General features: G+C 40.7%; 3 protein-coding genes across 7 annotated transcripts; 2 read left to right on the forward strand and 1 right to left on the reverse strand.

Annotated features, from left to right (window-relative positions):
* Window positions 1-539: 539 nt before the first annotated feature.
* MFSD3 (major facilitator superfamily domain containing 3) lies at window positions 540-3,484 on the forward strand. Of its 4 annotated transcripts, XM_043978544.1 has the most exons (6): window positions 540-682; window positions 842-1,595; window positions 2,146-2,293; window positions 2,382-2,494; window positions 2,650-2,759; window positions 3,178-3,484. In XM_043978544.1, exons 2-6 carry the CDS (start codon window positions 914-916, stop codon window positions 3,373-3,375), a joined length of 1,251 nt encoding a protein of 416 aa, XP_043834479.1. In that variant the 5' UTR covers window positions 540-682; window positions 842-913; the 3' UTR covers window positions 3,376-3,484. The 4 variants fall into 4 exon arrangements, with proteins under 4 accessions (XP_043834479.1, XP_043834478.1, XP_043834481.1 ...); XM_043978543.1 differs by having other exon boundaries at window positions 598-1,595; XM_043978546.1 differs by having other exon boundaries at window positions 599-1,595; window positions 3,345-3,484.
* On the reverse strand, window positions 3,481-51,073 carry RECQL4 (RecQ like helicase 4). Of its 2 annotated transcripts, XM_043978541.1 has the most exons (25): window positions 50,603-51,073; window positions 49,965-50,062; window positions 46,689-46,722; window positions 45,135-45,235; window positions 29,157-29,297; window positions 27,979-28,739; window positions 27,734-27,833; window positions 27,203-27,329; window positions 26,439-26,576; window positions 25,858-25,989; window positions 23,597-23,689; window positions 23,002-23,138; window positions 21,938-22,021; window positions 21,489-21,677; window positions 21,105-21,287; window positions 14,764-14,926; window positions 8,571-8,833; window positions 8,197-8,325; window positions 7,762-7,981; window positions 6,079-6,208; window positions 5,640-5,806; window positions 5,189-5,369; window positions 4,825-4,990; window positions 4,024-4,132; window positions 3,481-3,795 (listed from the first exon to the last, which is right to left on the reverse strand). In XM_043978541.1, the coding sequence occupies exons 2-25, from the start codon at window positions 50,046-50,048 to the stop codon at window positions 3,674-3,676; spliced, it is 3,954 nt and encodes a 1,317-aa protein (XP_043834476.1). In that variant the 5' UTR covers window positions 50,049-50,062; window positions 50,603-51,073; the 3' UTR covers window positions 3,481-3,673. The 2 variants fall into 2 exon arrangements, with proteins under 2 accessions (XP_043834476.1, XP_043834477.1); XM_043978542.1 differs by lacking the exon at window positions 21,489-21,677.
* Window positions 51,074-51,391: 318 nt separating this feature from the next.
* On the forward strand, window positions 51,392-74,772 carry LOC122755607 (leucine-rich repeat-containing protein 14-like). The gene is made up of 4 exons (XM_044004251.1): window positions 51,392-51,570; window positions 57,816-58,174; window positions 69,038-69,661; window positions 70,345-74,772. Exons 2-4 carry the CDS (start codon window positions 57,867-57,869, stop codon window positions 70,898-70,900), a joined length of 1,488 nt encoding a protein of 495 aa, XP_043860186.1. The 5' UTR covers window positions 51,392-51,570; window positions 57,816-57,866; the 3' UTR covers window positions 70,901-74,772.
* The last annotated feature ends 69,407 nt before the right edge of the window (window positions 74,773-144,179 follow it).

A 144,179-nucleotide genomic window follows, 5' to 3' on the forward strand; every position in this document is an offset into this window, starting at 1 on the left:
GATCTGTGACAGAAATTACAACCACGTCTCCCTGGGCCTTAGTCCAGTAACCCACAACACTTCGATGTTTGGAGCGACCTCATTTTTGTCATTGCATTTCTAGCGCTTAGCATCGAACCTGGCCGTACTACGCGCTTCAAAAATGCTTCTGAGTTCGACATTGCACGGAGTGGGTAACAAAGTCCAGAGAGACCAAGCAAATTATAAGAGTAGTCACTTGTCATTTACAGATATGGAAATTGAAGTCCAGAGAGGGCCACTGACTCCTCCGGTTTCTCACAGCTAAGGGGCAAGGTTGGGGTTCACACTTGACTTCAAGCCCTTGGTCCCTCACCATCCCCTTTCATGCTCCAAAGACAGCGGGTGCAACCGTGGGAAAAGAGCGAACCGTAGCGCTCATGCGCGCCAAGAGGCACGGCTTACTAATGGGCAACTAGCCTAAACCTGGGCCCCTGGGCCTCTCTAGGTACCAGGCTCATTTCTCTATGATATGATATCGACGGAAGTACTCTAGAGCCAGGAAGATTGCACCTAGAGAGGCGACAGCTATGTCCTGGAAATTCATTCAGAGGCACTAGTTAGCTGGCCGGAAGTCAGGGGACCTTCTAGCCCGCTGGCGTACTCTATGGCGTTGGAGGACCTCACTCGTATAGGCTGAAAATGGCATGGAGCTTTTGACACGGTGAAGAGCTGGGGAGGGGGTTAGCGGTGAAAGGCAAAAGTAGCCCCTTCCACCGGTCCCGGTTCCTGGAGAGCCCCTGTCTACCCTATCGAGGTCGCCACTGTAGCCCCCGGGGGGCAAAGGCATGGCGGGAGTCCTAACACCAGCCTTTCTTCCTAGAAGTTCCTTCCACCACCCACAAGCCTCACCTGGGGGAGACACCGAACCTGGCCGTGACCCCTGACCTGCGGGATGGGCTACAAGCTGGCGCTGCTGGGCGCATTGTACCTGGTGCAGGGCCTGCCCCACGGGCTGCAGGCGGGGCTGTTGCCCCTGCTGCTCCGGTCCCACGGCCTCTCGCTGACCCGCGTGGGGCTGACCCGCGCCTTGCACGCGCCCTGGCTGCTCAAGGTCGCCTGGGCCCCGCTGGTAGACCGGCGCGGCTCCCCGCGGGCCTGGCTGGCACTGAGCACCGGGGCGCTGGGGATCCTGTGCTCGCTTTTGGCGGCGCTGCCCCCCGAATCCGGGCCCGCCTCCTCGGGGATGCCCACCGGGGCTGCCGTGCTGTTGCTGCTGCTGAACGCCGGGGCCGCAGTGCAGGACGTGGCGCTGGACGGGCTGGCCGTGCGGCTGCTGGCCCCTGACGAACTGGGCCCCGGCAACACTGTCCAGGTGGTGGCCTACAAGCTAGGGGCCGCCCTGGCCGGTGGGGGGCTGCTGGCAGTGACTCCCGACCTCACCTGGGGGCCCCTCTTTCTTGGTCTTGCAGCGGCCTATGGGCTGGCCGCTGCCTTAGCCTGGGGGTCCACTGCCCTGCAGCTCCCACCTCTGCAGGCCCAGGAGAGCCACTGCCACACTTCACGTGGGTTCCGTGCCCTCCTGGCGGTGCCAGGGACCCCATGGACTGCTGGCTTCGTCCTGCTGTACAAGTTGGGTGAGTGTCAAGGTTTCAGGCCTGGGCCAGACAACTCATTTTGGCCTCAGTTTCCCCATCCATAAAATGAACAAAGTTTGGTTGGGGAAAAGCCCTACAATGGCAGTCAGGTGACTAGACTCGTTCAACCCCTAATTTGCTGTGATGAGGCAATTCCCCTGTCACTGAACTTTGGTTTTCCTCTCTGAAATGGGGAGTGTGACTAACAAAGCTTTTCCAGCCCTGATCCCTCTTATCTAGAGGGAAGAGCCTTGGATTTAAAATCAGGATGGGAATTGGAATGCTGGTCCTGCCACTAAGTTGCTGTGTGCCTGGTCATTTACCAGGGCCTCCTTTGTAAAAAGAGGGGATTGACTTCTGCTCTCTGCCCAGTCTCTTGCAATCCTAAATCCTATGAGATTCTTTATCAACACTGACACAAAGATTGCTGGAGGAGGGTGGACTTGAGGACAGTGAAAGCCAGGCAAGTGCCAAGGACCCCGTTTGGGGAGGAGGCCTGAGATTCCTCGCTCTGCTAGCCCATCATGTCCTATGTCTGTCCCATGCCCAGGTGAACAGGGTGCCATCAGCCTGTTCCCTCTCTTTCTGCTGGACCAGGGGGTGTCAGCGGCTGAAGTGGGGCTGTGGAATGGGATGGTGGCTGTGGGCTTCTCCATTGCTGGTTCTTCCCTGGGTGGTGTTCTTCTTGCCAGGCACAGGTGAGAGAAGCAGCATAAATGGGAGGGGTGAGAGGGAGGTTGGATCAAGGTTCACCCTCACTGAGCCCTCCCCTCAACCTCTGCCTAGGCAGCCCCTGCGTCTCCTGAAGCCCCTTCTGCAGCTGCGCATTGGGGCCCTGGCCTTCCAGATGGCTCTGCTCTCCTGCCTCCCTAGTTCCAGTCTGGGGGGCCTCTTAAAAGGTGAGGAAGAAGATTGATATTTAACAGACAAAGATGCTGCAGAAAGAGACTGGAATATGGATGGGGGGGGGGTCCCTCCAGGCAGACTTTGGGGAAGCACTGAAGTATGAAAGGGGTCTCTGTTAGCCGGCACTGACCCTTCATCCATCCTTCAGGGGCTGCTTTGGTGAGCCTCGGCCCCCAGCACTTTCTGAGTGGAACTGTGACCACCCTCACCTTTGCTCTTATGATGCACTGCAGCCAGCAAGCACATGGCACAATCCAGGTACTGGGGGTGGGGGGGCTGGGGGGTGGGGGAGGGTGACATTCTCTGAGCCCCTGGGCTGACCTGGCCTTTTAATGGAGATGAGGCTGCTCCTTCCTTAAGATGACAAAGGCCTGGCATGAATCTCCACACAATTTTTTTTTTCTGGTGAGGCAGTTGGGGTTAAGTGACTTGCCCAGGGTCACACAGCTAGTAAGTGTCGAGTGTCTGAGGCCGGATTTGAACTCAGGTTCTCCTGAATCCAGGGCCAGTGCTTTATCCACTGCACCACCTCACTGTTCTCTAGCATGAATCTCATATCAGGAAGCCTTTCTATTCTGAGACCCTTGCAGTCCCCAAGGGAGCCCCATTGTAGGAAGGGGGAGGTGCTTGTTAGGAATGGTAGTTTCTAAGGGAAATCTGCATTGTGGGCCCTTAGGGTCCCTTTAGGCTGTGCCCTCTCCTCTCCCCAGTCCACTCACTACAGCTTTCTGGCCACACTGGAGCTGCTGGGAAAGTTGCTGCTGACCACAGGGGCTGGAGCCCTGGCAGACGGGCTGGGCCTGGGGCTGTGCTTCACACTCTTCCTTGTCCTCTCTCTGGTAGCCCTGCTCTATCTAGACTTGGCTCCCAGTAACCTGGGTTGAACAAGAAGAGGAAATGAAGGGAACCGTCTCTCATCATTCAGGGGATGGGCCCTGAAACCTATTTTCAGTATCAATAAAAAGAAATTTATGAGCTTTTTATTTCCTGCTTTGAGGACTGTCCTTTCTCTTCTTAGACAGTAAATGGTAGTTGGGGTGTTTCCAGTCCAATGCCACATGCCTCTTTCCTGGCAGAAAGCAGGAAATGGGCACCTGGTTAGGCAACACTTTTCCTCCCAGAGGATGGCAGCAATTGGCTGATGGGAATGATGGCACGAGGCCCTTTCAGGCTCACTTCCAGGCAAGAATCTCTCTTGTGGCTAGGTGGAGGAGGCTGGGGAAGCTCACGTGCAGGTATTTCCGCCAGAATCGACGGTCTTTCCCATACACCTCTGCTGGATAACGGGGGCTTCCTGTGGGCATGAGGTGGGGGTACAGTGATATGAGACCCTGGACCTTATTACCATGCTACCACATTGGGAACAGAAATGGTCCTATGCACGGTGATGTCAGCTTGGGACCCAGAGAAATGGGAAGGAGTCGGTACTAAGAATGGTCCCAGGAACACTGGGCTGGGTCCTAGTGATGGGGAGGAACAAGAGGGCCCAAAGCATTATGAGGGCAGGAGGCCCAACTCTCACCAATGCCATGGAAGATCCTGGCAACAGCTCTGCCGGAGAACTTCTCCTCCTGCCGGATGGACAGCAAATGGCGGATATCAGAGCAGATCGAACTCTCCCAGTCCTGGAGCTATGTGTACATGAGGATAGTGAATAGAGAACAGGAGTTGGGTCAGGCTGACCAGGCTTCACATCTCTCCTCCACCAGCCAGCCAGAAGACTCAGGGCTCTAGGCAATTGGGCCAGACCAAATAATGGACAGAATCTTAATGTAAGACCCCCTTGTCATTCAGTCATTCGGTTGTGTCTGAGGCAAAGACATAGGAGTGGTCTGCCATTTCCTTCTCCAGCTCATTTTACAGATGAGGAACTGAGGCAAATGGAGTTAAGTGACTTGCTCAGGGTCACACAGCTAGCGAGGCCAAATTTGAACTCAGGAAAATGAGACTTCCTGATTTCAGGCCTGCACTCTGTCCACTGTGCCACCTCACTACCCCTATAAGGTCCCTTCCCCTTCCCCAATTTACCCAAACTCATTCTCAGTAGGCCTTCTCTGGTCAGGCCGATTTCATGGTCACTTCCCACTCACAAGTCTACACCTTCTAAGATTCAGAAAGTTTCATGCTTCTTCCGCAAAGACCCTCTGACCGCCCTTCTTAGAGTGGTCCGCACTTTTCAAACTTCTTAAGTGGATGAATCATGTTTTTCCCACTAGCCTGCAGCCTGCCTGAGAAGGTCTATCCTTGCCTATCTCCCACAGTGCAGACAAGTCTGGGTTTTCTTCTAAGGGAAGGGCTATGACTGGAGATCAGTGATACTTACTCTGGCCTGACCAAAGTCATGGTCCTGCTCACTGTCTTCCTTGAACTGACCCTCAAAAAGTGCTGCTGTCCCCTCCGCAAAGTAACGGGTAAGCAGGGTCTTCAGTTGGCTACTCCTTTCTTCATCTACACACTCCATGCAGGGCCCACAGCTGGGGAACGCCACCCTAAGAAGCAGGGCAGGACACAGGGCTTCTAAGTGATGTGCACAGATGCACATCAAGTGCACTGTAAGAGGTAGGACTCTGACACTCCTTCGGGTATCCGGTGTCAAGCAACCTCCCTTTAGCCTCCAGGAAGAAGAGGCTTCCAGAAGAAGTGGGGGCCAACACTGCTTTCAGTCCCTGGTCCCTAATTTTCCATACCTTTGGAAGGCCTGGAAGGTGGCCCGTAACTGGGCTAGAGCTTCCCTTTCTCGGGCTTGGATACGCTGGTGCAGAAAGTCACAGATTTCATCCCGCTCAAAGGCTGTCAGGTCTCCTGGGGATTGCATGTGGAATGACAGGTTGCTAAATTCCACTAGTATCCCTGTACGACTAGGTGCTCCTGCATCAAGAAAGGGAACAGCGGCATGCAGGTAACCTGGGAATGGTTATACTTTTAATCCCAACCAACCAAAGGCCCTGACCCAGACATAGTCCCTTTTTCCTGTTCCCATTCCCCCCAAGAAGGCCCTATCAGGAATTCTGTTTCCCTATGGAAGACTCAATGTAAGACTTTCATCCACATCTTAGGTCTCAAAGGTTAAATGGAAAAGGAGCCAAGCTGTAGGAAAGGAGGTATGTATAGGGCAAGAACCCACATTTACTCCCTTACCCTTTCCAGGAGCCATCTCCCACTGCAGCTGGTTCAGTGTGCGCCGCACAAGGACCGCTTCCCAGCCCATGGAATCGGCCAGCTCTACCACGTTGAAGTCCAGAGAGCTACCGCCTTTGGCCTTGGCTGCCTGCTGTCGAGCGAGACCCACAGCCACAGGGCGACACCTGCCATGGGGCATCAGGGAGAAAGAGGCCTGCTTTGGCTCTTTGGTTCCTAAAATAACCGTCCCAGAACTTCCCACCTCCACCTGTGAAAAGGCACCTGCCCTGGTCCTCTAGGTGAGGCCAAACACACCAAACAGGTCTTAGTTCTATCTTTTTTCAGTGGCATCCCTCCCACCCAAAGCCACTAGTATGAGGCTAAATCTCAAGCCAGAGGCAGTTATGATTCAGAACCACCCAACTTTTGTGGAATATTGGCCACATGATCTCCTCACCTCTTGGCCAAGGCCTGCAGCTGTGGGGGCCCACCGTAGCACTTCAAATGGCAAGTGGCGAAGGTCGGGGCCAACAGCTTCAGCCAATTTCTAGGGTGTAGCTCCAGATAGCAGAGCAGCGTTTCAATGGCTGACAAAGTACAAAAGGGGAGCAGCTGTGGGAGGCGCGGGACATCCTAACCCCAGGTCCTGCCACTTTCCCAGAGGCTCGGGTTAGAGATAAGGCCTGCTTCAGGTTCTGTCTGGCAGCTAGTTTCATGGGGAGGAAGGAAGAGGCCAAAGCAATGTAAAAGAAAAGTTGACCAATGTGCTTGTGTCACTGGGGGCAAATCCCCTAACACTCTGGGCCAATTTCTTCATTTAATTTATTCTCATGTGCAAAATGAGGGATTAGATTTCCAGTCTCCCTCCACTGGATCTCCATTCAGGTCATGCCCACTAAACTGTGGGTGGCCTCAAGGCTCTTCTCCCTTTATGTTTATTTTCTTTGGTGACCTCATCAGCTCCTATGGATAATTGAATCTCTATGCCAATGACTCTCAGATCAGCCTATCTGGCCTTAACCTCCAGTCTCCTATCTTCAATTGCCCACTGGACATCTCAAAACTGGATACCTCATACATATCATAAACTCATGTCCAAACCAACCCATTCATCTTTTCTTCCAAACTCTTCCCCTCTTCCCACTGTTCCTATCCACCCACCCTGTCTTGCAACCTAGGTTTCATCCTCAACTCACTCTCACTTCCCATATTCAATCTGTCACCAAATCCTGTCAATTCCACCTTCATAACATCTCTCGTACCTCCTCTGACACTGCCACCATCCTAATGCAGGTCCTCTCACCTCCCATGTGGACTCCTGCTGGTGGGTCTCCCTGCCTCAAGTCTTTCCCTTCTTCAGACCAAACTCCTCCATCCTGACCTCGGGTTGTCATAGGTCTGACCATGTCACCTTCCCTATTCCATAAAATCCAATGGCTCCTTTTTACCTCTGGGATCCAATAAGAAATCTAACCTCAGAACCTGGCTCCCTCCTACTTTTCCAGTCTTATACCTTGCTGCCCACCTACTCTGGGACCCACACAGGACACCCCAGGTTCTCCATGTCCATTTTCACTGGCTGCCCCCATGCCAGGAATTGTCTTTTTCCCTCCCTGGCTTTATTCAAGTCCCAGAGTAAATCCCACTTCCTATGACAAGTCTTTTCTGATTTCCCTGAACATTTGTGCCTTCTTTTATCCGGTCAATATCTTGTTTGCATATGGCCTCCTCCATTAGCCTGCTGAGCTTCCTAATGGCAGAGATATTTTCCCTTGGCCTTTCTTTGTATCTCTAGTGCCTGGCACATAGTAGGTGCTGAATCAATGCTTGTTGACTTGACTGGATGGCCTTTAAAGTCTTTTCCAGTTCTAAAATCTATGCTCCTTTGAAATAATGAGTGGCACAGGGAAAAGACCAGTCCTCAGAGGACAGGATGCTGGGGTGTTGGAGTCCTATTTCTGACAGTAACCATGGACAAGTGACTTAAGTTTCCTGAGCTTCCATATTCTCATCTATAACACATGTATTGCTTTTCATAGAGTTGAAAGAACCACAGAAATAGAAGAGATTATTATTATTAATAATAGCTAACGGAAACCAAGACTAGGGCTTGTCTGTCCAAGAAATTTCAGGGTCTCACCCTCTTCACGCATGTCCAGAGCCTCTACCATCTGCTGAACAGAGAGGGCGCGCTCGTGGCCTGGGCAGGCTCTCTGTACACTGGCAGGAACATGCCTTTCTTCTTGGGGATCATCATTCTGCACGCCTTCTCCTCCTCCTAAATTGGGCACTTCCTGCATCTCTTGCCTAAAGTGAGGAGGGCTCTCCTCCAGGATCTCCTCATTGCTCACGTCAGCATCCTGCAAGAAGACACCTCCCCACCCCAACAAAGTCAACAAGACTCCCCAGGTGATCATCCTTCCCCATAGGACACATGGGACCAGGGACAGAAGAACCACCAACGTTGACCCCCTAGTCTCTATCCCACAGTGATCCCTCTTGCTCTCAAAGGCTCAGCTTGGAAAGAGATGGGACATGGACCCCTGTATTGATGGTCTTCCATCCTCAAACCCACCAGCACTTGTGGTTGTTGGAGCTCTGAACAGGTGCATGGGGGAAACACCCTATGCACCAGTTTCTTGAGCGTCAGGTAGTCTACAGTATCAGCATAGATGTGTCTGCGCAGTTCTCGAAGGTCTTCTCCCTGTATTGAGGAGAAAAGTGGAATAAGGCATCCTCTTTCCCAAGTGTTCTCATACTTGAAGAGCCAAGGACTGCCCAAGAACATGAATCATAAGGCAGTGCAAGTGGGTCATGGGACAGTGCCCAGGTAAAGGGACTTGAAAGGGGAGCCTGCTACCACCATGCCTCCCAGGGGCTACATGGAAATGAGGGGAAGTATGGAAGGACACTAAGAAAGCCTGGAGGGACTAGGTACCGGGGACTGACCTGGGGCTGCAGGAAGAGGTGGCAGTGGGCAGGCAGCCCATCCCGCCCAGCCCGCCCAATCTCCTGCACGTAGCTCTCAATGCTTCCAGGGAGCCCGTGATGCAGCACAGCCCGTACATCTGGCCGGTCCAGGCCCATCCCAAATGCCACTGTGGCTACCACCACCCGTAGCCGGCCCTGCATGAAGGCTCGCTGTATCCGCCGACGCTCCGAGGCCGATAGGCCAGCATGATATGCCTCTGCCACAGCCTCTGGCAGCCGCCCTGCGAAAAAGAACAGGAACGTTGGGAGTCAGGTTTATTAATAACTAATCACATGCACAAGTGACTGTGATATGAGTAACCCTAGTATTTACATAGCATTTTAGTGCAAATAGTATTTTTCCAGTTGACATCGGATGACACATACTTGGAGAGAATCATAGCATCTCGGGATTTGGAGACTCCTCACTGATCAAAGGGAGAAGCTGATGCCAGAGGGGGAGGGGGCCCAACTACAGTCACATAGCTGGGATTCAAACTCTGGTCTTCTGGGTCCAAGGTCAGGCTGAAACTCAGACTCAGGTGCTTTGGCGCACCTCTTTGCACCACTTTACAGGGACTAGAGGCCAGAACAGGGAAGAAGGACTCCTAGAGGATCTGAGGCAGACTCAGAATCTCTGCTTTGTGGGAAAATCTGCCCTGGGAAGGGAGGCTCCCCGGCTTCCCCCACAAAAAGGAATGTGTTTGGGCTTTGGCCTAAAGCTCTGGCTCTGACCTAGGAAAAAATGCTTTGGTGGGCCAGTGGTCAGACCAGCACATGTGGAGCTTGGCCTTGGGAATCTCTTCTCAGTTTGGCTGAGTCCATATATTTGGTTTCTTCTCTTCAGGGAAGGGCTAGGACTAGAAGGACCAACCAATGCTGGTGGGAATAGAGTATTTTCCCTATTCTTGACCTTATTAGGCAAATTATTTCACTTCTCTGGGCTTTGGTTAATTGGTCTGTCAAGTGAGGAGGTTAGACTAGGCAGCTGGTGGTGTAGTGGAAAGATCTCAGGGCCTGGAGCTGGGAAGACTTGAGTTTGAATCCTGTGCCTCAGATACACACTGACTGTGACATTGGGCAAATCACTTAACTTGTGCCTCGGTTTCTTGACTATACAGTCAACAGCGTTGTTTTAAGGACCAAAATGAGATTTATTAATAGTGCTTTGCAAAGATGGCAGAGAGAAGCCAGGAAGTTGCCTGAGCTCTCCTGTGTTTCCCTCAAAAACAACATTAAATCAAGCCTCTAAATGGATTCTGGAACTATAGAACCTACCAAAAGACAGAGGGACACACTTTTCTTAGTTAAGATAATTTAGAAGACTTCAGGAAAGGTCTGTCTCACTTGGGCGAAAGGGGAGGGCAGCTCAGCACAGCTGAGAGTGGTAAGAAGCTCGCAACAGTGACCCCTGTGCTCCAGAAGCACACTTCAACTTTATGAGTTTAAAAATAGGCTACAATATGAGTAAGAAACAAAAAAGGACCCTTACCATTGAAAGCTTCTATGGTGAAAGGGAAGACCAAAACACAAACTCAGATGAGTTTGTCAAAATGCCTACAAGTGAAGACTCAAGTGAGAAGATTATTTTGCTTCAAGCCCAAAAGGCCTTCTTTGAAGAGCTCAAAAAGGCTTTTAAAAATCAAATGAGGGGGCGGCTAGGTGGCGCAGTGGATAAAGCACTGGCCTTGGATTCAGGAGTACCTGAGTTCAAATCCAGCCTCAGACACTTGACACTTACTAGCTGTGTGACCCTGGGCAAGTCACTTAACACCCATTGCCCTGCAAAAAAAAAACCAAAACAAAAAACAAAAAATCAAATGAGAGGGGGCAGCTAGGTGGCACAGTGGAAAAGGCACAAGCCCTGGATTCAGGAGGACCTGGCTGTTGTGACCCTGTGAAAGTCACTTAATCCTCATTACCCTGCCCCCAAACCAAAAAACAAACAAAAATCAGATGAGAGGAGGAAGAAAAAATGGGGAAAAAAGAAGAGAAATGAGAGTTAAGAAACACAAAAATTGATCGTAGAAAACAATTCTTTAAAAAATACAGTTGGCCGGGGGGGGGGGGGGGGCAGCTAGGTGGCGCAGTGGATAAGGCACTAGCCTTGGATTCAGGAGGACCTGAGTTCAAACCCAGCCTGGAAAAAAAAAGAAAAGAAAAGAAAAAATACAGTTGGCCAAATGGGAGAGAAAACTGGCCAAGTGGAAAAGGAGATGCAAAAGCTAACCTAGGAAAATAATGCCTTAAAAATTAAAATTAGGCATATGGAAGCTAATGGCTCCATGAGACACCAAGAATCTGTCAAGCAGAATCAAAAGACTGAAAAAAATAGAAGAAAATGTGAAATACCTTATTGGAAAAATAACTGACCTGGAAAATAGATCCAGGAGAGATAATCTAAGAATTATCAGACTACCTGAAAGCCATGATCAAGAAAAGAGTATAAATACCATATTCCAGGAAATTATCAAGTAGAACTGCCCTGATATACTAGAATCAGAAGATAAAATCATCATTGAAAGAATCCATTAATCACCTCCTAAAAGAGACCCCAAAAGGAAAACTCCAAGGAACATTGTAGCCAAATTCTAGAATTATCAGTGAAGGAGAAAATAGCTGACACAGCCAGAAAGAAGCAATTTAAATATGATGGAGCCACAGGATGACACAGGACCTGGCAGTTTCAACATTAAAGGATTGCAAGGCTTGGAATATGATATTCCAGAAGACAAAGGAGCTTGGATTACAACTAAGAATCAACTACCCAGCAAAATTGGATATTATCTTTCAGGGGAAAAGATGGACATTCAGTGACATAGGGGACTTCCAAGGTTTCCTGAAGAAAAGTCCAGAACTGAACAGAAAATTTGATCTACAAATATAAGACTCAAGAGAAGTATAAAGAGGTAAACAGGGAGGAAAACAAGTTGTTCAATGAGGCTAAACTGTTTACATACCTATGAGGGAGGATAATACTCATGGGATCTATATCTCTATTAAGGTATTGTTATTAAATTGGCTTTGATGTGATGATATAAAGAAACTTAAGGGGCAGAATAAAAGGAGAATGGGGGAAGGGAGGGAGGAGGAGGTGGAATAGGGTTAATTACATCATATGAAAAGGCACAAAAAAAGCCTATTACAATAGAAGGGAGGGATGAGCATTGTTTTAAGCTTACTCTCATCAGATTTGGTTCAGGGAGGGAATAACATCTATTTGTTTAAAGAAACTTAACCTACTCTTTTGTTTGTGTGTGTGTGTGTATAAGAATGAGGATTAAGTGACTTGCCTAGGGTCACACAGCTAGTAAGTGTCAAGTATCTGAAGCTGGATTTGAACTCAGGTCCTCCTGAACCCAGGGCTGGTGCTTTATCTACTGTGCCACCTCGCTGTCCCTAGCTTACTCTTTAAGAAAGTAAAAGGGTAAGGGGGAAAGGGCATTGATAGAAAGGAGGGCAGAAGCAGGGGAAAAAAGGGGAAAGAAAAGGAAGGACAGTTGATAAAAAAGAGGGCAGACTGAGGGAGGCAGTCATCAGAAGCAAAACACTGGTGAGGAGGAATAGGGTGAAAAAAAGTACAAAGGAGAAATGAGGATTGAGGGAAATTTATATTAAGAATATATTGGAGGGGCAGCTAGATGGCGCAGTGGATAGAGCTCCGGCCCTGGATTCAGGAGTACCTGAGTTCAAATCCGACCTCAGACACTTAACACTTACTAGCTGTGTGACCCTGGGCAAGTCACTTAACCCCAATTGCCTCACCAAAAAAAAAAAAATCTCTCTCTCTCTATATATAAATTCATAAATATATATACACACACACATATATATGTATGTATATATATTGGAGGGGGCAGCTAGGTGGCAGTTAATAATCTTAACTGTGATTGTGAATAGGATGAACTCTCCCATAAAATGGAAGCAAATAGCAGAGTGGATTAAAAATCAGAATCCTACAATATGTTATTTACAAGAAACACATTTGAAGCAGAAAGATACACACAGAGTAAAGGGAAGGAGGCAGAATATGCTTCAGTTGAAGTAAAAAAAGCAGGGGTAATAATTCTTATCTCAGACAAAGCAAAAGCAAAAATAGATCTAATTAAAAGAGATAAGGAAGGAAACTACATCTTGCTAAAAGGTATGATAGATAATGAAGTAATATCAATAATAAACATGTATGTGCCAAGTGGTATAGTATCCACTTTCTTAGAGAAGTTATATGAGTTACAAGAGGAAATAGACAGCAAAACTAAACTAGTGGGGGATCTGAACCTTTCCCTCTCAGAATTAAATAAATCTAACCACAAAAATAAATAAGAAGTTGGGGCAGCTAGATGGCACAGTGGTTAAAGCACCGGCCCTGGATTCAGGAGTACCTGAGTTCAAATCTGGCCTCAGACACTTAACACTTATTAGCTGTGTGACCCTGGGCAAGTCAATTAACCCCCATTGCCCCACCAAAATAAATAAATAAATAAATAAATAAGGAGGTGAATAGAATGTTAGAAAAGTTAGATACGATAGATATCTGGAGAAAACTGGAGATAGAAAGGAATATACCTTTTTCTCAGTGACACATGGCACATACTCAAAAACTGACCATGTATCAGGCCACAAAAACCTCATAGTCAAATGTAGAAAGGCAGAAATAGTAAATGCATCATTCTCAGATCACAATGCAATAAAAATTACATGTAATAAAGAGCCATGGAAAGGTAGACTGAAAATTAATTGGAAACTAAATAATCTAATCCTAAAGAATGAGTGGGTCAAACAACAAATCATAGAAACAATCAATAACTTCATCCAAGAGAATGACAATAATGAAACATACCAAAACTTATGGGATGCAGCCAAAATAGTGCTTAGGGGAAATTTTATATCTCTAAATGCTTACATGAATAAAAAAGAGAAAGAGGAGATCAATGAATTGGGCACGCAACTAAAAAAGCTAGAAAAAGAACAAATTAAAAATCCCCTTTTAATTACTAAATTAGAAATCCTGAAAATCAAAGGAGAAATTAATAAAATTGAAAGTAAGAAAACTATGGAATTAGTTAATAAAACTAAGAGCTGGTTTTCTGGAAAAAAAATAAATAAAATAGACAAACCTTTGGCTAATTTGATTTAAAAATAAGAAAGAAGAAAAACAAATTACCAGTATCAAAAATGAAAAGGGTGAATTCACCACCAATGAAGTAGAAATTAAAGCAATAATTAGGAACTATTTTGCTCAACTGTATGCCAATAAATCTGACAATCTAAATGAAATGGATAAATATTTACAAAAATACAAACTGCCCAGGTTAACTGAAGAGGAAATAAAATCCTTAAATAAGCCCATATCAGAAAAAGAAATTGAACATGCCATTAATGAACTCCCTAAGAAAAAATCTCCAGGGTCAGATGGGTTTTCAAGTGAATTCTAACAAACATTTAAAGAATTTAAAGAACTACTTCTAATACTATACAAATTATTTAGAAAAATAGGTGAAGAAGTTCTACCAAATTCCTTTTATGACATAAATATGTTGATACCTAAACCAGGCAGAGGCAAAACAGAGAAAGAAAATTAGAGACCAATTTCCATAATGAATATTTTATTTATTTATTTTTTGGGGGCAGGGCAATGGGGGTTAAGTGACTTGCCCAGGTCACACAGCTAGTAAGTGTCAAGTGTTTGAGGTCGGATTTGAACTCAGGTCCTCCTGAATCCAGGGCTGGTGCTTTATCCACTGTGCCACCTAGCTGTCCCCTGATCCAACTATTCTGGAGAGCAATTTGGAACTATGCCCAAGGGGCTATGGGACTGTTCATAGCCTTGGACCCACTATTAGGTCTGTATCCCTAAGAAACCACAGAAGAGGGAAAAGGACCCACATGTACAAGAATATTTATAGCAGCTCTCTTTGTGGTGGCAAAGAATTGGAAATCGAGGGAATGCCCATCCATAGGGGAATAGCTAAACAAGTTGTGGTATATGAATGTAACGGAATACTATTGTGCTATAAGAAATGATGAGCAGGAGGATTTCAGAGAAACTGATGCTGAGTGAGAAGAGCAGAACCAAGAGAACACTGTATACAGTATCAGCAACTCTATCATCACTGTTCCAATTTAGCTCTAAATCCTATGATCTCAGGCCCTGCTTCCCTCAAGGCCTCACCTCTGGGTCCTGGGGATTCTGCAGAAGGTTCTAGGTACTGAGATTCCTGAAGACATGTCCGGATCAGTGCAGCCACACGCACGGTCTCATCTCTCCGGTTGCAGTACACAATGATGGAGCCTAGAGCTCGAAACCGTTCTCCCTGTAGCAGGGTCACAAGGGCCTGTGTAAAGAAAGGACCCTTCTCTTAGAGCTGAAGGGAATTATAACTGGGTGTATAAAAACTTTCTTTTTTGTTTCTCTAGAAATATTGTGAAATAATGCTTCCCCAGCCTAAAACCCTTTCCAGACTTTTTTTCTTTTCTTTTTTTGGGAAATGGATTAAGGATGATAGTTAAACTTGACTCTGATTAAGATCATTGCTCTCCCCACCCCTGAAGGGACAAGAGTTTGGACCTAACCAGGGAATTGACTTCTGCCACTGAAAGGCAGGCAGCCGGTCTCTAACTCCTATTCAATTTAGATTCTTGGTATACATCTCTGAGAAGAGCCCTGCTGATTTTTTTTTTTTGTGGGGCAATGGGGGGTTAAATGACTTGCCCAGGATCACACGGCTAGTAAGTGTCAAGTGTCTGAGGCCAGATTTGAACTCAGGTCCTCCTGAATCCAGGGCCGGTGCTTTATCCACTGTGCCACCTAGCTGCCCCCCTGCTGATTTTTTGAGGTTAGTGGTTCAAGGGGAATGGGATAGGAACTTGATTCTCACCTCTTCTTGAATTCTTACCCAGATTCTATTTTAACATCTATTTTTTTTTCTTTGTTCAAGATTCTTGTAAATATTACCTAAAATCATTTTGGGGCAGTCACATTGGCAGGCATGGGGGATTATACCATTTTGTATATTTCTCTCTCCAAACTAAAAATTACTTTGATGTGGAATTAATGATGAATTCAGTATATTTGTTTCTGACAGACTTGAGCCTTGAAATGCAAAGTACACTATAAGTAGTAATATTTTTCTTTGACAGATTATCTAGCTCACCTGAGCTCTAGTTCCACAGAACCAAATATCTGCTTGACATCTCTACTTGAATGTCCTAGTGGCATCTCCAACTCAACAGCTCCAAAACGGAATTTACCAACTTCCCTCAAAACCCAAGCTGCAGCTCTTGTTGGTACCACCATCCTCCAAGTCACCCAGGCCTGAAACCCTGGGATTAGATTCTAAGAGGCAGAGGTGAGGAGGGAGTGCATTCTAGATGTGGGGGTAGTCTGTGCAAAAGTGAGGCTTGACAAGACAATTAGGGAGTGAGCTGCTGAAAGGAGTGAGGGGAAGGCAGGAATTCCAGGAAGAAGGAACATTGTAAACAAAGGCAGGAAATGTTCAGGGGACAGAGAGCAGAGTGGCTTGTCAGAAGTTTAGATTATGTAGAGAGGAATGGTGGGAGATAGGGGAGTGTCAGGCTGCAAAGGACCTTGAGTACTAAACAAAAAGGCATTAGGGAGACAGTGAAGGGTTTTGAACAAAAAATCCATGATAAGTGGAGAGAGTGTTAGATCTTTTCTTAGGGGCTTGCTGGCTGTGATTGTAGGCAAGCCACAGCCTTTCAGAGTGCCAGTCTCTTCTGTGATATGAGAACGATACCTGTGCTACATACCTCACAGGGCTGTTGTGAGGAAAGCACCATCGAAATCTGAGTCATGATTATGCAGAAGGAATATTTGTCTGGCAGAGTATGAAGGCTGGATAGGAAGGGGAGGCTATAGCCAGAATCCAGGTGAGTGAGTGGTCATAAGGTCAATAGTCTTAGCTTGGGGCACTGGTGCTAAGCAGTAGGAAGTCAGTTTACCAAGTCTTTTGGAGGATACAGATATCAGCCAGACATGACGAAACTGGCCTCGGGAAACCAAACAGGGCAGGGAGAACAGCATAGACATTTGTTTTAGTAGTAGCAGAAGACAGAGCCAGCTGGCCAATGCTTCACCTGTTCCAAGAGGAGCTGTCTTTTCTACGCCATAAGCTCAGAAGACTGCAGTTACTGTAGTACCGCTGGAAGAGGCCAAGGGAATACCCTAAAACAATTAGGACCCCACAACTGGCAGGGTCCTGGCCAAAAGATGTGAGGGAAATACACCATCTGTAGGAGAGGGGGTGGCAATGTTTGAAGGGTGGCTGCTGGGTCCAGCATCAGGTGTCCTGTGTTTCTCTCTTAATCAGAATAGCTCATATTCACAGAATGCTCTAGAATCTGCCAAGCACTTGCCTCACCACCTCCTAGTCAGGTAGCCAGTGGAAGTACTAAAAAAAAAATATTTTTTTGGGGCGGGGCAATGGGGGTTAAGTGACTTGCCCAGGGTCACACAGCTGGTAAGTGCCAAGTGTCTGAGGCCTGATTTGAACTCAGGTACTCCTGAATCCAGGGCCAGTGCTTTATCCACTGCGCCACCCAGCTGCCCCCTGGAAGTACTCAAATTTATAGACAAGAAAGCCAGAGTTTGGAAAAATGAAGTCATAGTCACAGAACAGACTGGAACCTAGGCTTCCTAATTTCAATAAAAAAATGTTATAAAGACTCTGCAGAGAATGATACCAGGGATTTCTTAAACTCAGAAGGATTCTCCCTTAAGTCTTTCTTAGAAAGACTGGGATAAACTGTAAGTAAAGCTGGGCTGTGAGGTTCTAATTATAAACTGAAGGAAATTCGATCCCATAAGGCAAAGAGAGGATGCCAAATGAGGTCATAAGGCTTGCTACTATTTGTGGAGACTGGAAAAGTGGAGGAGCCAACAGATTGGGATAGGTGACTCACATGGATAGTGAGCCACACTGGGTGGTGAGGAAATAAGGGGTCACTCAAAGGCTGGAAAGTGCTCGTGGCTGATGGAAGAACACATGAACCTAAGATTCTAGAAAAGGAGAGTAGAGGTGACCTTTCTCTACACGTCCCATTGACCCCATCTCATTTCTTCTTCAATAAGCTGCTGCTCCCTCGATCAATCCTACCTCTTTAATGTTCAATTTCTATTTACCAGTTCCTTACCTGCTGCCTTCAGACATGCCTGACTCCCCACCATTAAAATATTTTTTTTATTAGATCCTATCGTCCTCTGAAGATAGTTTCCTGCATCTGACCTCCCTTCCTCTGCCAAGCTCTTAGAGAAAGCTATCTCTACTCATTACCTCCACTTGCTCTCACTCACTCCTTAACCCTTTGCAATCTGATTTCCACCCCTACCACTCAAGTGAAACTGTTCTCTCCAAAGTGACCAAGGACCTCTTTTTTTTTTTTTTTAAGTGAGGCAGTTGGGGTTAAGTGACTTGCCCAGGGTCACACAGCTAGTAAGTATTAAGTGTCTGAGGCCAGATTTGAACTCAGGTATTCCTGACTCCAGGGCCGGTGCTCTATCCACTGCGCCATCTAGCTGCCCCGGCCAGGGACCTCTTAATGGCCAAATTTGAGGATTCGTTTCCAGTCCTCATACTTCTCTGTCTCTCTGTCTGATATTGTTAACAGCCTCCTCCTTCTCCTGGATATTCTCTGGGTGTCACTGTTTTCTTCTGCTTCTCATCTAACCTGTCTGACCACTCTATATGTCCTTCTCCTTTGCTGGCTTGTGATCCATATCACACCGCAGCACTGTCCTGGATTCTCTCATCTCGGCCAGATCTCTCATGGATTTAACTTCCCCCCTACACAGATGACTCCCAGAACTCTCCTTCCAGGGTCCCAGGCCTGTATCACAAACTGTTAGACATTTCACACAGGCATCTTAGACTCAACATGTTCAAAACAAACTCATTGTCTTTTCCCCTAAAGCCAACCTTCTTGCAAACTTCTGTTAAGGCACCAGCGTGCTTCTGTTATCCCAGTATTGTAACCCTGTTATCATGCTCTAATCCTCTCTTCCACTTATCCTGCAAACCAAGCGGTTCTTAGCTCTTGCTCTTTCTGTCTCCACATCATCCCTTGCGTCCAACCATTTCTTTTATTTGAATAGCCACCACCTGAGTTCAGGCCTCATCACTTTGCGACTGGACTACTGCAATGGCCTCCCAAGTGATCTCCTTGCCTCAAGTCTCTTCCCAGTCCAAACCATCCTTCACAAAGCTGCCAAAGACCTTGTTCTTTGAACAAGGATGTTTAACCCTTAATTCAACACACTCTATTGCCTCTAGCATAAAACAAATTCCTCTGCTTGTCATTTAAAGTCCTTCACAACTAGGCCCCAGCCCATGTTTTGAGCTTCCTTTTGCATTCTGAGATGCGGTCAAACTGGTTCTCTCTCTTCTTCACACATGTTTTTGCCCTAGCCATCCCAGACTCCTGGAATACCATCCCTGCTCATCTCCTCTTCAGAGAATGTCTCACTTCCTTTGGAGTTGGCTCAAGAACCATCTTCAACATGAAGCCTTTCCTGACTCTCTCCCCTTAATGCCCCCACTTCCTAACTGCCTGGTATTTATTCCACCTAGAATTACGAATGCATATGTTGCCTCTTCAGAATAGAAACTCTCTGGGAGAAGGGATTGCTTAATCTTTTACCCTTTTATACCAGCATCCAGCACATTTTTGTCACTGTTATCTAGTGCTTATCATGGTGTTTGGTGGGTGCATCATAAATGCTTGTTAGTGGACTGATTGGTAAACTGTACCCAACCAGGAAGAGTATCCACCAAGGAACATTATACAGGATCTGCCTGGCTGGGGAGAGGGCTCCCTCACTGAGGTAGAACACTCCATACCTCTCTAATGCACTTAAGTCATAATCCACCATAGCATATATATATAGCCTCCCCAAATTTTTGAAGAATTTTTGAAGAAGGGGTGGGGCAGCTAGGTGGCGCAGTGGATAGAGCACCAGCCCTGGATTCGAATCCAGCCTCAGACACTTAACACTTACTAGCTATGTGACCCTGGGCAAGTCACTTAACCCCAATTGCCCTGCAAAAAAAGAAAAGAAAATGGAAGGGGGCTAAAAAGGATGGCCTTCCAAGTTGTTTCTCTTGTCCAAAAACAAGCAGGGGAACCCAGGAATGTGTCTTGAACAATGCTTCCTTGTGAACTGCAAAAATGCTTGTGCACGAGTGGACTGTTACGGCCAATCTGTTCTTTGGACAGATGTAAGAATGCAGTAGCCAGGAATACTTGGATGTCCAATCCCTGTGATTGCTACTTTGGGAGCCGGATCTGAAAAATTCCTGACAGTGGGAAAGGCTGAGAAATGCCATTTGCTAGAAAAATGTCCTGCCTTAAAGTTTCATTTGCCAGTATGGGAAGCAACAAGGTAAACAAAACTCATCATGCCTAATCACTAGCCAAAGTGATGATGCTCTTTCTCATTAAAGGTAGGTTTGTTAAAGACAAAAAACTGTCATGGAGAACAAGTGTGGTGTGTAGTCAAAAAAATTGGGGTCCTGGTGTTGGAAGATCTGGGCTGAAGTTCTGGTTTTGAGACTTAGTAGGTGGCCACTGGGGAACAAAAGGCTAGACAAACAAAAGACATGAATATTGCTGTGTCCTAAGAAGTGAATATGAAAGAATTTGGGGAAGCAAGGAGCGCTAAGGTGAACTGATGTAAAATGAAATAAGAAGAAAGAAGGCAATATACACAATGACTACAACAATGCAAATAGAGAGAAAAAGAAACTGAACACTGTATAATTATAATGTCCAGGCTAGGCCCTGGAAGAGAGCTGAGAAAAATGCATCTCCCTGCTGTAAATTGCACAGGTTGGGGACTATGGGTCTGGAATATTGCATACAGGGTTGATGTACTGGCTAGTGTTGCTGAACTGTTTTTTGTCTTTCTTTGAAAATCTCTGATAGAAAGGATGACTTGCTAGGTACAGGATGGGAACAAATATATTTTGAAACAAATGTGATATTAAAAAAAAAAGACATCAATAAAAATAAGACAAAATTAAAAGAACAAAATCCTTTTTAAAAAAAGATAGAATAAGGTGATGATAACAACACTCCTTACCAGGCAGGGTTGCTGCAAGGAAAGAGCTCTTTAAACTGTAAAGCATCACAGGAATGATAGTTATTCTGTGGGGATGAACAACTCCCTTGGTTTTTAGAGGAGAAATAAGTGAAGAGATAACCTTTCCTTCACAACTGTCAGGAATTTTATGTTGGTACAGGCTCGGGGATTGTTAGAGCTGGACAGGACTTCCCAGAACCAGCTTTTGGAATGTTGCTGTGATGAGTTAGAACTAAAAGCAAACTCTAGTCAGGTCCTGGGATCTCTGTTCTTGCTCCTTCCTCACTGGAGCAGCACGCTTCTTCACAGTCTGCAGTCTGGTTGGTGATGGCTCAGTATAGGTAGTAGCTGCTTGGAGAGGGAACCAATTCTAGCCAGGTGAACCCTGTCTTTTGCCTCCAGGAGAAGCAACCTACCTGGTCCTTGTCTCTATCCAGGGAGACTGAGAGGTGCAGATTGGGGGGGATGGTGGCCAAGTGTGCCTCAAAGATGGCTTCCTCTGGGATTCCCAGGTGCTGGCCCACATCCCTGGCAGTGGCAAGGGTGGCGGTGGCTGTGAGGCCCAGGAAACAGCGCACACCCAAACGCTCTCGTAACACCTGGCAAAGGAGAGTTGGCCAAGACTCAGAGGGAAGCTGAATAATTCTAACCCTCTTCCCAAAGAGCCCATCCCTGAGTTCTAGAGCTACTTCTTTGCATTAGCTTCTTAGGGGGACTTCAATCTTTCCTTGTAATTCCACACCCCCTCCCTTCTAATTGCCTCTTTGACCCTCCCCTTCCCCAACTTCCCAGGGCCCCACCTTACAAAGCCGAAGATAGCAGGGCCGGAAGTTGTGGGACCACTGGGAGAGACAGTGAGCCTCATCGATGCAGGCAAATGCCACAGGGGGCAGCCGGGCTGCAGATGGAAGGTAGCTGAAGCCTCCGGCCCCAGCCCCAACCACTGCCTCTGGGGATAAAAGCAGCACCTGTGCCTTGCCCATCATCACCTGCAAGAGGCCCCATTCTAGTCAGACAAACACATACCACATGCTTTTCCCCCCAGAGGGCTCCCCCAAAAGAACCAGCTTTCCTAGGTAGGATTTTAGCAGCCCAAGTGAGTCAGAGGGTCCAGGGCCTCATTCTCTGGCCAGGTTAGCAGTCTGGGGCAGCCTGGGAAGGTAGACGCCAGCCTGAAAAGAAGCTCAGGTGAGGTCTCCTGGGGGTGGAAGGCCAAAGCACCTTCTCTTTCAGCTCCCAGATGACTGACCTTCTCCAAGGCTGCCTCTCTTTGCTTCCTGGTCATGTTGGAATGAATACAGACAGCTTTCAGTCCCCGGGGCAATCCTGATACCTGTTGGATGCACAGGCTGTCAGTGGCATAGAGTACAATGAGGGGCCAGCTTCATTCCTACCCTGGGGAACCCCAGAAAAGCAGGGGCAAAGCCAGAAGTTCCTGGTCTTGTAACAGCTCACTGTTCTGCTCAGAACCACTGGCTGAGTCTTTGGCCAGGACACTAACATAAGATGCCCAGTTCCCAGCCTTGTTCTAGGCCATGAGTGGGGAGGGAAGGAAATAAAGGCACATCCCTGCTCCAAGGAGCTTCCTATTCAGGTGAGGTAGATGAGATGAGCGTATATGCACAGACAGGTGACAGAGAAATGTGTAGACATGAGCAATGAAAAGATGACAAGGAAAAAAATTAAATTAAAATAAAACAAAATGAGGGGACAAAAAGAACAGATGACAAGTGGAGGCCCTCGGCACTAGGGGTACATGGACAAAGAAGCAGGAGTCAGGAGAGGCTTCTTGTTAAGGATGGGCCTCGAGATGGCTTTTAAAGGAGGTGAGGGGCATGGTTTGGCCAGATTTGGGGAACCATGGGAGAAGTACTCCCCACAGGGAGGGCCTAGGACCGAATCCTTTATGACATCCATAGTTAATCGATTTCATGCAAGAGAAGAGCTGGGTAAGACATTGTGAGGGATATGATTTCGAGAAGCAGGTGGTTTGGTGGCCAAGTGGAAAGACCAAAACTGGTCTGTCCTTCCCTTTGGAGACCACTTTTGTTGAGCGGCGGCTCTGCAAAGTGCCTCAGGTCAGAGCTTCCAGGACTAAGAGCTTTGGAGGCCATGAGAATCAGGACAGGGCAGAGAGCAGAGAGAAATACAGGGAGTTAAAGGACACAAAAGCTTCTAGGGTCCCAAAGCCCTCTGGGAGACCCCTCAAGGACACAAAATAGAAGGGCGGATATCATGCAGTCTGGGGTGGGGGAGCAGGCTCAGGGGTTCTCCCACCCCAGGGATGAACATTTGGTGCTTGTGGCTGCTCACCTGATCATCCATGAGTGACACAAGGGGCGACACGACCAATGTAATGCAGCAGCTGCGTTGGGCATAGAGGACAGCTGGGAGCTGATAGCACAAGGACTTCCCCATGCCCGTGGGTAGCACTACCAGGGTGGAAAGGCCTGGAATAGACCACAATAACCTGTCTCCTGAGAAAGAGGGAAGCAACAGCCCCCAGGCACCTCTACCACAGAGGCAGCCGAGCCCAATTATCTCCATCCAATGGCCCATCAGAAATAAGTCACGCTTGGTACCATGTCCTGTTTTCAGGATCCCTCAGTGCCAGCTTAGAGCATGGCCCCTTTCAGACCCGTAAATTGGACAAGCCAGCTAGGTCTAGGGAGCATCGTTGAAGGCCCAAAGCTGTCTCCTCCCACTTTATCTCTCAGGCCTCGGTTTTTGGGGAGAAAGCAGAAGAATGAGGGATCAGGGAAGGGTCCTAGCACCAATGCCCTGCTCAGTCAGTAAAACTGAAGGGGATGTTCTGGAGGGGTAGGAGGCCTGTGTGCTCTGGAGCTCTCTGGCTCCAAGGAAGGGGCTTCTTGGTGCCAGGGAGATGATCCTGTTGAGAAGTGCTCACCAGAGAGAATCCTCATAATGGCAGCCTCTTGCCCAGGGCGGAATGTGTGGTGACCAAACTGGGTCAGAGTCTCAAACACCTCTGATGGGGTCTCTGCAAGAAACGTGACATCAGCAGGGCATAGAGAATTTTTTTGTTGTTGGTTCATTGTTGTTGTTGTTGTTTTTTTTGCAGGGCAATGAGGGCTCTTTATTTTCTTTTTCTTTTCTTTTTTTTTTTTGGTGGGGCAACAAGGGTTAAGTGACTTGCCCAGGGTCACACAGCTAGTAAGTTTCAAGTGTCTGTTCAGGTCCTCCTGAATCCAGGGCTGGTGCTTTATCCACTGTGCTGCCTAGCTGCACCAGGGCTTAGAAAATCAAACCTGACAAAGCACCCTTGCCCTCTAGGCAGCCTACTATGACGCAGGGGAGAAGAGGAAGAGCAGGAAGAAGCACTTACATAATACCTACTATGTACCAGGCACTGTGCTAAGTGCTTTACAGACATCATCTCGTTTGATCCTCACAACAGTTGAGGGAACTAAGGCAAATGAGGTTGAGTGACTCAGCCAGGATAACATAGTTAGAAGGTGTCTGAGGCTAGATTTGAACTCAAGGTCTTCCTGATTCTAGACCCAGCCCTCTATCCACTATGCCACCTAGCCACCTCTGTACACAGGAAGGCAAAACCGGATAAAGTTCATGCCTGGGCTTCAGGGTAGTTCAGTCCACAAGCATTTACTAAGCCCTTACTCTACAGCAGGCATTGTACTAGGGGCTGAGGATAGAGACAGATGCAAAAGGGCTCTTGCCCTCCAGAAGTTTACATTCTAGAGGGGCTGTACCCATAGGTACACCAAAGGAGCACTGGGCAGGCACCTCGGAGGGGAAGGCACCAGCAGCTGGGGACCGGGGAAGGCTCCCAGCAGAAGGAGCCACTGGAGCCAAGCCTCTCATAGGAAACGGGTTCAAAGATGCAGAAGGGAGGAGGAAGAGCCTTCCAGGCATGGCGGCAGTACAAAGGCATGGAGAAATGAGATGGAATACTGTGTGCGAGGGAGAGCAAGCCTGGCATGGCTGGACAAGAGGGTGCGCAGAGGCTGGAAAGCAGAGGTCAGGTTGTGATGAGTTTGAAAATCCAGAGAATTTTCTGTTTGATCCTAGGGGCAATAGGGAGTCAGTGGAGTTTCCTGAGGGGGTGGGCAGGGCAGCCGTATGGAGTAGACCAAGAATCCAGAGGTAACTAGGGCCCAAACAAGGTAACAGATATGAGAGTGGAAAGAAAAGGGCCCATGTGAGAGAGATAAAGCAAGATCTGACCACTGATAGAATACCTGGGATGAGGAAGAGAGGGGAAATGAGGATGATACCACTAGGGGGAAGACAAGCAGTTCTGTTTTGAACATGTTAGGTTTGAGATGTTTGTGGGACTATTTTGAAATGCCCAGTAAGCAGGTGGTAATGAGGCACTGAAGGTCAGGAGACCAAGGCTGCCTACAACGACCCAGGAATCAGCTGAACAGAGATGGAACCCCTGGGAGCTGCAGAGGTCCCCAAAGGAGGCAGAGTACAGGAAGGTGGCATGACGTGAGTAATGATCCAGAAAAGCAGCCTGGAGATGGTAGCAAATGGGATGACAGGATCCAGTGAGGGATTTTTCAGGACAGGGGAAGATAGGTCTACTTCCACCAAAGTGATTTATTGCAAAGAGCAGCGGATCTGGAGTCTTGGGTTCGAATCTAAGTTCCTTCAATTACCAACCACGTGGCTCTAGGCAAGTCACCTCACCTTTATAAGTCTCAGGCTTCTCATGATTAAAATGGGGACAAGGCTCCTTGCCCTGCCCAAATGGGGAAGTTGGTAGTAATAATAATAATAATAATAGCTAAACTTTATACAGTGATTTAAGGTTTGCAAAGCACTTTACAAACATTATCTCATCTTATCCTCACAGCAGTTCTGGGAGGTGCATGCTGTTCTTATTGCCATTTTACAGATGAAAAAGCCAAGGCCAACAGGGGTTAAGTAACTAGCCTGGAATCACAGAGCTGCAAAGTAGTTGAGAATGGATTTGAATTTAGAGCACAATCCACGGCGCCACCTAGTGGCCCCTGTGGTTGTGACAATCAAGTGAAATAGGTTCCTCAAAGTCCTTGGAAGTGTGAGGTGCTAGGTGGACAGATGCTGCCTGCCATTCCCGATTGTGGCCCCACGGCCTCTGCAGATGCAGAGAAAACACCACATCTGCTCTAGTTTGTGTCCAACAAGCTCTATACATCTCACCTGCCACCTGTCCGGAGGGCCCCAAGCCATATAGTGGTTCCACAGCTGGGGGAAGCGTGGGGGGTTCATACACCGGGACCCTTGGAGGCACCAGCTGCTCTGGCTGATATTGTCCGCTCCAGTCACCACTCTCTGGGACAAGAGAGACAGCTTTAACACAAAACAAGTCACCTTCGGGCTGTAAGCCCACACTAAAAGCCAGGGTTACCCCTTTAAAGAAAAGGCAGACACAGCAGACCCTGCCCACAATCTCCAGAGGCGAGGATGTCCCATTCCCATGGAGGGAGGGGGCACTGAGAGAGGACACCCCACCACACCCCTCAGACTGAGAGTCCTCATAGCCTGGAATGTTTCCGCAGAGAAAGGCCAGGGCAGGGAATGAACACAGTAGTTCCCACCTCTGGCCAATGGACCCCCACGGCCCTGGATCCCTGATGGGGTAGGGACAAAGGAGGCACAGACCTCTCTGCTCACTGAGTGAATGTTGGCTTTGAGGAAGTCAAGGGGCCAACTAAGCCTCTTCTGTTCTGTCTCTATCCCCAGCCCTGCCCACCCAGCTCCAGGTACCACAAACAGCTCACCAGGGACCTTGCTGGAGGTAGTACTGACTCTTTGCGCCACCTCCTCCAGTGTGGGAAGGGGAGGCTCCTCCTCATTATCCTCCTGTTCTCCGGGGGCCTTACTGTCTCCCTCCTCAGGAGGCTGGTGATAGGTGAGAACTGCAGGAGAGGGAGCTCTCAGCATCATTTCCCTCAGGCTTTCCTCTCCCCCCCCACCCATCCCCTAACACTTATGGTCTCCATTTTTTTTTTTTTTGGGTGGAGCAATGAGGGTTAAATGACTTGCCCAGGGTCACACAGCTAAGTGTCAACTGTCCAAGGCTGGGTTTGAACTCAGGAACTCCTGAATCCAGGGCAGGTGCTTTATCCACTGCGCCACCTAGCTGTCCCCTCCAATCTTTTTTGATTGTGCACCACTACCAATAAAAAAAATTCTGAACAGAAACCCTCCGTATATTTATATTTAGAAATTAGACACTTGTACACTGTGCAATTTACTCTGTTCTACCCAAAGCAGAAATAGGGGCAGAGTGGCATGGGGCTTTTACTCACTGATCACTGTCCCCAAGGGCAAACCTGAACTGAAGCTACAGTGCTGCCCATGCCCAGCCTCATACGGGCTGGAACATGGGCTTCCTTCACAAAGAGTCTCTGTCCTTGGACAGAAGAAAGGACAGGATCCAGTGGGTAGTGTAGCTACTCCATAGCAGAATATAAGCAGGCCTGGCAGAGGTACCCAAGGGCAGTCCTACCATGGTACTCCCTGTGAGCACCTGAAGCCTTACCTCTTCCAGGGCACTGGGAAGCCCAGTGACCAGCACCCCCACACTTGAAGCAGGAATCTTTCCCCCGATCTCTGGGCCAGCCACCCCCAAACTGCTCGCCTTTCATCTGCCACTTCTTCTTCCATATCTGACAGTGAGGAGACACAAGAAGTAAATCTGAGGATTGGGCCTCTGGAACGTAATTATTCTTGGGGCACACTAGGGTCTCAATCTCCCACGAAGTGGCCTGGTACCCTTATATTTCCTGTCTCCGTGGGAAATATACTTCTTTTGTTTTGTTTTGTTTTGGTGAGGCAATTAGGGTTAGGTGACTTGCCCAGGGTCACACGGCTAGTAAGTGTCAAGTGTCTGAGACCAGATTTGAACTCAGGTTCTCCTGAATCCAGGGCTGGTGCTTTATCCACTGCTGCCAACTAGCTGCCCCTTTTTTCTTTCTTTCTTTTTTTTTTTTGAAATATACTTCTTTATGAGCGCCTGAGCTGAGGTCAGTGCCTTACCCAGGGTGAGAAAGAGAGGTCAGGGGCCACTTACCTGCTTACGGAGTTGGTTACCCCGCTGACCAAAGCCCCTAACATAACATTTCTTCTTTAAGTTGAGGCGTACAAAATTACCATTGGCCTTGGGGAATGTCCTGAAAGAAACCCAAAGTGGAGGAACTCAGAAGCCCCACCACCAGTGTGACAGCCTCCAAACCAATATTAGTGTTGAACCCCAAGCCCTGAGACAGTGACTGCCAGTTTGAAATCTATCTTCCCAACCCAACCAGTGGGCAGTACCTGGGGGCTCTGGCCCCAGTGACAGTCTTGGCCATCTTCTGCACCACCATTTCCCCCAGAAGGTCTTCCTCAGGGATCTCCAGAGCTGCCCCTCTCCCACACTTCTTGTTGTGCTCCCCATCAGATTCGGGTACAGGCTCGCTCCTGAGCCTCGTCTTCCTGGTGCCAATTTTCTGATGCTTTGGAGTTCTATCTTGGCTCCCATCCCTCTGTCTCTTCTGAGTGGGATTTCTTTGCAATGTCCTGACCTTACTCACTGAAGGGGCCTCTTCTTTGCCAGGGAGCCTTGTTTCCAGGGTCTCGAGCAGTGGAGAGTCACCGAAACCATCACTCTCAGGGACTGATCTCAGGTCTACCCCAGCAGGGTGCTGGGGTTCCACGCTCTTCACCTGTTCTGGACAAGGGTCTTGGGCCTCAGTTGGTGAGTTCAGGGGAACGGAAGGCAAGTTGGAGTGTTCTATTTTTCCTAGCTTCTCTCTCACCTCCACCTGGCACCTTTGCAACCAGCCAGAATCCAGGGAGCTCAGCCTCTGGCCCAGGGTGTGTTGTAACTGCTTCAGCTTTTCAGGCTGGGGAATGGGCCTTGGTCCAAAGCCCCAGGGAGATAGGGGGGGCTTGAGCATGGCAGTGTCTTCTTCACAGGAGTTGGATATGTCTTCTGTTGGGGTAGGGGGAACTGATAAATGAGACTTTGGTGAGGGGCACCTCTTTGGCTGCTGTCTGCGTGGAAGTCGAGGTATCCGGCCTGAGGATGGTCCTGCCTGTGAAGGGTGGGGGGGAGCTGCCTCAGTTTCCTTTCCATACCCAAAAAGGAACAGCCCTTTGATTTCATAATCAGCTACACCAACCCCTTTCAGCTCTCTAGGCCTAAGCCATGACTACCCCATCCATCCAGAGAAGGTTCAAAGAAATCCACCTGGGAACAGAGAGATACATCAACAAAGATACCAGGCCAGATACATCAGTGTATTAATTGTGTAGATGAGAACAACCCTGTCTCAACTTGGTGAGTGAAAAGTTTGGAGTATGCTGCAAAGACACAGTTCCTAAGAAATAGCATAGCTTCTTTCTCTCTGGTCCGGTATTTTGGCCAATCATTCCCCCTCACTCCCACCTTCTACAAACTCCTAGGGAGGCTGTTCTAAGACTCTTTCTTCCCTGGGGCCCCCAAAACACACCTGCAGGACAGCTTTCAGGTTAGACTTGAGCTTCCTCCCATAACACTGCAAAGGCTCCTGGAGGGTGGCTGTCTGGGTGGGTCGTGGTGGCTTGGTCACATTCCTGTTCAGATGTGCACCCCAGCAGCCCAGCTCCGGCACCTGCCGAGAGGAGACAGACGAAAGCAGGACTGAAACCAAAGCAAGGTGGACGGAGAAAGAGTGGATAAGGTGGGACTACAGAGGAGGCTCTCACCCTGAGGGAGGCTAAGTGTGGTGTGGAATGGCAGCTGGGCGTAGTAGAGTGTACATTACCCTCAGAGTCAGAAAAGACCTGGGTTCAGATGCCAGCACTGCCTCTCATTAGCTGTGTCCCTGGGGAAATAATGAGCCTTCTCTCTGGGCCTCAGTTTCCCCATCTATAAGACAAGGGGGCTGTATGCAATCAATACTCTTTCCCAGCTCTAACATGCTGTGAGTCTCTTGCTGAAAAGAAGGATTTTTATGTTTGGCAAGCAAGGTTAAGCCTTATATGAAGACAAGGAGTGCCTTGGAACCTCACCAAGGGCCACCACCTTTCTTCCCCCACCCCGGAGCAGTCACAAAACCCTTCCCCAGGATCAGAGTTACAGAGGACAAGAGGCATCTAAACAGCAGGCTGGGGCACTGGTCTTAGCCCTTCCCACCACCATACTTAGGGACGAAATGGCCTCGGAGGTTGCTTCCAATGCTGAGATTCTGCAATGTTATTATTCCTTAAATGGGCTTTAGACAAAGCAAAGGAAAAAAAAGAGGAAAGAAAGATCATGTTTGAAGGTCACCTTTCACCTTTCTGGGCTTCAGGTTCCTGGTCGGTAAAATTCAATTCAATCAACACTCATTTAAAACAGACAAACTATTTTAAGGTCCCTCAAGGGCAAGTTGCATGCAATGATGCTTGGATGGAAGCTGGCGGCAGCCCATCACCAAGGGTAACCAGAATGGTAGAAAGTGCATAAAAGGACAGGGGAGAGCATGAACAGAGATGTGCTGGAAACAGATGATGGCCTGACTTGTCCATCTTGTATCTGCAAAGCACTGAAAGACCTAGAGAGAGGCCTCCCGCATATCAGGTACATTCTTTTTGGACAATTTATAGAGGACAGACAAAAACACATTTGATGAAAAGGCACAGATGGATTGCAATCTGTGCCAGTGGAAAGAAAGTGTGGCCATAATAATGAGACCGTGGCTCACTCTACTACAGTATCAGCAATAACCCTCCCAATTTTTATCTCAAAGTGGTGGGGGAAGGAGCAAAAGAGATCCTGAATGGAAAAGTGCTTAGAAGAGCCTCCAGCAATGTCAAGAAGATTGAGGTTAATTGGGGGTGGGGGTGGGGACAGCAGTGGAGGAAAATGGAACCCAAGGTTAGCTAGGCTTGCATTGGAGTAGGTGGAAGAGGAGGATGCTGGAAGGCTGTTCACCCAGGGCATCAGCTGGGCCCCTTCAAAAGCATCAAGACTGCACCCAAGGCCACGGCTGGCTGTCCATCTTTGGGGACTGAGGCACAGACAAGGCAGAAAATGAATAAGTTCATTACTCACCTTGCCCCAAGCAGCTCAGCACATACACCTTTTCTAAAGCGGAAGGCTTATTTACCTGTGTGTATGCCAGGTGTCTAAATAGATGGTGAGTATACTGCTTAAGGTCACTACTGGGTCTTCTAACTCAATCAAACATAGCCCTCACTCCTAACCCAGCATAGAGCTCAGGGAAGGAAAGAAATAAGCATTTATTAAGTAGCTATGATATAGTATCAGGCATTATGCTAAATGTTTTACTAATATTATCTCATCTGATCCTCATAACAACTCTGGTAGGTAGGTGATATTATGATGCTCATTTTGCAGTTAAGGAAACCAAGGCAGAGAGAGGTTAAGTGACTTGCCTAGGGTCACACAACTGGTAAGTATCTGAGTTCATAGTTGAACCGGGGTCTTCCTCCCTCTAAGCCCAATGTTCTATCTACTTGTGCCATTGAGATGACCAGACAAGGAATTCAAGAGAAGGAACAGATATTTGGAGAAAACTTAGTGGAAAAGGAAGAGTGTGTGTGTGTGTGTGTGTGTGTGTATTTTTTTTTAATTTTTAATTTTTTTTCTGCCAAGTACACACAAATCTTTCACAAACAAATGATTACATACTCAGTGAATCATACAAGCCCCAGATTTTTGGACTGCAGGACAAAAAGAAAAAAAATAACTTCTTAATGTAAATAGCTAGGGCAGGGAGTAAGTTCAGCAAACAATAGACTATTAGACAAAGAAAATAAAAAAACACTACATCAAACCTAATGAGAAGCAGCAACCTTCGGGGAGTCTCAAAGGTCAATTTATACAAAACAAAGGAATAAAAATAAAAAGACGTAAGAACTTAGAAGGAAGCAAACAACTGACCTGATGAGTAATGTTGATGAAGCACTAACAACATTATAAAGAAAAAAGACAAATTACCAAAATGAGAAAGGAAACAATGACAAGAGAAATGTTTATTTTTATCATTTTTACTTTATGCTAATTCATTAGGGAGCTAAGTGAAATGGATGGTGATTTGCAAAATTATAGAATGCCCAAACTGACAACTTCAATAAATCAATTGCAGAGAAAAATATAAGGAAAATCAACAAAAAATAGTTCTCATATAATGTTAGAAGGACTTTATGAAGATTATAACTAATTAGAATGATATTTTTCACTGAACTTGGAGTCAAAACAGGAAAGATCTGGGTTTCTATGAAACAATCTGATTTTAAAACCACAGACAAAACTGAAAACTGTAGACCCCCTTGATAAATGCTGATGAAAAAAAGCCTAAAAGAAATTTTAGGAACAGAATGAAGGAAAGTATCACAAAAGTTATTTGCTCTGACCAAATAGGGTTTGTCCTAGAATTGCTGGGATGGTTCATTATTTAAAAAAAAAATTAACCTATTTCCTTGGATCAGTAGATGCAGAAAAAGGCTTTAATAAAAATCAGCATTCATTCATTCATAATCAAAATGAAAAAAAAAAAAGTAATTTCCCCCATATCTAATCAAAATTTTCAGCTTAAAACCAAGAGCCAACATTGTTCTCAATGGAGAAACATTATCGGCCAACCTATAAAAAAAAAGCTGGGGTCAAACAAAGCTGTCACCACTTCTACTCTACTTAAAAATGCCAACAATTGGAGTATCATGAAAAAGATAAGAGTGAGAATTTTATTGCAAAGAGATGAAAATACTGCTATTTGTAAACAACATGACTGCAGATAGTTAAAAAATTAATATTTTGTATCAAGGAGATAAATTGCTAGAGATTTTATGGGAAAAGAAATGGGCAAGAGCACAAAAGAGGGTTCTTGGAGAAAAATACTAACAGCTAGCATTTACACAGTGCTTTGAAGTTTGCAGCATGCTGTCCATGTTATCTTATTTGATCCTCACAATAACCCTATGAGGTAGGTGCTATTATGCCCCCCATTTTACAGATTAGAAAACTGCAGCATAGAAAGGTTAAGTGACTTGCTCATTACTACTTATTAGGCATCAGAAATGGAATTTGAACTCAGGTCTTCCTGACTCCACTTGCAGCACTACTATACCACCTAATTGCCTAAAAGGAGGGAGACTAGTCCTTCCAGACTCAAAAGATGCTATATAACTTAAATGTGATTTTATATTTGTATTTATCTAATATAACATTTATTTTATAATTTTTTTTTTTGGTGAGGCAATTGGGGTTAAGTGACTTGCCCAGGGTCACACAGCTAATAAGTGTTAAGTGTCTGAGGCCAGATTTGAATTCAGGTCCTCCTGACTCCAGGGCTGGTGCTCTATCCACTGCGCCACCTAGCTGCCCCTATTTTATAATTTAAATACAATTATATGTCAACATTATTTATATGATTATATAAAACACACCCTGGCAACAGACTTAGTTGGCTTCCTGAGGACCAACCTAAGTCAGTTGGAGTTAGGCTGGTCCTCAGGAAGCAGACTCAGTCTGACTAAATCACCTGAAGAATCTTTTAGCCACAAAGAACCTATGAAATGAAGAAAAATAGAAAAGGAACCATAATCCTGTGCAGTGCCCCTTTAGATTCTCTCATTATTCGATAGGTCACTTGACAGATTTTTTCTACCATGTCTCAGAAACCTCTTCAGCATTCTGGAAGTTCACCATACCCCTAGAAATCACACATTTGAATGTGTGCCCCTGGGGCCTCTCCTAATTGAATGGTTCCTTCCATAATCTCCATTTAATGATAATGATAATAATAATTAGCACTTATATAGGGTACTCTGTGCCAGGTACTGTGCTAAGTGCTTTACAAATATTATTTCATTGGATCCTCACAACAACCGTGAGAAGTAGGTGCTATTTCGATCCCGGTTTTATAGTTGAGGAAACTGAGGCAGATAGGTGTTAAGTGACTCGATCAAGGTCATGACTAAGGCTAGATGTGAAAGGTCTTCCTGACTCCAGGATCAGCACTCTACTGACTGCACCATAGAGCTGCCTATTAGGAAGTCATCTCTTGGGCCAGCCACAGTTTCATTCCACTTTCCATATCCTGGTACTTTAAAGGAGACCCCTTTCCCCCACTTTCTGTTTGTTTGTTTGTTTGTTTTTTGTGCAGGGCAATGGGGGTTAAGTGACTTGTCCAGGGTCACACAGCTAGTTAAATGTCAAGTGTCTGAAACCAGATTTGAACTCAGGTCCTCCTGAATCCAGGACCGGTGCTTTATCCACCATGCCACCTAGCCACCCCTTTACCCCACTTTCTAGCTTATATGTTTAATGTGTTACATTGGACTGTAAACCCCTCCAGGGCAAGGACAGTCTTTCTCCTTGTATTTACTTGTATTCCCAGCCCCTAGCACATAGTAAGTGCATAATAAATGCTTGTTGCCTGACAGTGACAGTGGCTGGAGGCAGCATGCTAAGAATCACAATTTTCAGATAAGTTTTGACACTGTCACTCTAAATGTAAATAAAATCTGTGTCCCAGCACCAATGAGTGGATTAGCTGGCAAAACTGAGTCATTAACCTCAATATTCTTTTTTTTTGTCGGGGCAATGAGTGTTAAGTGACTTGCCCAGGGTCACGCAGCTAGTAAGTGTCAAGTGTCTGAAGCCAGAATTGAACTCAGGTCCTCCTGAATCCAGGGCTGGTGCTTTATCCACTTCGCCACCTAGCTGCCCCAACCTCAATATTCTTATTAGGATTGTTGTTGTTTGTCCTTTTTCCTAGAGGACCACGACATTGGGGTGATGTCATGACTTGCACTGAATTAGATTTAAGTGAAGCAGGGCTGTATAAGCTTCACTCTCTCCTCCAGAGCCATCTGGGTCCAGAGGCAAGATATGTATCAGGACGACTAGAGATGGCCCTGGCAGCTAAATGGAAGGAAAGCTAACAAGTACTGAACACTCGGAAAGGAGCTGGTGGAGAAACATTTACCCCATGTCCAAAGGCAACAAGAGCTCATAGCATAATTGGTCATCATATTAGGGAGTAATAATGAAGAGTATTTGCAAAAAGACAGCTTACTACAACTTATGGGCCAACCTGGTTGTTGAGGAAAGGTGGTGGGTCTACCTGCCTCAAATCTCTGTCTATTCCCATCCATCTTCCACTCCACTGCAGGTCCGATCATGTCACTCCCCTATCCCAATAAACTTTAGAGGCACTCAGCCATCTTCAGGACATAACAGAAAACCTGTTTGTTTTCAAAGACCTTCATAACGTGGCCCCTTCTTGTCTTTCCATCCTTATGCCTTAACTTCCCTCCATGTAGTCTATCATCCAGAGACACTGGCCTCCTTGGCCTGCCTCCCAAGTGCTTTCACTGGCTGCCCCCTATGTCTAGAATCCATCCTCTCCCTCCTGGCTTCCCTGGCTTTGCTTTAAGTCTCAGCTAAAAGGGGCAGCTAAGTGGCAAAGTGGATAGAGCACCGGCCCTGGATTCAGGAGGACCTGAGTTCAAATCTGGCCTCAGACACTTAACACTTACTAGCTGTGTGACCCTAGGCAAGTCACTTAACCCCAATTGCCTTACCAAAAAAAAAAAAAGAAAAAAAGAAAAAAAAAGTCTCAGCTAAAGCCATTCTTTCTCCAAGTAACCTTTTTCAGTCTTCTCTTAATCTCAGTGTCCCCAATTTATACTATACATATCTTGTTTATAGATAGTTTGAATGATGTTTTCCCTATTAGGCTCTGAGCTCCCAGAGAGCACGGTCTCTATGTTTTTCTTTGTATCCCCAGGCTTAGCTCAGTGCCTAGCATACAGCAAGAACTTAATAAATGCTAGTCGACTAAGAGGAAGAAGGAATGAGAGACCAAAGACTTGTAGTTTGCATGGAAGTGTTATACTCTTATAGAATGTACACTTTCTTTGAGAAAAGACTTGGTATACATTGGACATGGCTAGCACTATGAAGGATAAAATAGATTATATTTAAACAGACAGGTATAGACTTGTTATTCATGTGGGAGTTATTCTTGAGTCAACCATGTATGTACACTCAGATCACTAACCTGTCAGAACGAAGATTGGGATTAGTAATAAACAAACAAATAAATATCCAAGACAAATAATAATGAGCAAAGAGATATAGTATACAACCCAAACAAATCAATCCTGAGTAATACAAGTATGTAATTAATAATAAAAAATGAGAAATAGACAACAAAAATGATATAACACCAATCATAATGATTTCATCTAGAAGTTTAAACAATGTAAATTAATTGCCACAACAAGATCAAGAGCCTATAAAGTACCTTTGTCAGCACATATCTGACCTAACTTGCCAAATGGAGAGAGATGGCTATCAAAGGTAGGTTAGAAAATAGACTTTGCTAAAAAAAATCTTACAAAGAAGAATGATGAGCAACTGTGATGAATATCCTTTCATAAAGCAGAAAGGATGCCTGGAGTTTAGACAAAACCAATTTAAAGAAAGCATGGCAAAATACCCAACTAAGCAAAGACACCTCAAGAGGATTCAAGCATGAAAATGGAAGGAATATGAAGAGAAAAAAATTGAAAAATGTAAAAATCATTATAATATATTCTTTTCTTCATCAAGGAGAGTGGAAACACCACACTTGGACCTACTATTATAGTCCCAGATATGCTTATTAGAAACTTGTAGAAATAAAACTAAAAAAATCAAAACAAAACCCAACCCCAACAAAGATAGGAAAAGCAGCCCTTTGGGTCCAAAAAGATAGGAGAGATCAGTGTCAGAGACAACAAAATTCTGAGGACATCAAGTGACTGACATATACAAGGCACTGGATGGGAAAGATATCAAAAGTGTAGGAAAAACTTTGGCCCTCATTAATAGTGAAAAAAAGCTGACAAGATAACCTAATTACTGACTTTTTTTTTGGTGAGGCAATTGGGGTTAAATGACTTGCCCACGGTCATACAGCTAGTAAGTGCCAAGTGTCTGAGGCCGGATATGAACTCAGGTCCTCCTGAATCCAAGGCCAGTGCTTTATCCACTGTGCCACCTAGCTGCCCCCCTCTACATTTTTAAGTTAATTGTAAAATGTTAAGAATATATGTGATTGGGGGCAGCTAGGTGGTGCAGTGGATAAAGCACTGGCCCTGGATTCAGGAGGACCTGAGTTCAAATCCGGCCTCAGACTCTTGACATTTACTAGCTGTGTGATTCTGGGCAAGTTACCTAACCCTCATTGCCCAGCCCCCCCCCAAAAAAACTTAGGGAATAAGTTTCCATCATGACTATGGAAAAATATTTCATTCAGTAGACCAAATGCCACCTTACAGGCTCTCTTTCAACAGAGTGTCTTTCATTCTGCCATCAAAATTATTCTTGAAGGATAAACATCAGGTGAGGCATAAAATAGGGATAATACTAAAGGCATTCACCATTGTGATGGAGAAAATTTTGTCCAGAATACAAGTTGAAGAGGGATTCCTTATTTATGGTGAGGTCCTTGAGATGTTCCTGTTACCTAACTGCATCAAAGCCCTGAAACATTGTAGAACCTCCTGAAAAGAGATCTGACCACTCACACAGGAAAGACCAAGTGGATGAAGGATGTCTACTGTTTAATTACAATATACATTGGAGGTCCATCCATATCTATATCTGTGGGAGAGAGTAGAAATGGACAAGAAGTTGAGCCCAGAGTTGAACAAGAGGAGAATGGTGAGTGTTGGATTGCATATAATACATTACAAAGCTGCTTTGATGATCCCCAAGCTTCCCATAAAAGCAAAGGTCCACCTTTTTAATATCACCATTCTAGTTGTATTTCTATATGGCAGCAACATATGGAATACAACTGACCTTGCAGAATTAAAAGTGAAAGATAACACAGACAAAAAAAGAAAATTAAAAAGCAATATGCTTCTATTTGCATTCAGACTCCATCAGTTCTTTCTCTGGAGGTGGATAGCATTTTTCATCATAGGTCTTTCAGAATTGTCTTGGATCTTTGTATTGCTGGGAATAGCTAAGTCATTCGCAGCTGATCATTGTACAATATTGCTATTAATATGTACAGTGTTCTTCTGGTTCTGTTCTGTTGCATCAGTTGATGTAAGTCTTTCCAGGTTTTTCTGAAAGCATACTGGTAGGACGATAATATTTCATATACCATGACTTCTTTAGACATTCCCCACTTTATGGGCAACCCCCAATTTCAAATTCTTTGCCATCAAAAAAAGAGCAGCTATAAATATTTTTGTACTTGTAGGTCCTCTCCCTTTAAAAAAAAAACTCTTTGGGATACAGACCTAGTGGTGGTATTTATAGGTAAATGGGTATGTGTGTTTTGTTTTGTTTTGCAGGGCAATGAGGGTTAAGTGACTTGCCCAAGGTCACACAGCTAGTAAGTGTCAAGTGTCTGAGGCCGGATTTGAACTCAGGTCCTCCTGAATCCAAGGCCAGTGCTTTAGCCACTGCACCACCTAGCTGACCCCATATGTATGGTTTTATATTCCTTTGGACATAGTTCCAAATTGTTCTCCAGAATGGTTGGATCAGTTCCTAACTCCACCAACAGTGCATTAGTGTCCCAGTTTTTCCACATTCCTTTCAACATTTGTCATTTTCCTTTTCTGTCATATTAGTTAATCTGATAGGCATGAGGTGGGACCTCAGAGTTGTTTTGTTTTGTTTTTGTTTTGTAGGGCAATGGGGGTTAAGTGACTTGCCCAGGGTCACACGGCTAGTGTCAAGTGTCTGAGGCTGGATTTGAACTCAGGTCCTCCGGAATCCAAAGCCGGTGCTTTATCCACTGCGCCACCTAGCTGCCCCCGCAGAGTTGTTTTAATCTTCATTTCTCTAATCGATAGTGTTTTAGAGCATTTTTTATATGAGTATGGATAGCTTTGATGTCTTCTTCTGAAAACTGTCTGTTCATATCCTTTGACCATTTATCAATAGGGAAATTACTTTTATTCTTATAAATTTGACTCAGTTCTTTATTTGAGAGGTGAGGGCTTTATCAGAGATACTTGCTGCAAAATTTTTTTTCCCGGGGCAGCTAGGTGGTACAGTAGATAAAGCACCAGCCCTGGATTCAGGAGGACCAGAGTTCAAATCCGGCCTCAGACACTTGACGCTTATTTGCTGTGTGACCCTGGGCAAGTCACTTAACCCCAACTGCCCTTCCCCCTCTCAATCGCCCCAGTCTTTTTGCTTTCCTTCCAATCTTGGCTGCATTGATTTTGTTTGTGCAAAAGCTTTTTAATTTAATGTAATCAAAATGATCTATTTTACATTGTGTAATGCTCTCTATCTCCTGTTTGGAAATCAGTTTCTCCATTATCCATAGATCTGGCAGGTAAACTATTCCACAATCCTTTAATTTGCTTATGGCATCCCCCTTTATATCTAAATCTACATGTAGCCATTTTGACCTTATCTTGGTGTATGGTATGAGGTGTTGGCCGATACCTAATTTCTAATAAACTCCTTCCCAGTTTTCCTAGCAGGTTTTGTCAAATAGTGAGTTCTTATCCCAAAAGTCTGGCTCTTTGTGTTCACCAAACAAGATTATAATGGTCAGTTAGTACCATGTATTGTGTACCTAATCTATTCCACTGATCTCTGTTTTTTTAGCCAGTACCAGATTCTTTTGATGATTACTACTTTGTAATACTTTGAGAGTTGGTACTGCTAAACCACCTCCCTTCACAACATTAGTAATATGGAAATATGTTTTGCATAACCACACTTGGATAACCTTTGTCAAATTGCTTGCCTTCTCTATGATGTGGGAGGGAAAGGGGGGATGAGAGAAAATCTGGAATTCAAAATTGTAAAAATAAAGGTTAAAAACTGTTTTTACATGTAATTGGGAAAAAATTTTTAAAAAAATTTTTAAAAGTGAGTTATCACAGAGAGGATAATGGAAGTGCATAACATACCTCTCTGATACTGATCACCCTTTTCTCCTCGATATTCTTTTCTCTCTAGATTTTCATTTCTCTCTAGATTTTCATGACACCTCTATCTCCTACCTATCTGACTGCTCTTCTCAGTCTCATAAATTTTCCTGAATTCAATTATCATCTCTATGAAGATACTTCTGAGATCTACTTGTAATTTCTCTCCTGACCTCCAGACTTATCTGCCCCGTTAGACTTCTCAAACTAGATGTCCCATGAACATCTTAAACTCAATGCATTTAAAAGAGAACTCATGATCTTTTTTCCTAAGGCCTTCCCTCTTCCTAACTTCCCTATTAATGTTGAAGATACCACCAGACTCCCAGTTACCCAGGTATACAACCTAAGTGTCATTCTGGACTCCTCACTCTCCCAGTTCCCCTCCTCCAATCTAATCTACTGCTAAGTCTTATTGATTCTACCTTAATAACATCTCTTGTATCCTGCTCCTTCTCTTCTCTAACACTGCCATCCTCATTACCTCATGCCTGGATTACTGCAATAACCCAATAATGGGTCTCCCTGATTCTAGTCTCTCCTCAATCCAGGCCACCCTTCACTCAGCTGTCAAAGTGGTAATGTGTCAAGAGCGAGGGACTTCAAGTAGACCAGCAAAATATTCCACTGAGATCCCTTGTGAGTAAAACCTCCAGCAAACTGGGTGGACACCCATGACAAACTTATGGGACATCATGAAGAAGAGTTGCACAGGATAGGCAAGGATGGACAGGTTGGAATCTTCACTTTTGGAGCAATCTTCCAAACTGAAATCATAGGTGCATTTGAGTATATAAAATATATATTTTGTGTGCACACACTCATGGACTTTTTTGATATCATTACAATTCAAAAATTGATTATATAATTTAATGCTTATCTATACAAATAAGAATCACTAACATAAAACACAACATCCATTAAAGTCTTTCTCTGATGAAGAGATACTCAGTACTCAAAGGCTGTGATAGCAGAGCATGCGCACTGACAGATCCTACTGAGCTGGAAGGGCTTCCAATATGACATAGGAATGGACTGTATACCTATCGTTAAAGAAGCTGCCCATTTATGCACATCACCAGGTTGTTTGCAATGACAAATATTTTGGCAAGGCCCCTCACAAAGATCAGCACCCAGGTTACAGAGGGGTTTTAATCTGTGTGTGAAATACTCACATTCACAAAGTTATGGAACCCTGAAGTATTCAAGTATAAATCACAGATGACTCAAGTATTTGGGAACAGCTAGGTAGCATAGTAAATAGAGTGCTAGGCCTGGAGTCAGGAAGACTTGAGTTTAAACCTGCCCTTAAAAACTTTCTAGATGTTTAAAACTTGGTAGGTCACTCAACCCAGGTTTGTTTCAGTTTCCTCATCTGTAACACAAGGACAATAAAAGTCCCTTCCTCCCAGGCTTGTTGTGAGGATCAAATGAAATAATAATTGTGAAGCACTTAGCACAGTGGCACATAGTAAAGTGCTAAGTATTAGCTATTATTATTATTATTATTGTTGTTGCTAGATTACTTCATAATGAACCAAACTATAATTTAATTTCATTAATTTTTTAAAAAAGGAATAAGTTTGAAGAAAATTTTCATGTTGAGTATGTTGGATAAAAGCCCAAGACCCAGTGTTTATGGGGAATAATTCCAATTTACGAGAGAAATACAGTTTCCAGAGGCCAAAGGACATGAACAGTTTTTACAAAGGAGGGCACAATTACAATAAATAACCACTTGACACAACCTTCAGTTTCCCTAATAATTAAAGAAAGGCTAATAAAAATTCTGGAGCACCATATCACATCCAGCCATTTGGCAAAAATGGGCTCTAGAAAAACAGGTGTGCTCAAAAAATGCTGATAGTCTTGTAACCTAGTGCAGTCTCTTTGGAAAGCAAACTGGTAGTGTACCCTAAGAGGCTGTGAACATATTTCCTTTGTTATAGTAATCTCATTGTTGAGAACAGACCCTAAGGAAGTCAAAAGAGAAAGAAAGAACTATTTGAACAAAGTGTGGATTCTTTTAGCTGTGCCCTGTGGTAAAATATGTAAGTTTTTAACAGTCGGTTAGGATAACTGAAAGATGCCAGTTTTTCAAGGACCACCCTTTTGGGGAGGAGATGAACAGTCCGCCTGCTGCGCATGTCAGACTGCCTGCCGGGCTCTTGACTTCCGGGGTGGAGAGAACGGGAGTAGGCCTTTTTGCCTGCTTGGCGGGACTCCTGACAGGCGGCACAGACGGTCTCCCTCTCTCCAAAGGTGGCCTTTTCGGTTTGGTGAGTTTTTATAAGGAATATAGACTAAGCCTAGACTTAAGACGATTTGTATTGTATTTCTATTTTCCTATCCTTCTAATCAACATCACCTTGTGACTATCATACAATAAAGGCTTTATCTAGAAAACCAGAAGCTTCTTCCATTTACTAGTCTGGGAGATAAATTAGGGAAAAGTTAAGTAGGGGAGATTTATGATCTAATATCCAATTTTAAATCTCATAGTTTGGCAACCACGAAGGGACCTTAAGGACCCTCCCACCCTCCCTAGTTTGGCCATAAGCCGGCTAATTCGGTGGATTTTCCAAATACACCCCCCCCCCCCACGGACTTTGCCTCATTTGCCTAATCTCCCTTGCTTTAAGCCTCTAAAAGTCTTGCTTTAAACGGAAAAGCCAGCCCAGTTTAAGGGCAAGATGCTCGAATATTCTACTATCCCTTTGATTTTTCTCATCGGAATGTATTGGGACAGCATAACATCCCGACTTAGAGGAATAGTTTACTCAATGGTCCTTCATAACATTATTGGTTTTTTCCTCATTCAGGCAACAAAAAGTTTTTTGTATAATAGTATAAGTGAGAATCTTTGGGAAAATACGTTTAATATAAGTAGAAATTTTATGCCTGCAATTGAAATACCTTTTAATACCACATCCATAGTTCATACGACTAAGGATTTTATTTTTTTTGTTATTATCATTGTTATAATATGGGGGAAATTCTCACATATGGAGAGAGTCCTCAAAATGAAATTCTCACATATGGAGAGAGACCTCAAAATGAAATTCTCACATATGGAGAGAGACCTCAAAATGGCTGTTTCTACTAGAGATGATCCAAGTTTAGAATCAGATCAGCAGAAACTACTCCCTCTGCAGGAAGCTATAGAACATAGTAAAAAGGGAGTGCCAATTCAAGTCAGAAAATATAGCCCCTTTAGACCAAGTGACTTGAGCGCATGGAAATCAATCATCCCTAGTTTTGAGAAAAATCCAAACACTGTAATTTCACAGTTAAGGACTATATTTAATGCATATCAACCCAGTTGGGCTGATGTTACTTGCCTTTTGGAAACTTTACTGTCCCCAACTGAGATTACAGATATTATCTCAGCAGGAAATGCCCTTGTTGCGAAAGGCAAGGCCGATGTGGAATGGCCTCTAAAGGATCCAGAGTGGAATTATAATAATGATAGGGATTTCCAAAGATTAAAAGATGCTAGAGAAACACTTCTGAAGGGAATGGAATATTGCTCTAGAAAACCGGAAAACTGGCAGAAATTTTTAAGCCTACCTCAGGAGGCTAATGAAAGACCAAACAGATTTTATGATAGACTTTGTGAGGCCGCTAGACAGTACACCAGATTGGATCCAGTAGATTTAAGAGATTCCTATATCGTTCTCAACACATTTGTTTATAATTCACTGCCAGAAATACGCAGATACTTTCTGAAACAATGTCCAGACTGGAGAAATCTCACAGTAGATAGAATTAAGGAACTTGCAAATTATGTCTTTGACTCACGTGAGGAAGATCCAGATCACCCTAAACAGAGCATTCTGGCACCAGCGATTCCTAGTCAGCCATGTGAACACCGGAGCAAGGACACTAAGGTGTGTTGTTACTGTCGTAAGGAGGGGCATGAATTGAGAGAATGTAGGACTTGGAGAAGAAATTCTAATTCTAATTACAGGCGAAATCAAAATAGAAATAGATCTTTTCGGAGGAATACAGAAAGGCAGTACCAGAATAATGGTAACCAAGGTCCCCCTCAGAAGAGGACACAGGAATGACGGTGTCTTGGGGAGGAATGGAACATAGATAATGAAAGCCATATATTCCCAGATCCGGATTTTTTGAATGCACTTGTGCCAGTCCATTCACCTCCCCAGAGTAATGAACCACATGTCACAGCCCTATGTGACAAAAAAACCCTGTTAGCATGAAAGTAGAACTAGGAATAAAAATAATAAAAATATTTTAGAAATACAAGTAGAACATTACATACAGCAACAGTGACTACTATTACATGCATGGTAGAAATAAACATGTGTGTGTATGTATGTATGTGTATATATACACACATACATACATACTGCATATATGATATGTATATTTACACATAAATGTTCATTGCTTTAAGATTTGTAAAATGGGGAGAAGCTAGGTGGCGCAGTGGATAGAGTCCTGGCTCTGTAGTCAGGAGGACCTGAGTTCAAATTCAGCTTCAGACACTTGACACTAGCTATGTGACCCTGGGCAAGTCACTTAACCTCGATTGTTTCACCAAAACAAACAAAGAAAGATTTGTAAAATGGTTTACATACACTATCTTATTTGAATGATAAAGAAAAAAATCACTAACATTCAAAGAATAAACAGCAATCAAATTATTACAAAAACTGGCTCTGAGTATACACAGAAGTACACTGTACAGTTATAAGGACTGTACAATGGGATTTTGAAAGGGTTACTGATCAGATAAAATTGGTATTTGTCCATAAAGCATATTTCTAATTATAAATAGCTTCAGATTTGCTATTCATTAGGTTCATTCTTTCTGTAAAGTTGTATTAGCTTATAACATTCTTACTTCAAGGATCTATAGTTTTATCAGAGCGGATTCTCCCTTCCTATAAATGGTCTTTCACAGTTGCTGTGGCCCTATGGCCAACCTAATTATGAGCCCCTCTTGAATTTAACTACAACTGGTCATTCAAAGATCATATAGTCAACATTGGCTCTACACCTTAAGTCTCTTCAACTTGGTCAGACCTGTTATTAAAACCTACACTTTTTTGAGAGCCTTTAAAATCCCAGCCTCACCTCCATGTCATGAGGAGGCATCAAAATAGCATTTTGTTAAAGGAAATTCATAATTTAAAAAGAAACAGAATATTGTATTAGAACTAGAAGGATTATCAATCTAGAGCTGGAAAGGACTTCAGACCCATCTAATCTAACTCCCTTATTTTACAGATATGGAAACAGAGCCCCAGGGAAGTTCACTTGAGGGCCTTAAAGATCATCTAACCCAATGACAGAAGATACTTATTCATAGTCACTGAAGGAGCCTGGACTAGGTAGAACCTTTGTCTCTTGACTTTCCTTCAAAGCTCTTCCAATGTCTTTTAATGAGGAGGTTCCCCTAAAAATACCCCCTTCCCCCTTGCATCAGGAACCCTGATAATAGCAAGTTTGAACAAGTTTCTGTGAGAAAATTAAAGACTTATTTGCTGCACCTCTAGGTCCCTTCTGTTTACCTGTTCTATAGCTGCTGCATCGTCCTGGACCAAGTTGCTGGGCTGTGGAAGGCCTGCTGATTCCTGGCCTCTCTTTAGGGCTCGGTATTCTCGGTAGAGTTCTGATTGGGAGAGAAGGGGTAGTCAGGGTCTTGGCACAAGAGGACGGAGAGAAGGTGAAACACAATATAGAGAAATCTACTCAATAGGCTAAAGGACCTTCTAGCTATCAAATATTACAACTGGGTACCTGGTTGTCCCAGATTTTGTTTACTCCATCAGTGTGGTAGCTCATTATGTCCAATCACACAGTTTGTGGCACTGCCATATACTGTTGATCCTATCTAGCTCTGTCCCAACCACTAAAACAGGTTGTTCTTGGCTGCTGCCACTTCCCAAGAAACCAAGGGTTTCTGATCCAAAGATAGGTGTCATGGACAGCATGAGCTTTTACTTCCTCCTCTCCCTTCCTCTCTATGAAAACATCTTGGGTCAGCCACCCAAATTGCACAAGCAATTTTACTAGAGTAAGAGAACCCTGGGGTCCATGTCACATGAACAGATGGGGCAGTCTTGCTTTACTCAATTAGTGCAGAAGAGTTCCACACAACCAGACTCCTGAATTGCCAGTTCAATGCCCTAATTTACCCTTAATGTACGTAATACAAGAATATTGCTCTTTCCCTCATCTCCTTGTCATTGAGCTCCAGCTCCATTCCTCAATCTTAGGTTGAAACTGTTCTCTTAAAAGTCACCTGAATGCCAACTCAGCAGTACCTTTTGATTCAGCTCACTAAATTTTAAAAAGGTAGACTCCTCCTTTGTTGGGTTAAGTTGAACCCCTGTTCTTCTAAAGCTTTCTCATGTTTTTTGAACTTGGTCTTTCTAAAAGCACAAAGTTCCTTCATGACTCCAACCTACCAACATCACCACTTCATCCCAATGGTAAGTACAGAGGCTCATATCCACTCTTCAAAGATCCATCTTCCCAAACTAGTGTAAGATAATTGCTTACCAACATTTCAATGGCTCTGGCTCCCAATCAGGCTGTGATTATATTCACTCCACACACAATTCTTTTTTTTGCAGGGCAATGAGGGTTAAGTGACTTGCCCAGGGTCACACAGCTAGTGTCAAGTGTCTGAGGCTGGATCTGAACTCAGGTCCTTCTGAATCCAGAGCTGGTGTTTTGTCCACTGTGCAACCTAGCTGCCCCCCCCACACAATTCTTGAAGGATTTTTTTTTTTGACTGGGGTCTAGGAACAGCTAGGTGGTGCAATGGATAGTACCTTCCCTGAAGTCAGTAGGACCTGAATTCAAATCCAGTCTCAGACATTCAAGTAGCTATGTGACCCTGGGTGAGTCACTTAACCCTGATTGCCACTCTGGTTCCCCTTCTCCCACCCCCGCCCCCCCAAAAAGAAGGCTGTTTTTTCTCTATCTTGCCTAGGCTGAAAGTGCAGTGTCTATTCATGGGGCCAGTCCATGCTCATGATCAGCAGAGAAGTTTTGACCCACTCCATTTCTAACCTTGGCTGATTTACCTTGGAGGATGTTTTTTGCCATATACTCACCTTTCATTTCCTTAGGTGCCAACTCCACATCATTCTGTAAGAGACAATTCTTGATTAGTTTACCACCAAGTAATACAATATAACCAATTATTTATTAAGTCTGTAGGAAGAGACAAATGTGGTCTGTGTCTTCAGGAACATAGTATTGGTAGGGGTATAAGATGTCAATAGAAATAATCATAATTGACAACTATACTTAGTTATTAATAACTGTGTATAATGTACTGTTCTGGGCCCTTGTGAAAAAGGGTTCTGGGGACATGTTTTCCTTATAGGCCAATGCCCCTAGTAAACAATTACTGATGTTCACTTTTTTTTTTTATGTTCACTTTTACATACACAGTCTAGACTTTTTATTTAACAGGGCATTTGTTTACTCATTTATTAAGTTGAACTTCTTTTTTTTTTGCAGGGCATTGGGGGTTAAGTGACTTGCCCAGGGTCATACAGCTAGTAAGTGTCAAGTGTCTGAGGCTGGATTTGAACTCAGGTACTCCTGAATCCAAGGCTGGTGCTTTATCCACTGCACCACCTAGCTGCTCCTTTAAGTTGAACTTCTAATAACTGTAGTTAGAATGTATTCTATGAACCCTGGGTGGAAGGGCTGTTAAGTTGGAGTCAGGGAGAGTTTCACAGAGAAGGTGGCATGACACAGATTTTAAAGGTTAGATAAGAATTCAACAGGTGAAGAGAGGAAGGACACTGTGTCTGTGTGCCTGGATTTCCAAGCCACTGTTCACAGTGATGGAGGTGGACATGACTTGGGACAATCAGACAGAAAGATGGAACATGCTCTCATCTCATAGGATTGAGAGATGAAAGATACCTTAGAGACTCTCAGTCCATTTTACAGATATGGAAACAGAGGCTCAGTGTGAAGAAAGCACTAGTTACAGAATCGGAGATCGTCTTTCTGATTCTAAATCCTAGCTCTTGCCACTTACAGTGGCATCTTAGATATAAAGCATGAGTGAGATGAAGAGTCAAAAATAATCTGAAGATGAAAAATAAGGTGGGTGGTCCCACAGGGAAGTCAAAAGGACAGGATTTACAGAGGGAAGATAATAAGCTTGGTTTTGGGATCCCTATTTCGGGAGAGAGGTCAGGATTCGAGATGGTGCTGTTTCTCTTACAGCAGAAATAGTGGTTGAAGCTCTGAGAATGTCTGAGGTTCCCAAATAAGAGAATATAATGAAAAGAGGGCCAAAAACTGCTTCTTGGGACACATATACATTAATGGATAAAGAGCATGAAGGACACAGAATATGATGTCCTTAAAGTCAAAGGAAGAAAAAAAATGTCTATAAAGAAGGAGTGGTAATATCAAAAGCTACAGGGATGTTAAGAAGGATTAGGCCTTCATGAAAAAAGACCCTTAGATTTTGGAATTAAATGGCCATCAGTGACCTCAAAGAGAAGTTTCAGAAGAGTGACAAGAGCAGAAGCCAAGTGTAACTACAAAATGAAGACATAAGTATTAATGGCTTTTTAAAAAAAAAACACAAAAAAACCAACAACAGGCAAGAGATTGATTAGCCAGTACCTAGAAGAACTAGCAAGGTCAAAGGGAGTTCTAAGCAACTCTGGAGGTAAATGGGATGAAACATCTTTTCTTTTTGAATGACATTTTCTTTAGCACTCCATCTGTGCTTGGGCAGAGTGTTGGTAGTAGTTTAAGGTTCCTATTCTCTAGACTCCCTAAGAAACTCACCAGGAGAGGGGATGGGGGAAAGGTTCAAACTCATGCTCTTCATTTAATTTCATAATTAGCTGATGCTGACAGTTCCCACTATGTATTGTGTGCTTCTTCTAGGCTCCTTGAGGAAAAGGGTTCTGGGGAACACAAAACCTGCTCATAGGCTAATGCCCCTAATAAAAATGTATTGATGGGGGGCAGCTAGGTGGCGCAGTGGATAGAACACTGGCCCTGGATTCAGGAGGACCTGATTTCAAATCCAGCCTCAGACACTTGACACTTACTAGCTGGATGACCCAAGGCAAGTCACTTAACCCCTATAGCTCTGCAAAAAAAAAAAAAAATGTATTGATGGTCTCTTTCATACCCATAATTCAGTCTTTCTATTTAACAGGACATTTGTTGAGTTGATTTGTATCAGTCGTATTGGCATCTTCTCAAAGGTTTATATGCATTAGGGGAGGTCTTTTTTTAATTAAAAATTTTATTATTAATTTAATCACCAACAAACAAACATTTCAGTATATAAATAACAAAAAGGGACTATATATAAAACCACAAACTTCAGTTATGTTTTTTTTTTAAAAGTATACATTGAGGGGCAGCTAAGTGGCACAGTGGATCAAGCACTGGCCCTGGATTCAGGAGGATCTGAGTTCAAATCCAACCTCAGACACTTGATACTTCCTAGCTGTGTGACCCTGGGCAAGTCACTTAACCCCAATTGCCTAACCAAAAAAAAAAAAAGTATACATTGGGAGCAGCTAGGTGGCGCAGGAGGACCTGAGTTCAAATTCGACCTCAGACACTTGATACTTACTAGCTGTGTGACCCTGGGCAAGTCACTTAACTCCAATTGCCTTACCTACCCCCCCCCCCAAAGTATACATTACATTTGACCCAGGGGTAACACAACTGCCTAGTATATCCCTTTCTGAACTTTTGTCTTCTACCTTTTATTTTTGTTTTTTTGGTTTTTTTAGTGAGGCAATTGGGGTTAAGTGACTTGCCCAGGGTCACACAGCTAGTAAGTGTTAAGTGTCTGAGGCCGGATTTGAACTCAGGTACTCCTGACTCCAGGGCTGGTGCTCTATCCACTGTGCCACCCACCTAGCTGCCCCTTTTAAATGTTTTATTGATGTTTATTTCATTTTTCATTTCTATCACTATAAGGAAGTCTCTTACCCTATAACCCTTGGGAAGGCTGAAATTTAGCTAAATTGAGCTTCAGAGTAACTGGCACAATACCATCTGTAATTCAACTGAATATTTATTAAACCACTATTAAGTACCTACAAGGAATTCTGCTTGGTGCTGAGGATAAAAAAATTTTAAATGACAGTTCCTGACCTCAAAGAGTTTATTAATCTAAAGGGGCATATGGGAAGCTACAGAAATTAAGTAAACTATAAATTAAGCATGACAAGGAACAAGGAGAGGAAATAATAAACATTTTCAGTTGGTCCTGAGTATATGTGTGTGTGCCAGAGAACACAAACAGGGGCATTCAAACTGCTGAAGGTGGAATCTGGTCTAAAGCCACCCTTCTAACCCTACTGCTATAGACAAAACTCCTATACCTTGTTGGGTTTCCTTTTGTGTTCTTGAAGGAATGCTATCTCCCAGGCCTTCAGAAGGGCCTTCACCTCTTGGCACCGATCCATGGCTAGTCTAGAAGCTGAGGAAACAGAAAAAACAAACACCCAAAGATCAGGCTGGGCCCATCAGACCTTACTAAAAATAAAAACAAACACTGATATATATACCACTTTAAGGTTTAGAAATCATTATATTCACATACACACACACACAACTGTGGGGAAAGGAATGTAAGTAAATTCCTATTGTACAGATGGGGGAACTGAGGCTCAGACAGATGAAGCCACTTGCTTGGGTCACTGGAGCTAACTCAAAACTAGGTTGTCTTCCAGATTAGCAAGGCCAGCCCTCATTTCAAGACAGGAGGTGGTTAGGTGGCTTAGTAAATTCGAGCAGATGGGTCTGAATTTAGGAAGGCCTCAGTTTAAATCCAGCTTCAGATACTTCCTAGCTATATGACTCTGGGCAAGCCTGCCTCAGTTTCCCCAAATGTAAAATGAAGGTCATAATAATAGCACTTACCTCCCAGGGTTGTCGTGAGGATCAAATAAAATAATATTCGTAAAAGCACTTAGCACAATGCCTGGCACATAGATGCCTGCTCCCTTCCTTCCTTTACCTTCTCTTGGCTCCTTGGGCAGGGCCTGCTTAGATTGCCAGACTCCAAGTGGATTTCTCAGGGGAGGTCCTTTCTGAGCTCCCAGGGTGCATGGCTAGGGCTGGGGATGCTTGCAGCCAGAGGCCACATGCGGCTCCATCTCTGGAAAGCACCACAGTGGGTCAAGGGAGTGGGAGTTGGAGCCAAGTCTTCAGAGGCTGCCAAGGGCAGAGCCCCTCAGGCCAAGGCGGGGGGTGGGCTCCTGGTGCAAGTGATCCCAGAAACTGTTTGACCTCGAGCCCCCGATCTCCAAGCACTTTTTAATGCAGAGACCCTTAGGATCCTTCCCCCCATCCCTCCTATCCCAAGAGTTTGAGGTTGGACTGTCTGACCCTATTCGGATAAGGCAGAAGGGAGAAGGGGAGACAGAAGTGCAAAAACTGTCCCTCCTCCCCCTCGCCCCCAACCTTTCGCCCCGGGCCGTCTCAAGCTGTCCCGAGTCCTCTGGCGCTCCAGACACTCACTGAAAGACCGCACACTGCCCGCTCCCGAACCCAGCACCCGCGGCAGCAACGCGGGAACTCTAAACTCTACCCCCACAGGACTAGTAAATCTCCCGCTTTAGGCGTAGAGTCTCTGCGATTTTAGCCAATCCGTGAACGCACCACGGAGACAGGGGCGGGGCGATGTGTGCGTAATTGGTAGAGGAGCCGAACTAACCAATCCCAGAGAATCTGAAGGGTTTCGGCCAATGGAAGCCTCCTGCGTCGATAGCCCCGCCTCTCTGTCTGTACCGAGCCGGATCTTTTTAGTGGCGGAGGGAGGTAGTCGGTCTCTCAGAGACAGCAAGTACATCTGTGGGCTATCACGACGGCGACGACGGCGGCCGCGGTGAGGGCGGCGGCCGCGCCCGTGCCCGGGGGTGAGGGGCGGCTCGGCCCCGGGCCTCCGGGGTGACCAGGTCGGATCCACTGGACTGCGAACCGAGGGTGAGGATTGGAGAGCTTGGGGATATTGGGCAGTGGCGACCTAGGCCTAGGCCCAGGAGGGACGTATTGGCCTGTTAGGATGGGGCGAGCCCTGGAGAATGGGAAGAGCTGATGGGAGAGGGGGACACCCCCACCCTCCACCCCCACACCCCCTCGGTGCGGAGGGAGGTGGGGGGAGGGCGGCGGTCTAGACTGGGAGGAGCGTAAATGGGCGGGGGGGGGAGGGGAGCAGGAGTGCAGATTGAATTTGGATGCGTAGGTGAAAACTGGATTACAGACTGGGAGGGGGGAAGCGGGAGTAGGAAGACGATATTTGGAAGGGGGGGCTCAAGGACGGGAGGAATATGTTTAGAACAGATGGTGGGGGCAAGTAAAGATTAAGGATGGCGGGAAGGTGGTGGGGGGCAAGAATGGAGGCTGTATGGGGAGAGAGGGCGATGCTGGAATGAAAACTGTATTTGGAGGAGGAGGAGGCCTCAAGCCTGAGAAATTGACTGGGAATAGATGCTGCGGCAGAGGGAAATCAAAACTATCAAGATGGGTCCAGCAGGAATGGAGACTCTACGTCCCTTAATGGAGATTGCATTCAAATTGTGACGGAGGTCTCACTCAGGCTAGTAGGAATAGACTTGGAGAGCAGATAATTTGAGGTAGAAGTGAAGATTGCATGGAGTGGAGGGAACAGAATGTAGAGGCTACATTGGAAAGGGGGGGGGACTTCAGAATGGGGGAAATAGACAATGGGCAGGTTAAAGGGGAGAAGGGGATTAGAACCTTTCTGGATGGGAGTGGCAGATATGGATACAACAGCACATGATTATGTTTGCCATAGGAGGAGAATGTATAAATAGGGTAGGGACTGCATAGCAAGCAGTTTGAGGTTTGGTGGCTGCTGGGTAAAGCATGAAGGGACTCATCGTCTCAGGTGATGGTGGAGCAGAAGCTACTTGGGGGAATTGGGATCTGAGGCAGGAATGTATGGAAGGGATGGATAGTGTTCCCAAGTGGTACAGAAGAGATTTTCTAGAGCAGTGGTTTCAGGACCCTTTTATGGTCTTAAAAATTATTGACAATTTTCCCAAAGAGCTTTTAAGTGAATTATATCTATTCATATTTGCCATGCTAGAAATTAAAACATACAAGCTTCATTATGAAAATGTCTCAGGGACCATAATTTGAGAACCCTGTTCTAGGGAAAGAGTGGAGATGAAACATTGTTTAAAAGAGGGGTGGGAATTGAGGCTTCTTGAATTTCCTGGGGACCCTGCAAGGAGAGTAGGTCTTGGGGAGCAGTCATAGTTATATGAGCTTATTTGTCAAAAATAACAGCTGAAGTAAGGATGTGGCTTCTCCTTTTCTTCCTCCCCTCCCTTCCCCAAAGCTCTTGTTCCTGAGCCCAAATGGCCCCTTGAGCAGTTTTTCTAACCTCTTAGTTGATGGTGGTGGTAGCACCATTGCTCCTCTGTTTTCTGAACCTTTGGGGTGCTGGGGCTTCCCAGCAACCTCCTGATCACCTAGGAAAATGCTTATTTTATGTTGAGCTGGGAGCTAATCCCTACTCTACCACTAATGCCATATGACCTTGGGCAAAACACCTTATTCCTCGACTAATTTCCCTAATATAAAATGAGAGAATTAGAACAGAGTAGGGCTTCTTAACCTGGAACATGGTCTGTGGATCAATTTTAGGGAATTCATGAATTTTGGGGGAAATGTAATCTTTATTTTCACTAACCTCTGACTGAAAAGTAGTATTTCCTTCACTTAAAAACATTATTTTAATAAGAAGTCCATAGGTTTCACCAAATTGCTAAAGGGGTCCATAACACAAAAAAGTTAAAAACTCCCGAACTAGAGGATTTCTAAAGTATTTCCCAGCCCTGACTACAAAATTTGGGGGTGGGGGGGAGTTGGAACAGTTGTCAGAGATGATTTGAGGCTGGGTGACTGGAAAGAAAGATAGTACATAATGAATGAAATACAGAATATGGTGTAAGTAAATGTGAGTATAACCACAAAGGCTGAAAGGACTGAGAAACAGTTCTGCTGTAACATGACATTTATTGATCTGTCATTTCAATTGGGTCTGACTCTTCATGACCCCACTTTCTTGGCAGAGACTGGAGTGATTTGCCATCTCTTGCTCCTTTTCATTTTGTTTTGTTTTGTTTTTGTTTTTGTTTTTTGCGGGGCAATGGGGGTTAAGTGACTTGCCCAGGGTCACACAGCTAGTAAGTGTCAAGCGTCTGAGGCCGGATTTGAACTCAGGTACTCCTGAATCCAGGGCCGGTGCTTTATCCACTGTGCCACCTAGCTGCCCCCGCTCCTGTTCATTTTACAGATGTACAACTGAGGCAAATAGGGTTAAGTGACTTGCCCAGCATCACACAACTACATTGTGTCTGAGGCCAGATTTGAACTTAGAAGGAGGAGTCTTCCTGACTTCAGTCCTGGCATTCTACCCACTTCACCACTTAGTTGCCGTAACATGTAATGTGTTCCTAAAAATCATTGCTATGCAAAATCAAGCAGTTTAAATCACAGGTCTAATGGGGAAAATGGGGTTGGGGCACAACATTCAAAAACTTAAATCTGTGACACATAAAAAAAGAGAAAACAAAAACTGTAACATAGTTGTATTAATGTTAAATGACTAAGAAATACAGGTATGCTACAATGAATAGTGGTGGTATCCATGGCCTCTGGCTTCTGTGGCTGACAAAGTTGATGGCTACAAGCCAGAAGGCAGCTTTAGTGGACTTGAAATTTTCTTGTGGAAGGGGGTATTGGAAGGATTGCAGGTTGTGATTTTTGTAAAGTGATGCTGTTTTCTGCATTCTCAATGTTGGTGACAAAATCAAACGTGAACAAACACCAAATTAAATTATTATCAAATTATTCTGTAATACATCAGTCGTCTCAGAACAAATTTGTATTTTCAAAACAAATGTAACAGAATTTACTGTATTCTTGTTGACATGGTGCCTCCAAGGGCAAGAATGCTGCTGGGATTGTTGTCTTGGAGTGTACAGCTCATTTCTTATGCAGATCAGACAACAGACATTCCTGATGGACTTTGTCAGGTTCATCATTGACACTAATTTTCTAACTTTGATCCCATATATTCTCCAAGTATCTCTCTGATCTTCATTTTCTTGTTCTGAGGGGACTTTCCTACTGGAAGGTTACTGTTCAATTAAATCTAACTAGCATTTATTAAGTGCTTACTTTATGTTAGGCCACTTATGCATCTCATGTTTTTTGTTTGTTTGTTTGGTTGGTTGGGTTTTTTTGGTGAGGCAGTTGGGGTTAAGTGACTTGCCCAGGGTCACACAGCTGGTAACTGTTAAGTGTCTGAGGTAGGATTTGAACTTAGGTCCTCCTGACTCCAGGGCTGGTGCTCTATCCACTGTGCTACCTAGCTGCCCCCATCTCTTGTTAAAAAGTATGGTTTTCTACACAGTCAGACCAGTGTAAACCCATTACCCTAGGTCCTGTCCTCAGAATGCTTGGACCATTGAGCCTCTCTATGTGTTTAACCAAGACCAAAACCTAGAACTGTTTTTGGCTTTTTAAAATGTCTTTCTCCATATTCATCCCTCTTGGTGATTTGATCTACTCTCTGGGTTTTATCTACCACATCTGGATGCTTGGCTTCCATGTCCCAAGCTCTGACCTCTTCTGAGCCGTTGGCAACCTGTAGAGGCTGTCCTCCCTTAATTTCTTTCCTCCTAAACATCCCTATTTCTTTCAAAAACCCCTTATATGGATGGTTGCAGATTTCTCTCACCGTCCTAGTTCTCCCCTCCTGAATGCACCTTGAGGTTAGTTGCCAGTGACTTTCCTAAAATGACGTATTTAGACCTAAACACCATTCCAGATGTGAACCACCCAGGGCCACCACTGACCATATCCTGGATACTAGTATTTATGTTTCCAAAGACTACATTGGCTTTATTGGTTTCCACATGATGCTGACTTACTGAGCTTTTAGTCCACTAATATCTCTAGGTGGGACATCCCCCCATGACAGGTTCCCCTTGCTGTCCACACCTCCCTACTCTTGCTTTTCAGCTTTCCTTTGTGTGTTATCGTGTGTGTGTGTGTGTGTGTGTGTGTGTGTGTGTGTGTGGTCTTCTGCCATTAGATTGTAAATTCCTTTAAGGCAGGGGCTGTCTTTCTTACGCGTATCCCCAGCACTTCGTACAGTACCTGGCACATATTAGGTGCTTAGTAAATGTTTATTGAATTGGATTATTCACATGAACCACTTTCTAGCCAAGTTTTCATTCTTCCTATACTTACACAGTTGAATTCTTGCTCTCAAGTGTGGGACTTTGCATTTGTCCCTGTCAAATTTTGCCTTAACCATTCCGGAGAGCAATTTGGAACTATGCCCAAAGGGCTATGGTACTGTGAATACCATTTGACCCAGCAATGCCACTACTAGGTCTGTATCCCAAAGAGATCATAAAAAAAGAAAAAGGACCCACATGTACGAAATATTTAGGGCAGCTCTCTGTTGTGGCAAAGAATTGGAAATTGAGGGCATGCTCATCAATTGGGGAAAGGCTGAACAAATTGTGGTATGTGAAAGTAATGAAATGCTATTATGCTGTAAGAAATCATGAGCAGGCAGATTTCAAAAAAATCTGGAAAGACAAGTGAACTGATGCTGAGTAAAGTGAGCAGAACCAGGTGAACATTGTACACAATAACAGCAACATAATGTGATGATTAATGCGATAGACTTAGCTCTTCTCAGCAATACAATGATCTAAGACAATTCCAAAGGACTCATGGTGGAAAATGCTCTCCACATCCAGAAAAAAACCCGTGCAATCTGAATGCAAATTGAACCATATTCTTTTTACTTTTTGTGTTGTGTTTTTTTCTTTGTTGAGGTTTTCCCCTTTTGTTCTGATTCTTCTTTCACAACATGACTAATGCAGAAATATGTTTAATGTGATTGTACATTTACAACCTACATCAGATTGCTTGCCTTCTTGGGGAGGGGGGAAGGAAGGAAGAGAGGGGAAAAAATTTAGAACTCAGAATCTTATAAAAATGAATGTTGAAGAGCAGCTAGGTGGCGCAGTGGATAAAGCACCAGCCCTGGATTCAGGAAGACCTAAGTTCAAATGTGGCCTCAGACACTTGACACTTACTAGCTGTGTGACCCTGGGCAAGTCACTTAACCCTCATTGCCTCACAAAGAAAAAAAAAGGAAGAAAAATGAATGTTGAAAACTATTTTTACATGTAACTAGAAAAAAATAAAATACTATTAAGATAAAAAATATTTTTTGCCCTACTCATTTCAATCTCATCCTCCCTCCTTCCTCCCCTTCACAAGTTTAATGAAATCTTTTAAGTTACTGAGTCTGTTCAATGAATTTACTATCCCTCTTCATATCCCCCCATCTCGCTCGACATGTCTCCCCATCCTTCCCTCCCTTCACATCTTCCTCTCTCCCCCTTCCCACTCCTCCCACTTCTCTGCCTTCACCTGGAAACCTCATTTGACTTTGTTCAAGTCTTAACTAAAGCCCTACCTTCTACAAGAAGTCTTCCTCACTTCTTAATCTTAGTTCCTTCCTCAGAGATTATCTCTAATTTAGCCTGTATATAGCATGTTTGTACATAGCTGTTTGCATATTGTTTCTTCCATTAAACTGTGAGCTCGCCAAGTGGGAACTTTTTTTTGCCCTTCTTTCTAGAACTTTGCCCAGTGCTTGGAACATATTAAATGCTTCTTGACTTTTCCTCACATCTTCTTGTTACCCCTAATTATAATAAACATGCCATCCATCCATCTGTGCCTTCCAAATCTGTTTTATACCTGCTGAGAGTTTGCCAGTAGTGCCAAAAGCAGAAAGGACTTTTGAAAGTACCTCATGTACCTCCTCCCAAAGCATTGGTTCCTTGAGTGGTTGGAGGATAGATAAAAGAGATTGGCAGTATGGAGACCCAGAACGAGGAAGTTGGGACAATTCAGTTGTAGATTAATTGTGAAAGAAGGCTAAGAAGGCTTTGGTAGTAGTAAGGTAAGGAAGGGATGGGACCCTAAAGTAATGTTAGGTTGTACACATTGAAGGTGCCCAATAAATGCTGAATTGAATTTTTTGGTTGTTTGACTGTAGAATGTCAGCTTTATGTGGCCCAGTTGGGTGGATATTATGGTAACTTAGAACTTGTAGGCCTATAAGACTGATTTTAAGGGTTGAATGTCTTTTCTCTTGGCAGGTGCTTCCCCCTTAATATCTCCTGGACATCTGGTGTACATCGCTTGCAGCCATGCATTCCCTAGTGTTCCTGTGTGCCCGTCAGGTCATCCAGGACCAGGTCTTTGCATGCCAGGCCCTGGCGTTCCTGCCCCAGGAGCTATATGCAGTCCTATTCAAGGCAGCCTTTCTAGACAGAAAAACATTGGTGCTGCAGAAGCTGGTACAGATGTGGCCTTTCCCTCTCCTTAGCTTCCAGCAGCTACTTCGAGAGAATTCAGATTCCCGATGGATTCCACTACAGGAAAGGCCAACAAAGGAGAGCGTACAGGCTGTGATCCTGGGGCTCTCTGCACGACTAAGGGAGCCACCCCCCCGCAGGTAACTTGGGCCTGGGAAAGTTGATGTATAGGGGACCCAGCAAAAACAATCATGTAAAACATCTTGCTGGGGTTGAAGGATGAATGACAGAAACCACTTAGAATTTTTTTTTCTTTTTAAAATGAGGAACTTATTTAAGAATTTAACTTTAATAAAATAACCAACCTTTAAATTACAATTAAGCAATTTAGCAAGGGGCAGCTAGGTGGCTCAATGTGTATAGAGACTTGAGTTCAAATGTGGCCTCAGACACTTGATGCTTACTAGCTGTGTGAGCCTGGGCAAATCACTTAACCCCAATTGCCTCACAAAAAAACAAAAATAAAAATCACCAGTTTAACACTTATTTTTCCTGTCTCTTTCCTTTGTCTTTGTCCGTTTTACCCTCTGTTTTTGCATATGTATTTTTTTGCTATTGTTTGAATTTTTTATATCTTTTAAATTTTCTTTATAGTCCTTATTATATTATCCAGTACTTTGATTTACCAGAGTTTGTTCATCTCTTACCTAAGTATTGGATGGTACTGTGATTTCCAGCTTTTCACAGCTACAGAAAAATGCTTCCAGAAATATTTTTGACAAAGAAAACTTTGATAGTTCTTTTTTTAATCAATTTTTTCAGATAGTCCTTTTTAAAAATGTATTTAATTCATCAGGCATTTATTAAGCACCAACTATGTGCTAGGCACAGAGGATACAAAAACAGTCCCTTGATCAAACAGTACATTCTGTGGGGGGAAGGGAGTGAGGGAGAAGCTTAAAAATGCAAGGAGGCTTTTAATACTGTAAGGTCTTGGGGGCAGCTAGGTGGTGCAGTGGATAAAGCACTGGCCCTGGATTCAGGAGGACCTGAGTTCAAATCCAGCCTCAGACACTTGACACTAGCTGTGTGACCTTGGGCAAGTCGCTTAATCCTCATTGCCCTGCAAAAAAAAAAAGACTGTAATGTCTCCTACTTTATAGTGATGGAAATGTCAAAAAAGGACCAGATGTGCTAAGGATCACACGGCTTTTAGACAACCTGCAAAAACATTATTGGTGCCCCCTATCCATGATCTTTGTCTTAAGACTAATGAGTTGAATAAATGCAGGGACTGAACCATATCCATATTGACAATTTTTTTTTTTTGTAAAGGAAATCAAGATATAAAAACATTGAGCTAAATGGAAGAAAGGCTCATAGACTTTCCTCAAAAAATCAAATTAAATGGCAGAATTACTTTCCTGGTGCAGCCATAGGCAATATAAAACATAATTTTATAGAACACTTGGTCATATTGCCTGGCAGTGTTCATAAAGAGTATATGCAAACAAACTACTATTATAACCTGTGAACCGCATCTGATCAACACAGTAGCTCAACCCACCATAGTCATCAAAGCAGAGACAGAGTACCAAACTTGAGTAGTGAGTTTGAGATTTTGTTGGTCATCCTCACAGCAATCCTAGCCATGACCAATGTCAAAATTCCTCTCCTGCTCTTTCTGGCTAGCCCATAAAAACAGAGGTAGAAACTACATCCAAAGTAGAAGTTAAGATAGTTTGCAGTTCCTGTCTAAGCTCTCTTTTTCTGTTATGACACACAGCTCTCATGTTATCTGGCTTTCCTATTGTCCAAAGCCCCTTGTCCACAGACCACACCCCTCTCCACTTTCCACAGACTTGCATTATAGTCTTATAGTTCTTAGGAATTAAATCAAACTCCTTAGCATGGCCTTTAAGGTCTTATCTAATATAACACTAATCTGTATTTTCAGCTCTATTTTACACTGTTTATTTTAATGCACTCCAGGTTCAAGCCACACTGTCCTAATAGCTACTTGGCAAGTTTCACATGCTATTTCTTGTCTCCCTGCATTTGCATAGGTTGTTCCCAATGCCTAGAATGAATACTCTCCATATTCAGAATCCATAACTACTTTCAAGGTTCAGTTAGGTGCTGCCTCCTCTGGATCACTACCCTTCCCTGATTTATCCAGCTGAAAGTGTTCTCTCCCGCAGATTTTCCTAAAGTACCTTGGATTTTTCTTTGCTCTTATTGTGGCCTAAATTGTATAAGACTTTTATATGTGTGTATCATCTACACACAGCCCCCTTTCACTCACCCTCTCTCCCATATGGTGTAAGCTCATTGATGGCAGATTTTTTTATTGTTTTTATGTTTGTATCCCTAGTACCTATTTTTTTTTTTTAAGGCAATGGGGGTTAAGTGACTTGCCCACGGTCACACAGCTAGTAAGTGTCAAGTGTCTGAGGCCAGATTTGAACTCAGGTACTCCTGAATCCAGGGCCGGTGCTTTAACCACTGCGCCATCTAGCTGCCCCATCCCTAGTACCTATTAATGGTGCATTTAATAAATGAAATTTACTGTAATGCATTTGAGATCTGCTTCCTTAATTCTGGTGGCCAGCTTTCCTTTTTTCCTTATCAGCTATGTTCAGTGGTTAGAATTCTGGACTCGGAATTAGGAACACCTGGGTTCAAATGTTGCCTCAGATACTTTTTTTTTTTTTTTGGTGGGGCAATGGGGGTTAAGCGACTTGCCCAGGGTCACACAGCTAGTGTCAAGTGTCTGAGGTGGATTTGAACTCAGGTATTCCTGAATCCAGAGCCAGTGCTTTATCCACTGCACCACCTAGCTGCCCCCTCAGATACTTCTTAGTTGTGTGAACTCGGGCAAGTTACTTAACCTCTCTCTGCCTCAGTTTCTTCACCTGAAAAATGGAGTGATAATACCTGTTTTCCAGGGTTGTGATAAAATGGATAATATTTGTAAAACACTTTTGCAAACCTTAAAGCAATATATAAATGCTATCTTCATCCTCATCATGCTGTTGCTGTTGTCATACAATGAGAACTTTTCTTTTGATTATGGTTTTTTTTTTAATACCACACATATTTTATTTAGGTTTTTTTTCAACTTTTTTTTTTTTTGAGGAGGTGAGGTGGAATCCCCGAAACAAGGTAAATTAAGTAGGAAAAAAGTGCTTTAGTCTGTAGTCAGAGCTCATCAATTCTCTCTCTCTCTCTCCCTAGAAGTGCATAGGATTTTTCTTTCTTTTTTTATGATTTCACTAGTATATTTCTTTTTTTTTTAAATCATAAAAGTATTTTGTTATTTTCTAGTTACATGTAGAGATAGGTTTTTTTGTTTGTTTGCTTTTTGGTTTTTGGTTTTTTTGCAGGGCAATGGGGGTTAAGTGACTTGCCCAGTATCACACAGCCAGTAAGTGTCAAGTATCTGAGGCCGGATTTGAACTCAGGTCCTCCTGAATCCAGGGCTGGCGCTTTATCCACTGTGCCACCTAGCTTCCCCCGAGATAGTTTTTAACATTTGTTTTTATAAGATTTCTAGTTTTGAATTTTTCTTCCTCCCCAAGACAGGAAGCAATCTGGTATAGGTTATATATGTACAATCACATTAAACATATTTCTACATTAGTCATGCTATGAAAGAAGAATTAGAAGTGCATAGGATTTTTCAACATGAGTCCTTTGGAATTCTTATGGATCATTGTATTGATCAGAGTAACTTTCACATTTGATGATTATTAAAATATTGCTGCTATTTATTCGTGATGTTCTCCTGGTTCTGCTTACTTCACTTTGCATTAATTCATATAAATCTTTCCAGGTTTTTCTGAAACCAATCCCTTTTGTCATTTCCTACAGCCATACTCCAATTGATGGGCATCCCCATAATTTCTAATTTTTTGCCACCACAAAAAGAACTGCTATATTTTTGTACATGTATGTCCTTTTCCTTTTTCTTTGATCTCTTTGGAATACAAACCTAGTAGTGGGTCAAAGGTTATGTACAGTTTGTCTTTGGTCATAGTTCCAAATTATGCTCCAGAATGTTCATTCTAGCAGCAATGCATTAGTGTTCCCATTTTTTCAATGTCACTGCCAGAATTTGTCTTTTTTAGGCAATATGATAGGTGTGAGAAAGTACCTTAGAGTTGTCTTAATTTGCATTTTTCTAATTATTAGTGATTTAGAGCATCCTTTCATTTAGCTATTGATAACTTTTGATTTCTTCTGAAAACTGCCCATTCATTTCCTTTGGCCATTTATCAATTAAGGAGTAGCTCTTAGTTTTAGACATTTGACTCCATTCCCTATATATTTGTTCTTTTATTTTTGTTTTTGTGGGGCAATGAGGGTTAAGTGACTTGCCCAGGGTCACACAGCTAGTAAGTGTTAAGTATCCAAGGCCGGATTTGAACTCAGGTCCTTCTGAATCCAGGGCCGGTGCTTTTATCCACTGCACCACCTCGCTGCCCCCATTCCCTATATATTTGGGAAATGAAGCCTTTGTTAGAGAAACTTTGATCATGTTTTTCCAAGGCCTTTTCATCAGAGAGGGAGGAAATGGGAGAACTGTCCTAACAGCTTCTCTCAGGCCATCAAGATGTTAGTCTCTAAATCTTTGAACCCAGACTTATTGCCTAGGCCTATGCCTTATTCCCCAGCACTCTAAACATTAGTCATTATAACAAATGCCATGAAAATAATTGCAGCTTGTGTGCTACCACCAGTTTTTGAGAATGAAAAGTAGACAAATTCCATGAAGGAAAAAAAAATTCCCAACGATTAGAGCTGTCCAAAAGTATAATGGGGGGAAATTAAGCTTCAATGGTAGCATTCAAGCAGAAAATACTTGTTGGGATTTTGTAGCAGAGATTCCCGTTTAGATAAGACTTAGACTAGATGCCCTCTTGAGTTCTCTTCTGGAATTTGTGAGAGAGAGAGAGTTGGAAATAGAATTAGGGTTAGTACTATTAAAAAAAACAAAACAGAGAGGGACAGCTAGGTGGCGCAGTGGATAGAGCATTGGCCCTGGATTCCGGAGGACCTGAGTTCAAATCCGGCATGAGACACTTGACGCATACTAGCTGTGTGACCCTGGGCAAGTCACTTAACCCTCATTACCCCACAAAAACAAAACAAAACAAAAAACAACAGAGAAAGGCCTCTAGTGGAAAACTTGTAGAAGGACATGGATAAGAATAATTCAAAGGAAGAATTTGTGGGAAGGTTGTGATCAGGCCAGTGATTAATCATGCTACTTACCTTCTGACATAGAAGGTAATAATGTGGAATAAGACATAACATTTTTTGACATGGGCAGTATGGGAATTTGTTTTGCTTGAGTATGTATATTTGCTATAGGGGTTTTCTTTTTTCTTTTTTTTTCCCCATTGTGGAAGGAGAAGGAGAGAAAATAAATGATTGTTAGTTTGATTTTTTAAAAATTTGGGATCTGTACTGACAGAGGCAATACCTATACTTGTTAGAAGGTGTTTAGTGGTGAGAGGAAGAATATTCCAGGCACTTACAGAGTCTGGTGATGTGGTGCCATGTGTAAGACTGGAAAGGTAGAAGGGACTAGGCTGTGAAGAACTTTAAATTCCAAAAAGAATTTTACATTTGATCTTGGAAGTATTAGGGAGCCACTGGAATTTATTAAGTAGGACACTGACATAGTCAGATAATACACTTGAAGAAAATGACTGGTCACTGAATGGAGGATGGATGGGTAAAAATGATGCAGGGATTTGGAACTATGCCCAAAGGACTATAAAACTGTGCATACCCTTTGATCCAGCAATATCACTTCTAGGATTATATCCCAAAGACATCCCAAAAAAGAGAAAAAGACCTATTTGTACAAAAAATATTTCTAGCAGCTCTTTTTGTGGTGGTTAAGAATTGGAAATCAAAGGAATGCCCATCAACTGGGGAATGGCTAAATAAGCTGTGGTATGTGATGGTGATGGAATATTACTGTGCTATAAGAAATGACAAGCAGGATGATTTCAGAAAGGCCTGGAAAGACTTGTATGAACTTATGTATAGTGAAGTGAGTAGAACCAAGAGAACATTGTGCACAGAGACAGCAATATTGTTTGATGAACAACTGTGAATGATTTAACTGTTCTCAACGATACAATGATCCAAGTCAATCCCAAGCCCAAAGGACTAATGATGAAACAAACTAATCACCTCCAAAGAACTGATATTGATTAAACACAGACTGAATCAGCATGCTATTATTTTTTACTTTCATTTTTTCTTTTGACCTTTCTTATACAAAATGATTAATATGGTAATGTTTTACATAATTGCACATGTGTAACCTATATCTGATTACTTACCTTCTCAGGGAGGGGAGGGATTGAAGGAGGGATAAAATTTGGAATTCAAAACTTTAAATATAAACGTTTATTATTTAAAAAAAGAAATGATGCAGGGACACAAATTAGAAGGTTATTATATAGAATACACATGACATATTAATATAATCATTATATATGGTGTTAGTATATGTTAATTCTATATTCTTTATTGTATAGGTGAGAGGTGATTAAGGCCTATATTCAATTGTGGCCATGTGAGTAGAAAGAAGAGGTCAAGACATGCCAGACTAATTGTACTGTCAGGGTTACTTAAGTAACCTAATAGATTAGGTAAATGTTGTAGATGTAGTTTACATAGCTTTTAGCAAAGTATTTTATAATATATTGCTCATACTATTCTTGTAAAGAAGCTAGAATGCAGACTAGATAGACCAGCAGGCTACTCAAAGAGTAGTCATTGGTGATTTAAGGCCAAGGTGGCTAGTGATCTCCAATAGAGTACCCCAGGGATCTGTGCTTAGCTTAATGCTGTTGAACATTTTTATTAATGTTGAATTGAATAAACTTGAATATAGCATTCTCACAAAATTTGCAAATGGTACCAAACTTAGAGGGATAGCTAACATTGGATGGCAAAGTTAGACCTTGACAGGCTAAAGCATAGGACTGAATCTAATAGGATATAATTCAGTAGGGATAAATGTATAAAGCCTTACATTTGTCAGAGTGATGGTCAGATCCCATTTTGTCTGAAAAGGATCTAGGTGTTTTAGTGGATTGTAAGCCCAACGTGAGTCAAGAGTATGTCAACCAAAAAAGTTAATGTCATTGAGAGCATCATTGCTAGGAATTAGATGATATTCTCTTTTCACTCTTCATATCTAGAGTATGGGCTCAGTTCTGAGCACCAAAGTTTAGGAAAGACATTGATAAGACGGGGGACAACTAGGATGATAAAGGGATCTTGAGGCCTTGTCATATGAGGATCAGTTGAAGGAACTGGTCATCTTGAGTTTGGCTAAGAAAAGACTTAATGGGGACATGATAACTGTCTTTTAATATTTGAAGGGCTCTCATCCAGAAGATGGAATATACTTATTTATCATTATATGACAGAATGGGTAAAAGTTGCAAAGACACAAATTTAGACTTCATGTTGGGAAACGTAACAATTAGAGTTGTCTAAAAGTGGAATGGACCACCTTGAGATATGTTCGATTCTCCTTCATCCAACATTGCAGGTCTTTTAGCACAATCTGGGTGATCACTTGTTACGTATAGTATAATGGGGGTTCTTTTTGTGTAGAACTTGAACTAGATTGATGCACAATCCCTTTGAACTCTTAAGTTGTCTGAAATCACAGTTCTACCAGAATATGAAATACTAAAAATGCTAATAGTCCTAAAAGGAAAAAATAATTTAAAGAACTTAACATTGGAAAATAAGGTCAAAATATAATTTGTAAATGACATGGTTTCTGGCAGCTAGGTTACGCAGTGGATAGAATACCAGATTTGGAGTTAGGAAGACCTGAGTTCAAATACAGCCTTAGACATTTACCAGCTATGTGACCCTGGACAAGTCATTTAATCTCTGCTTGCCTCAGTTTCTTCATGTGTAAAATAGGGATGACGATAATAATAGCACCTACCTCCCAGAGTTGTTGTAGGACTCAAATGAAATAATAATTGTAAAGTGCTTAGCGCAGTGCCTGGCACATAGTAAGCACTATATAAATGTTAACTGTGTTGTTATATAGAAATTCCAAATTTACTTGACTATAGGAATTATTCCTGTTCTTTGGGGGGGGGGCAATTGGGGTTAAGTGACTTGCCCACGGTCACACAGCTAGTAAGTGTCAAGTGTCTGAGGCCGGATTTGAACTCAGGTACTCCTGAATCCAGGGCCGGTGCTTTATCTACTGTGCCACCTAGCTGCCCCAATTATTCCTGTTCTTAAGCTATTAGCAGAAAAGATGAAGGATACATAAAAAAGACATTCTGTTTCCAACAAGTAATGAGATATTTAGATATTGACCTAGACATTCATTTGATCTTTTATAAAGATAGTCATAAAACTCTATTGACAAAAATAAAAGCCTTAGAAAATTAGAGGGACAGTCATTATTTACATTTGATCAACATAGTAAAAAAATTACTATAATTCTTTCCTTTTTTCAGTTATGTAAAACATTGCCATATTAGTCATGTTGTACAATAAAACTTGAATAAAAGAAAAAAATTAAAGTGAAAAATAGTATGCTTCAGTCTGTGTTCAGTCAATATCAGTTCTTTCTTTAGAGGTGGCTCATGTGTTTCATCATTAATCCTTTGGGGTTGTCTTGGATCATTGTATCGTTGAGAACAGTTAAATCATTCACAGTTGTTCATCAAACAATATTGCTGTCTCTGTGCACAATGTTCTCTTGGTTCTACTCACTTCACTATACATAAGTTCATACAAGTCTTTCCAGGCCTTTCTGAAATCATCCTGCTTGTCATTTCTTATAGCACAGTAATATTCCATCACCATCACATACCACAGCTTATTTAGCCATTCTCCAGTTGATGGGCATTCCTTTGATTTCCAATTCTTAACCACCACAAAAAGAGCTGCTAGAAATATTTTTTGTACAAATAGGTCTTTTTCTCTTTTTTGGGATGTCTTTGGGATATAATCCTAGAAGTGATATTGCTGGATCAAAGGGTATGCCTTTGGGCATAGTTCCAAATTGTTCTTCAGAATGGTTGGATCTTTTCACAACTCCACCATCAGTGAATTAGTGGGAAAATGACTATATTTTTGAAGTTAATTTATAAATTTAATTCAGTGGTAATCAAAATGTCAGTAACAGTTTATATGAAAAAATGAAAGGGCAAGAATATTTAGCTTGTAATCCACTAATGACTAACAATGACTAATATGGTAATATTTTACATAATTGCACATGTATAAGCTATATCTGATTGCTTACTGCCTTAGGGAGGGGGTAAGGGGGGACAGAGGGATAGAATTTGGAACTCAAAACTTTAAATAAAAATGTTTAATAAACAAAAAAAGGATATTTAGCATAGGTATGGCAAGTGATAGAAATGGACCTTTTATAAACCAATCATCATCAAAACCACTGAATATTTAACTTCAGTGCTTTAAGGATTCTTGATTTCATCATTGTATATCCTTTTCCTTATCTCTCCCAATTTGTGATAAGGATCACAGCCCCTTATAGTCTTTTTTTTTTTTTTTTTTGGTGAGGCAGTTGGGGTTAAGTGACTTGCCCAGGGTCACACAGCTAGTAAAGTGTGTAAAGTGTCTGAGGACAGATTTGAACTCAGGTACTCCTGAATCTAGGGCTGGTGCTCTATCCACTGCGCCACCTAGCTGCCCCCCTTATAGTCTTAATAAGCAGTTTCATCAATTTTAGGGGGGAAAAAATCTAGCAGTCACTTTTCAATTTTTATTTTTTAAATCCAGTTTTATTTTATATTTAGTTCTGAATTCCTCATCCACTTCTCTACCCATTGAGAAAGCAAGCAAACCAATTCATTAAAAATATTCCCATATTTTAGCCATGTCCCAAAATAATCTATTTTTCACTCTGAGTCTGTCACTTCTCTCTCCCTCTCTCAATAGGTAGCATGTTTCATCATGAGTCCTTTGGAACTGTGGTTGATTCCACTCTGTTGATCAGAGTTCCTAAATCTTGTTTGCCTTTACCATACTGCTATATTAAATTAGTTGTTTTCATTCTGCTAACTTCATTTTGCATCTGTTCATACAAGTCTTTCCAGATTTTTCTAAAACTATGTCATTCATAATTTCTTACAGAACAATAACCTGCCATCACATACACATACCATCATTTGTTAAGCCATCCTCCAATTAATGGGCACCCCTCAGTTTCCACTTCTTTGCTACCACACAAAAAATCTGTAGCCATTTCCACAATTAGCCAGGCTGGTCCTTGGACAACAACATAAAATCTGTTTCTTAGACTGTACTTACGTTCTTTTTACTCAGCAGTTAGGGCTGACACTACATCATAATGATGCTTCAAAGTAGACCTTAAGTGGCATGAAAATTAATACCTGGCCAAAGAGGGCTCCTAGAAAGAAAACTAAATATATACATAAGATTATTATTTGATAAATCTATGTAAAATAAAAACTAGGGAACATAGTCACTAGATAATCAAATAAAGGAAAACCAGATTATATTTTCAGTCTTTTCCAGGCCACTAAAACACCCTGGCTTAACAAGTAGAGCCAGAAGATTGTACAGCCTTAAAATAGCAGTGAGAGCCCATTTCGATTATGCCATTCAGTATGTGAATATTGATCTAGGAACTTGTCTTTACCGTAAGGACTTTTAGACTGACCTGGGACCCAGGAATTTGATCGGAAAGCCTTTATATTTCACTAATTCCATGGATGGCAAGATCCTTCCTAAAATATTCTTTTTTTACCTCTAGAGGTTAAGGAAATTAGTAAGTCTGCAACCTAACAGTGATGATTTTAAGCACAATCAAAACCAATTTTTTTCCCCATAGGTATCTAATGAGATTCTGTTGGAATATCTATGTACTATTCCCTTCATAACAATTCTATTGATTTTTTCTCCACAGTAAATAGTGCATGAATTGTACCTTTTGGGGTAGAGTAAATTATGTAATAATGGTTTCTAGGATAGGATCTCAAACGGTTCTCTCCTTTCTTTAGGAAGCTGCAGTTGCAATTGTTGGACATGACAGGAATTCTGGATTCTGGCTATGAGGAAGACCTTACAACCATGACCATGTGGTCCCGCACAGTGTCTGTGATCCAGACCTGCATCATGGGTCAGCTAAACAAATCCTTAAGACAGAGACGTCGGCGAGCCAAGCGCAGGAAGGCAGTGCCACCCCTCTATACTCCTACCCCTATAGAGGTTCGAGTAGATCTCCGGGTGACCCACAGCTCCTATGGGTTTCTAAAGGATACGTTACAGACAAGTGCTTTTAGCCCTCTGCGCCTTTGTTGTAGAGATTTCCGGGCCGAAGAACTCCCTCTGAACAGCACTGTAGATATGTTGGAGTTACTGGATCCCATGCACTTGCGCCGAATAGACCTGTGCTTCAATAGCCTGGAGTTATCTGGCCTTTGTGAACTTATGGTTCCTATCGTGAAGTTCACCAACTTGCTGAGTCTAAAACTACAGTACAGCTATGTGGACCTATGGCAGCTCTCATCTGAAGCAGAAGACAGCTTCCTTATATTTCTCTCTGAACTTAAGAAGTTGAACCGCCTCAGAGAGCTCAATATGGGTTCCTCTTGCCTTTCTGGTCGGCTGGGTCAGCTGCTCAGGTAAGTGGGCCTGGGAGTCCCCCTCATACTGCTTCTATTCTGCTCATAAACTTTTATTCATAGCAATTCTTGTCAATGGCACCTACTTCCATAGCATAGGTTACGCTGATTTCACCAACTCAGTTCTTGCTTGCTTCCATGAGAAAATGTTCCAAGATTCATTCATTGTAACCACTCAGGTTGCTAGAAATCTGTTTTGATATCAGTGTAACCTTACCTAAAAATCTTCCTACTCTTACCTTCTTAAAACCATGCCTTGGGGCAGCTAGATGGCACAGTGGATAAAGCACCAGCCCTGGATTCAGGAGTACCTGAGTTCAGATCCAGCCTCAGACACTTAACACTTGCTGGCTGTGTGACCCTGGACAAGTCACTTAACGCCAATTGCCTCCCCCCCCCCCCCCAAAAAAAAACCAAAAAACCCATGCCTGTTCTTTTTTCCTGTAAAAGGTTCATAATGTTGATGATCATTAAAGAGAGAACTTTAACAGAAAAGGATGACCTGTTTTTTTCCTGTGTTCTTCCCCATTTCTTCAGTGCCCCTTTGGTCAGAACCTGCATCTCCCACCAGTGTGGCAAAGCTGTTTAGCTGAACCAGCATCCAACTTATCTCTTGGGTGAATGGTATGGGCGAATCTCTGGCTTTTGATGGCCAATCATGCCATGTCTTTGTCTCTTTGCAGCAGCCTACAGAGTCCCCTGGAGAGCATGGAACTGGCATTCTGCTATCTCCTCCCTGCAGACTTGAGGTACTTGGCCCAAAGCCCACATGTCACCAACCTTAAGAAGTTGGACCTCAGCGGCAACAACCTTTCAGGGGCCCTCCTTGGTCCCTTTCAGAGTGTGCTAAAGGCAGTCTCCACGTCTTTGAAGCTCCTGAACGTGACCGAATGTGAACTTATGGACACCCATCTTATTTCCAGCTTACCAAGCCTGTGCCGCTGTGTCCAACTCCGCTACCTGGGTCTCTATGGCAATCCCCTCTCTACCTCTGCACTCAAAACCCTGTTGCTTCGGTCAGAGGTACTGCCTGAGCTCCAGCTCGTGGTGTATCCATTTCCTGTGGACTGCTATGAGATTTTGCCATGGCCACCTCCTGCTGCCATCCTCCTGGATGAGGAGAAGTTTGCTCATGTTCAGGCTGAATTACACCAGATGTTAGTGTCAGCTGACCGAGCTAATGTGCTGTGGACCACAGATGTCTATGGTCCTAACATGCCTGACTACTTTAGCTTATAACTGGTGGGCTGCCTGCCAGGCATGGAGAAGACCTCCTAGGCATCCATTCTTCCTGGAGTAGAGAGGAGACCGCAAGTAGCTCCTGTGCTGACTCTTAATGGGACACACAAGGAGTCATGAGGCCTTCTCTCTTGCTGCTTGTTATCTTTAAATAGTAGGAATTCTAGCTTGTCTAGCAGAGGCATGGAGCTAACTTTATAGTTGGGGGTGGGAGGGATTGGGGAGGGTATGTCTGTTAGAATAATATTTATAAAAACCCACCAAGTTTATGAGAACCTAGGAGAGCTAGGTTACCTTCTAGGATATCATATATCAAAAGTGGGTCAGAGGGGCTTTTGGTTCCTGTCAAGGACACCAGATAAACCAGGCCAGATATTCAGAAAAGGTTGTCCTTACATGTGTCTGGTTTACTCTCTATAGCAATCCCAAGGGGGTGGAGAAAGCCTTCATATTAATCTATTTTATAAGGTTTATTCCTATGTCCTCAGGACATACTGGGCTGATTTATCCCAGATGAGCACTTAAAATCTTATTATAGTGCTCAGTTGATGGTTAAGTATACCAAGGAGACTCATGAGTTTTCCCTGGCCAGTATAGAATGCTGGTGTTAGGGTTTGGTTTCAGAGTCTCTAAGGATCTTACTGTAGCCATCCAGTGGGCTCAATATGCTTACTTATTTCTGAACCATAGTGATGTTTTTTGTAGATAAATGACTATAAGCAAGTAGCATGACCTTGCTTAGCATTGCCCTTTAAATTCTGTGGTTGAACATTTGGGTGTTTGGGGATATTTGAATTGACTATTCAAACCGTGAATATTGACCCAGAATAGAAGGTTTTCTTTGTCTTTGATAGAGAGTATTGTCTTTAGATTGAGTAAGGTACCCCTTGTTTTTAATGTCTTCTTTTTGGTATGTATTTCCTGTTGTATCTTCCAGGTGATTGTATAGGGGCTGGAAAGTTCTCCAAATGAGCTCCCTGTTCTCTTTTCCCAGGTTATTGTCTGAGTTCTTGTTCGTTTTAGGGGAGTGTCTAAGTAGTGGCCCATATTTAAGGTTGGTGTCCCCAGAGAGGGATACCACATAGCATAGGAATTATAGATGAGTCCCGCTTTTTGGCTAAAGTTACCCTTAACTGTGCCCCTCTTCATTTAAGGGGAGTTCTATACTACCAAGGTGGAATAGGGGGCTACAATAGTGAAAGTCAGGTTCTCTGGTTTCTCTGTTTTCTTCATAGACCATCCTTTGACATGTTGCATACAACAACATTACACCTTTCCAAATTACAAAGCTTAATGCCAACAAAATACAAATGAATTTCTTACTGTTTGGACTTGATTTTGCAGAGCCAGTAGCTTGGCCACCATTTGGTACAGATCCAGAAGCCTTTGTTTCAATGGAAGTACTCCTTTGATTGGTATGAGGAATGTTCCATTTCTTAAAGGAACATTCATGCTTGACAAGTAAAGTTAGATAAGAACTGCATCTCCTGCTGTTCTTCTAAGGGGTGTACTTATATTGCTTATGCTCTCTACACTTGTATACATGTTGTATTCTCCATGCCAATTACAGCATGTTCCCTGGGTTAAAGTAAGTGATGATGATAGTAATAAAAATAAGTCAGCTTGGATTTTATATCCAGGAAGTAGTTCAGTGATTGACAATAAAAATCTATTTATACATACATATACACCTTTTCTTACTTTAGCATGGTTCACATTTCATATAGTTCCTTTTTTTAATCTCAAAAGCAGAGCTTTTTAACTCTAGACAAGGGAGAAGTCTTGAATTATTTTAGAGCCAAATTAATCTCCAAGTTATTCCATTCCTAAGATCACAGTGCACAGTCCATATCCACTCACAGCTTTGTCGTTCGGCAGAATATTTTCTTGTACTTTAAATTTTCACCTTGCATATAAAACTATATTTTCATACTTTTGGATACATGTACACACTTAAAATTTACTTGAATAATACATTACTTTTCAAGGCATTCAGACTACTAATTTGCCTGAAAGGGGGAGTCACAAATATGTCTATATTTGGTTCCTATGCACAGTTATTTTTAATTCTTCCAAATACTTAAAGTTCTCTCAGTACCTGTGAAATGAGCTCAAACATTATCAGGAAGTGAATACTTCTTCCTCTGTCAGTTAAAAAACTGATTTTCCTAATTGTTACTCTTTAATATAGGCAGGTATAATGGTTGGATTTCTAGCATGTCCTTGTTCATCAGTTTGTTTCTTTTGTGCCAGGGGTTCATTTCTGAACTAAAGGTTATAGGCACTAACATTCATTCTTAAGATTGTATTATCCTCATAATCTATGGCTAGTACAATTCATTTAGCCCTGCTGTTCTTTTTTTTTTTTTTTTTTTGAGGCTATTGGGGTTAAGTGACTTGCCCAGGGTCACACAGCTAGTAAGTGTCAAGTGTCTGAGGTTGGATTTGAACTGAGGTTCTCCTGAATCCAGGGCCAGTGCTCTGTCTACTGTGCCACCTAGCTGCTCTGATGCTGCTGTTCATTTTTAATATTTTTAGACGGCATTATTTTTCTGGTTCTAAATGTCTTAATCCCTTTGAAACCTGATTTCAGGGGGACTGACATGAAATATTCTCCTAGAAATAAGAGCCTCTGTTATCCAAGAAGAGTAGAGGTAGGGCAGGGAGAGGTCCTTAACATTTTGTGTCATGGACGCTCTTGGTACTGATGAAGCCAGCGGATCCCTTCTCAGAATGATGTTTTTAAGTGCAGCGTAAAATATGTAGAATTACAAAGGAGATCAGTTATATTGAAATACAGTTTTTCTTTTTTTTTTAACAAGTTCATAGATCCCAGGTTAAAGATCTAGGTTAAAGGGGACATTGGGCAACCAGTTTGTACCATGGTTTAGTTATGGAGGATAGGGGTAACAAAGAGTTTGCCATTGTAAGCCAGGAAATCACCTACCCAAATTCATTGTAGTTTTTCTAACCCAAGGGTTAGAAAGGTTTTTTGTTTGGTTGGTTGGTTGGTTTGGTTTGGTTTTTTTAGCGAGGCAGCTGGGGTTAAGTGACTTGCCCAGAGTCACACAGCTAGTAAATGTCAAGTTTCTGAGGCTGGATTTGAACTCAGGTCCTCCTGAATCCAGGGCCAGTGTTCTATCTACTGCACCACCTAGCTGCCCCAGAAAGGGTTTTTGATAGACTTCACTGAGTTAGACATATGTGTCATGACTCAGTTATTATGGGAGCTTTGAAGGAATTTTTTATGCTAACAATAGCATGAATTTTAACACAGGGGATATCTATAATTTTTAAGGTGTCTTGCTTCAGAAAACTATAGCCCAGTCTTGTGAAAGGGCAAATTAATAGGAAAGAGGTTGGTCTTTCATGCCTCTCTTAAAATATGCTAACCTACAAATAGACTAGTAACAGAGTCTCAACTATCTTTGGACTAGGGGGTCAAATGTAAGCTATAGAGTGGGAACCTTAGAAATTGTCTAGCCTACCTCCTGATGTTAGAAATTAGGAAACTAATTTGTTGCAGAGAAGTTGCAGAGCTGGAGTTCATACCTTTATTTTCTGATCCCCAATTCATACATCTCCTAAGATACTATGCAGTCTCCTTTTCCTATTAAGACATAATGGTGATTTTATCTCTTGGGTAGCTTTTGGTGTAGCTCTGGAGCCTTGGCATTAATGAGTATATGATTATTGTGGAGCATTATTATTACAGTTGCTGGGGGTTTAGAGGAGGTTTTGGTGGGGGAGGAGGTAATCATGCTCACTGGGTAAGAGGATTTAGGGTCCTGAGTCCTAGTGGTAGTGAAAGGGCTCTTGTTTTTTTGCGTGTGTGTGTGTGTGTGTGCGTGTGTGTGTGTGTGTGTGTGTGTGTGTGTGTGTAAAAATTAAGGGACTCTCATGGAGTAAATGGAAATAAAGAGCTGCCATTTTCACATCATAGGGGAAATGAAAGGGACTAGATGTTAATTTTCTGTTCTTTTGAAGATTTCAGAGAAAGTGGCAAGACAAAAAGTAGTGTTGGTTGTCTAGCCTAGACCAAATCCACAATGTGAAATGAAAATGTTGGAAACAAATGCAACCAGAATATTTAAAAGCAACCTGGATATAAAAAAGAAAATGGTAGTGGTTGATCAGGGTACAGTTTTTAAAATTCTTTTAAAAAACTTTAATTTAAAAATTAAAGTTGATAAAAGGCAGGTCCAGTACTTGGAACAAAAGTATTTCCAAGATTAACATAGGGCTTAAATGGACCTTGAACTTCTGGTTCTAGGGTTTCTAGGTTTTAACTAGGCCTGGCTTAGGATCATCTATGCTACAAATGTAGGAACAGGGTGAGTATAGAAAATTAACCTTGAAATGGTTTTCAAAAAATTGAGAAAAATTTTCCGTATTTGTAAACAAAACCAGCTTTAGAAATTAAAAGAATTCATTAGTTCCTGTTGAGGAAGAACTCTCACCAAAAGACTCCATGCACATAGAGGTGAAAGTCCCAAACTAGATAAAGGGAGACTTCTCCAAGCAACAACAAAAAAGAGTATATACAGCATGTTTCAAAAGTCTTAAGCTTAAAGCTGTTATAACAAGAAGCTTTAGTGCTTTAGCACTGCCTTTAAAACTTTTGACACACCCCATATAAAAGGTTCCATTAGGTTACAACCTCTAATTTTGTACACATATGAAATGAAAAAAAGGCCCCCAAACTTCATAAAACCAAAACATGGAGTAAGATCTGAAGGTAAATTGAGTGCCAAAGAACTAAACATCCCTTCTGAAGTCAGAAGAACATTAAGTAGTTAATAAATCACATAGAAATTGTCATGAGAAACTTATATTCATATACACAGATCTCTGAAATGTGTTGGGGCAACTTTGACACATTTGAACTATCAAGGCCAGAGAAGCTCTTTATTATGTTTGTTCAGTTATTAGATTAGAAAATAGATACACAAGTCCACATAAGATGATAAAAATCAAATGAGCAATATGTTGGATATTAAAGTTTTATTTTTAAAGAGGAGATATCAGTGAATTGTTTTGTGAATTTAAGACAGTAACACAAAAAGGGTGTGGAGAGGGAATGAGTGAACAAACTCCAAAGAACTGCTCTAGTCTCCACTAGAAGGGGAGAAGATAGATCTAAGGTCATATAAATGTACCCAGCTAGTTAATAGTACAATAAATAATACAGTTTGATTTAGACAAGTATAAGAAATAGTTGTAAAAGAGATGAACTCCTGATTATAAAAGCCCTTTCTCCAAAAAATTCATTTGTAGTTTTCAACAAAAGTAGATTTTTAAAAGGATAGAAACTATGTCAAGTGTAATAGTTGTAAGTATAAACAGACCAAAATTCTGTAAAAGTTCTATTTCAATAGCGTGTCTTCCTGAAACACTTAAAAAATGAAACAGATAATAGTAATAACAAATTTCTGTAGTGTTTTAAGACTTAAAGGGCTCTCCGTTCTCAACAACCCCATTTTACAGATGAATACATTGACGCCCAGAGAGTTTAAATAACTGAGTGCCCAGTCACATAGATTGTAAGTGTTGAAGAAAGTTGAAGGGATCAGTTCTTGAGAAAATACCTGGGAATTACAAAAGAACTCTTTGCCCACTGTCTTGCAAAGAAGAACCTTGTAAGTTTTTCTTTCTTTTTGTTTTTTTGTTTTTAGTGAGGCAATTGGGGTTAAGTGACTTGCCCAGGGTCACACAGCTAGTAAGTGTTAAGTGTCTGAGGCCGGATTTGAACTCAGGTACTCCTGACTCCAGGGCCAGTGTTTTATCCACTGCACCACCTAGCTGCCCCCTTGTAAGTTTTTAAAATCAATAAAGAACATGTATCAATCACAATTTTTTTCCCCTAACCATGTTAGTATCCACTGCCTGATTTTTCTCTTTTTTTGAGGCAGATATAATGATTGGTTTGTTTTGTTTTTGGTGAGGCAATTGGGGTTAAGTGACTTGCCCAGGGTTACACAGCTAGTAAGTGTCAAGTGTCTGAGGCCAGATTTGAACTCAGGTCCTTCTGAATACAGGGCTGGTGCTCTATCTACTGTGCCACCCAACTGCCCCTATAATGATCTTTTAATAGGCTGCATGAAATAGTGGATGACCTGCCTCAAAGCTAAGAAGTGCCAGGTTCAAGTCCTGCTTTTGACATTATGAGGTGTTTGGCCTCAGGAAGGTCACTCAATTCCTTAGTGTTTTAGCCAACTCTCTTAAGACTGTGAGTTGCTGTGAAAGTGTTGACTTCTATCAGGAGTTTCTTCACCAGGGAATTCCCTATACCAGTGAAATCAGAGGTCCAGTTCTTATCCTTATGTCCTTGTCTCAAAATAAGACAAAGGCCATTTTAAAAAAATCACTCAACGTGAAATTATTCCCCATGGTGAAATAAGGTTTATCCAAAGTTTGAGAGATGTTCTTAATTTTAAGGGTAAGAAATAAGACAATATCACCTTTATGTTTGTAATTTTCCTGATATTGAACCAGCCCTGCATCCCTGGTATCAATCCCACCTGGTCATAGTGTATGATCTTTGTGATATATTGCTGTGGTCTCTCTGCTAGTATTTTATTTAAAATTTTTGTATCAATATCCAATTAATACTCAATAGAAAAGTCATTCCCAATAAAAACTGGAAGCAAATGCCTGTGATATCTAATTACTGTGTGACGAAGTCCTAGAAAAACTAGCAATTGAAATAAAATATGAAAGAGAAATTGGAGAGGCAAACATTGGAAAGGAAGAGACATCACTGAGTAATATCATAAACCTAGAAAGGTTAAGGGATTTTATTAATGGCCAATTAGTAGAGCAAATTAACAGGTTATAGAATAAAATGTACAAAAATTGTTCATATTATATGGCAACAATAACAAGAACCAATTATACCATTTCAAATGCTGACAAATATTTGGATATTCACGATGATGAACCAATCAAAATTTCATATAGGAAACTATAAAGCAATGACAAAGGAAGACTTGGAAAATAGCAGGAAACTTCCTTGACAGGGTTGGGGGGGTGGTGAATGATGTTACAAACCCAGCTGATTTGAAGACACAATGTGGTGTTGATAATGATACTGCTAATTTATATAGAACTGGTTAGTGTGCTTTACTTGGAGAACAACAGGGCAAGTAAATACACCCAACAGAGGTTGTACTTGAGGCAAGTTGGGGAGGGATTCACTAAAAGAGTCCCTATAGGCATTAAAAAAAGTCCAAAATTATTAAAACGTGTAGTATACCAATAAGAAAATGGTACAGAATATACATAAAGGGTTAATATAGGGTAAACATTGATTTTAATAGGGTAAAGAATCAACAGTTGCTTTTGGGGAAAGTTTAAAATATGGAAGAAAATAACATCAGATCCTTATCTCACATGATACACAGTGATAAGCTCCTCCCAGATTAATGAAGTACAACAAGTAAACAAGTTAAAGGTACATATTATCATTGTTCAAACATTTGAAGGGCAATGGGTTAGCAGGATTGTTCTTTGTGGTCCCAGAGGGACCAGGAAAAGTGGGTTGAAGTCGTATAGGGGTAGATTTAAACTTGATATAAGGAAGAACTCAATAAATAGGATTGTCCTGTAGTAGAAGGGATCATCCTGAGACACAGTAAATTTCCTAACACTGGAGGTCTTCAGGGTTGGTGGTCACAATTGGGCATGCTCTGTTTAGGTATGTAGTTAGACTAGATACTCTCCAGTGTTCCTTTGACTCTATAGTACTATATGATTTCCACCTGTTTTGGGAAAACTATTAAAAATTATGAAAACAGTGTGGGGGGGTGGATGGTGAGGAAAATGTGTTGCTGGCCTTACAAATGGATTATTCTTTCCAAAATGCAAATTGGCAGTGCCTGGCAAGAATTGTAAACTTGGTTACAATCTGTGACCCAGTGGTACTAATATTGGGTAAATCCCCCCAAGGAGATAACTTTAAAAGAAAAGAACTTTGTCTAAAGCTGTATTATTTGTAATAGTGGAAAAACTGGAAATAGCCTAAATGTTCAACTGTTGAGGAATGGATGGATTGGGGTTAGGGTTAGCGAACATGGAACACCAAAAATTGTAATATTAAGAATACGTGGAAGTAAGAAAAGTGGAAAATGGAGTAATGCCATATGAAAAAATCAAAACTGAAGGCCATATTTTTAAAAAATGTGTTTTTGAGTCAGATATCACATCCATGGAAGGAATATAGTATATGTGCAAGTATGTGTAGATATGTTAATGTAGAGAATCCTAAGGATCAGAAGGAGAGAGAAATTTGATAAGTTGCCATTGCTGTGTGCATGTTTAAATATACTTTTTGTTGTAAAATTGAATAGACACCAAATAAAATTTTTGGGGAAAAAAATTCTTCTCTAATTCTTGAGCCCTTAAGGAAAGCACTTTTAACCACTTTATTGGGTTTGTCAATTCTAGGATTGTGTATAAGCCATATCAGTGCTGAATCTTGAACATAAAACATTCCAAAATTCCCCCTTTGGTAAAAGGAACTAATCCCATTAGTGCTTAAGGTGCTGGAAATACAGAGGGTCTATAGATAAGGAGACACACTTTTACCCTTTGTCGTCTTCTATGTTGATCTTTGGATGCTGACTAGAATAGATGATAGGGAGTTCCCTAATGAATTTGATGCAGAACCTTTGTCCATACATTTCATAGAGGTTTTGGATATGCACATATACATCTTGTTAGGAGCACAATGAATTGGTTGACCCTAAGGATGAGCTCTTTAGAAAGGAAATTGCTCAACTTACTCCTCTTTGCTATGCTATCTCCAAAAGAAAAAATGGAGAAAAAAAAGATGACACAAATAACATCATCCTATGAGAGCCAGTAGTTGTGTCCTGTCGCATAGAATCAAAGAAGAGGTCATGTTGTATTGGAAGCAGTACTTATACAGCTGTAGTACTTAAACTGAAAAAACATCTTCCAAACAATATATTAATATTTATATAGCACTTTAAGGTTTTCGAAGCTCTTTACCAATATTCTCAGTTGATGCATTTTCTCCATTTTACAGATGGCAGTGTAGTCACTGAGGGAGTCACTTCATATACATATTGCCCTGAAATTTTGTCAGCATAAATATGAATCCTCCATGTTTGTTATGTTCTTTGATCACATTGTTTTGAATCTCTGTATCCTAGTCATTCATCTTTTTGAAGATTAAACATACTGGAAAACTGGAGACTTGCAAGATCCTATTAGAAGGTATTGTTTCCTAAGAGAGTAAAGTAAAGGGAAATATTGGGAAACGGAGGTGATGTAAAAAAAAGGCAGCCATTTAAAAAAAAATTTTTTTTTTTTAAAAGATGGTGTCTAAGAATGGGATTCTGGTTTTTCAACCACAGTTTAAAATATAGAAATGACAGAGTGCTGACCAGGGATGGAGTGCTCCCAGTTCGGTCTGGTGAGAATGTACTTTTTTGCAAAATCTAACCAAAAAGACTTTAAATTGAAAAATAAAGGGGGTGAGAGGAGAGTAGAGAAGTTATTTATGTAGGTACTTCTGACTTCTGTGGGAGAAGAAAGGTGTTGAAGCGAGTAAAAAGAAAGAAGTCATATAGGTGGTTTGGATAGAGTTTAGGTTAGTAAAAGGTTGAATTTGGGGAGGTGAAATTGGGCAAATTTGGGAGAAAACAGAAAAATTGAAAAACGATAATCTCTAGGGACAGAAACTGATCCAGATTTTACTTTGGGTTCATAAGAGAAGCAAGATCAAGAACAATTAAGGAAGATATAAAAAGTTTGAATAAAGATTAAGGAGGAAGACTGAAGAGATGTACTCAAAGAAGATTATGGAAAAGGTAGTTGGCAAGGTAAGTAAGGTAAATAGAACAAGTAAAGGATTATTAAATTGATAGAATAGATTGTTAGGTAGGGCAAATTAATAGTTTCTCCCCTTTTTTTTTTTTGGCAGGACAATGAGCATTAAGTGACTTGCCCAGGGTCACACGGCTAGTAAGTATCAAGTGTCCTTCTGAATCCAGGGCCAGTGTTTTATCCACTGCACCATCTAACTGCCCCCTAGGGCAAAATGATTTCAACTTTAAAAATTAATGGGCATGGGGCAGCTAGGTGGCACAGTGGATAGAACACTGGCCCTGGAGTCAGGAGTATCTGGGTTCAAATCCGGCCTCAGACACTTAACACTTACTAGCTGTGTGACCCTGGGCAAGTCACTTAACCCCAATTGCCTCACTAAAAAAAAAAAAAATAATGGGCCATAAAAAGTTTTAACCTAGGTATTTCATATCGAGGTATAAATAATCACAAGTAATTTCAAGAAAGGATAAAAATTTCAACCATTGTGGATATTAGGGCAAATTGTGTAGTGACTTGCATGGAGTATGTAATGTTTGTGTTTCTGCTACAGTTAAATGTGTTTCCAATCATACCTCCTTCCTAGATACCTTCCTAGAGATGGGCGAAGGAACTGGAAGAATACCTCTTCTTACTCCTTGTTTCAGAGGATGAAGGACTCCCAAAAGAAAAAGGAGCAAGGGAGCAAAGGGAGGATAAAAAGGGTTTTTAGTGGAGACTTGACCCTTGTCAGAAGGATAAAGACTAGAATAGTGTTACATAGAGGTTGAAAAGGAAGGAAAAGAGGACCTTTATGTACAATTAGAGATTAAAAACACATTTAACTTGGGGTTCTTCCTAAAGACAGAGCCAGATTATCTGAGGAGGAAGCAGCTAATTGCTCTTCTTCTAATAGTGATATAGATGGAAGATCATCCAGCAAAGGGGAAAAATATGAGAAATATTATTTGGCAATTCTCTTCTCAGTGCTATTGAGACAGCCATTTGCTGATTCGATAACAATAATAGAGATGCCCATTGTCTTTCTGGGGTACCTGTCCAAGGCATAACAGAGAACTTCCCAAGACCTATCAAAATGGGTAACAACTATACATTTATGATGATGATTCATGTAGCTACAAATCTCAATTCCAGAAGGAACCCAAAAAGTATTGCCAGTGATTCTGAAATCTGATTCAAGAACATGAATATCATAAGGGTGTTAACTGAATACCATAAAGGATTGCATTTTCCTCATTTTTGCCTCTTCAAGGCAAAGGACACATCCACGCACACAAATTGATTTGGGAAGTGAACAGCTAGATAAAAAGGTGGTGTCTGAGAATGGATCACACCTTCAGGTTGACATGTTCCTGGCCAGAGATGATTTACACCTATAGAAAGCTGCTAAGAATATATTGACTAAATAAGGTCATAAATTAACCACATTTCTCTGTATTACCAATAAAACATCAGGAAGAGAAATTCCATTTAACTATAGAAGGTATAAAATACTTGAAATCTACCTACCCAGATACAACTACAAAACATTAAATACAGACCTAAATATTTGGAGAAATAGTAATTTCTTACAGGTAAGGCAAATAAATATAATAATGACTACTACCTAATTATTTACTTATTCAATGCTAAACCAATCTAACTACCAAAGAATTACTTTATAGAACTTCAAAAAAATAATGAAAATCATTTGGAGGAGCAAAAAGTCAAGAATGTCAAGGGGAATTATGAATAAAAAATTGGAAGGGAAGGAGGCTTAGCAGTAATCAAAATTATTTGCTACTGGTTAAAAATTTGGTTGAACAGTAGAACAGTTTAAGTATATAACCTATTGAAACAAATAAACCTAGTAGTCTACTGTTTGATGAACTCAAGGATCCCAGCTACCAGAGTAAAGGTTTACCATTTGAGAAAGACTGCTAAGAAAACAGAACAGCAGTCTAACAGAAATTTGATTTAGAGTAACACTTCACACTGGACACCAAGATAAACACCAAATGAAAGCATAATTTTAAAAGTTACATCATAAACTAATTAAAACAAGGAAGAAATTATCTTTCAGATCTATGGTTAGAGGAAAAGCTCATAATTGATAAAGAAGAATGAAGGAGATAAAATAGATCATTTTGATTTCTAAAATTTTTAAGTTTTTCCACACAAAAAAATCCAATACACTTAAGATTTGAAGGGAAACAATTAACTGGGGGTAGGGTGCAGAAATCCTTACAAATTTCTCCACTAAAGGTCTCATTTCTAAGATCTATAAGGAATTGATTCAGATTTATAAGATATTCCCCAACTAATAAATGTTCATAGGGTACAAATAGGTAGTTCTCAACGGAAGAAATCCAAGCTATCTGGAATAAAAGAAGTGCTCCAGAAACCAATAATAAATTAAACCAATTCTGAGATTTCATTTTATATCTGTCAGAGTGGTGCAGTTTGCAAAAAATGACCATGCCGATGTGGTATGGGCTGCAGGAAAACAAGCACATTGATGTCCTGTGGATTGGTTTAACCATTCTGGAAAGTAATTTGGAACCATGCTTCAAAAGTTATTAATGTGCAAGCCCTCTAACCCAGTGATACCGCCACTAGTCTTATACTCCAGAGAGATAAAAGGAAAAGGAAAAAGTCCTATGAGTGCAAAAATATTTAGAGTAACTCTTTTTATAGTGGCAAAGAACTGAAAGCCAAGGGGATGCTCATCAATTGGAAAATGGCTGAACAAATTATAGTATATGAATGTAATAGATTACTATTATATGCTATAGGAAAGGAAGAAAGAGATGGTTTCAGAGACAACCAGGAAGATTTGTATGTACTAATACAGAGTGGAGTGGGCAGAAACTGGAGAATAATTTGTACTATAACATGAATAGTATAAAAAACAAATAATTCTGAAAAACCTAAGAACTCTGATCCGTGCAGTGATCAACCATGATTCCAGAGGTGAGTCCAGTGATGAAGAATGCTACTTATTTCATGGCAGAGAGGTAATGGACTTGAGACACACACTGGACATGGCCAATATGGGAACTTGTTTTGCTTGATTGCTTATCTGTTACAAATGTTTGGTTTGTTTGGTTTTTTTTCCAGTGTAGGGGTGGGGGGAGGGAAGAAAAAATATTTGATGACCAAAAAAAAGTACAGAGAGCAGAATGAAGTTCAGAAGAAGACCCCAAAAGCAAGGCAGTGTGGGTACTGCCATGGTAAATTTCATGTATATATGTATGTATACATGCATATATATATGTATATACACACATGTATATATATGTACCTATATATACTCATACATATATACATATGCATATGCATATATATAACATATGTATGAGTGTATATATATACATATATATATATATATATATATATATATATATATATATATATAAACACATTTAAAACCTAATGTACAACAGAGAGGGGCATCTAGGTGGTGACTGAGTGGATAGAGCACTGGGCCTGGAGTTAGGAAGATCTGAGTTCAAATTTAGCCTCAGACACTTGTGACCCTGGCCAAGTTATTTAATCCCTATTTGCTTCAGTTCCTCGCCTCTAAAATGGGGACACGCTAGAGAAGGAAATGGGAAACTACTCTAGTATCTTTGCAAAGAAAACCACATAGACAGTCCATGAGGTCATGTAGGGTCCGACACAACTAAATGACTGAACCACAGCAACACTACAGAGATTCATAATTTTATATACAATCCTTGTTGCTTATCTTTGTATATGTAAATGTTCATGTCAAAACTCACGATAAATTTTAAATACATTTTTAAATGCTAGGTGCCTTGAAAATATGATCAGAATAGCTTTAAAGTTAGAAGAATGAGAGAGGACAAAAATTCCTTATGTATATTTTGCTAAATTAGATACTACAGAGAGTAGCCAAAAAGAAAGAGGAAGAATAACCCCTGGGACACCCACAACTTCATAGCAAACAAAATCTGAGAAAGGGCCAATTGTAAAAGCCCTGGTTTCAAGTACCGATAAACAAATGTCCAAAGTTTAGGCAATAAGCAAGAGGAACTAGAGGTCCTAATGCTAGGGGCCAAATCTGACCTCATCGATGGAATCAAACCCATGACTAGACTTTGGCTCTGGAAGGACATACTTTATTCAAAAGAAATACGATGAGGGGCAGCTAGGTGGCACAGTGGATAAAGCACCAGCCCTGGATTCAGGAGGACCTGAGTTCAAATCCGACCTCAGACACTTGACACTTACTAGCTGTGTGACCTTGGGCAAGTCACTTAACCCTCATTGCCCTGCTGCCAAAAAAAAAAAAAAAAAAGAAATATGATGAGTGTTGAGCACTGTGGCAGTAGTGGGTACCTGAAGTCTTGGATGTGTGTGGGCAAGATTGTGATGGAAGGCAGATACTACTGTGCAAGGAAGTACCCCTTCCCACTCACCCCTAATTTCCACATACACCTCCGTGAGGGTAGTAAACTTGAGATCTTTTAGCTCTGGCTATACTGCATCTTGGCAGATTGTACTCAGTAACTCACTCTTCCATGATTTTTTTTTTTGCAGGGCAATGAAGGTTAAGTGACTTGTCCAGGGCCACACAGCTAGTAAATGTCAAGTGTCTTATTCCAGATTTGAAAACAGGTCCTCCTGAATCCAGAGCTGGTGCTTTATCTACTGTGCCACCTAGTTGCCCCCTAGATATCACTTTCTTAAGTGATAGAGAAAATGTTGATAATGACTTGTTAAACATAAAAATGCATTGTGGGCATGTTTGCTTTTTTTCCCCCCAGAAAGGTGGTTGTTAAACATTTGCCAGTATATCCCTGACTAGAGCCCTCCCTTGTAACAAAGTATATTTATGCATATATACTCTGACCATATTATATTATGGCCTATCACTTTTGTACTGGGCAGAGGAACATGTTACATCATAAGTCTTCTGAAGTCAAGTATAAGTGATGATGTTTTAATATCTTCCTTTACATGATTGTGGTCATTGTATATAGAGTTCTCTTTTTTTATTGTTTTATTTTATTTTTTTACATATAAGGTATTTTATTTTTTCCATTACATGTAAAGATAGTTCTCAACTTTTGTTTATACAAGCTTTACAATTTCAGATTTTTCTCCCTCCCTCCCTTCCCTCCCCCCTCCCCTAGACAGCAGGTAATCTGATATAGGTTATATCTATATATCTGTATATAGAGTTCTCTTGGTTCTAATTACTTTGTATTCATTCAAACAAGTCTTTCCAAGTTTCTCTGAATTCTTCGTTTTCATCTTCTTATTGAGCAATTTTATTCCATTACAATATAGTTCTATACTATGACTGGTTTAACCATTTTCCTAATCAGTGCGCCCATGTTTTAGTGCCAGATTTTTGCCTCTACAAAGAGTACTGCTTAGAACATTTTGTTTTATAAGGACCTTTCTTCTGGTAAAAATAAATAAATAAATAAACAACAACAACAACAACAACAAAACAAACGCAAAATCAAATAGCCAAATCATCCCAGAAATCAGACAGGGGAGATCACAACAAGAGCAAAAGAGATCAAGAAAATGATCATGATATCATAGATTTAGAGTGGAAAGGGACCTTAGAGGACATCTTGTTCCCCTCATTTTACAGATGAGAAAACTGAAGCTCAGAGTTTATTTAAGTGACTTGTCCAAGGTTAGACTGATAAGTAGCAGAGGCAAGATTTAAATCCAGTTCTTTTAACTTCAAATCTAGTTCTCTTTTTATTTTATGATGCTTCCAGTATCAGAAATTACTACACACAGCTCTATGCTAATACATTTGAAAATTTAAATGAAATAGATGTGTTTTTATTTATTAAAAAACAAAATATGGGGCAGCTAGGTGGCACAGTGGATAGAGCACCAGCCCTGGAGTCAGGAGTACCTGAGTTCAAATCCAGCCTCAGACACTTAACACTTACTAGCTGTGTGACCCTGGGCAAGTCACTTAACCCCAATTGCCTCACCAAAAAAAAATATGTTGACAAAATTACATAATTATTTACAAAAATATAAAATACTTTAAAAAACAGAAAATGAGTAATTTAAATAGACCAAGCTCAGGAGAAATAAGATAAGCCCTAAAGATTTGGCTTACATTAACCCTCATTGCCCCACAAATAAACAAACAAACAAATAAATTTAAAAAAAAAAATTTTTAAAAGATTTGGCTTACAAACAGGTACTAGGCCTGGTTGGATTCACAAATGAATTCTACAAAACATTTAAACAAGAAGTAACTCTTGTAATCCTACTTCAGAATCTGGCCCTGTGTCAGGGTAACCATGGAGATAGAGTTGCTTTCCCAGGATTCCATTGGTCACTAATGTAAGCTGTATGAAGGTTTAAAAGGTTGTTCATGGAGAGTTCTGAGAGAAAACCACTGGAACGAAAGGGAGGAAGTAAGGTTTGAGTGTTCTCCTGGGAACATATGGGGAGGTGTTGGTACTCAGGCTTATTCTTTTCACCTTTTTCATTCAGAAAAGCCAGCTTTGGAGTCAAGAACACTTGGGTTCAAGTTCTGTCTCTGGCACATAGAAGTTGTGTGACCATGAGCAAATCATCCAATCTCAGTATCCTCGGGAAATTCTTTAACTATAAGTTATAGACAAGTTTTTGTTTCTATATCAGGAGAGGATGTTTTTGTACCTGGAGCTTTTCATACAGATGAATTCACAGATCTGTACCCCCCCCAAAAAAAAATTTTAAAATAAAAAATATAAGTATACAAGGATTTTTTCCTCACTGTGATAATTTTTTTCAGAACTATAGCTAATATATATAAAGGAGAAATACTTGAAGGATTCCCACAGAATACAGGCATACAACAAAGCCGTCTGCTCTTATTACTCCTGTTTTACAAAGTTTTAGAGATGTTAGCATTAGCAACACAGCCTTAAAGTTAAAGGAATAAGCATCAGAAATTAAGTTAAAATATCTCCATTTGCATATGATAGAAATGAATATCTTAAAAACTAAGATATTAACAGCACAATTAAGATAACAGATAAGATAATACAATAACAAGATAACTTGATGGCAGTCCATTGAATTCATCCAGAAATATATTTATGTTGGACAATTGCTTCAGATTAGCTATGAGTCAGGCTCAGAATCGAAGCCTAGATGTCAAGGAATTAAATGAAACTATCCGGAGAAAATCAACAAAGTGAAATAAAATGATAGCTTTCAGTAGATAATTGAGTTCATCCTGTGACCTTGTGTTTTGTCTGTTAAATTAAGCTTGAGAGCTTCTGGCAATATGGCAGAGTAAAAGATTGCATTGCAACATAACTCTTTTATCCACCATCCTAAAACATCAAGAAATGCACAAAATAATTTAAATTACATACAAAAAAAAAAAAGGAAGATAGGAAACATATACCCAAAATGTAGTCTTCTGAAAAAAACAAAGCTGCATGGTGGTACTTCTTCCCCTATCCCTCATCACACCACTCACACAATACCCATCACAATCAACCCAACAGTCTGACATCTTAACCTTTGACTGTAGTAATGTCTATCCTTGCTCAGTAGTCACTCTATATATTCACCACCTCAACTCTTTAATTGGAGTGAAAATATCGAACTTGTCCACCTCTGTAACAGAGAAAGCGAGAAACTATGGAGAAAAGGGAAAGAGACTCAAGAATACTAACTCAGCAGTGGGGTATGGGATTTCCCCAGCAGAAAGTGAAAGTGTAAAACTAGCCACACATCTCTTGATGAAATTTTCATGTGGCAGGGATATAATCAGACTTGACTTCACCTCAATGTGAGTAGCTATTGAAGACATTTAATGTTAGTGGTATGAATAACCCTGTAGTATCAGAGATATAAATTACCCCTCCTTATTCTGTGCCTTGGCCATGTATGTTCTACATGCATGTGCCTCTACACTTATGAATTCTATATATGCCTACTCTTTCTACTCATGTATGTATTTATGGGAGATATATTGTTGCTGTTGATCTTATTATGACAGTTCTGTAAATGTCTTTGCTTTGAGCTAATTGTATCCTCTTACTGAGTGGAGTTAAGGTAAATACACCAGTAGGGGCTTGTTAGCTAGAGTTTTAGGAGTGCAGACCCAAAGAGAACCTTAAACCTAGGGTAAACATCCCCTGGAATACCCAAACAGTGAGTGTAAGTTAGAGAAGGCTAGCCCAGAAGGCTTCTAAATATATACTGATAAACAGGTTTTATAGGTTTTCCATATAACTGCACATCATGATTTGTACAATGAACATTCTTTATCCACTTTATTTATTTATCTGTTTATTTGCTTGTTTGTTTGTTTATTTATTTATTTTTTGTGGGGCAGTGAGGGTTAAGTGACTTGTCCAGGGTCACACAGCTAGTAAGTGTCAAGTGTCTAAGGCCGGATTTGAATTCAGGTCCTCCTGAATCCAGGACCGGTGCTTTATCTACTGCACCACCTAGCTGTCCGTCCACTTTGTTTTTTTCTGTGTGGACTATAGGATCATAGATTTAGAGTTGTAAGGGACCTTGGAGGTCATCTAGTCTAATCTATCCATTTTATAGTTGAGAAAACCGAGGCCCACAGAGATTAAATGACTTGCCTGAGGTCACAGTAAGTGGCAGAGCCAGAATTCAACCCAGGTCTTTTGTCTCCAAATTTAGTACTTTTTCCACCAGACCACCCTTAGAAACTATTTGGTGGTTATGTATCTTGTCTAGGACCTGATACAACTAGCACAATACCATCTGCAAACATGAACACCTGAAAGATTTCCACTGGATCTTCTGAATGACATTAACAAATGCTTTTGGTGGGCATGCATCTCTCTTATACCTCACCTTATATTTATGATGAGTTTTTGCAAATAATGTCATATCTTTCAAGGAATCTTGCATAGTTGCAGTGTACACATGGAAAATATCTGGTTACACGAGAACCTGTAAGGCAACGTTACCTTCTATTGAAACTAAATGTTTATTTAGTCAACAAATAATAAGCTTAGTGGAATCTTGCATTTTTTACATCTTTCAGTCACTTGTTTGATGGTAAAGATGTATTCTCCTATGGAATATTATAGCCTGACTACTAATGTACTAATGTACTCATTAGGTAATGACCTCACATATGTGTGAATGTAATAAAAATTATATACAGTAGGGAAAGAAGGCATATAGGTTGGTAGCCATAGATGCTCTCTTGATTGTCTTTTTTGGTTACTAATAAGATCCAAGTTTTTTTTTCCTCATGGCTTTAATAGTCTCCCTCCCTCAGATACCTTCTGAATGTATTCTCTAAATACCTTCACAGTTGTGTTACTTCAAGCGTGGATGTGCTTTATGGACAGTTGATCTAATACAACTACTTTCCTCATCTGTTCTCTTCACTGCCATTTCTACATCATCAGTAAGCACGTCCAGTACTGTGAAATTAGAGTCCATGTATGGCACTTCTTCTTTGCATGTGGTGAAAATAGTTTGTTATAAAAGTCTTTGCAAGTTTTTTCAGTCTTTCTTTTGTTTGATGTCCTTTCAGTTTTATCCTCAGTTTTGCCCTCAGAATGATTTTATTCAAATGGGACTTTTGACAAGACTTCTTTAAACTGGTCTTTCCTTTTTGCTTTCTGAAGCAATGTTGCTGGCGATCTTCTACCACCCTTCTCCATAATATTTTACAAATGAGTTTGTATTCTAAACCCATGTTGCCATTGGCTGTCATAGCTCTTTGTTTAGCAAGTATTTGCTGTCTTTAAGGTAAAGCTGATTAAAATTACCTATTGGAGGGGTGAAGGAAGCAGGCATACTTACACACTGTTGGTGGAGCTGTGAATTGCTCCAGCCATTCTGGAAAACTATTTGGAATTGTACAAGAAAAGTTACAAAACTATACATATTTTTTGATCCATTCAGCCCAGGGGACCTGCACCTGAAATCATGAAGACCTGGATTCAAATCCTGACTCAGACACTAGCCATGCTACCATGGGCAAGTTATTTAACTACTCACCCTCTATTTCCTCATCAGTAAAATTATATGGTTGAACTTGATAGCCACTAAAGTCCCTGTGAGCTCTAAATATATGATCTTATCATTTGGAGATAAATTAGAACATGTAAATTTTTAAAAATTTTTTCTTTTCTTTTTATTATAGATATTTCTATTTGGTGTCATTCTCTTTTTTTTTTCCTGATCAAAGCATTTTATTTTTTTCCAGTTATATGTAAAGATAGTTTTCAACATTTGTTTATATAAGATTTCCAGTTTCAGATTTTTCTCCCTCCCTTCCCTCCCTCCCCCCTCCCCTAGACAGCAGGTAATCTGATATAGGTTATATGTACATAATAACATTAAACATATTTCTGCATTAGTCATGTTATAAGAGAAGAATCAGAGCAAAAAGGAAAAACCTCAAAACAGAAAACCAACAGCACCAAAACCAAAAGAAATAGTATGGTCCAATCAGCATTCATATCCCATAGTTCCTTTTTTTTTTCTGGATTTGGAGAGCCTTTTCCATCATGAGTCCTTTGGAACTTTCTTGTACCATTGGATTGGTGACAAGAATCTAGTCTATCACAGTTGAGCAACACATAATGTTGATGATACTGTGTATAATGTTCTTCTGGTTCTGTTCATCTCACTCATCATCAGTTCATGCAAGTCCTTTCAGGTTTCTCTGAACTCCTCCTGCTCATTGTTTCTTACAGCACAATAGAATTCCACTACATTCATATACCACAATTTGTTCAGCCATTCCCCAATTGATGGACATCCCTTCAATTTCCAATTCCTTGCCACCACAAAAAAGAGCAGCTATAAATATTTTTGTATATGTGGGTCATTTTCCCTTTTTTATGATCTCTTTGGGAAAAAGACCCAAAAGTGGTATTTCTGGGTCAAAGGGTATGCACAGCTTTATAGCCCTTTGGGCATATTTCCAGATTGCTCTCCAGAATGGTTGGCTCAGTTCACAGCTCCACCAACAATGCATTAGCATCCCAATTTTCCCACAGCTTCTCCAACATTTATTATTTTCCTTTTTTGTCATATTAGCCAATCTGATAGGTGTCAGGTGGTACCTCAGAGTTGTTTTAATTTGCATCTCTCTAATCAATAGTGATTTAGAGCATTTAGAACATGTAAATTTAATGAAACATCAGCTTGCTGTAAGAAATGATGACTATGAGGGGGCAGCTAGGGGGCTCAGTCCATAAAGCACTGGCCCTGGATTCAGGAGGACCTGAGTTCAAATCTGGCCTCAGATACTTGACACTTACTAGCTGTGTGATCCTGGGCAAGTCACTTAACCTCCTTCCCTCCCCCCCCCAAAAAAAAGAAATGATGACTATGAGAGTGACTTTGTTACTATTCTATATGTGATATAATCACACAGGGAAAGGTAAGTATGTGCAATATGGTATTCACTTGGAATATTGGCTCCTTTGTGTGGTTTCATAGGAAAAAATCCATCCAAGAATTTTAAATTAACAGCATGTAATATCTGAATTAGACACTAGGTGACACTCTACTCAATCCATTCCTCTAGGTCTGCCAAACATGCTCTTTGTCTCTTCACTTTTTAGCAGGTGCTTGCAGCACCTTGCCTCACATGGCATTTCCCTCCATCTCCTAGGTTTTATTCTAGCCTAGGAAATTGATTATTACTCAATTATTTTTAAAATGGAAGCTATTATTTATATCTAAACTTGTTGCCACCATCCCTTAGGAACATTTCACTCTCTCAGGCTCTTTCCTTGGCAGGCATAGATTCAGATACTTAGCACATTGTGAACATTACAATATTTAATAACAGAGTGAAATACAAATGGCAACATAAAGTCATCCTGTCATGCCTGTATGCATGGTAGCTACAGGTCTTCAGTGATCTCGAGTGATACTGGTCATGTCATGGAGCCTGCATCAATTCTAATTTTTAAGTTCTATTTTATTTTTTCCAATTGCATGTAAAGATAGTTTTCAACATTCATTTTTGTAAGATTTTGAGTTCCAAATTTTTCTGCCTCTCTCTTTTCCTTCCCCCCTCTCTAAGACAGCAAGCAATCTGATATAGGTTATACAGTACAATCACGTTAAACATATTTCCACATTAGTCATGTTATGAAAGAAGAATCAGAACTAAAGGGAAAAAACACAAAAAAGAAGAAACAAAAAAAGTGAAAATAGTATGCTTCAATCTGCATTCAGATTCCACAGTTCTTTTTCTGGATATGGAGAACATTTCCCATCATGAGTCTTTTGGAACGAATTGTCTTAGATCATTGTATTACTGAGAAGAGCTAACTCTATCATAGTTGATCACCATACAATGTTGCTGTTACTGTATAAGATATTTTCCTAGTTCTGCTCACTTCACTCAACATCAGTTCATGCAAGTATTTCTAGGTTTTTCTGAAATCTGCTTGCTCAACATTTCTTATAGCACAATAGTATTCCATTACATTCATATGTAATTCTGCCATGGATAGAGCACCGGCCCTGGAGTCAGGAGGACCTGAGTTCAAATCCAGCCTCAGACACTTGACACTTACTAGCTGTGTGACCCTGGGCAAGTCACTTAACCCCATCTTCCTCTATTATTCTCATTTGGTTTTTTAAAAACTATTTTAAAACTCTTTTAAAAAAATTCTTGGGGGTGGCTAGGTGGTGCAGTGGATAAAGCACCAGCCCTGGATTCAGGAGTACCTGAGTTCAAATCCGGCCTCAGACACTTGACACTTACTAGCTGTGTGACCCTGGGCAAGTCACTTAACCCCCATTGCTCCGCCAAAAAAACAAACAAACAAACAAAAAAATTCTTGCTTTAATCTTTCCAGGAATTCTTGTTGGACCTGTGTTCAAATTAGATTTTATTTTGGTTTTTGTTTGTGTGTTTGTTTGGGGTTTTTTTGTGGAGCAATGAGGGTTAAATGACTTGCCAAGGGTCACATAGCTAGTAAGTGTCAAGTGTCTGAGGCCAGATTTGAACTCAGGTCCTTCTGAATCCAGGGCCAGTGCTTTACTCACTGCACCACCTAGCTGCCCCTACATTTAATTTTATTTATTTAATTGGGGGGTGGGGGGCAATGGGGGTTAAGTGACTTGCCTAGGGTCACACAGCTAGTAAGTGTCAAGTATCTGAGGCCAGATTTGGACTCAGATCCTCCTGAATCCAGGGCTGGTGCTTTATCCACTGCACCACCTAGCTGCCCCCCCCTACATTTTATTTTAAGGCTCTGCTTGTAGATGTTTTCAAGCCATTCTCTTCTCTTCTGTATTACAATCTTCCCTGCTTTATGGTAAGATTTATTTTTTGTTGTTGTTTGCTCCTTCTTCTAGCATGCTTCTTGACTTTGGACTGGATGTTAGTGATGAGCTTTGTGCTCCTCTGGGGGGTGATATCTGGCTTGAGCTTCTGTTCTCATGTCCTCCTGTTTTTACAATTCAAGCCAGGGGCCTACAAGCTTTCATTGTTCCCAGAGTGGTATGATTGGAACAAGATCTGTTCACTACACTCCTGCTCTGGGTTTTACAAGTTTCTAACCCAGGTTTAGGTCTTTTGACTTGTCCTTGGTTGGGAGTTTCAGTAGACTGTTGCTGGACTCGTTCGCTATTAGCCCTCTGAGAAACTCTGCAGTTTCAGAATGACTGAACTCCCAGTTCTGCTTTGGTCTGGGGCCATTGTCCTGGTTATTCCAATGCAGGCTGGGCTAAGATCAGAGCCACAGAGTTATGTTATCAGAACTTGATCCTTGGTAAGTATACAACTAGGGCCCATACTCATGACCACTTCTCTCTACCCTGGATCTGTGACCTGGAACTGTGTAGGGGTGACAGAGCTGCCAGATGATACTCGTTCTTGTACCCAGTTCAGGGGTCTCCAGAGATCTCTTCCTGTCTTGCTGCCCTGCCCTCTTTCAGTTCCAGATGCTGAATTGCCCTATGCTGCATGCATCTCTGTGCCCCCAGTATCCAAAGCCTTCTCTGTCTCCCTAAGCCACCCTTGACTAGAAAAATGACCCACTGTGACTTTTTCTTAGCTTTCCCATTTAGAATTTGGTCTGGTACATTTTCTAGATTGTTATGGAGAAGGGTTAGTTTGGAGCTGGGTTTTACTGCTCTCTTTCAGTCTGCCATCTTGATTCCATCCTCTGGAGGTATATTTCTCTAATGCTAGTGGCCCCCATCTCAGTGTGTTCCCTCCTCCTTGTCCCCCACCCCTGTCAACCTCTGGTGATTAATGCCCCTGTTTCATTTAAAGAAATAATACCAATTCACTTTTACAAAGCAGTATTTACTTTGAAGATATAGAAGGTACAGAAATAGAAATATTCTGTCCCAACACCTGGGGAGAAGGCACAATATTCCTATCTTGGTCCCTAGTGAGAGAGGGATCAGACATTTCAATTTCTACATAACATTTGCCCTACCTGTTGGGTTTGCTCAGGGCATTGATGCTGGATTGCCTGGCTGTAAAACCTAGCATGGTCTCTATGCCCAGACCTCCCAATGTCTGGCTCCCCCAACTTTTAGACGTTCACAAGATATTAGTTCTCTTGTTTCCTTCTTGAAGATGTAGAAAGGAATAGAGAACACTGGGACTGAAATGACAGCAGAGTTATGTACCCTTAGCTTCAATTTGGCACTGGGTGAGAGATGGTCCAAGCTTCCTCCCTTACTTACTAAGAGACCTTTTGCAGCTCATTCTCCTTCTCCAACACCAGAAAGTCTGGAAAGGGCCCTCCACTAAAGCCTAGCACCATTTTGAATGCTGTTCCTTAAATATGATACTCTATCACCTGATTCAGCACTTACCTAGGACGTCTCCCATTTTTGGTACATTCTCCTTCCTCATCTCTACCTTCTAGCTTCCCTGACTTCCTTCAAGTCTCAGTTAAAGTCTTACTTTCTGCAAGAATCCTTTCCCATTCCTCCTTAATATTAGTGCCTTCCCTCTGAGAGCACCCCCAATTTATCATGTATCTATCTTGTTTGTATAAAGTTGGTTTCATGTTGTCTCCCTCATTAGACTCTGAGCTTTTTGAGAGCAGGGACTGGTTTTTGCCTTTATTTGTATCTCCAGTATTTAGTTCAGTCCCTGGCACTTAGTAGGCACTTAATAAATGCTATTTGACTGACTGACCACATTTGTGGTTCCATTGGTCAATCAAATGATCAATTATCATCATCATGTGGCTAGCAGACAAAAACCAGTGATAAAATGTTTGTACATGCTCCAGATAAGGAGTAAGACACTTCCATTACAGGAAGAGAAATGCCTTTTCTCTGCCAGGAGAATTTGCTTCTTCTGTTTTCCCCTCTGTGGATCATTGCCTTCCACAGAAAAGAGAAAAGGCAAGATTCTCATGAGCTCCCTGAAGAACTGAGAGGAACATGGGAAGACTTGTATGAACTAGTGCAAAACAGGGTGTCTACAAAGTGTACATCAATGTATATGTGAAGACTGTGGAACCAAGAGAATGATATATACCAAGACTACAGTAATGTAAATGAAAACTACATTAAAATTCAGTGTGATTGACTAAAATGCTCATGCCCTTTGACCTAGAGATTCCACTGCTAGATGTAACCTCCCTGCAATTTGATAAGCCAGATTTGGCCTTGTATTGTTGGGTTCTAGGTTTCCACATTCACTCCAAGACATATCCAGTCTTGCTCTCTCCACTAGGGCCCATCACCTTCTCTCCCTTCCCCATGGAAAATTGGACTCTGCCCTTGGAACCTCCTTGGGCATTGGAAAGCTAGCTTTGGCTCAGGTCTAGAGCTTCAGAGCACTCCTTGGATAGCTCCAGCCATGTCATTGTGATGTATCTTACCATGAAGCTTTCCAGCTCCACTTTAGGAATTGTCTTTTCCTATTAAAAGTAAGCTCCTAAAGTCAGGAACTGCCCAGAAAGCTTTATTTATATAACTAGCACTAAATACAATGCTTAACAGAGCACATATAGTAAGTACTCAATAAATGTGCGTACTCTCTCTCCCTCCCTCTCTTCCTCCCTCCCTCCAATTCATCCACCAAAGCTGATGAAGTAATTTTCCTGGAGTTTAATTCTGAACTATTACTTGTAGTATCAAATAGAAACTCCTTTGTTGGACATTTAAAACTCTTTACAAGCTGGCCCCTTTCTACCTTTCCAGTCTTCTGCCTTCCTGCCATCAACCACAACTTTACAGTACAGCCACATTGGCATGCTTGTTGTTCCTCCCATACAACATTGCATTGCCCTGGTCTTCGACTTTACACTGGATGTCTCCTATGCCTGAGATGTGCTATCTCTTCATTTCCAGCTCTTAAAATTCCTGGCTTCCTTCAAGACAGCTCAAATTTCACATTCTGCAGATGTTTCCCAGTCCCTCTAGATGCTAGGGTTCTCTCCTCTAATGTTACCTTCAGTCAATATCTACATCCATATGAATCCAATTATTTACATATTGTCTTTTCCACTTGAAAATAAGCTTCTTGACCTATTTTTGCCTTTCTTTTGATCCCCAGTGTCTAGCAAACTACATAACATGTTTTGTTGCTGTTGTTCAGTCATTTTGGTTGTGTCCAACTTCCATGACACCATTTGGAGTTTTTCTTGGCACGGATACTGGAGTGGTCTGCCATTTCCTTTTCTGGTTCATTTTACAGACAAGGAAAGTGAGGCAAACAGGGTGAAGTGACTTGCCTAGGGTCATACAGTAAGTGTTGTGGTGAATAAAAATATATGTGGTTGCCCTATAATTGTCCCAAGTGTTAGGAAATTTAGCTGGGATTTATAATATATTTGTTATTTAGAAATTAGAAGCTACTGTACCAGTTTTAGGGCATTAAACATTTATTAAAGTATATTAAATATTAGTAAAGAGATAGAGGACATGGCTCAGAAAGTTAAGAAACCCTACATACCTAGGATATAGGGGAAAGAGAGAGCAGTGTGGGAGAGAGAAGAGCATGCCAAGAGAGCTCGAGAGGCCCCTCTCCAGGGTTTTTTAACCTGTCTCAGGTAGAGGTGGGTCACTCCACGTTGATCCAAGCTAATTGGCTGGTAACATTCAAGTCCATTGATTGACATCACTTGAAGGTGATCTTAAGTTAGTTAACTTCCTTTAGTTAGTTAGGAAGGTCGAGCTACATTTCCTTTGAAATTCTCCTGACACTGGCCCTGCAAAACCAGTCAGAGTTCCTGTGTATATGTGGGGGGGGGAGAAGGGGGGTCTCTGAGTCCCCCAAATCCCATTATTTTCTCATAGTGTCCAAGACCTGACTTGAGCACAGGTCCTTCTGACTCCAGGCCCAGCTTTCTATCTACTACACAACATAGCTGCCCTGATGTGTAGTAATTATATATTTGCTGAATTAATTCTAGGTGAAAAGTACATATAGCTTTAGAAATCTGGAAAAGCATGGTTATTTCTGGGGAAACTCTGAAATCTCAACTCTCTCAGACTCTTTATTAGGCAAAGAGATCATGCTAATCAAATTTGGAGATGACACAAAGCTGGGAGGCATAGTTAATACATTGGATAATGATGGCTAGCATTTACCTATCACTTTAAAGTTTGTTAAACACTTTGAAAACATTATCTCATGTTATTCTCTCAACAACTCTAGGAAGTAGGTGGAAAAGTTATCCCCATTTTACAGATGTGGGAACTGATGTAGACTCAGGGAACTAGGTGGCACAATGGACACAAGACTGGATCTATTCATCTCTGATCTTTTCATTAGGAATGCTAGAAATGCCTCTATTTCATTAAATATTCATTTTCCCCTGAATGATTCTACTCAGTTCTGCTGAGTAGGTGATTCTGGGTTGTAATACTGGCTTCTTTGTATTCCTGAGTATCACATTCCAAGCCCTTCACTCCTTTAATGTGGAAGCTGCTAAATCTTGTGTGATCCTAACTGTGGCTCCATATTGTTATAATTGTTTCTTTCATTGGCACACTAATGTATTGTTGGTGGAGTTGTGAATTGACCCAACCATTCTGGAGAACAATTTGGAACTATGCCCAAAAGTCTATAAAACTGTGCAGAAATTTTGACCCAATAATGCCACTACTAGGTCTGTATCTCAAAAATATCATAAAAAAGGGGAAAGGATATACATGTACAAAAATATAGCAGTTCTTTTTCTGGGGCAAAATATTAGAAATTGAGGGGATGCCCATAAATTGGGAATGGCTGAACAAGTTATGGTATGTGAATGTAATGGAATACTGTTGTGCTATAAGAAATGATGAGCAAGTAGATTTCAGAAAAACCTGAAAAGACTTACATGAATTGATGCTGAATAAAGTGAGCAGAATCAGGAGCACATTATACACAGTAACAACATTATGTGATGATCAATTGTGATAGACTTAGCTCTTCTCAGCAATGCAATTATCCAAGACAATTCCAAAAGACTCATGATAGAATTATTTCTTTCTAGATGCTTCCAATATTTTTTCCTTGACCTGGGAGCTCTGGAATCTGGCTATAATATTCCTGAGAGATTTCATTTGGGGATCTCTTTCAGGAGGTGATTGGTAAATTCTTTCTATTTTGATTTTGTCTTCTAGCTCTAGGATATTGGGTCATTTTCCTTGATAATTTCTTAAAATATGATGTCTAGCCTCTTTCTTTGCTTGTGACTTTCAGGTAGTTCAATAATTCTTAAATTATCTCTCCTGGATCTATTTTTCAGGTCAGTTGTTTTTTCCAATGAGATATTTCACATTTTCTTCTATTTTGTTTTCATTCTTTTAACTTTGTTTTATTGTTTTTTGATGTATCAAGGAATCATTAGCTTCTTCTTGGCCAATTATGATTTTTAGGAAATTATTTCCATCAGTGAGATTTTGTATCTTTTTTTTCCATTTGTCCAATTCTGTTTTTTAAAAAGTTATTTTCTTCAGTGAATTTTTGTATCACCTTTTCAATTTGGCCTATTCTGATTTTTAAGAAGTTATTTTCTTCATTGAATTTTTGTGCTTTTTACCACTGGGCCAATTCCTTTTTTTTTTTTTTAGTGAGGCAATTGGAGTTAAGTGACTTGCCCAGGGTCACACAGCTAGTAAGTGTTAAGTGTCTAAGGCCGAATTTGAACTCAGGTACTCCTGACTCCAGGGCCGGTGCTCTATCCACTGTGCCACCTAGCTGCCCCTTTTCAGTATTTTTTTACCTCTTTTACCAAGCTGTTCATTCTCTTTTCATAATTTTCTTGTATTACTCTCATTTTTCTTCCAATTTTCCCTCTACCACTTATCTCTTTCTTTAACTCTTCCAAGAATTCTTGTTGGGTTTGAATCCAATTAGCATTTTTCTTTGAGACTTTTTTGTAGCTGTTTTCACATTGTTGTTCTCTGAGTTTATGAACTGGTGTTATAGACTTCTCCTGCTTACCTCTTAAATTTTCTTAGGCTGGAAAAATATCTCACTCCAACTTTTTGTTGTCTCTGCTGCTGCAAAATTTGATTTGAGGTATTATTTTAAAGATATTTGGAAAGGAATGTTGGGATAGTTCAGCTGGGTGCCTGCCCCTAATCTGCTATCTTGGTAGAGCACTGGATCTAGAGTCAGGAAGATTTGAGCTCAAATCCAGTCTTAAAACACTTACTAGCTTTGTGACCCTGGTCAGTCTATAAAATGGGGGTGATAATAACACCTACTTTCCATATTATATGGACAAAATGTGATAGTGCTTGTAAAATGCCTTGAAAATCTTTAACCTTAAGGTTGAAAACCTTAGAACTATATAAATGTTAGCTAGATATTTCTGACAGGTCCAAAGTTCTCTCCTCTGTTATTTTCCATGTCACCTAGATGCTTCTGAGGCAGGATCTGAAAAGACCTGGCCTGGCTGGAGCTTTGGGCTAAATCTAATAAGATGAAATTCAATAGGGATAAATGTAAAGTCTTACACTTGGGAGTAAAAAAACCCCCAACTTCACAATGACAAGATAGGAGATAATTGATTAGGTAAAGTTATGAAAAAGGTCTAGGGATTAATGAACTGCAATCTCAACATAAATCTGCAGTATGACATAGCAGCCAGTCAGTTGGTCAGTCAGCCACTAAGGGTCTATCAAGCATCCACCCTGTACCAGGGACTGTGCTAAAACAAATAATTTCATGCAATCTTGGGCTAAATTTTAAGGTATAACTTCCAGGAGTAAGGAAGTAATGATAGTTCCAGTCTGTCTCCCATTTAGGCTGCTCTTAATATTATTGTTATTGGGAATAAATGGGTAGTATTTATTGGAAAAAATATATTGCATACATGATTTAAAGTGATCGCCATTTTCATTTTTAAATCATTGTATTTCTAAGGAACATAAGCTGTGTAATTTAAGAAAACACACACACACAATAAAACCTCCCAGCAGTAGCTTACCATGCCTATTAAATTCTGCAATCTCAACTTCTCTTGAAAACTTCATAGTGTCCCATGGGTTTGTTAACCAGACCAGAACTGGCCTCTAACCTGAGGATGGCTGGAGCCAAACAGAGCAGGGTAGAGACAGTTGAGTCAGAAATTAATCAAAAGGTTAAATTTCAAATTAGGGAAATGACTTGCAAGTAAGGACACATACTGGGGCACCACCCCTAGGGGCGGGGAGACCTGAAGCAGTGTGGGGAGATCTCAATATTTATACCAATGGCTATGCCCTGAGTTGTAGCCCTGACAATGAGAGGTAATAGCAACAATGTGATAAGTTTTATTCATAGCAGAACATAATGACTGGAACATGAGTATTTGTCCAAGATCGTCCAGTGCTTGTTTGAGCTCAGAACACCTAGTGCTGGTCAAAGCAATATAATAGTCATGTGATTTTTGCCAGAGAGTGAGATCATCCAGTAGGTGAGCACAAAGGATTGTTGTTTTGCCAAGGTCAGGGCATAGGTTGCCTGTTGGGCCTTATGTCTGGAAAATAGATGTGTTTCCTAATATCTTGCCAGATTCAATTTCCACCTCTAAGCAGATGATTTCCAGAGCTATATATCCAGTCCTAGTCTCTCTCCTGAGTTCAAGTCCTTCATCACCAGCTGCCTTTTGGACATTCAGAACTGAATGTCCTGTAAGCATCTCAAATTAAACTCATTCATTAGAAATTTTCTTTTGTTTTTGTTTTTTGTTGTTGTTGTTTGGTTTGGTTTTTTTTTGTTTGGTTTGGTTTTGGGTTTTTTTTGGGGGGGGCAATTGGGGTTAAGTGACTTGCCCAGGATCACACAGTAAGTATCAAGTATCTGAGGTCAGATTTGAACTCAGGTCCTCCTGAATCTAGGGCAGGTGCTCTTTCCACTGTGCCACCTAGCTGCCCCAATTAAACTCATTCAAACACAACTCATTAGCTTTCACCCTCCCCCTGCCCCAAACATCCTCTCTCTAAACTTCCCTATTATTGTGAAAAACATCACCAACTTCCCAATTCCCAGGTTTGCAACTTGGTGTCATTTTCCTTTTTTTCTTTTTTGCAGGGCAATGAGGGTTAAGTGACTTTCCCAGGGTCACACAGCTTGTAAGTGTCAAGTGTCTGAGGTCGGATTTGAATTCAGGTCCTCCTGAATTCAGGGCCAGTGCCACATAGCTGCCCCCAACTTGGTATCATTTTGAACCTCACTCTCACTTAACTCACATATCCAGTTGCCAAATATTGTAATCTCTACCTTTATTGCATTTGTTTACATGCCCCCTTCTCTCTACTCACCCAGCCACCATCCTAGCTCAGGCCCTCATCAACACGCACTTAGGCTGTTGCTATGACCTCCTATTTGGTTTCCCTACTCCAACCAATGCATCCTCAATTCAGTTGACTCCTAAGATTTTCTTAAAGCACAGGTGTGATTATTTCAACCTCCCTCTCAATGAACTTCAGTGGCTCCCTATTACCTCTAGAATCTAAAATAAATTCCTTTGTTTGACTTTTAAAGATCTTTATTATAACCGTTTTCATCCTACCGTTCTAATCTTACACATCACTCCCTAAATACAATATACATCCAGCCATACTGGCCTACTTGTGTGTCTACACCCATGACATACCATCACCTATCTCTGTACCTTTATATTGACTGTCTCCTATACCTGGGCATCGAGTTGGCATAGTGGATAGAGAATTAGCCCTGAAGTTGGGAGGACCTGAGTTCAAATCTGAACTCAGAAACTTACTAGCTGAGCAAGTCATTTAGCTCCAATTGCCTTAAAACATCTGGGGTCATCTCCAGTCATCTTGATATATATGTGTGTGTGTGTGTGTGTGTATGTATGTATATACACACACATATATATATCTGAAGATATATCTATCTCTATCTCTATCTTGCCACTTGTGAGATTTAAAATTGGATATAAGAGCATTAAACTCTCCTTTGGACTTTTCTCTTGTATGTATATATCTCCCAGACCAGTAAGAGAAAGAAGCCTCTGAGCTTTAATCAGAGAGGGATTAGCTTTTATTGTTTAGACAACAAACAGGTGATACCAATTAGGGAAATAGGAAAGTAGAAATACAAATGAATAGTTTTAGATCTAAGCTTAGTCTATATTCTTTTATAAAAACTCACCGAATCCCAAAACTGCCTGCCAGGCCGACAACCAGAGCCAATCACCAAAAGCGTGCGCCGTCATGCCAGAGTCTGTGAGACACAGAGCGAGCACTTCCTATTCTACTACCCAGTTTTAAGTTGGCATCCCGGAAGTATCTCGTGCTTGGTCACACTCTCCCGGGCAGCAGCAAGCCCGGCTGTTTGTCACAGTTATCTCCCTCATTAGATTGTAAGCTCCTTGAGGGCAGGGACTGTTTTTTTGCTACTTTTTGTATCCCCAGTGCCTGGCCCATAGTAACATACTTCATATTTATTGACTGATGGATGGAAAGAGAGCAGAGAAAACCTCATATAGAAGGCAGCATCTGACCTGAACTTTTAAGGAAATTTGTTATTATGAAAGTTGGAGGTAAGAAGGGAGTAAATTTTAGGCAAAGAGTGGAGTCTATACAAAGGCATTGAAATGGGAGATGAAATGTTGTGTTAAGAGTTAAGAAGGCCAATCTATCTGAGCCAAAGAGTACATAAAAGAAAGTAATGTATAATAAGCCTACAAAAGGAGGTTGGAGATAGGCTGGGAGGGACTTTAAATACCCAGCAGAAATTTGTGATTTTAGATAGAATAGTACATAAATATGCAAATATGATAGCTGATCATAAACAACACTATGGGCTGGTGAAACAATTTGATATAAGGCTGAGAGCAATGATAAATATTTACAAGTATAATCATTTTAAATCAACAAGCATTTATATTCTCCAGGTTCCATACTAAATCCTGAGAGAGGCAAAAACAGCAACTTACCCTCAGAGTTCACAATCTAATCAGGGAGGTCACATGCAAACAACTATGTACAAACAAGTCAGATATAAAATGAATTAGAGATAATCTAAGAGGATGTTACCAAATTTGTGTTTTAAGACTTGAAAATGTCAAACAGGAATGCACTCCCTTAGAATTTATGTAAAAATAAAAGGAATCAACCCTAAGAAAACTGGAGTCAGTTTTACAGTGCAGAGGCCACTTGAAGCAGCTGCATTTATCCTGTTCATAAGAATCCCATTTTGTGGGTGTTGTCCTTTTAACATTTTTTCCTTCTCTTTTACTTAAAAATGGAAGCTATTTTTTAACCCTTAAGAAAGTCTCGGGGAAACAATATACCTTGGGAGAAGGCAAAGTTTCATCCTTTGAAGAAATATTTTGGGGAAAAGGAAATATTTTTTAAGTAGAATGATTTCGATTTATTTGCCTAACCAGAAAGAACAATCTGGATCACTTAGCAAATTATAGAAGAGTACATCCAGACCCTTGGGGGAGTGCTGAATGAAGAGAGGCCAAGAGTTCTCTAGAGCCCAGACAAGTAGAGTCAGCTGCAGTCTTCCCAAAGCTTACACTAGGCAGTTCATGCACCTCCCCATCCCCCCGGGCCAGGGTATCAGGTTTGGCAGCCAGCTGCCCCAGAAGATGACCTCAGTTAAAAAAGCAGCTGTTTCCCCACAGCAGGGAGGTTTTTTGGCTCTTCCCTATTTTTCATGAAGGCTTTTAAAGGAAATAAGTCTAAGGGTATAATGGGAACTCATGCTCTCTTCAAGGTTATGAAAACAGATTCCTTCATTGGCCTCCACTTCAAATGAAGTACAGAGGCAAAATAAATAAATAAAGTCCCTTCCTCCCAGTCAGGCTTCCTCCCCAAGCCATTGGCCTTGCTTCTCCCCCCTTTCTGAATCCTCTTCTCTACATAGGATCTAGGAAGGGACTTTACAGGTCAACTAGCCTAACACCCTGCTTTTACAAATGGGGAAACTGAGGCTTATAGAGGTTAAATAACTTCACATAGGTAATAAGTAACAAAGGTAGGTCCCCTTTGCTCCTGAAATGTTTCTTTTTCTGTGGTCCATGCAGCTACTCCTGACTCCACTAATAAACCAACAGATCCAAGGCATATGACCATCTAGGTTTTTTTCTCACAGGTTAACTATCATAGATAGGAAAGTAAGCCAGCTACTTCGGTTGGCTCTTCTTTCTCTCATGCTTCCCTGTAGGTTGGAGGAATAAAGAGGAAGTGAATGATTGACCGGCAAATAGGAAACTGTCTTTGCCCCTGCAGGAGTGGGGGTGGGGAGATGGAAAAGGGTGTTGCCCTTTTTGGCCTATCCATGATGAGAATGAAGAGCACTCTCAGTAACTAGACTATTGACATACCATAAAATGTTGACATATCTCTAAAGGGCAGGACAGGGACTCCTTTGGCACCCCCATGGGCATACACTCATCCAGCATTCTAGGAAAGTACATGGGAGCTTCCAGTGGGCTTGCTTCCAGGTATTCTTCTGAAGGAACCCTTCCTCCCACTTCAGAGAATGTACAATATTCCCCATGATTCTAATTCAACTTTGTGAGCCTTCTTCTGGCCATGAGTGAATGAGGGGGTTTTATTATGGAGTAACAGAGTCGTCTGGTTGGTCATAAGGAGGAGCCAGAAGGACTGGTAGCAACAGAGACTCTAAACCAGAGCTGAGCATGCATAGAATAGATTCAAGGGGATAATCTCCCCATCTAGTCACTTGTGGCATTTGATCAAGGAGAGCTGCTTTGATTTGCCAGGTTGGGGAGGTGCCACAGCAAGCTGTCTCCCCCCTGCCAGCCTCCATGAACACATGACAACTCATTTCTTTTGTGTTATTATTTCTGATTTTAGGTGAATGAATACCTGGAGACAGAATTGACATGATGAGTTTCCTAGGGTCAGAAGAACCATTAAGGGTCCCCTCAGCAATTGGAAATGATAGCAGATGCCACCAGAGCTGGTAACCACAGCTGTAGCTAAGCCTAGTCAGGAACCAGCCCATCAGTGGATTGATCTGGTAGATGAGACAGGAGCCAGCCCAGCTGAGCAAGGCAATGACTTGTCTATCATGATCCTATACTCTCAAGTGAAGGAGACACTGTGAAGAGAGTAGGTTTGCATGTTCCCTACATGTGCCTCACTATCTTTGTGTTTTATGTTTGTGTCCACTCCCTCCAGAGACCTTGAGTAAGAAAGAGGAGAGTGTGTTCCAGCAAGGTATGCTTTTGTAACTTCTATCTTTGCAATACCTTTTCAGTAAATACCCTTTGGTTAAAGCTTACTGATACCAAGTAGCACTCCAGATGGGAGCTTTTGGTGAAGAGTACTAGAATCATCAATTCCTCAGTTAACCCTAAAACCCTGTAAGGAGAAGTGGTCAGCCACCTTCTGGGGACACAACCTTCTAAGACAAGTGGGGGTTGAAAAAATTAGCCCAGAGTTAGTGCCATAACAGTTATTGTGAAAGGTCCCAGAGGAATCTCAGCCATATCAACATCACATTCAGTCTCCTTGGAAAGAAGGGAGAAGAGCTCTGGGTTGACAAGTGGTGAGCAAATCAAATACTTTCTACAATCTGTTGATGGTGTTGTTTGGTCATTTAGTCATGTCCAACTCTTCATGACCCCATGGACTATAGCACACCAGGCCCTTCTATTCTCCACTCTCACATGTAAAAACATGCTCAAAGGTCTTCAGTACAATATGAAGTCTATGCTTGCTTACCCCATTAATGTCGTTATTTAAGGGAATGGTTCGCTGATTGAAATCGGAAATTTCTAGGAAAAAAGTATATTTGAATAATGTACATAATATCAAATATAACTTGTACCATGTATCAGACCTCCCAAGCTAAGTTAATTCTTTTAAAAATTTTTTAAATTTTATTTGTGATATATAATTATATTTTATACATATATCAAACATAGATATAATATACACATACACACATATATGCCATATATAATGTAAATTTTAAAAATTATTAAGTTTATATATTCCTAGATATATTCTAATATATTAACTTAGTATTTTAAATCCTTAAATAATTGTTTTATAAATAACATATATAAAAATCTATATAAACAATTTATGACAAATTTGTTTAAATATAATTACTGTATAAATAAGACCTAAATAACTCATAAATGCACAACATATATATTTGTGTGTGTATATAAATACATATATACCTCCTGTACCTTTCCCAGCACACTCCTCCCCCACCTTTTCAGATTAAACATTTTTATTTATATTTTTTTGTTTCAATCTCTATCCCTCCTTCCCTTCCTCCCCTCCCCCTCCCTGAGGCAGCAAACAATCTGATATAGGCCATACATATACGATCATGCAAAACATCACCATATTTGTCACTTGATGCAAGAATGTGAAAAATAGCATGCTTCAATTTGTTCCATCAATCAGTTCTTTCCTTGGAGACGAATAGTATGTTTCATCAATATTCTTTGTCTTGGATTATCTTGAATCATTGTATTGTTGAGAATAGTCAAGTTATTCACAGTTCTTCATCAAAGAATATTGCTGTCTCTGTGTACAGTGTTCTCTTGGTTCTGCTCACTTCCCAATATAGCATTTCATACATGTCTTTCCAGGCTTTTTTGAAGCACTTATTTTTTCAAATAATTTATATAGTATTGGGATTAATTGTTCTTTAAAAGTTTGGTAGAATTCACTTGTGAATCCATTTGGTCCTGGGGATTTCTCAACTCATTCAACTTCTCCTTCAAAAATTTAGATGCTATACTATTTGGTGCATATATGTTAAGCATTGATATGACTTCATTGTCCATAGTACCCTTCAGCAAAATATAGTTTCCTTCTTTATTTCTTTTAACTAGATCTATTTTTGCCCCTGCTTTTGTCTGAAATCATAATTGCTACTCCTGCTTTCTTTGCTTCAGCTGAAGCATAATAGATTTTGTTCCAACTCTTTATATTTAGCTCTTTTTTTTTTTTTTGGTGAGGCAACTGGGGTTAAGTGATTTGCCCAGGGTCACACAGCTAGTAAGTGTCAAGTGTCTGAGTCTGGATTTGAACTCAGGTCCTCCTGAATCCAGGGCTAATGCTCTATCCACTGCACCACCAAGCTGCCCCTAACTCTTTACATTTAACCCGTGTGTATCACTCTGCTTTAAATGTGTTGACATTTATAGTTATGATGACTTTCTTTCTATGCTATTTTTCACCTGTTTATCCTTCCCACTCTGACCCTCTACCCTCTCCTTTCCTACAATTGTTTTACTTATGATCATTGCCTTCCCCAATATCCCCTCCCTTGTATCAATCCCCCCTTCCCCTTCTATTATCACCATCCTTATTTGAACTTCCTTATAGGGTAAGACAAATTTCTATATCAAATTGAGTGTATTTGTTCCTTCTTTGAGCCAACTTTGATGAGAATAAGGTTTAATCTTTGCCCATGTCCCTTTTTTCCCCCTCCATTATGATAATTTTTTATGCCTCTTTGTGTATGTGTATGTATGTTCTCCCCTCTTACTTCTTCCATGTAATTTCTTTTTAGCCCTTTATTTTGTTTTCTATGGTGTTATATCATCAATGGCACTTTATGATCACACACTCTGTCTACATACACTCTTTTTTGGGCCTTCTTTTTTATTTATTTATTTAATTTTATTATTTTCCAGTTACATATTACACATAAGGATAGTTTTCAACATTTGTTTTCACTGGATTTTTAGTTCCAAAATTTTCTTTTCTCCCCCACCCCTTCCCTCCCTCCTCCCCAAGATGGAAAGCAGTCTGATATAGGTTGTATACATATACTCTTTCTAATCACTCTTATATTACAGTTTTTTAGACTTATAAATATTATCATATCTTATATATTACCTTATGACCACAAGCTCTTTATATATACTCCTAATTGCACTAATAATTACTTTTACAATAAAGTTATTGAGACTTACAAATATTATCTTATACAGAACTAGAAAAACTGTAACCTTATTAAATTCCTTACAGTTTTTCTTTCTTGTGTCTTTTTTACCTTTTTATATTTCACTTGGAATTGCATTTGGAAGTCAAATTTCCCATTCAGCTCTGGCCTTTTAATAAAAAATGCTTGAAATTCCTCTATTTTGTTAAATATCCATTTTTTCCCTTGAAAGATTATATTCAATTTTGCTGGGTATGTAATTCTTGGTTTAAAACCTAGCTCCTTTGCCTTCTGGCATATTATATTCCAAGTTCTGTGATTCTTTAGTGTGGAAGCTACTAAAACCTGTATAATTCTGACTGTAACTTCACAGTATTTGAATTGTTTCTTTTTGGTTGCTTGCAATACTTTTTATTTGATCTGTGAGTTTTGAAATTTGACTATGATATTCTGGGGAGTTTTCATTTTGGGATCTCTTTCAGGTGGTGATTGACGGATTCTTTCAATATCAATTTTGCCCTCTGGTTCTAATATTTATGGGCAATTTTCTTATTTTCTTCATTGACTTTTTGTAATTCCTTTCTCTTTTGGCTAAATCTGTTTTTTAGGGAGTTATTTTCCTGAGTAATTTTTTTGTATTCCTTTTTCGTGGTTCTCCTGCATCACTTCCAATCTTTCCTCAACCTCTCTAATTCGAATTTCAAAGTCCTTTTTAAGTTCTTCCAGGAATTTATTTTGGACCTGAGACCAACTTGTACTTCTCTTTGAAGGTTCACCTGTAGTCATTTTGTTACTGTCCTCTTCTATGTTGGTGTCTTGATATAACTTGTATCAAGTATTGAACTTGTATTAAACTCAGCTCCTCTGATCCAACAGGCCACAATAGTTTTAAAAAAATAGATAGGGGCAGCTAGGTGGTGCAGTGAGTAAAGCACTGGCCCTGGATTCAGGAGGACCCAAGTTCAAATCTGGCCTCAGACACTTGACACTTACTAGCTGTGTGACCCTGGGCAAGTCACTTAACCCTCATTGCCCTGCAATAAATAAATAAACAAAAAGATGAATGAATGAATGAATAGCAACCAACTAGGATAGCTGACATTTTTGGATGATATTTGTGTTTCTGAGAAAGGTGTCTTACACCAGTTCAAATAATTGTACAGATAGTGAAGACAGTATCTAGAGGAACCAACATTTAGACTCAGATGTTATAGCAAAATACATTTGGGAAAGAAATAAGTTAAAAAGAGAAAAAGAGAAAAGAAGGAAGGAGGGAAGGAAGACAGATATTGCTAATGAAAGTAGTGTTTCTCAGCAGCCCTGGAATCTGTTTCTCTCAGCTTGTGATAAATTATTTTCTCACACCACACAACTTGCACCTGGTCACCTCTACTTGCTTTGAGATCATCAGTCAGTCAGTCAAAAAGCATTTATTAAGCACTTACTATGTGCCTGTCTAAGCATTTTACAATTATTATTTCATTTGATTCTCACAACAACCCTGAGATGTAGGTGCTATTATTAAACCCATTTTTCAGATGAGTAACTGAGGCAAATAGTGGTTAAGTGACTTAACCAGGGTGACACAACTAGTAAATTTCTGAATCCAGATTTGAATTCAGGTCTTCCTGACTCCAGGTAATGTGTTCTACTCATTATGCTACCTACCTGTCCATCTCCAAAAAACATATGTCTTATTCTTCACCCTGAATCTATCACTTTTCTGTCAGAAGAAGGGTAGCACATTTTATCAATGATCCTCTGGAATCATGATTGGTTATTGCATTGATCAGAATTCCTAAGTCTTTAAAAGTTGCTTGTTTTATGGTGATGCTGTTGTATAAATTGTTCTTTTTGTTCTGTTCACTTAACTCTGCCTCAGTACATATATGTCTTGCAAATTTCATGGAAAGCAACCCTTTCATCATTTCTTATAGAACAATGAGATTCTATTACACTCATATATCACAATTTATTTAGCTATTCCCCCATTTTTTACCTTTTTATATTTCACTTGAACCTTGCTTTTGGAAGTCAAATTTCCCATTCAGCTCTGGCCTTTACATCCCCTTAGTTTCCAGTTCTTTGCTACTACAAAAGGAGCTTCTGCTACATACACACCTGCATGCACACACATACATACATGTATGCATACACATGTATATATGTGTGTGTATTTGTTCCCTCTTTTCCATATACATACATACATGTGTGTGTGTGTGTGTGTGTGTGTGTGTGTGTGTGAATCCTTTTCCTCTTTTGGAGTATTGTTCCAAATTGGTTTTGAGAATGGCTGGACCAAGTCATAGCTTTACCAAGAGTGTACCAGTGTAACTGTTTTCCCTCAGCCCTTTTAACATTTGACCTTTTCTTTTTTTAATTTTTGCCAATTTGATAACCTTGGAGGGGAGTTAATTTGCATTTCTCTAATTATGAGTGATTTGGAATTATTTCCCCCCTCATATGGCCATTGGTGTCTTGTATTTCTTCCTTAGAAAACTACCTGTTCTTATTCTTTGACCATTTGTAAACTGGGGATTGGAGAGATGAATTCTCCTATCTGTTCTTCACGGCAAAGCTTGATCATTAAAATAAAACAGTTCAATTGTGATTTTATGTGTGGTTGTTCCTTCTATTTACATTGTTGTTGTCATTGTATACATTGTTGTCCTGTTTTGCTTTCTTTACTTTGTATCAGTTCACATAAGTCTTCCTATGCTTCTCTGTATTCTTCATAGTCATCATTTTAATATTTCACAGTAACATTTCATTACATTCATGTAACACAGTTTGTACAGTAATTCCACAATCAATGGAAAAGTACTTTGTTTCCAGTTCTTTATGACTTTACAAAAGTTCTGCTAAAATATTTTTCATATATTGGACCTTTATTTCTCTCTTTGACCTTTTTGGAGGTTTATGCCTAATGGTAGGATCTCTGGGCCAAGGAACATGGGCATTTTAGTCACTTTCTTAGCATAATTCCATATTGCTTTCCAGAATAGTTGGACCAATTCATGGCTCTATCAACAGCATATCTGTTTTTTCCCTAACCTTTCCAATATTGACTTTTCCCATCTTTTGTCATCTTTGCCAAATTTCTAGGTATGAGGTAAAACCTTGGAGTTATTTTGTTTGGCATTTATCTTATTATTAGTGATTTATAGCAATATTTTATATGAAAAAGCAGTTATTGAGTTATTGTGCCAAGTGTTGTGCTAAGCATGGGGTTTACAAACACAAAAGAAAAGACAGGGACTTATGGCCAAGAATGTTCTCTAAAGGGAGAGCAGACTGCTCAGTTACCATATACCTATTCCCATAAAACCCTGAGTCAGACTGAATAATGATCAATGAATCCAATAAGAAACTACAGAAGTGGCTTCTTTTACCCCAAAAAGTTAACTAGAAGCTAGACAGTGATAGGAAAGGGGGTCAGGCAACAAAGTCAGCACCAGCATGTTAGCTTTCCAATATGAGATGGACCAAGGACACTTAGAGTTATATCCAGAAACAACAAGAGAAGACAGTTCCTAAAGAAAGCTCCAGGGTGCTGAACTTGGAGCCTTGGGGGTCAGTAGTAGACAGCAACCATCAATCAGTGCTATACTACAGTGTTAAAACCAAAATAGCCAAGACCTAGAAGCTCTGAAGTTCCCAATACTTGGTCTTGAGATACCGGAGAGAGCCCTGAGGATTAAGGGCTCTAAACCCCAAACATCCTGGTGGCTCTTACTCCAGAGTGTGGAGGAAAGTGCAAGAACCCAGGGGACCCAGGGCAAGACTAAGCAGGTCAACCACCCCACCCAAAAGCACAGCAGGGGTGGAGCCTGGCTCTGACACAAAGTCTCAGTTTAGGAACTAAGCTGGAGACATTAATAAATCAAATCAAAGAAATCAAAGAAAATTCTGACCAGTATAAAAAATTACTACAAATCTAGAGGCTTCTCCAAAAGAAGGTTCAAATAACTCCAGAACAATTATGATGAGAGACTCAAAGGAAGAAAAATGAATACTACATGAATACATAGAAAAAAATCAGAGAAAAAATAAGCAGCTTAGAAGAGAAAGTAGCAAACTTTACCCAAGAAATAAAATTCTTGGAGACTAGAGTATATCAAAGAGAAAGCAATGATTCTATGAGTTAGCAAGATATATTAGAATAAAATCAAAAGATTAAAAGAATAGAAGAAAATGTAAGATATCAAAAACTACTGATGTGGGGAACAGGTTAAGGAGTCACTGGAATCAGGGACAGCTAGGTGGCACAGTGGCTAGAGCACCAGCCCTGGAGTCAGGAAAACCTGAATTCAAATCCAGCCTCTGACACTTGACACGAACTAGCTGTGTGACCCTGGGCAAGTCACATAACCCCAATTTCCTCACCCCCCCCAAAAAAAAAGAGTTAATGGACTCTCTGAAAAGTATGATTAAAAAAAAAAACTTTGGGCACTATTTCAGGAAATCATAAATGAAAAGTGCTCAGATCTATTAGAACCTGGGGGCAAAATAAAAACAATAATAAACCTATCACATCCTCAATGTAACCCCTATAATTTTCAAATTATCTCTCCTGGATCTATTTTCCAGGTCAGCTATTTTTCCAAGGAGATATTTCACATTGCCCTCTATTTTTTTTTATTCATTTGGGCTTGTTTTATTGTGTCTTGATTTCTCATAGTCATTAGCTTCTATTTGTTCAATCCTAATTTTTTTTAAAAATTTTTTTGCAGGGCAATTGGGGTTAAGTGACTTGCCCAGGGTCACACAACTAGTAAGTGTTAAGTGTCTGAGGTCGGATTTGAACTCAGGTCTTCCTAAATCCAGGGCTGGTGCTCTATCCACTGCGCCACCTAGCTGCCCCTCAATCCTAATTTTTAAGCAATGATTTTCTTCAGAGAGCTTTTGTACCTCCTTTTCCTTTTGGTCAATTTGGCTTTTCAAGTTCTTGACTTTCTTTTTCATGACCCTCCTGCATCACTCTTATTTCTCTTTCCAATGTTTTTTCTCTACCTCTCTTTATCTTCAAAGTCTTTTTTGAACGCCTCTATGGCCTGAGACCAATTCATATTTTTCTTGGAAGCTTTGGATGTAGGAGCCCTGACATTGCTATCCTCTTCTGAGGGTGCACCTCAATCTTTCTTGTCACTAAAGAAACTTTTTATGGTCTTCACTTTCTCTGTCTGCTCATCTTGCCTGTCTTTTACTTGACTTTTAACTTCTTAAAGTGGCGCACTGTTTCCAGGCTGCACTGTCCCAAGCTTCAGAGGATCCCAGGTGGTATGACTGAAGGATGGGCAGGTTCTTCACTTGCCTAGCCAGCTTCATGGTCCGCAGATAACCCCAGGTCAATTTGCTAATTAACCAGCAAAACTTTGTGTGCTGTGGTTGTTAGCTCCAAAGAACCTGTACCCCTCCCCAACCTGGGCTCAATATAACCTCAAAAAAAAGTCCCAAGGGGGCAGCTAGGTGGCACAGTGGATAGAGCACTGGCCCTGGATTTAGGAGGACCTGAGTTCAAACCCAGCCTCAGACACTTGACACTTACTAGCTGTGTGACCCTGGGCAAGTCACTTAACCCCAATTGCCTCACCCCCCCCCAAAAGTCCCAGGTATGTCATAGCAAAAATCCAGACTTCTTAAGTCAAAGAAAAAATGCTGCAAGAATCCATAAAGAATGAATCCAAGTACTAAAGAACTGTATTTAGAATTATACAAGACCTGATAGCTTTTACTAAAAACCAGAGGATATCTTGAAATACAATATTTCTTTTCTTTTCTTTTCTTTTCTTTTTTTTTTTTGTGGGGCAATGGGGGTTAGGTGACTTGCCCAGGGTCACACAGCTAGTAAATGTCAAGTGTCTGAGGGCAGATTTGAACTCAGGTCCTCCTGAATCCAGGGCCGGTGCTTTATCCACTGCGCCACCTAGCCACCCCTGAAATACAATATTTCAAAAATAATTTATCCTGCAAAGCTGAGTACAATTCTGTAGGGGTAATGGACCACTAATGAAAGATAGAGCTTTTAAACATTTTTGATGAAATTATCAGAGCTGAATAAGAACTTTGAAATACCAATACAATACTTAAGAGAAGCCTAGAAAGTTAAACATATTAGAGCAATTGAAAGGAGGTGTATCATGATGCAGTGTTACCATTCTAATAGAAGGAAAAGAAATAAGTGTCCCTTTAGAATTTTAATGTCTTCAAATGGCATTGAGAGTGAAATAAGAAAAAAAGGAGATATTAGGTGGTGCATTTTCTGCCCTTAGGGTTTGAAAAGGGAGAAGAAGAAATGTAAAAGAACATATTACTGTAAAAAGAAGGAATAAAGAAAATGTCACTTGCTATTTCTCATAACTGGGGTATGTGAGAAGTATGCAAACATGGAGTAGGGGGAGGGGAAGTGAGCATAAGATGAACCTCACTCTTACGTGAAACAAAAGAAGGAACACACACACACACACACACAATTTGGTATAAATACATCAAACTCACTAGAAACGAGTGGGGATAGGGGAAGGGGCTAAGAAGGAAAACAATACTAGGAAGGGGATATACACAAATAAAATAACCTTCTTGATCCCCAAAGGTGGAAATAATAAAAGGGAGGTTAAAAAAAAAGAAAATCAAAGACCTAGAATCTAGAATGCTCTTCGAGGATGACTGAACATATTGTAGCATTTAAATGTAATAAAATATAATTGAGGTTTAAGAACTGACAAAAGAGAGGATTCCAAAGAATCCTAAATAATATGAACTGACACAGAGTTAAGTTAGTAGAACCAGGAGAACAATTTATACAAGGACAGTAACAAAAACAACTTTGAAAGAACGATTTAAGAGCTCTGATCAGTGTAATGACCAAATGACCAAACATGCCTCATGAGGACTTGTGATGTACATCACCTCCTAACAAAGATGATGGATTCAAGGTACAGAGACTTACGTTTTTAGACAAGGCAACTGTGTTAATTTTTTTTCTTCTTGACTATGTTTATTTATTTTTTTAATTTTGTGGGTTTTTTTGGGGGGGCAATGAGGGTTAAGTGACTTGCCCAGGGTCCTACAGCTAGTAAGTGTCAAGTGTCTGAAGCTAGATTTGAACTCAGGTCCTCCTGAATCCAGGGCTGGTGCTTCATACACTGCACCACCTAGCTGCCCCTGACTATGTTTATTTTTTTACATTTTTTTCTTCCATTCTCTTGGTTTTAATGGGGAAAGGATTAGCAAGTGAGTTCCCCTCCCCCCCCAAAAAAGTGGACTAACATTATAGAATCGAAGGCACTGAATTTTGCTTTATGTTTTATATTTTAACTATTTATAAGATTATTCTATGTCATTTTCTCAATTATAATTCTGGAAAAATAAAGCTGCATTTTTAATACTTGGGAATTAGAGTGTGAAACATTGGGAATTGGAGGAAAATTTTAGGTAGAAAGACAATATGGTGAGGCATTGTGGCCCACAACTCTAGTCCCTGACTCTGAGGAGGCTGAGGCTGGTGGATCACATAAGCTTGGGAGTTCTGAGCTGCAGTGGGGCTAAAGTCCATCAGGTGTCCACACTAAGTTATACACTACATATTGGGAGCCCAGGAGAGCAGAGGGTCACCAGACTTCCTAAGGATGCATGAACTGTTGCAGATGAGTAAAACTATGTAGGTTCAAGCTTCTTTCAAGACCTGTACTAGAATCAGGACTGTAAGTGGCTACTGCATGTCTAGTTTGGGCAAGATAGGGAGACCTAGTCTCAAAAAAGGGTAGGGTGAACAAAGGGTCTCTCTCTCAGCTTTAGGTATAATAGTGTCTAGGTTTTGAACCCAGCCAGCACACCTGCTCAGGTAGTGACAGTGACATTCTCAGCTCCTTTTTATGTGTTGTCTTTCATTCTGACAATTATTATTGGATCATTGTTATGTTGAAGGTAGATATGGAACTGGGCTATACACATGTGTGAATAGGTTCACATTTGTCAGACACTTAAGTTGGGTCTTATTTGTAATATCCCTACACATGTAAAAAGAATGCTCATGTGTAATAATGATGCTAGTCCCAGTAATAATAATAATTTATAAGAATATATATTTAGTCTTAATGGTTTCTCTTACTAATCTTGGGACCATTCTGATTTATATGCTCTCTCTCCCTCTCCAAGAAGAATCTAGGGGCTTCCTTCCCCCTCCCCCATCTCCTACCCTGATCTCACCTCAGCTCCCATTGGAGGCTAAAATTGTCTCCTGTTGCTTTGAGGGCAAATGCTCTTCCAAATCTTACTGTGAGCCACTTGTCATTAAACTACGTCAGCTAGGCTTTTGGTATCCACCAGCTTTTCTTTTTATATCAAATAAATGAAATAGCATCTGAACTGGAAGGATTAATAGTCAAGGTAACAGGAGTGTAAACACCTTCCACTTTTGGGTAGTAGCCCAGGAGGGACAAATCCTGTCTCTCGCCCTCTCCCCTCTCCCTTCATTGAGTAGAAAGGAGATAGGAAGTGATCATCTCCCAGTTCAGCTGTTATTTGTAGACTTTGAGCTAAACTCTTTTAGTGAACAGAAGAAAACAGCAAATCTTGCCAGTATATCTATAAGTTCCCAGCAGTCTTGGACCATCCCATGTAAACGCCTGCTCTCCAATGTCCACACCTGCCAATTAAGACTGGAATTGAAAAGACGCATGGGGCGGGGGGGGGGCAGTAACGGGGCGCAGCTAGGTGGCACAGTGGATAAAGCACCAGCCCTGGATTCAGGAGGACCTGAGTTCAAATCTAGCCTCAGACACTTGATACTTACTAGCTGTGTGACCCTGGGCAAGTCACTTAACCCTCATTGCCCTGCGAAAGGAAGGAAGGAAGGAAGGAAGGAAGGAAGGAAGGAAGGAAGGAAGGAAGGAAGGAAGGAAGGAAGGAAGGAAGGAAGGAAGAAAGAAAGAAAGAAAGAAAGAGAGAAAGAGAGAAAGAGAGAAAGAGAGAAAGAGAGAAAGAGAGAAAGAGAGAAAGAGAGAAAGAGAGAAAGAGAGAAAGAGAGAAAGAGAGAAAGAGAGAAAGAGAGAAAGAAAGAAGGAAAGAAAGAAAGAAGGAAAGAAGGAAAGAAGGAAAGAAAGAAAGAAAGAAAGAAAGAAAGAAAGAAAGAAAGAAAGAAAGAAAGAAAGAAAGAAAGAAAGAAAGAAAGAAAGAAAGAAAGAAAGAAAGAAAGAAAGAGAAAAGATGATCGGGGGAACACATACAACTCTGACATCTACCTCCAAGTCTTCTCCTCCTCTGTATAAATGAGCAAGATGGATTTTCTCTGTAGCATTCTCCTTTTTCTTCCTTCAATGCCATTTAAGTTTAAAATCTGGGGCACTCTAAGTAGTCTTACCCCAAGCCACCAGATCTGGGAATGTGGGAAAAACTGCCTGTTCATAGCTCAGCTCCCTCCCCCAAAATGGCAGGCTCCTCTTGCCTAAAGTGGTCATGGCCAAAGGCAGACAACACAGCCCCTGATTGATCCTAAACAGATTCTCCTTTACTTTGCCCTCATGTTTCCCACCATGGCCCACTTGAGCAAAGGTGTAGGGGATGGGGTGAGGAGGCAATCCTTTTGCTACTGCCCAAATTGAGTTGGTGGGATCATAGACTCAGAATTGGAAAGGATATTAGAAGTCATCTAGTTCAAACCCCTTGTTTGGTATAGACATAACTATTCTTTGATAATCAAAAAATATTCCCGTAGCTATCCCATCTACCAGATACATAATATTGGGAAGCCAATCAAAACAAAAAGAGGAGCATCCCTCTCATAGGGTCTTTAACATGTGGCTTAATTTTATTTAATTGATTGAATGCTATAATTGTGAATATATTCTTATATCAATATAAGAATATGAACATGTATATTTGAGGCTTTGGTTGGCATCTCCTCCCTACTCCCCCTCCCCTCAAGCCTTTTTCAAAGCAGTTAGAAAGAAACTGCTGAAAGACTTTGTAACCAGATACTATTAACCTCCAATGTGGCTGCTAAATACCAGGGTCTTCAAGACTCAATTCATGCTTCTCTCAATAAAATAACTTCTGACTTTTTAGAATTTAAAACAAGGAGGGGAGGGTGATATGCCAGTAACCCCTCTCCTGCCCACAAACAAGAGAATTTGCCGAGCAGCAAGGTCTATCACCTCCAAGGGAGAAAGACCTTAAATGTAGCTTTTCTGGCTAATCCTTTCTAAAGGAATTCCAAAAGGCACAGCTGGGAACATGGGATCTCTTATTACCCAGGCTTTGGACAGCTGACTGTCCCCCACAGTTTTTTAAGAAGGGATTTGACAGGTGTATGCTCTGTTATACAAATAGGTCTGCAATGATTGATGTGCAAATTGCCACTACTGATGACCCTACTGTTGTTTATAATCTCATTGCATTTTGTAAGAGAATTGATATAGCTGTGGTTCCTGGTACTGGCAATTTGAGTGGGGTGGGACCATATTACTATCTCATTACAAAATCTAAAAATAGGAAGAGGTGGATGGCTATAAATGCTTATGCCAGGATTTACAAAATTACCCTTTATTTAACCACCTTTCATGTTGGTTTTCAGTGCCCTCATTGTTCCAGCAGGGCAGCTCCCCAAGTGGCACAACCCAGAGCCCTGACTGGCATTGGGAGCCCTTATTGACTGGAAGAGGTAAAAGAGATCTCATTGGACACCTTTAAGATGAGGCCAACACTACAGTTTTCATTTAGGGTAGAAAAGGGAGGCTTAGAAACATACCGCCATACCACCTCACACCTATCAGATTGGTTAATTTGATAAAAAAGGAAAATGATAAATGTTGGAGAAGATGTGGGAAAATTGACACACTAATGCATTGTTGGTGGAGTTGTGAACTGATCCAACCATTCTAGAGAACAAGTTGGAACTATGCCCAAAGGGCTATAAAACTGTGCAAACCCTTTGATCCAGCAATACCACTATGAGGTCTGTATCCCAAAGAGATCATAAAAAAGGGAAAAGGAGCCACACATACAAAAATAGTTCTTGGAAATTGAGGGAATGCCCATCAATTGGGGAATGGATAAACAAGTTATATGAATGTAATGGAATGTTATTGTGCTATAAGGAATGATGAGCAGGCAGATTTCAAAAAAACCTTACATATTTTTCCTTTCTCATGGTTTTTCCTTTTGTTCTGATTTTTCTTACACAACATGACATGTAGAAATATGTTTAGGGGGCAGCTAGGTGGTGCAGTGGATAAAGCACTGGCCCTGGATTCAGGAGGAACTGAGTTCAAACCCAGACTCAGACACTTGACACTTACTAGCTGTGTGACCCTGGGCAAGTCCCTTAACCCTCAATGTCCTGCAAAACAAAACAAAACAAAAAAAGAAATATGTTTAACATGATTGTACGTGTATAACCTATATCAGAATACTTGTTGTCTCAAGGAGCAGAGAGAAAAGGAAAAAAGGGAGAAAAATTTGGAACTCAAAATCTTACAAAAACGAATGTTGACTGTACACAGTATCAACAACATTGTGTTTATCAACTGTGATATACTTGACTCTTCTCAGCAATACAATGGTCCAATATACTTCCAAAGGACTCATGATGGAAAATGCTCTCCAAATCCAGAAAAAAAGAACTGTGGGGGCAGCTAGGTGGCGCAGTGGATAGAACACTGGCCCTGGATTCAGGAGAACCTGAGTTCAAATCTGGCCTCAGACACTTGACACTAGCTGTGTGACCCTGGGCAAGTCACTTAACCCCAATTGCCTCACCAAAAAAAAAAAAAAAAAAGAACTGTGGCATCTAGATGCAGATTGAACCATACTATTTCTATTTTTTGTTTGTTTTTCCCTTTTGCTCTGATTCTTCTTTCACAGCATGACTAATATGTTTAATGTGATTGTACATATATAACCTATATCAGATTGCTTGCTGTATCGGGGAGGGGGGAGGGAGGGAGAAAAATGTGAAAGTAGAAATCTTATAAAAACAAATGTGGAAAACTATCTTTACATGTAACTAGAAAATAATAAAATACTTTTATGATTTAAAAAATGAATGCTGAAAACTATCTTTACATGTAATTGGGAAAATAAAATACTATTAAGTGAAGAAAAAAAAAGGTAACACCAGTTGAAGCAATTAAAGTAAGCTACTGGTCTTATGACAGAAGCCTAAGTGAATTAGCTCCAGGTGGGTCTGAAAGAGCTTCACATCATTTTTGCACCTAAAATCTCTCAAATAAGATAATATTTGTAAGACACAGCACAGTAGCTTGAAGCAGGTTAATAAATTACATGTTTTCTTCCTTCCTAATAGGTAAAATTGATGAATATTCCAAGGTAGGTAGATGGGATAGAACATGCTCTGAGGGTTAGATTTTTTTCTTGAATGACCAGCTGAGTCATATTTACTGGCCTCACTTATCAGCATTGGCCTGACAATTAAGGTAACAATTCAGGAATCCTTTCCAACCCATAATCATGGAGTTTTTCCTATAGGTTCAAAGGTTGGGAGTGAAGCCATACAAATGCACCTTTCAAGCCTATGGCTCCAATAAGAGAATCTAGGCCCCAATTTACAAGACCCTACTGGGATTATAGGAGGGAGGCATGTGTAGCAAATTAATCCTTCATTCCTTAGTATGAGAGATCTAGCCTTCAAAGGAGCTTAACAAAGTCATAATAATTACTCTTATAATAACACCAAATGTTTGGTATACAACTGGGAATCAGTGGACTTTCTAGCCTTTACAACCATCTAACTTCAGTGTGTACAGTAGTTAGAGATAGAAAAACTATTATAGAACATAATCAGATCTATTGGTTTGGACAAGAAATAGAAAGTCATTTGGTAGTAGTTATAGCTCTATTATAAAAATTGGTATTAGAACTCAGAATATCCATTTTATAATGGCTACAACTAAGGGGAGTTAGACTACCTATTCACCAGCCATCACCAGAATAGTGTTACCCTTAAGTTCCAAATACCCTTTATTGGGGCCATCACAATGCCACATAGTGGATAGAGTCCTGGACCTGGAGTCAGAAAGAACTGAGTTTAAATCTGGTCTCAGACAGTTGCTAGTCATGTGACCCTGGGCAAATCACTTCATCTCTGCCTGCCTCAGTTTCCTCATCTGTAAAGTAAGGATGATAATAATAGTACCTACCTCCCAGGTTTGTTGTGAAGACAAAATAATATATATAAAGCTCTTTGCAAACCTTACAGCACTATATAAAAGCTACTATTATTGTTGTTGTTGTTATCATCATCATCCCTTTAGCTGTTGTTCAAGGTTTTAAAGAATTAAAACTAATGAACATAGATTGTCAGTGACACCCAAAAAGGGATCATTGGGAGGATATGGAAGTCTATAGCAATAAGGGCACCTTTACGTTACAAAAAGCTTAAGGATTAATGATGTAAGAGCATACTTGGTTTAGTGTCCTTGGTTTCTCATGAATCACAGGCCAAATGAAGGGAGGGAATGTTGACAAAAATAAACTGAAACTTTGTTTAGCGATCAGATCTATTGGGGAAAAAAGTTGTATCAAGCAATTGTTTGGAGGATGCATAGAGATCTCTAGGATCTGGAGATCTTTCTATAAACCAAGCATCCTCATTTGACCCAAGAAGTCTGGGGCTTAAATACCCTTTCAAAGACTTCCAGAGAATTCTTGGGCTAAATAATTTTCATTAAAGTTATGAACAAAGTGCAGGGTGCTTCTCTTAACAGTATAGCATCATCTCTGGGCAAATCCCTGAACTTGCACTTACAAATGTAGATTGGGCATCTGTTACATGGTAACTCTTTTGGTCTGTACTTCTAACACTTTAGCTTATGAGCCCACACTGGTGTGTTTTCTATTACTAATCAGACACAGACATAAATAATTCTTAGCAAACTAAATTCTTAGCAAATGCTCGTCCTAAGATGGTATGGTAAAACAGTAGCTACAAAACATTCCTTCCCAACTCCCCAACCTGGAGCACACATTTCTATAAATACACACATTGACCATGAATAGATTGGTCATAGAGTACAATGATAGTGAGGTACAAGTATAGGATGCATATGTGGCAAAGGCAACTCCTGGTACTGCAAGGCCAGAAAATCTTTTCTTTTTTTTTATGGAATCCTTGTGTAGCTCCCCTTCAGTGTAATGTATGCTATCTACTAAGCAGCTTAATTCCTAGGGTCTTCTCTCTCTTTCCTTCTCCCCCACTTCATACATACACACACACAGAGACAGAGAGACAGAGAGAGCTTTGATTCTAGGTTTTCTATGAATTCTCTTCAGTCTATATCTAGATCTCTTCTCTGCTTCCAGGAACCCAAGTCCTCAAAACTAATTCTTCCCTCAAATGACTTGTCTTTCTGATATATTTATCCCTGTTTCCTCAACTGTGGCTTGAACTCTCTCAAACTGATGAACTCTCAAATTACTGGGTGAGGTATCTCACTTGGGACAAGTTGCTGGTGGGTGTTATGGTTGGTGAGAGGGAGGTAGAGATAGAAATCCCCTCCTCTCCTCACCTTCTTACTGATGTCTCTTCTACAAAGTATTCCAGTGCCTGCCCTGCCTTGAACTCCCATAGGTCTCCCCCATTTAAAATTCCTGAAGGAATGGCTAATTTGTTTATTCATCCAATCATGTTTTTCCCTTCTGAATCACTCAAGGGACTTTTTCATAGTTCACAAAGGCATAGTGACAATTTAACAGTTAATTTATTGTCTTGTTACCACATCCAAACCACATCTTCATCTATGACTATATCGGTTGATTTGGGGATGGAATCACATCCTACTTCCCTCACAAAAGGAAAAGATATATTTCATGAGGTAAGATCATGACACACAGCTTTAGGAGCAGCAAAAGAGAGATCTTATCTAGAGCAGAGCTGGCTATTGTTAGTGTTCATTCTCTACAGGGCCATCCTCATGATCAATTCATAGATTTCATGACCATACTTCTGTGATGTTTAAAATCTAAATTGTGGTCGCCTTAAATTAGAAGCTTCAGCACTAGTCTTTGGGCATTAAACATTTATTAAAGCATACAGGTATTCACAAGGAGTTCAGAAAGTTAAGAAAAAGCCTATGTAGCCTAGAGTTCCAGCCTGGTTGGGTTCTTCCTCAAGTCCTCCTCCAAGAGCCTGCTTCAATCAGGAACTCTTTAGCAAACTGATTGTGGAAGCTTTTTATAGGTCTGGAATAGAGGCAGTCCTTACACACTGCTTCAAGCTGATTGGTTGGCATCCTCCAAATCCATTAAGGGCTGGCCAGGTGTGATTACAATCTAGTTAACTTTGAAGTAAGCTAATCAGCAGTCAATCACTCTCACTTGATTCAATCAGTTTAGATTAATCTCCAGGTGGGTCTTTGAGTATCTGCTAAATCCCATTATTTTATCACACTTCCAAGGACTAAATTTCTATAAACTTGGGACCTTTTTGTGTTAGGGGAGAACCCTCACAACCTTCCTTTTCTTCAAGTGTCCTCTCCCTTCTTCTCTCAGAAGAGATTCTCAAAACTCTCATGGTAGGGAGAAAAACCCTCCCCTCCTGAACTATCAGCTTCTTCTGGGAAGAAATAGAAGTCCCAGGGTCCTTAGTGATTGAGAGTCCTTGGGGTTGAGTTCAAGCCTTACTAGAAAAACTGTAAATAAAAGTTTTATTTCTTTACAAGTTCTAATATTTCCACAAAATAGAAATAATAGACTACTAAGCTTATTTCCCTTAAAAATTACTCTTTGAAGATCATAAAAAAGGGAAAAGGACCCACATGTACAAAAATATTTATAGCTGCTCTTTTTGTGGTGGGAAGGAATTGGAAATTGAGGGGATGCCCATCAATTGGGGAATGGCTGAACAAGCTGCAGTATGTGAATGTAATGGAATACTATTGTGCTGTAAGAAATGATGAGCAGGCAGATTTCAGAGAAACCTGGAAGGACTTACATGAACTGATGCTGAGTGAGATGAGCAGAACCAAGAGAACATTGTACACAGTATCAACAACATTGTGTGTTTATCAATTGTGATAGACTTGACTCTTCTCAGCAAAAAATGGTCCAAGATTGTTCCAAAGGACTCATGATGGAAAATGCTCTCCAAATCCAGAAAAAAAAGAACTGTGGAATCTAGATGCAGATTGAACCATACTCTGTTTTTTTTGTTTGTTTTTTTTTGTTGTTGTTTTTCCCTTTTGTTCTGATTCTTCTTGCACAGTATGACTAATGCAGAAATATGTTTAATGTGATTGTACATATATAACCAATATCAGATTGCTTCCTGTCTTGGGGAGGGGGAGGGAGGGAGAAAAAATTGAAACTAGAAATCTTATAAAAACAATTATTGAAACTATCTCTACATGTGACTGGAAAATAATAAAATATGTTTATGGGGAAAAATTACTCTTTGAATTCTTTTTTCTTTTTTGTAGGGCACTGAGGGTTAAGTGACTTGTCCAAGGTCACACAGTTAGGAAGTATCAAGTGTGGGAGGCCGGATTTGAACTCAGGTCCTCCTGAATCCAGGGCCAGTGCTTTATCTACTGTACCACCTAGCTGCCCCCTATTCTTTGAATTCTAATTCTAATGTGCCCTGATGGGAGTTAAAGAAGTTTAAAACCTATAGATAGCTTGATCCTGAACAGTTCACAAGCAACCAGCAGTCAGCAGGAAGGCCACAAATATAATAAATGCCCATAAGGGTTAAAGTGTCACTTGGTAAATATAGAGAACCGACTTAAAATTCAGGCAGATAAATCCTTTGATGGTGATAGAATTAGATCTGGTTACAGTTCAATTATAGTGACTATGATTTTCTGGGACTGATCCTCTGGGAACAATACACAAAATCCCTAAGTTATTAAGTCAGAGACAAATATAGAAGAAGGTATTTTAGTGGCATTTTTTCGTTCATGGATTTGGATAAAATCAATCAGTAAAATTTCTGTCCTCAGATGCAGAATAATTAAAACAGGTAATAACATCTTTTTGTTGTTGTTCAATCAGTTTTAGCCATGTGATTTTGTGACCCCATTTTGGTGCTTTCTTGGCAAAGATACTGGAGCAGTTTACCATTTCCTTCTCCAGATCATTTTATAGATGAGGAAACTGAGGCAAGGGGTTTAAGTGATTTTCCCAGGGTCACACAGCTGCATAAATATCTAAGGCCAGATTTGAACTCAGGAGGATGAGTCTTCCTGACACTCTATCCACTGTACCGCTTAGCTGCCCCAATAACATCTTTACTTAGGGTTAATTTCTTATAGTAAGCAAAAGCATATAAATCTGGAAGTATCAAAAGTATAGTTGTCAATGGAATACCATGTCCATGTAGTTAGGAACATAAAGCTCTACTCAGCATTTAGAAACATGCACATTTTTAGCAAACTGGGAAGAAGATAGAGGAGGGCACTTCTCTATGTGTGTTGTAGTGTTATAAGTATTATAGTCACTTATAAAAGGTGAGGATCTTCTTGTCCAGCACAATAGATTGTACTTATTCTGACAATTCTGATTAGTTTCTGATTTCGATAAGTATCGATAATAATAATAATCCAAAATAATTCACTAAGAAACGGCCATTGGAAAATTAGCCATGTTCACTCCAGGAAACAGTAGCTGAGTGGTGACCTTGTCACTGTCTAGAGGGCACAGCAGAAATGCTGTGGTAAATCCTCTTTACCAGTAGGCGCTTGGCTGACCACTAGACATATTACTGTGCTGGCTAGCATGAGGTTTGTTGCCAGTTGACAGGGATTATTCCAATGAAACAGGTGATAGCTATCCAATGTCCTTTGGAAGGGATGTCTTCTTACAGGGTGAAATGTGAATCCAAGGAGAGAGGTCTTAGTCCTTTCTTGCACTGTTGGTAGGGAAAATATCATGGTATGGGTTTTTCCAGTGGGTCTCCAGGCAGGATTACTGTTGATATGCCTTCATGTAAACTCAATCCCCAGGCTGAATGGAGAGACTATTCCTTCTGGTTCTCTGGACAAGGGAACCTGCACCTGTGGATGAAAAACCTTCGAGACCTTTCAATAATGCTTTACAATAATTCAAAGCAATATCATTAACCAATTGTAAAGGAAATCATTGGGATATGCTCATTAACATTTCATGTAAAGTAAATCTGGTCTCCCTATGCTCTTGATAGTTGATATTACAGTTAAACTCACCAGGGCTAAAGGCAGAGTATCTGTCTGCTTAACCCATCTCAACACACATTTTATTTTTTACTTTATTTATTTATTTCTAAATAAAAGTATTTTATTATTTTCCAGTTACATGTAGAAATAGTTTTCAGCATTTGTTTATATAAGATTTTCAATTTCAAAATTTTCTCCCTCCCCGCCCCTCCCCTAGACAGCAGGCAATCCAATATAGGTCTTATATATATATATATATATATATATATATATATATATATATATATATATATATATATATGTATGTATGTATATATATATATACACATATATATACACACACACATATATATATACACATATATATGCATAACAACATTAACCATATTTCTGCATCAGCCATTCTATAAGAGAAGAATCAGAGCAATAAGGAAAAACCTCAAAATAGAAAAACAACAGCACCAAAAACAAAAGAAATAGTATAGTTCAATCAGCATCCCTATTCCACAGTTCTTTTTTTTTTCTGGATTTGGAGAGCCTTTTCCATCATGAGTCCCCTGGAACTTTCTTGTACCATTGTATTGGTGAGAAGAATCCAGTCTATCACAGTCAACACACATTTTAGCCCTATGATTCCTCTTTTTTTTTTTTTTTAACGAGGCAATTGGGGTTAAGTGACTTGCCCAGGGTTACACAGCTAGTAAGTGTTAAGTGTCTGAGGCTGGATTTGAACCCAGGTACTCCTGACTCCAGGGCTGGTGCTCTATCCACTGTGCCACCTAGCTTCCCCTAGCCCTATGATTCTTTTTTTTTTAATTAATAAAGTATTTTATTTTTTTCCCATTACATATAAAGATAGTTCTCAACTTTTGTTTATACAAGCTTTCCAATTTCAGATTTTTCTCCCTCCCTCCCAGCCCTATGATTCTTTTTTTTTTTTTGGTTTGTTTGTTTTGCGGGGCAATGAGGGTTAAGTGACTTGCCCAGGGTCGCACAGCTAGTGTCAAGTGTCTGAGGCTGGATTTGAACTCAGGTCCTCCTGAATCCAAGTCTAGTGCTTTATCCACTGTGTCACCTAGCTGCCCCCCAGCCCTATGATTCTTAAGGATTACATTTCATTGTTCTATTGGGGTCATGTGGGCAGTGAAAATATAATTGAATTCTCAAAGTTTTGCTGATTTCCTTGTATAATCACTCCTATAAAGTGGGTACCTCTGTTAGTATGGATAAATTCTCTGAATAAAGTATTTTAAAAGTATTTTACTAAAAATAATAGTATCTGCTTTCTTACAATGGAAGATTTCAATTCATCCTGAAAATAAACAAATTATTACAAATACATTATTCAAAAGAACATGTGGGCATTGTAGGCAGTGAAGTAAACTTGAGGTCAGGAAGACCCAAGTTCAAATTCTGCTGCCTCAGATATTTATGACCATTAAGTGACTCTGGAAAAGTCACTTAGATTTTCTCATCTTATTTTCTCCTCTCTAAAAGGGGATGATAATAGTACCTATCCCATGTTGTTGTTTGTCTTTCATTCATGAAGGTTCTCGAAGGGGACCATGACATTGGGAGATGATGTTATGACTAGGTCCAGTGGCAAGACATACATCAGGACAACTGGACATGGCCCCATATATTTAAGGTCATTGGGGTTAAGTGACTTGCCCATGGTCACACAGCTAGGAAGTGTGTGAGGTAAAATTTGAACTCAGGTCCTCTTGACTCCAGGGCCAGTGCTCTATTCACTCAGCCATCTAGCCACTCCTACCTACCCCACAGGTTTATTGTGAGGATCAAACGAGATAATACATGTAAAGTACTTCACTTTTATTTAGTCTTTTTAATGTTATATAGAAGTACTTAAGTACTATTAAGCAAAAAGAGCTAATTGTTTCAATCATAATCATTCCTGCTTTAGTCACATGTGCTATTTCATGCCTGTATGACTACAGAGAGGTTAAGGATAAGGATTATAGAACAATTAAGAAAAATGACTGATATTTACAAGAAAAAAAATTCCCATCTTATCATTATGTATTTGTTTGTTTTTATTCATTTTTGAGATGAGGTCTCACTTTCTCACCCAGGCAGTGCCTGGAAGTGCTTCAACTATTCACTGGACAGACACTAGAGCTGGGCCAGTTCATACTTCTTCAGTTAATCTAGTAGCCACCTTGCTGGGGGCTCATCATATTGACGTCAGACTTTGAATAGACACTGAATTGGCTTTTGCCAGTCTATAACTCAGAACTCTGGAATTTAAGCATTCTGCCGGCTTCAGCCTCCCCAGTAGCAGAAATTAGAGGCATGTACCACTATGCCTGATATCACCAAGGTAGCTGGTGGTGAATTAGATAGAGTGCTGGACCTGGAGTCAGGACCAACCTGAGTTCAAATCTGGCCTCAGACATTGATTTTGGCAAGTCATTTAATCTCTCTTTGCCTCAATTTCCTCCTCTATAAAATGGGAATAATAATTATGTCTACCTCCCAGACTTGTGTTAAAGGTAAAAAGAGATAAAAATTTGTCATGTGCTTTATAAATTCTAGCTATTATTGTTTTGGTTTTGTTTTGTTTTTTTTGCGGGGCAGTGAGGGTTAAATGACTTGCCCAAGATCACACAGCTAGTAAGTGTCAAGTGTCTGAGCCTGAATTTGAACTCAGGTCCTCCTGAATCCAGGGCTGGTGCTTTATCCACTGCACCACCTAGCTGCCCCCTCTAGCTATTACTGTTACTGTGGATTTAGGTATGCATAGTGAAATTGAATATATCATAAGGTACATGAGGTATTTCCAGAAATACCAGAATTATACTATACAAGGGAAACAAGACATTGTTTTTGTTTTGTTTTGTTTTTAGTGAGGCAATTGGGGTTAAGTGACTTGTCCAGGGTCATACAGTTAGTAAGTGTTAAGTGTCTGAGGCCGGATTTGAACTCAGGTACTCCTGACTTCAGGGCTGGTGCTCTATCCGCTGAGCCACCTAGCTGCCCCCAAGACATTGTTTTAATAATATTAAGCTGCTTTATCAGGTCTGGATCTCAAAGTTTTAGAATGACCTAACATCAGCATGCTGGAATAAGACTTTCTCTGTTTTATTTGATTTCGGATCAGAAAATGTCCTTAGAATAACCAGTCTGAGCTTCACAATTTAAGAGGTTTAATAGTCAGGCTAGCAGTCAAACAGGCAACAGACTGAAAGCAAAGAAGGATAGCAAGAAATGGTTCAGTGAATCCTGCCATCGCTGTTACAAAATCACCTCCTCGACCTCTCAGCAATCCAGCATATCCACTCCAATCTAGGTTAAAACTTCAGTGTTCCAGAAGAGGCCTGCTAAGAATTTATCCTTACATGATAGGTTGTTGATTCATCAACATAAACAGCATTCTTTCCAAAACAAGATTATAACTAGGTCCCAAATAATGAGGCCCTCAAAGTGGTCATATATTGATATTCACACTATTTGAAGTTATAATGATGTTAAATATATGGTCACTGGTCCTACCCCAATCAAAACATGTGGTGTATGTGAATAATACAGCCGATTCAGGGCATTTGTTATTTATACTAATGGGATCTAGCTGTATAAGCAATAGAGTAATCACAGTTATCAATCCCAAAATATTTCATCTCACACAAGTTCCAATGCTCACAATCAAAGCAGTGGGCAGTCATCTTTAAGTCAAGGGCTCTTAGACTTTTTTGTGTTACAGATCCTTTGGGCAGTCTGATGAAACCTATGGACCCCTTCTCCAAAGAATGCTTTTACATGCATTAAATAAAATATGTAGAATTTAAAAGGAAACCATTTATGTTGAAATAAATGTGTAACTTTTTCCCACCGAGGTTCATGGATGCCTTGAATTCTATCTATGAACCCTTGGTGGGGCGGGGGTGGGGGGGAGGGGCTGGTGGATCCTAGATTAAGAACTTTAGCTTCCTGTGGCTGTTCCTAATAGGTACTAGTTACAATTCTAACAAGTAACTGTTATTACCTGTATTAAGGGGTCTTAGACTTGGTTTATATTTGTGGTATAAGATATGATATTCATTAAATATCCCTCTTTTGGGGGCAGCTAGGTGGTGCAGTGGACAAAGCACCGGCCCTGGATTCAGGAGTACCTGAGTTCAAATCTGGCACTTACTGGCTATGTGACCCTAGGCAAGTCACTTAACTCCAATTGCCCTGCAAAAAAAAAAATAATAATAATAATAATAATAAATCCCTCTTTTGTTCCTATTAAGTTCAAAAGAATCTTTCTAAAAGCTTCCAGCTCACTTTTTCCTCTTAGCTTTCTGTTTCTAAATCCCATTTCTCCATCATATCTGTGTACTCCTTTCCACTACACTTTTCAAATCAAACATTGATGATACAAAATACAAAAATAAAAGTGACTGTGGAATTTTACATAGAAAACAATGGGGAAATCAATGTTTTAAACAAGAGATGTATCACAAATTCACCATAACTCATAATTCATGTCATAGTATAACTAGTTTTTAGGCAGTGATTATCACAAGGCACAGATAGAGGATCTTAGCAGGCAGGCCCAAAGAAATTCCATGTTTCTGCTGTACATTTACAACATTGTTTAGTCAGGAAAAGAAAACATTTCAAACAATGCAGTAATGAATTGATTGTTGTCTTTCATGCTTGAAGAGGACCAAAATGACATCACTATGTCAGGGGTCAAGGTATAATGTGTCCAACTGTGGCTGATCAGACCATTAGAAGCTCAGATGGGGGCAGCTAGGTGGTGCAGTGGATAAAGCACTGGCCCTGGATTCAGGAGGACCTGAGTTCAAATCCAGCCTCAGACACTTGACACTTACTAGCTGTGTGACCCTGGGCAAGTCATTTATTCCTCATTGCCCCGCCAAAAAAAAAATAGCTCAGAAAGCTCTACCACAGCAGGTTGGGCACAAATAGTCCATATAAACATTTTATTTGGAGTGGAGATGTCCCTAAATTTGCACATATTACAATTCTTTTGAGCTACTACAATTCTGCTTTGCTCATAGAGTATGGTGCCTTCTTTGATGTGGGCACTCCATGTTGAGCAGTCCTGTGCCAGTGTCTTCCATGTCTCACGGTCAATTCCAAAGTTCTTCAGAGAGACCTTGACAGTGTTCTTGTATCACTTCTTCTTTAAAAAAAAATAACACTTGGGGCAGCTAGGTGGTGCAGTGGATAAAGTACCAGTCCTAGATTCAGGAGGACCTGAGTTCAAATCCAGCCTCAGACACTTGACACTAGCTGTGTGACCCTGGGCAAGTCACTTAGCCCTCATTGCCCCACAAAAAACCACTTTATTTTTATTTTATTTTAAAAATAATATACATTTATATTTATAGTTTTGAGTTCTAATTTTTATCCCTCTTTTCCTCCCTCCTGTCCCCCTCCCTGAGATGGTAAGCAATCAGATATGGGTTATACATGTATGATTATGTAAAACATTACCATATTAGTCATTTTGTATAAAAAACTGGAATAAAAGAAAAAATGAAAGTGAAAAATATCATACTTCAGTCTGTGTTCCATCAATATCAGTTCTTTCTTTGGAGGTGGACAGTATGTTTCATCAATAGTCCTTTGGTATTATCTTAGATCTTTGTATTGCTGAGAATAGTTAAATCATTCACAGTTCTTCATCAAACAATATTGCTGTCTCTGTGCACAATGTTCTCTTGGGTCTACTCACTTCACTATACATCAGTTCATACAAGTCTTTCCAGGCCTTTCTGAAGTGATGCTGCTTGTCATTTCTTTTTTGTTTGTTTGTTTGTGGGGTTTTTTTTGTTTCGTTTTTGTGGGGCAGTGAGGGTTAAAGTGACTTGCCCAGGGTCACACAGCTAGTAAGTGTCAAGTGTCTGAGGCCGGATTTGATCTCAGGTCCTCCTGAATCCAGGGCTGGTGCTTTATGCACTGTGCCACCTAACTGCCCCCTGCTTGTCATTTCTTATAGCACAATAATATTCCATCACCATCATATACTACAGCTTTTTTAGCCATTCCCTAATTGATGGCCATTCCTTGTACCACTTCTGACCTTCCTGTGAGTACTTGTCTTGTGTGAGTTCTTCATTAAGTAGTCTTTTAGACAAACGCACATGTGGCATTCGAACAACATGTGCTCTCCACAGTAGAGTTTGAATGCTTGGCAGTTCAACAAAACTAAATGTATAAAAGCACATTGTTGTTGGTCAGTCATGTCCAACTCTTCATGACCACATGCCCATACCATCCTTTTTTTTTTTTTTTTTTAGTGAGGCAATTGGGGTTAAGTGACTTGCCAGGGGTCACACAGCTAGTAAGTGTTAAGTGTCTGAGGCCAGATTTGAACTCAGGTACTCCTGACTCCAGGGCCGGTGCTCTATCCACTGCGCCACCTAGCTGCCCCCCCCCCAAACCATCCTTGAGGTTTTCTTGGCAAAAATACTGGAGTGGTTGGCCATTTCCTTCTCTGGTGGTTTAAAAGGCAAACAGAAGTTAAATGACTTGCCCAGGATTACCCAGGTAGTACTTGATGCTGGATTTAAACTCAAGTCTTCCTGACTCCAGGCACAGAGCTCTGTCCACTGAGCTATCTAGTTGCCCCCAAATATCAATAATAACTAGCATTGGGGCAGCTAGGTAGCACAGTGGATAAAGCACCGGCCCTGGATTCAGGAGTACCTGAGTTCAAATCCAGCCTCAGACACTTACTAGCTGTGTGACCTTGGGCAAGTCACTTAACCCCCATTGCCCTGCAAAAAGAAAAAGAAAAAAAAATAATAACTAGCATTTACATAGTGCTATGAAGTTTTCAAGGCATATCTTACACATATCATCTCATTTTATGCTCACAACATCCCTAGTAGGGAGGGTGCTCGTTATTATCCCCATTTTATAGTTGAGGAAACTGAGGCAAACAAAGGTGAAATTACTTTCTCAGTGTCACACAGCTAGTAAATATCTGAGACTAGATCTGAGCTTAGGACTTTCTGATTCTAAGGCCAATACTCGATCCAGTGCACCCTCTAGCTGTCTGTCTCTATTGTACCAAATTCACAATTACTCTCCCTCCTGTTCTCTCATACCAAGTTTTAGGAAGGGATGACTAAAGTAGCAAAGAAAAGGAAAAGGTTAGTAGTGCTCTCATATCTCAATTTATCATATCCAGGTAGCATTTAATTATAATTAATTTGAAAGTTAAAAATCCAAGAACCATTTTCTTTATCATTATGTGAATATTTGTAAAGGTCCATTAAAATGTAGAGGGCATTCCTGATTCCAATGAAATGTTTTAAATCAGAAAACATTTTCCATTTGTATAGAAACTACTCCTCAGAACTAGAAATTGGTAAGATTTTTCTTCAGAGAAGCCATCCTGTTCCCAAATAGATACATATGTATTATTTTAAGAGACTGAATTTTTGGCATCAGAATTTTATCTTTTAAGGCTTCCAAAGAACATTATAACAACTTTTCCATTAAAAAAGATTTCCACATCTATAATAGAGAAATGATACCTGAAGTCTTTCAAATCCCCAAATTTAGATTTTTTTGTCAAGGTCATACCTGCTATTTATATTCTTTCCAGATACTTATTAGAAAGTGCTTTATAAATAATTTCTCTATCTAAAAAGTATACATTTTCAGAAACAAAATGGACTTTGGTTATATCAGGAAATCCCAGGCCAATGAGGAATATTCAAATCATTTTAATGCAAAAAAAAATGAACATTAACTCAGTGAATAGCTATTCACACATTAACTTAATCTGAATGGTTTCTGATGATATATTACACCCTCCACAGTTCTTCTCTGAATTAATTCCATTAAAAATATATTTACTATTCTGGAGAAATACCAATTAAAACCTGAGTACATGTCTGTTGTAAAAGAGGCCAATAAAGTCAATACACCATTTGAAGGAGTTTCTGTATTCTATAATCACTACTTTCATGACAGTGAGACCTGACGTTATCAGTCAAGAGATAGTTAATAATGTCAGAACAAAGCTCCCATAAGGTTGGGGGGAAATATTTGAGTTTCTGATATCCAAGTTAACAATATTGGTGAAATGCTAACTGTACACATACACCCATTCCCCTCAGCCAAGTCCCTTAGGGTAACAAGAGAAGCAAACTACCCTTGTTGTTCATTCTCTTCATTACTCTATTTGGGTTTTCTTGGTAAAGGTACTGGAGTGGTTTGCTGTTTCCTTCTCCAGCTCATTTGACAGATGAGGAAAATGAGGCAGACATAAAATTAAGTTACTTGCCCAGGGTCACACAGTTACTAAGTTTCTGAATCTAGATTTGAACTCAGATCTTGACTCCACGCCTGGTGCATTATCCACTGTGCCACCTAACCTGCTTGCTATGAGTAAGTTAAATGAGGAGGTCTGACAGCTGAGAAGACAGACAGATCTGAAGAAAGGATTTAGCTATTAAGGACTTACTTTTCCCTTATTCCCTTTCACCTCTTGGAGAGTGAAATTTCTGTCTCTTCTTCCTCTCCCTCCTATGGTATCTCTAACAGGGAATGGAGATAGTTCTGCTATTACTTTTCTTGGCTTTGGTATCTCAGTAAAGGCTTTTGCTAATTGTAACTGCCTATTAGTGGTGAATGAAGAGTTAAGTGCTTATGAGCTACAATTTTAGGAATACTGACAGAGTACCTGAAATCTAGGGTAATGATCCCCTGAGAGACCCAACTTAGTGTGAGTTGGGAGGGGGAGTTCAGAGATTTGATTTGTCTGTGGGGTCATAAATTTAATCCCTTTCTCTACACCTGTCCATATCTTAGAAAAGTAGCTATCTCTGTTCAAATTGAGATCCAAAGCATTTGAGGGTTAAATGTCTATCTGCTTGTCTGACTATATATCTATAGGAAAGGATTTAGTTTTCTCAGAGTTCCACTGATGTTATCACAGATGAAGGATTAACAAAAATTACCATGACAATCCCTTTAAGAAACAAGAACACCTTTGAGTAGATAGATTAGAGAGGCTAGGCTCACTGGCTAGACTTGCCTCTATGAATGGCAGTATGAATGAGCAGAACCAAGAGAACATTGTACACAGTATTTAACAACATTGTGTGATGATCAACTGTGATAGACTTGGCTCTTCTCAGCAATACAATGATCCAAAACAATGCCAAAAAGACTCATGATAGAAAATGCTCTCCACGTCCAGAAAAAGAACTGTGGAATCTTAATGCAGATTGAACTATACTATTTTCATTTATGTTGTTTAGTTGTTTCTTCTTTCATGTGTTTTTTTTCCTTTTGTTCTGATTCTTCTCTCACAATATGACTAATGTGGAAATATATTTAAGATGAATGTAATGTATAATCTATATCAGATTGCTTGCTGGCTTTGGGAGGGGAGAGAAAAGGGAGGGTAGGAGAAAAATTTGGAATTCAAAATCTTATAAAAATGAATGTTGAAAACTATCTTTACATGTAATTGGACATTTTTTTTTTTTGGTGAGGCAATTGGGGTTAAGTGACTTGCCCAGGGTCACACAGCTAGTAAGTGTCAAGTGTCTGAGGTCGAATTTGAACTCAGGTACTCCTGAATACAGGGCCAGTGCTTCACCACTGCGCCATCTAGCTGCCCCCATGGACATTTTTTTAAAAAGACAGTACGAGGGGCAGCTAGGTGGCGCAGTGGATAGATAGAGCACTGGCCCTAGAGTCAGGAGGACCTGACTTCAAATATGACCTCAGACACTTAACACTTACTAGCTGTGTGACCCTGGGCAAGTCACTTAACCCCAATTGTCTCACCAAAAAAACAAAAACAAAAAACAAAAGACAGTATGAGAAGTCTGTAGTCTGAGAAAATACAGGGCAGGAAGCAGCCAATGAAAGAAACCCCTGCAAGGGATTTCTCCCTCCTCATCCCTATCAAGCCATAGCATCTATTCACCTAGAGGAGGCCCCCCGCCAGAGTTCAAGGCAAAGTTAGGAAAACAAAGTCACACCCTCCAGATAGACGATGGAGATAGAGAAACATATACTTGAGGTAAGAAGAAACTTCAAGGAGAATAGCCCCTGGTCTCTGAGAAGAGAGCCAGTTTTGGACTCAAGACAGCAACTGAGAGTTGAGTGGAGGAGAGCAGAAGACCCTGGTAGCCCAGGCGAGCAATTTGCCTAGTAGAGTTGCTGCACCCAAGGGCGAAATGCGCCTGTGCTCAACAGGAGAGAAAAATCTTTGAGGCCTGGCAATACCAGAGAACTGTGGTGACTTACTTTGCCCATATGTGTGTGTACTCCACCCATGTCCCTCACCAGCATTGTACATTTGGTTTGTGCCTATTTTTACCTTGGACACTGTGTATATTACTAAGAATGTTTTTACTAAGAGCTAATTGCTTTGGCTTATTGTTCATTGGAAACATATTATTCAGGGTTTGTGGGCTATAGTGTAAGAAATGAAAAAAAAAATTTAAAAGAAAGAAATGAAAACCCACAGGGTACCTAGAACCTATTGGGAGTAGTAACTACCCTCTAAGAAGGTATCCCAGAAAGAGTGCTCTCTGTCTCTGTCTCTTTCTCTCTCAAATATATATACACACACATGCAAATGCAATACATTTGTGTATTATATACTTGTGAGAAAATATGAACATTCAATTTCTTTTTTATGAGCTTTTATTACTATCATTTGTTTTTATACGTCACCATAATTTCCTATAGTTTTCCTCTCCCCTCCCAGAGAGCAATCCCAAATAACAATAGTTTCCAAAGACAAAAAAGAAGAGGAGAAAATCATCATAACTGTTCAATACATCAAAAAAGTCTGAAAATACATGCAATATGTACTACACTCATGAATCTCCTACCTCCTCAAGGAGGTAGGAATAGAAATGTTCTTTCATATCTCTTCTTTCAAGCTATGCTTATTCACTGTGATTTTGCAGCATTCATTTTGGGTTATTGTTTTAAATTGTTCTCTGTTTACATATCTGGTGTCATTGTACATAACGTTTTCTTGGCTTTACTTATTTTATAATAGTTCATGTTGATTTTTCTGTGCTTCTCAGTAGTCATCACATTCATCATTTCTTCCAGCACAATACTACTCCATTATGTTTATTTACTATAATTTATTTAGCTATTCCCCAATAGATAAGCATCAACTTTGTTTATAATTCTTTCCTATCACAAAAAGCATTGCGATAAATATTTTAGTATATTTGGAGACTTTCTTCTTATCAATGGCTTCTTTTATGTTATAGCTATTATCAATATATAAATCTGATTGTCAGTATTTTGTTTGAAGGCTTTTAATTTGTCAATTAATTTACACTGCGAGTTTTTAAAATTATGAATGTGAGATTCTTCTCTTTTAGTAATCTATCTCAGGTTTTAGAACCTCAGGACTCAATCGTACTTTTCAAAAGAATAATTTTATCTAAACCAAAGCTATGCTGTAGTGTCCCCTGTTTAGAAGAATTAGCACAAACAAGAGAATTTCATTTTGTCATAAATCTCCATAGCCCAGAATCATAATGAATATTCATGAATGAGACTGGGGTGCCTTTTCTCTAGGACCCACAAAACCTTAGAACCCCTGGCACCCTAACTCAAGATTCATGCAAGCTTACATACTGGATGGATGAGCAATTAAAAAAAAATTAAGGGAGCTTCTTGTGTTGCCTTGTAATTTGAGATGGAAGGTTGAGGAATTCAGTGCTGCAAAAGGAAAGTAGAGCAGAGCTGCTCTTTACCTTTAACCTAGAAACACATAGTCTTAGACTAGGTTCCCTCCTCTCAAAATTAAGGGGGAGATCCTGATCCAGCACCATCGTACAATTTCACCATTTCTCCTTGTCATGTAGCAAAGTGGCCATGGTACGAAGCTCATAGTTACATGCAACTAGAAATGATTATGGTTTAGATCTTGTCAAAAGGTTGATTTTGCTAAAGGAAGGAAAATCACAGGAGTGGCTTGAGTGAAGACCTATTCATTTCCTCACTGAACAGAGAAAAGAAATCAACAATCTGACTACACACGCATATAATGTATACACATCTATATGCACATCTACACACCTACATATATATGCATCACTATATATGTATATAAACATATAATCACTATATATACATATAAACACGTATCACTATATATACATATGTGTGTATATGTCTAAGTTCATACAGCAAAACACAGGATGACAGGCTCACAGACTTAAAGCTGGAAGAGACCTTGGAAATCATCAAGCTGAGCCTCCTCAATTTACAGAAGAAGAAAATCAAGTTGAAAGAGATTAAATGATTTGCCTAGGGTTACATATGATTCATATTAGAGTAGAAAACACCTGGGAGCTCTCTAGTCTCAATTTAATTCACTCAGGAGTAATAATGGGAAATAAGGGAGAGACATATACATTCCAGATAATCTCTCAAATTACCCATGAGATAAAGACTTGGCTTCCTCAGGGAAAAATCTCCTGACTCCAACTGGAAAACAAAACAAAAAACAACCCAAGATCTAACTTCGGTACTTGCTATAGAAAAAAATCTATTATTTAATTAGTGATTCTAATATTATATATAGGTACATATGGAGAGCTATTCTGTGTGTGTAAATATGTATATGTAGGCATATATATACATACATACATATGTATATACATAGAGAGAGAGCTATTCTGTGTATGTGGACATAGGTATATATACACAAAATAGTCACAGACATATATGTACATATAAAATCTATACACATATATACATATAGAGAGCTATTTTATGTATGTGTATATATAGGTATCTGTGTGTATATACATACACATACATACACACACACACACACACACACACATATATATATATATATATATATATATATATATATATATATATATATATATATATATATATATATATATATATATATATATATATATGAATGTGTGTGTATACATGCACACAGTGGGGTTAGATTGGAATATAGTTCATGGAGCATGTTCTCCACCCACCAACTTCTGGGAACACATGCTCAGTGCTAAAGGATTTGGTGCTTTGGGATACTCAACATTCCCTTGCTCTCTATTACTTCAGGAGGGGAAGAATTGATCATTGAACCAGGAAGAGCCAGCCCACTCATCAGACTATAAAGGAAAGAGATCTTCCTTAACTCTCTACTTCTTCTTCCTCATTCTAGGATTTCTTACGGGTAAAGGAGGGAGCTTCTCTCCTCCCTTTCAGTACTGGCAAGTGCTCCTACATGATGTCAAGCATATGTGTTGGCTGGGTGAGTCTGAGACTAGATCTCGAGGTCTTGGCTGCCTCTGCTGCTTTGTGTTTCTTTTCCTGGGCACAGGTGGCCAAAAAGCACAATTGAGATGGTTGTTTCTAGGCTAGGTAGCTACCTCATAAGCTGTCTCTCCAGCTCCAGGGAGCTCCTGGGTTCCTCGGTCAGTGCCTGCCGTGCTTCCAGAGATACCCACTGCAGGGACTACAATGCTCCTCAGAAGATATCACCAACTAGAAGATGAACCCTGGCCTGGCCTGGCCTGGCTTGCCAGAAGACACAGACCTTAAGGGAATTATTCAGAGTGCAGAACCAATGTGAATGTGAGATGTCTATCCCACGGTCCCACTAAATGTTCCGTATTTTAAGTATCAACCCTTGAGAGAAGAGCGAGCTATAATTTCTTCATCTTGTTTGAAATCTTTGTCAATGAGTGCATATACGTTTTGTTTTAAGAATTTCAGTTGTAGGGAGCAAATAAATAGGTGCCATGTACCTTATCTACATTATGCCTTGGGTATCCTTCCATTCTCTTTTGGGGATATCTTAGAGATAAGCCAAGTTTCAACTTTGTGTGATTTTCCTTGGGTCTTCAAGATGGGGTGTATAGAGCCAGAAAATGTAAGAAAGAGCCTGACTCCTCTCTTTAGAGGTCAGACTTCCCTACCATTAAACCCCAGGCCTAGCATGAGCCCAGAGCTAAGGACCCAAGACATCTCAAGCCCCATTTAGATTAATGCTGGTCTGTTATTATCAAAAACATAAGACACAGGGAGCGGGGTCGGGGGGTGGTGGGGCGCAGCTAGTTGGTGCAGTGGATAAAGCACCAGCCCTGGATTCAGGAGGACCTGAGTTAAAATCTGGCCTCAGACACTTGACACATAGTAGCTGTGTAAGCCTGGGCACTTAACCCTCATTGAGCTGGAAAAAACAAAAACAAAAACAAAAACAAAACATAACACATACATATTCACAAAACTGATTTGACATATATCCAAGCAAATTCTAGCAAATACAAAGCAATTTCCTCACTGAAAACCTCGTGGAAATTTTTATTTTATTTTATTTTTTGGTGGGGCAATGAGGATTAAGTGACTTGCCCAGGATCACACAGCTAGTAAGTGCCAAGTGTCTGAGGCCAGATTTAAACTCAGGTCCTCTTGAGTCCAAGGTTGGTGCTTTATCCACTGCACCACCTAGCTGCCCCCTCTCACGGAGATTTTAAAAATTAGTTTCCCTTATATCTGGTAACTGAGCCTATGAGGGTTCAGTGACAAATGGTCTCTACCAAGTACCAGCCTCTATTGGAAATCAATCTGACTGATAATACCATACTGTTGAAGCAAATAAACTAAATCATTTAGCAATCATTTAGCATTGTATTCAGGGATCAGGTATGTTAGAAACAATATTTATTAGTTCCATCAGTTATCTGCTTGGATTGTTGTCTGACATGAAGATCTCTATCTCTATCAATCAAGTGTCATGTTTGGCAGAAGATGTTTGGGGTTTAAATACCCTTCTGGAACTTCCAGAATATTGTGAGCCATTTTCAGAATATAAAGCTTTCATTAAAGTTAAAAATTAAGAACAGGGGGGGGGCGGCTAGGTGGCGCAGTGGATAAAGCACCGGCCCTGGATTCAGGAGTACCTGAGTTCAAATCCGGCCTCAGACACTTAACACTTACTAGCTGTGTGACCCTGGGCAAGTCACTTAACCCCCATTGCCCCCGCCAAAAAAAAAAAAATTAAGAACAGACTTGTCTCTAACAGAAGGGGAAAACAAGTAAGGCATAGTCTGTGGAGTAAGAACATGACAGTCAGTAATATACACCTTAACAAGTCTAACATGAAACAAAAATCTCTCAAATTACAAAGATTCAAACAACGATACATAATGAGAACAAATTCAATTGTATCTGTTCATACACCAAATACTGTTATTATGCTCTGATACCTTATAGCATATGGCGGTATTGACAAAAAGGCAATTAATTTTGATCAACAGCTGTTCTCTTTTAAAACTAGAGACCTGATAAATTCAACTTGACATTATGCTTTAAATTTTCATTTATCTGTACATTTGAAACTCTCATATTTCTAGAGGGGTGTTCTTAGCTTACCATTGCCTGGGTTAAGAGAAGATCACAGGATCATAACTTTAGAGCTGTCAGGGACCTCAGAGGCCCCTCAATTTACTTGTCTTTTTTTGTGTGTGTGCGGGGCAATGGGGGTTAAGTGACTTGCCCAGGGTCACACAGTCAAGTGTCTAAGGCTGGATTTGATCTCAGGTCCTTCTGAATCCAGGGCTTTATCCATTCTCTTAATTTACTTGTGAGGAAAATGAAGCCCAAGGAGGTTAAGGGACTTGCCCAAGGTAATACAGGTAGTACATATCAGAGGGAGACTTGATCCCAGAGCCTCTAATTTCAGAGTCAGTATGCTCTTTCTACTGTATCAGGTTTAGTTTCCTGAGAAAGCAGATTTTCTCCAAGGGAATATTCAAATAAATATTGTTCCCTTTGATAAATTAAAGAACCATAGCTGAAAATTCTATACTTTTATTTTTGCTTTGAAATCTGTACTCTGTTTCACTATTACTATAAAATGTGAGTTAGAAATTGCTTAGAATTGGGGAAGGGCAGGGAATTCTCTGATTACATAAATCTATTTTCAATAACCTGTCTCCAAGCAAATTGCATGTCCATTAATAAATGTGTCTCTAACAGATTTTAGCTAAAAATGCAACATAAACCCTGTTTTCCTTCCACATATTATCTAGGATTCAATACGTCTAATTCAGTACATTATCCTATGCTATGAGTTATGTAACATCCACATTAATATGAGGTACCATAACATAACACAAAACATCATTTGACAGAGTTACTTCAGTGACTAAATGTCTAAACTGTACGCAGAAACAAATCATATGTATATAAAGCAATAGCACCCACATGCCAGAAACATATGAATTAGTGTAATTTTGGGGTCCTGAGGGAGAATTCAAAAGTGGAATTGGTCAAATTCTCCTTTCCATATTATTTCCTACATTTAGCAGCAATTGCTCCCTAAATGCATGACTTTTTAATAAGCTTGCCACACTAAAGAGGGAAAAAACCCAACAACTCCTGCACAGCATTTATATATCTCAATGATTTATTTTATTTATCCATTTATTTAATTTTTTTTGCTGGGCAATGAGGATTAAATGACTTGCCCAGGGTCACACAGTAAGTGTCAAGTGTCTGAAACTGGATTTGAACTCGGGTCCTCCTGAATCCAGGGCAGATGCTTTATCCATTGTGCCACCTAACTGCCCCCCTTTGGTCTTAATAACCCCAGAGGTCTCAGGAAGGTAGGAGATAGAGAGACGGGGCTTTGGACTCTCAGGTTTGCATCTTGACTTGGGTCTGTATTAGTTCTCTGGTTATCATAGGGGTCTACAATCTTAGGTTAGTTCATGAGGTGGGGGGTGGCAGATCCATCACCACATAATTCGTGCAGATTGCAGTACCACAAATGATTGATGGGGTTAGCAGTATCCCAGTTTTGGAGGAAGCACCAAAGAAGACTTCCTGCCTTTCCTTTTTATACAGAAAAGGAAGTAACTCTGAGATAATTCAGTAATGTTCCAGTTTTATAGTTTCCAGAGGTTATAGTGCAGTGATTATCTAAATGGGATAACAGACAGGATCATTTATGAAATTATAATTTGGGGAAACAGGCAGATTT

The sequence above is a fragment of the Dromiciops gliroides genome, chromosome 1 (genome assembly GCF_019393635.1).
Source record: "Dromiciops gliroides isolate mDroGli1 chromosome 1, mDroGli1.pri, whole genome shotgun sequence".
In the NCBI taxonomy this organism is placed as follows: domain Eukaryota; kingdom Metazoa; phylum Chordata; class Mammalia; order Microbiotheria; family Microbiotheriidae; genus Dromiciops; species Dromiciops gliroides.

What these genes read in the sequence shown, in the direction of transcription:
- LOC122755607 (XM_044004251.1), top strand. Translation starts at nt 57,867, where the DNA reads ATGCATTCCCTAGTGTTCCTGTGTGCCCGTCAGGTCATCCAGGACCAG. An exon ending in AGGGAGCCACCCCCCCGCAG is followed by an intron (nt 58,175 to 69,037) that starts GTAACTTGGGCC and finishes TCCTTTCTTTAG; the next exon opens with GAAGCTGCAGTTGCAATTGT. An exon ending in CGGCTGGGTCAGCTGCTCAG is followed by an intron (nt 69,662 to 70,344) that starts GTAAGTGGGCCT and finishes GTCTCTTTGCAG; the next exon opens with CAGCCTACAGAGTCCCCTGG.
- RECQL4 (XM_043978541.1), bottom strand. Translation starts at nt 50,048, where the DNA reads ATGGATCGGTGCCAAGAGGTGAAGGCCCTTCTGAAGGCCTGGGAGATA. An exon ending in ACCTCTTCCTGCAGCCCCAG is followed by an intron (nt 8,326 to 8,570) that starts GTCAGTCCCCGG and finishes TCCTCAATACAG; the next exon opens with GGAGAAGACCTTCGAGAACT. An exon ending in ACCTTCCAGGCCTTCCAAAG is followed by an intron (nt 4,991 to 5,188) that starts GTATGGAAAATT and finishes CCTGCTTCTTAG; the next exon opens with GGTGGCGTTCCCCAGCTGTG.
- MFSD3 (XM_043978544.1), top strand. Translation starts at nt 914, where the DNA reads ATGGGCTACAAGCTGGCGCTGCTGGGCGCATTGTACCTGGTGCAGGGC. An exon ending in TCTGGGGGGCCTCTTAAAAG is followed by an intron (nt 2,495 to 2,649) that starts GTGAGGAAGAAG and finishes TCCATCCTTCAG; the next exon opens with GGGCTGCTTTGGTGAGCCTC. An exon ending in AAGCACATGGCACAATCCAG is followed by an intron (nt 2,760 to 3,177) that starts GTACTGGGGGTG and finishes GTGGGCCCTTAG; the next exon opens with GGTCCCTTTAGGCTGTGCCC.